The following is a 144,179-nucleotide window of genomic DNA, read 5'->3' on the forward strand; positions in this document are numbered from 1 at the left end:
ATAAAAATTAATATACTTTCATTAAAAGGCACGGTGACACAGAGAGACAAGAGAGAGAGATCTTCTATCTGCTGATTCAATCTCTAAATGCTCACAATAGCCAGGGTACACAAGGCCAAAGCCAGGAGCTATGAACTCAATCTGGGTCTCCCACACAGGTGGGCAGAACCCTGGTACTCAATCCATCAACTGCTGCCTCCTGGGTGCCCATAACCAGGAAGCTTAATTGGAAGCAAAGTAGCTGGGACTCCAACCAAGTTTTCAGATATGGGATACAAGTGCTGACTTAACCACTGAACTGCACACATACCTTCCAAAATGCCTCTTGGAAACATTTAAGAAACTAATTCTGGTATTCAGCAAAAATCTCCATCTTTCACAGTGCGTGTTTTATGACATTCACACAATGCCTTGGGAAAAGGCCTTGTACTAGTTTTAGACAGGTTAGACTCTCAATGCAGTTCTTCCTGGAGCCACCATGTGGTATTGTTGTGCAATTAAAATAACCGCCTCTAAGCAATCTGGCCTTCTCCTGGACTAGTTCTCATCTAAGTATCTTCCTGAAATCTTACTCTGTCAATTCCATAATAGGTGGTCATATTGTCCCCTCAAAGAGAGCCTTTTTATTTGTTTAGGTTGTAAATTTCTCCAGAACCTGAGGGAAATGCTTGGCCAAAGATGTTTTGTTAAAAAATAAAATAAAATAAAATAAAATATAATAAAATAAAATAAAAAAGTCCATGGGAGCACATTTGCTCATGCCATTGCTTCAGGCAATAGGAACAATTCTATAATCGTTGGCCACTCATCTTTTACCAAAGCACTGCAGGGGACAGCAGGGATTGGCCCAGAGGCCTCTGTCCAGAGAGATTCTTTGGCCTGAGCTCAGGGAGGCGCCACTTGGACCCACCAGCCTGAGCCAATTCTTTGATGCTTTTCAGCCCTTCCATCATGAGAGCCACATAAAAGCACACAAAAAGCTGGGTCTCACTTTATAACCCCCAGAGAGAGCTTTAATTGGGGAGGACAGGGCAGTCCATGGTGGCCTGCAGAGCTTTGGAATTCGCATCTGATGTCTTGGAATCTCCTTGGACACTGCTAGAAACTTTCAAGCTCTGAATTTGCCTTCTGGGCTTAAAAGATTATAATTCCCCCATCAAAATCATCATCCTTGATGTTTATTAAGCTTGTATTGATTTTTCACTGTTTTGCTATTATATCTGGATACCATAAAGGATGATTCCTAAGACATCACCTAAGACTGGTAGAAGAAGGGCCAGTGCTGTGGCATAGTGGTAAAACTGCCACCTGCAATCCCGGCATCCCATATGGGCGCTTGTTCAAGTCCCAGATGCTCTGCTTTGGATCCAGCTCCCTGCTGATGGCACTGGGAAAGCAGCAGAAGATGGTCCAAATCCTTGGACCCATGTTGGAAACCCATGTTGGAGACCTGGAAAAAGCCCTTGGCTCCCGGCTTCAGACCAACCCAGCTCCTGCTATTGTGGCCTTTTTGGGAGTGAACCAGCAAATGAAGATTCTCTCTCCCTCAATCTCTCTCTCTCTCTCTCTCTCTCTCTCTCTCTCTCTCTCCCCAACCCCGCTCTCTCTCTCTCACACACACACACACCACACTCACTCATTCACTGTATCTCCTTTCTCTCTGTAACTCTTTCAAACAAATAAACAAATCCTTAAAAAAAGGGAATCTTCCACACCAAATGTAAGTAAACACTTAAAGCAAACAGTAATAATCCCTAGCATGTTTGTTTTATTTAGGAGTTTCTCATATGTTACTTCATTAATCCTTAAAACAACTCTGTAGGGCAGATATCACTAATTAAAAATCAAGAAACCTCTGAGCTGTTAAATGATTTTCCTTAAATCACCAAGTGTTAGAGGCAAGGAGGAGCATGGAATTTGGATTCTCAGAAAATGGTTTTGACTGTAACTCAGCTACCCAAGTCAAGCGGCAGAATATTATAACCCAATAAGTGGAATCCTGAAAGACAGGGCAAAACAAGGGCTGGGAAATTGGGAAAACAGAAGACTTCCATGAAGTGCATGAGATTATAATTATCGAGACATAGTATATACTTTGAACTCTCTGTAGGCAGAATTCTTATAAAAGAGATTGGTAGGGGGTGGAAAAGTCGATTGCATAACTTAAAAACAAAAACTCATCAGCTAATTTTTGTTATGATGTCTGTCATTTGAAAATGTGCTTTGCACATGTGAATGCCTAATAAATACTAGTTGATAATGACAATGAGGACTGATGAATTGAAGTCACCTTTGGCATTGAATTTGTCAGCTTTCACATTTGTAGCGTATGATGAAGAATCCTGCATCCCATTAACAACTTGCTAAGCAGTCTGGCCTGTAATAGTAACATTTTGAATCCACTGTGGTAAGGGTACAAGGGATGACAGCACAAGGCCATATACACTCGATGCCAATCATTCCGATGAAAACTGAAAAATTCAGTCAATCATCTGGAGGCTTATCCACATGACACCAAGCATCTGGATGACTGAGTGTTCCCAGTTTTCACTAGATTGGTGCTTAGGTGCTCGCATTTTCTCTTTGCTAAAAGTAATACTCCAAGAGAAATAAACTTTTACATAGTGTGTCGCATTTGGGGACATGTTCATTCGTTCCCTCAGTAAATGTTTGTAAGACGGAATACCGTGTATCGTTAATCTCCCTTTTGGTACAAGAGACCAAAAATACATAAGGCACTCACAGCCTAGTGAGGAAGATAATAGTGATAACACTACAATGTAGTGAAGACATAAACAAAATGCCAACAGAATGAAAAGCAGAAATGAAGTGTCTCTACCTAAGAGAGTTCACAAATCTTCAAAGACAAGTAGGCTTTTGAACACGGTCTGCGACACTTGAATAGAATAAGTGTGGGTAATCTAAGCGAAAAAGAAATACAGAGGGAGTAACATGTAAAGACGAAGATATGTCCAAAATAAAACTTTTCAGGGACAAGGAGAAATTGCAAGAAGGAAAAACATAGGGTACACTGGGAATACCTGTCCTAGGTTCTGTGTGTCAGAAGGCCAAACTTCAGCCCTTCTCCACTGCACTCCTTCCAAGAAATAAGAAGTCTATGGACAGGGCTGGTGTTGTGGTGCACAGGTAAAGACGCTGCCTGTGACACTGCCATCTCATGTTGGCGCTGGTTCATGTCCCTGCTGCTCCACTTCTGATCCAGCTTCAAGCTAATGGTGTGGGAAAAGCTGCAGAAGATGGCCCAAGTGTTTGAGTCCCTGCCAGTCACATAGGAGACCTGGATGAAGCTCCTGGCTCCTGACTTAGGCCTATCCAGCCCTGGCCATTGCAGCCAGATGGGGAGTGAATCAGCGGAGGGAAGATCTGTCTCTCTCCAGATCTCCCTTTCTCTCTGTAACTCTGACTTGCAAAATAAATAAATACTAAACAAAAGAAGTCTGGGCAAGAGAAACCAGGTCATTAGAGCCAACCTCTGCCACCACCACCACTCTTTGCTGACTACATTTGAGGTTGTGGGATCCAGAGTTCCCTACCCACACAACCCTTACACCCACTTAAGCCCTGCTGTGAACTTTTCCCAAAATCTATGCCGCTAAAGGAGATGCTGCTGCTGAGGCAGACACTCGTTTACTGGGCTGGGCAGCAATCTGTGCAAGTGTGTACCAGCTTGGACGTGTGAGCTGGAGACTATGCAGCAGGCAGGAGCTCCCTTGCATGGCAGGCCAGAGCTGGCTGTAGGAAGAGAAGGAGAGCAGCTGAAAGGCTGGCAGATGAGGAACCAGCTATCCTCACCCTAACACACACACGTACACACACTGCCAACAGTCAAAACAATTGTAAATTGGATCCTAACCTTCCAGATGGTTATAAAGATAGGATCGATCCACATAGGACACACTGGGGTTTTGGTGGTATTTTTTTCGCACTTTGTTACATTTCTTCCTAACTTTTTTTAAAAGATTAATTTATTGATTTGAAAGGCAGAGTTACAGAGAGGCAGAGAGAGAGAGAGAGAGCGAGCGAGCTTCCACCCTTTGGTTCATTCCCCAAATGGCCACAACGGCCAGAGCTGGGCCGATCTGAAGCCAGGAGCCAGGAGCCAGGAGCTTCTTCCTGGTCTCCCATACAGATGCAGGGGCCCAAGCACTAGGGTCATAATTGACTGCTTTCCCAGGCCATAGCAGAGAGCTTGATCGGAAGTGAAGCAGCCAGGTCTTGAACTGGTGTCTTTATGAGATGCCAGCACTGCAGACGGCGGCTTCACCCATCATGCCATAGCGCCAGCCCCTTCCTAACTTTTAAATACCTAAAAATCTAGTCTTTAAGCTTCCATTGTGCATTTCGTTAATGTTAGGCACAGTTCTGTGTTTGGGGAGATGGGGCTGAAAGAAAGCTGGAAAGCGAGGTTGGGACTAGACACTGAAAGGTTTTACAAGACAGGTTTCAGGGAGACATTAGTAAAAATACATGTGTGCACTGTTGAGCATCTCAAATCTCTCCATCTTACCTACACTGCAATTGTTTCTGCCCTCAGTGATGTCTTTCTCTTCTAAACTGACGATATACAACTTTGCTCTCAACTCTAAAATATTTAATTGTTCAATGAATATTAGTCATATCCCCTCCCTAACGACTACAAGGTCTTGCATCAGATAACAAATATCTAATTTTTTTTTAGCTTCATGGATGTCCTGCACAGTTTGAAAGTGATGGTTTCTGAGGGGCTGGTGTTATAACACAGTGGGTAAAGCCGTGGCCTGCAATGCCAGCATCCCATACGGGCACCAGTTCAGGTCCTGGCTGCTCCATTTCCCATCTAGCTCCCTGCTAATGGACTGGGAATAGCAGAGAAAGATGGCACAAGTGCCTGGGCCCTTGCCACCAATGTGGGAGACCTGCATGAAGCTCCTGGGTCATGGCTTTGGCCTAGCCCTGCCCTGGCTGGTGTGGCCATGTGGAAAGTGAACCAGCGGATGGAAGATTCTCTCTCTCTCTCTGTCTCCCTGTCTCTCTGTAACTCTGACTCTCAAAACAAATAACCTTTTTAAAAATAAAATTATACTGATAATTTCTTAATATTTATTTAGTGATTCATTGGAAAGGAATTGTTAATGAAAAACAAATTTTAGCATCACAACTGAGCCATGTTCTGATGCCAACACTTTTATTCCTTTGTTCCTTCAGGATTGCCTATATAGTTTTCAAGATCTGGTAAAAAATAGAAACAGGGCCTCGTGTTCAAAAACTGCTTGGAAGTTCAACAAGGTGACAGCACAGCCTTAAACCAGGTGCAAGACCTTTCTGAGTGCAAGGTCCCATTATCTTCCCTTTAAGACAAGAGATTTTCTTCAGGCTGTATTGGTAAGGTCAGTGAAAATGGCCCAAGTCTTCCCAAAGTGTGGACCAGTGATGCTGAGATGATTTTAGATGGCACACAGATGGACATTTGTTTAGTGTTATGGTTATATACCAATGTGTTATGATATATGTAATTGCTATGTAAATGTGGTTTAGGGAAATATAATTTGCACATCAATCAATAATTTCATGTTTATTATTGTTTGGGACAAAGCTCAGTTTAAAAATGGGCCAAATTAAAGAAAAATATTAAGTAAATAAGAGTACAAGTGGTAAGCAGATGTTACTATAAAATGGTGCTTACACGACTGAAGTTTGAAAATAGTGGAAAAATTGTATGGCTAGGGTGTCCTAGTGACCTTAACTATTTGGTAGAATTCTTAGGCTACATTTGACATTGATTTTCTGTTCTGGTTGATATTCCTTTTTTGTGTTTTTCCATTTTGTTGTTGAGCAAAGAAAGCTCATTGAACACAGAATCTAGCTGGAGATAATCATTAATACCTATGGGAATTCGAACTCCATCAAGTATTCACTACATCATTTCTTGATTCTATTTTGTACACAGGAAGAGTGTTGGAACTGGAATGCCATTTCTACCAATCTACCAGATTTTATCCTTAAAGTCTTCCAACATGCTTTATAGTCTTTATTAATTATTGCATATGATTAAAATTTTAGTAAGTAATATCATTAACTCCAGTAATTGTTTTTCCAAAATTTAAACATAGGCATACAAAATTTAACAATGATTACTTGAGAAAATTAGCCTGAAATTATGCCCATTATTTAGCTAGAGTGCCTAAAAGGGCACAAAGTGGAATTTCTAACCAGTTTGACCTTATCCTATCAATCATCCAATAGGTATTAGTATTTGCATATTGTAATTTAGTCCAAGGAGGCAAACTGGCTGGCCCAAGGCCACCCCAAAGTCAAATATATGAAGGAGGGCTTATTTCTAGTTCTTCAGATTTCCAAGTTCAAAGTATTTTCACCATTCTTTCCTTGATCAATTAATATAAGGACCTAGTGTTCCATTCTAGCAAGACATTGCTTCCTAAATTCACCTAAAACCAGTCCTTCAAAATCTGAAATGTGTTAATCTTAGAGATTTAGGAAGCAAGAAATCAAGATTTCTCAGAATTCTTAGGAATTCCAAATTACTTTTGGAATTTGTTATTCATAAAGTACTTTCAATAATCTTCATGTGGCCTTTATTAATTACTATATATATTAAAATATTTATTTAATGAGTTATAATTATGATCAATATTTACTACCAATAAATAATATGTACCGTTTGGTTATACTACAAAGAACTATAATAGTTCTATTAGTTCTAACTATAACTAGTATTCAAGCACTACAAAACATCTTTGGGTAGTATGTAAATAATGTGACATTCATATTATTTAACAAGCCATCACCTGCAACATTGGCATCCCACTGAGTGCTTTTAATCCAGCTTCCTGCTAATGTGCCTGGAAAATCAATGGAAGATGACCCAAGTGCTTGGGCCCCTGCCACTCAAACTGGGTGACTCAGACCAAGTTCCAGGCTCCTGGCTTCAGCCTGGCCCATTCCTGGCCACTGTAGCCACTTAAGGAGTGAACCTATCCCCAGTAACTCTGCCTTTCAAATATTAATTAAATTTAAAAAAAAAAAAAAAGCCTATATGCAGCCAGCGCCACAGCTCACTAGGCTAATCCTCCACCTGCGGCGCAGCACACCGGGTTCTAGACCCAGTCAGGGCACTGGATTCTGTCCCGGCTGCTCCTCTTCCAGTCCAGCTCTCTGCGGTGGCCTGGGAAGGCAGCAGAGGATGGCCCGTTCTTGGGCCCTGCACACGCCTGGGAGACCAGGAGGAAGCACCTGGCTCCTGCCTTCAGAACGGCATGGCATGCCAGCCCTAGCAGCCATTTAGGGGGTGAACCAACTGAAGGAAGACCTTTCTCTCTGTCTCTCTCTCACTATCTAACTCTGCCTGTCAAAAAAAAAAAAAAAGGCTACATGGCCACAGTACCTAAGACATGGAACAGCAGTGGGGAATGAGCATTTGAACAGCGCAGTTAGATCAAATGGTTTGTGTTCCAAATAAAGAGAAGGGCAATAACTATATAAGGTTTTTAACAGCACTTCCTCCTTTTTAAAATAAAGAGTGTTTTCAAGTCGTATTAGGTAATGAGTGTCTACATGGAAATTAAACGCACTATCTTCCTGGGAAGGATTCTTCTTTAGGAGTTAATTGCTACTTGCTTGTTTAGTCTTTCTGTGGCTGTCAGATTATTGCTGAGTGGGGGCCTCATAAACAAGCAGCTTCCTAGCATGTCCTTGCCAGACCAAGTGGACATGTGTTTCCCATTTAAACAGTTCATTGCCCCAACTGAAAACAAATCAGCTGTGTCTTTGGGATCTTCAGGGGTGAGGGTTGGGATTTATTCCTGGACAAGCCTGAGGAAAACATTACCCTAATGGATGAAATATGTTTGGTCCAAAGACTTCCTTAAAGTGTTGAATTGGTCTTTCCCAAGTTGATCCTCCTCTTCCTTGAAAAGAGAGAAAATGCAGAAAAACCCATCAGCATGAGCCTAGATTTGTCCCCAAATGAGGAGTAATGGAGAAACCTTGCTTTGGTTTACACAAGCACCAAAAAGGAACAGTTAGTGTCTCCAGAGATTATGCATACACCTTTCACAATGTGGTCTAGAAGTCCCATTCTCGCTTGGCCTTATACAGCAAATAGAAACCCACTTCCTGTTTTCTCATGCCAAATTCCTCCATCAATTCAATCTTTTCCAAAAAGACTCCCACTGATTTCTCAATGCTCAATGTGGTCAGCAAGAAAATTGGTTCTGGAAAAAACATTTAACTTTCTGCATAGAAAATAATGGTCTCCCTAAGATTGCAAGCCCACTGTGGAGGAATTTTGGCTTATTTTATGTTTTGTACCCTGATGGAGCAGAGGAAGTAGGAAAATAGATTATTTTCCTTGGCAAACCTGGGTTATGTTTGGTTTAGCAATTGGACAATTTTTAGAATTCAAGCTAGGCAGCATAACCTGAGGCCGTTCTTGAAACTGTACATCAGGTTCTCAAGCATAATTAGGAAACATCAACATCACTAATGGCTTTATTCTAAAATCCATATGAACTGCCCAACAAGCAGAGGATGTTGGGTTTTTTTTCTTTTTTTCCATTTTCGATTTTTACTTTGCCATAAGATTTAGAAACTCACAGAAAACCTAGAGTCGGCAATGTCCATAGCATACCAGAGCTGGCTTCTGTTTCATGTTGGTGCTATCCCACAAAGACATTGAAAATTTATAAATGCAGTATAAAATGAATACTTAAAATTATCCCCATACAGGTGTGCATTTCAAAGTTAGAGTAAAACGTAGAAGTCACTTTTGATTGTTCAAATTGAGGAGAACAAATATATAATTCTTATTTGGAGCTTAGGAGAGAAAAGTTTAACATAGTCAATAGAGATCAGTCTGTGATTTTATCTAAATTATCTCCTGAATTTCATATTCCACGACATGATGTCTTTTAAAAAATTTTTAAATTCTTGTGATAAAGAGTAAGACCTTACTTGACAGAATAATTCACAGGCATGTGAAATGTAAGCATATTATCTCACATGAGAAAAACATATTCAGTTGTTATGTTGTGCCAGCATTGTTATCTTCTAATAAGAAACCATGCATACATTTCAGGAAATCTTAATGTGGACATATAAGTATATTATTTACCAAAACATACAAGTATTATCATGTGATAATTATCAAATATGATAATTAACTCCATAATTATTAGTATTGTTATTTTAGACCCTAATCAATATCCTTTAGGCCTCATGGGCAATATGAATATCTGACATTCTCTGAATTTATGGTAGGAATGTGGTTTTGGTATTAATGTCCACTTAATTACATTCATTGACATATATCAAGAGTTTGTTCATTACTTCTCATCTCAAGTCATTTTGCTTTTTTTTTAAGATTTATTTATTTGAAAGGTAGAGTTACAGAGAGGCAGAGGCAGAGGCAGAGAAAGAGAGGGGGTCTTCCATCTTCACTCCCCAGATGGCCACAATGGCCAGAGCTGCGCTGATCCAAAACCCGGAGCCAGGAGCTTCTTCTATGTCTTCCACATGAGTACAGGGGCCCAAGGACTTGGGCCATCTTCTACTCAGAAGTGCAGCAGCCAGGACTCAAATTGGTGCCCATATGGGATACCGGCACTGCAGGTGGCGGCTTTGCCCGCTATGCCACAGTGGCAACCCTTCCAGTCATTTTTCAACTTCTGTTTCTTGATCCCACTTCTAACAACTAAAAGCCTTTATCACAAGAACATTAATACAGCTTCTGTTTTTACTACTACATGTTTTATTGGTTTGTTTCCTATTTTTCTTAGAGTTCTACAATAATACAATTTTAAAGCTATATTAAGGCATAATTTACACACAAAAAAATACATATTTTACAATCACAGATTGACGAGGTTTAACAAAAGTATCTGGTCATGTAATCAGTGTCCTAGTCAAAACAGAGAAAAATGTTAGCACCTCACAAACATCTCTATGACTTTAACAGTCAGTCTTGCCACCCCAGCCTCAGGCAAATCTCTGAACTTCTCTGTGTCCTTACCAGATTATATTTATCTTGTCTAGAGTCTGATATAATGGAATCAAACATATGAACTCTTTCTGTTTCCTTGTACTTGACATGCTTTTGAGACTTATTCATATAGCTGCATAAATCAGTAAATTTTTCCTTCTCATTGTCAACCACTATGTCTTTTTATGCACAGAACACAAGTAGGTTTACTCATCAACATGTTTTGGCAATTAAGCATTTGGGGCTATGATGAATAAAATTACTATAAATATTTTTGTAAAAGTCTTTATATGAACAAATGTTCACATTTCTCTTGTATAAATAGTTTGGAGTAGAATTCTTTGTCCAATGCTAGCTGTGTTTTCAGGTAGGTAAGAAAATAAAAAGCTGCTCTCTAAGTGACAGTATAATTTTTCATTCCTGTTAGCAATGTATAAGATTTCTAATTACTTCATACCCTTACCAAGAGCTGGTATTGTATATATATTTCATTTTAGCCATGGTAGTGGATGTGTACTAGATATCTGACTAGTAAAGTAAGTTGTTTCAGATAAGTTTTGTTTATTCTGGGATTAGCAGTTTGCTAACTCATTATCTAATGTGTATTTGAAATGAGGATCACCTTGGAATAAATCCTATGATTCAACTATATTAGCTATTCTTTCAAGGCTTAGGCTACCTGAAATTTTGATAAGTATAAGAATATTTTACCTTTATACAAGTAATAGAAAATAGATTAAAATATTGAGCAAATGTGGACCTACAAAAAGCCCTGCTTACCCAGTTAATTGAAATACCTACCCAATTGTACTGTACTATCAACTACTACACATTTCTCTATGTTTTTCAGTTGAGAAATGGGAAAATTACCCAAAATTTCTATTGAAAAATTTCAACTTTCCAACTACCAACCTGAGACTAAAGCTACCAGGAAGAAGAGAAAATTTCCTCATTTTTTAAGAGCTTCCAAAAATTAAGATGAATAATTTCTTTAGAACCTTTAAATATATCAGTTTAGTAATTCTATTGATTTAAAGCTTAATAAGCACATCCTATCCTTTGTCCTCATATAATCCATTTTTTTTCCTCTCAAAAAGCATCCCCTCAATGGTTTTCTGGGAAGGAAAAGTCCAACATGACAACAAATTTTAGTAGGGCACTTGGACTGAACAAAAGACCAAACACAAACATTGTTCAGTAAATTGAACTAGATTCCTTTTTCTAAAGGATCCTTCAATGTGTGAGTTCTTTCAGGATGCATAGTACATTTTCCAGAGCCAATGGGAGGGCCAGTTTCCACACCCTAGGACCCAGCACAGTTGTAAATGAGAACGTCTAAGAGAGCAATGGTTACGTCAACCTTCAGGGAACCCAGCGGCTGTACCCTTAGTTAGTCCCATGCAGGCCTGAGCGTAGGCTGCTGTGAGTATCGTCTTGAGGTCATGTGACCTACTGCAAAAGGGATTTCAAAATATTAATGTGAAAGGGAATTACAAGATAAAAGTAAAAGCATAAACCTAGCATCTCAACAAAAGCTCCAACAAATTCAAGACATTTTCTAAATATTTGTACTTGTCATTTAGTCTGTCCGTAAAGAACTAAGGCTTCTGAGAATGTAACCATGTCAATGCAGTCTGCTTTTACCTGAAATTGTTTGATCACTGACATGATGCCACAAGTGGGAAATTCCACACTCGACCTCCAGTGACAGGTCACAGTCAAATCACAGGTGTCAGGAGTCGTTTTGGCACATCAGGTTAAGCTACCACCTGCCACGCCGGCCTCCCCTATCAGAGCTCCATGTTAGCTCCCTGCCAATGCACCTGGGGAAGCAGAGAAAGATGGCCCAAGTGCTTTGACCTGTGCTACCCATGTGGGAAATCCAGATGGAATTCTAGCCTCCTGGCTTTGGCCTGGCTCAGCCCTGGCTGTTGTGGCCATTTGGGGAATGACCCAGTGGATGGAAGTTCTCTCTCTATCACCCCGCATTCTCCCCATCACTCAACCTCTCAAATAAATAAAAATAAATCTCTTTTTTAAAAATCAAAAAAAAAGAAGAAAAATGTGTTTCATTTAAAGTTTTATTAAGATTAGAAAACAATGGCCTGTGCTGCAGCTCACTAGGCTAATCCTCTGCCTGCGGTGCCGGCACACCAGGTTCTAGTCCTGGTCGGGGAGCCGGATTCTGTCCTGGTTGCTCCTCTTCCAGTCTAGCTCTCTGCTGTGGCCCGGGAGTGCAGAGGAGGATGGCCCAAGTGCTTGGGCCCTGCACATGCATGGGAGACCAGGAGGAAGCACCTGGCTCCTGGCTTCGGATCGGCACAATATGCCGGCCGTAGCAGCCACTTGGAGGGGTGAACCAACAGAAAAAGGAGGAACTTTTTCTCTGTCTCTCTCTCTCTCTCATTGTCTAACTCTGCCTGTAAAAAAAAAAAAAATAGAAAACAAAATAGAAGTCAGAAGGAGCCAAATCAACACTGTAAAGTGTATGCCTAATGATTTTCCATTGAAATTCTTTTTTTTTTTAACTTTTATTTAATGCATATAAATTTCCAAAGTACAGCTTATGGATTATAATGGCTTCCCCCCAATAACTTCCCTCCCACTCCTGCCCCTCCCATCGCCTGCTCCCTCTCCCATTCCATTCACATCAAGATTCATTTTCAATTCTCTTTATATACAGAAGATCAATTTAGTATATATTAAGTAAAGATTTCAACAGTTTGCACCCACATAGCAGCACAAAGTGAAAAATACTGTTGGAGTACTAGTTATAGCATTAAATCACAATGTACAGCACATTAAGGACAGAGATCCTACATGAGGAGTAAGTGCACAGTGACTCCTGTTGTTGACTTAACATAATTGACACTCTTGTTTATGGCGTCAGTAATCACCCTAGGCTCTTGTCATGAGTTGTCAAAGCTATGGAAGCCTTTTGAGTTCACTGACTCTTATCATATTTAGACAAGGTCATAGTCAAAGTGGAAGTTCTCTCCTCCCTTCAGAGAAAGGTACCTCCTTCTTCGATGACCTGTTCTTTCCAGTGGGATCTCACTCACAGAGATCTTTCATTTAGGTCATTTTTTTTTTTATAAAATTGCCCTTATGGATGTGAAGAATGAGCAGGAACGTTGGCATATGGAAAAGAACTCTGGCGAAAGCTTCCCAGGAATTTCTCTGCTAAAGCCTTGGCTCAGTTTCTCAAAACACTTTCCTAATAAGTAGATGTTATCATTGTTTGGCCCTCCAGAAAGTCAACAAGAAAATTACCTTGAGATTCCCAAATATTGTTGCCCTGACGTCTGCTCTGGATGGGTCTGCCTTTGCTTTGACTTGACCACTTCCACCTCTTGATAGCCATTGCTTTGATTGTTTTGTCTTCAGGATTGTATTGGTAAAGCCATGTTTCAATTTCTGCTTCAATTCTTTAAAGAAATGTTTCAGGATCTTGATCATACTTGCTTAATACTTCCATTGAAAGCTCTGCTCTTGTCTGTAGTGTTCTGGTTGCAACAGTTTTGGCATCCGTCAACCAAAAAGAAAGTTCCACTCTCATTTCTCTGTGGGAATTATGGAACCTGACTTAGTTGAGGTGTCTGTGGCGTTGGCTGTTGTGAGCCTCTTCAATTAGGACATAAACAAGAACTCTTTCTTCATAATTAACACGAATGATCTGGCACTGCTGGCTCCATTTTCAACATTACCTCACTATTTCTTAGAATGAGTTATTCATTTGTAAACTTCTGATTTCTTTAGGGCGTTGCCTACATACACTTTTTCATAAAGTAACAGTGATTTCACAGTTCTTTCACCCCAGCTTCATCACAAATTTGATGTTCGTTCTTGAGTCAATTTTTAGAACAATTTGTGTTGCTTTGATAGTGGCTTTTTTCAAACTAATGTCTTACCTTCCATAGTGACTGAAAGTATGTTCTGACATGTAACAATGAGTTTATTTTGGTGTGAACATTTAACTTCATACATAATTTTTTCATAATATACACTTTACATCATGTTTTTGAAAACCCTCCCAAAACGCTATATGATGACTGAGTTCAGTTAGTTCACTACATGTAGGCAACTTCTTCAGATGCTGTAGCCAGCATGAGCCCAGTCCAATTTCATGCATGACTCAATAGAATGGGATTGGATAAGGATCAGTTGCTCTAAAATCTCGGGAAGCCAGGCCACCAAGGCCTTAGACAGACTACAGGGCCTGTTCTCTACACATGTGCTTATAATGCCTCTTATATCACTTCTTGCTTCTCAGCTCCCCTCTGCTGTAAACCCCTTCTGCTGCCTGTAACTTTTCAATCATGGCCCATGATGTTTTCTCCATTACGTTTCTTTTGTTAATGTTAATGATATTATTATGAATTGATTTGCAATTAAACAGGGCTCTAATATAAGAATCGACTGCAAATTTTCTCCCGAAACTGTACTCTATATGTTCTGTGTGGGCGTGGGGGCAAATTGTTGAAATCTATGATTAGCATAGAGTTGATCCTCTATATATAAAGTCATACTAAAAATGATCATAATGAAGAAGGAGATGGGAGAGGGAATGGGAGGTGGGATGGGAGTGGGGTGGGGGACACGGGGGAAAGAACCACTATATTCCTAAAGTTGTATATTTGTAAAAATGCATTCATTAAATAAAAAAAATAAAACAGTGCTCTGTATGAATTCTAAAAGTTTTTAAAATATATCATCACCAGCACAGCTGCTCACTAGGCTAATCCTCCTCCTGCGGCGCCAGCACTCCTGGTTCTAGTCCCAGTTGGGGCGCCGGTCCCGTCCCTGTTGATCCTCTTCCAGTCCAGCTCTCTGCTGTGGCCCAGGAAGGCAGTGGAGGATGGCCCAAGTGCTTAGGCCCTGCACCCACATGGGAGACCAGGAGGAAGCACCTGGCTCCTGGCTTCAGATCAGCGCAGCACGCTGGCCAGGGAGACCATTTAGGGGATGATCTTTCTCTCTCTCTCTCTCTCTCTCTCTCTCTCTTTCACTGTCTAACTCTGCCTGTCAAATATATATATATATATATATATATATATATATAATCAACATCTATAAAGTTTAAGCCTGTTGATTATCTTGTTAAAGTCCTACAAGCTTTCTAATTTTTAATCCTCGTCATCATTTACTGATAGAGGTATGTGAAAATTTCCCACCATGATTATAGATCTATAAATTTACTTTTGCAATCTTGCCTATTTGAAGGCTACTTTACAAAGAGTTTTCAGTTGTCATTTAAGATTGCCATAGAGACAAGTGTTTGCTGTAGCGGTTAAGACACTCACACCCCATAGCAGACTATCTGAGTTCAAGCTCCAGTTCTGCTTCCAGTTCTAGCGTCCTGCTTGTGTCCTGGGAAGCAGCAGGTGATGGCTGAAGTAGTTGGGGCCCTGCCGTCCACATGGAGACCTGGATTGAGTTCCCACCTCCTGACTTTGACCTGGCCTAACTCCAGTCTTTGAAAGCATTTGGCATATGAAGCAACAAAGGGAGATAGGAGATTCTCTCCTTCTCCCTCTCTCTCTTTCAAATAAATAAACAAAAAAAAATTAATATAAAGTTAAATGCTGAATTCTTTTTTTTTTTACTTTACACAGTGATCTTCCTAATATTTGGTAGAGATCTTTGCCTTAAAATCTATATTATCAGTCATTAATATAAATAGCCAGATTCCTTTCACCTAGTATTCACATGATGTTTCTTTTCTCATGCTTTTATATTCAAAGTTCTGTCCTAGTATTCAATGCATCTTCTGTCTACAGCTTATTTTGCAGAAATTTTTAATGCCATCTGACCATTAGCAATTTACTTGGAGTTGGACTGAGTTTTGGGAGACAATGCGTTTTTTTCCTGAGTACACAGGGGCTGAGCTAGGTACCCCATGGTACAGACTGCAGGGCCTGAGCTAGGTACCCCATGGTCAGACTGCAGGGCCTGAGCTAGGTACCTCATGGTACAGACTGCAGGGCCTGAGCTAGGTACCCCATGGTACAGACTGCAGGGGCTGAGCTAGATACCCCATGGTACAGACTGCAGGGGCTGAGCTAGGTACCCCATGGTACAGACTGCAGGGGCTGAGCTAGATACCCCATGGTACAGACTGCAGGGCTGAGCTAGGTACCCCATGGTACAGATTGCAGGGCTGAGCTAGGTACCTCATGGTACAGACTGCAGGGCTGAGCTAGGTACCTCATGGTACAGACTGCAGGGCCTGAGCTAGGTACCCCATGGTACAGACTGCAGGGCCTGAGCTAGGTACCCCATGGTACAGACTGCAGGGCTGAGCTAGGTACCTCATGGTACAGACTGCAGGGCCTGAGCTAGGTACCCCATGGTACAGACTGCAGGGCCTGAGCTAGGTACCCCATGGTCAGACTACAGGGGCTGAGTTAGGTACCTCATGGTACAGACTGCAGGGCTGAGCTAGGTAACCTCATGGTACAGACTGCAGGGCCTGAGCTAGGTACCCCATGGTACAGACTGCAGGGGCTGAGCTAGGTACCCCATGGTACAGACTGCAGGGCTGAGCTAGGTACCTCATGGTACAGACTGCAGGGCCTGAGCTAGGTACCCCATGGTACAGATTGCAGGGGCTGAGTTAGGTACCTCATGGTACAGACTGCAGGGGCTGAGCTAGGTACCCCATGGTACAGACTGCAGGGCCTGAGCTAGGTACCTCATGGTACAGACTACAGGGCCTGAGCTAGGTACCCCATGGTCAGACTACAGGGCCTGAGCTAGGTACCTCATGGTACAGACTGCAGGGCCTGAGCTAGGTACCCCATGGTCAGACTGCAGGGGCTGAGCTAGGTACCCCATGGTACAGACTGCAGGGCCTGAGCTAGGTACCCCATGGTACAGACTGTAGGGCTGAGCTAGGTACCTCATGGTACAGACTGCAGGGCTGAGCTAGGTACCCCATGGTACAGACTGCAGGGCCTGAGCTAGGTACCCCATGGTCAGACTACAGGGGCTGAGTTAGGTACCTCATGGTACAGACTGCAGGGGCTGAGCTAGGTAACCTCTTGGTACAGACTGCAGGGCCTGAGCTAGGTACCCCATGGTACAGACTGCAGGGCTGAGCTAGGTACCCCATGGTACAGACTGCAGGGCTGAGCTAGGTACCCCATGGTACAGACTGCAGGGCCTGAGCTAGGTACCCCATGGTACAGACTGCAGGGCCTGGGCTAGGTACCCCATGGTACAGACTGCAGGGCTGAGCTAGGTACCTCATGGTACAGACTACAGGGCCTGAGCTAGGTACCCCATGGTACAGACTGCAGGGCCTGAGCTAGGTACCTCATGGTACAGACTGCAGGGCCTGAGCTAGGTACCTCATGGTACAGACTGCAGGGGCTGAGTTAGGTACCCCATGGTACAGACTGCAGGGCCTGAGCTAGGTACCCCATGGTACAGACTGCAGGGGCTGAGCTAGGTACCCCATGGTACAGACTGCAGGGCCTGAGCTAGGTACCCCATGGTACAGACTGCAGGGCCTGAGCTAGGTACCCCATGGTACAGACTGCAGGGCCTGAGCTAGGTACCCCATGGTACAGACTGCAGGGCCTGAGCTAGGTACCCCATGGTACAGACTGCAGGGCCTGAGCTAGGTACCCCATGGTACAGACTGCAGGGCCTGAGCTAGGTACCCTATGGTACAGACTGCAGGGGCTAAGGAGCCAACCCAGATATTGAAGTTTGATTTTCTGAGACTCAACGGAGGCCAGTTCCACTCACTCCATATGCCTCTGTAAGTGACTGCTTTTTTTCCTCATTGCCAGGAAAATCTTTATCTACAAGGAGACCCTTGGCAACTCACCTGGAGTCAGGAAGGGAAGGGTTAAATATGTAAGCAGTAAGGACTGCTCTCCACTAACTAGTTCTAACATTCCATCCCTGAATACAAGGGGCACTGCACAGACAAGGAACAGCAAGGAGAGGGAATTGGAACAGGAAAACTTCCAATGATTTGCCTTCAAATGACCTCTCTATTCTATTGCCTTGGGGACAGACTATGTTGTTGCTAAAGAGGAAAAATAAATTGTTTAGAAGTCTCTTGTGTTACTGTTCTGTAGAATTCCCATTAGGTTGGGAAAAGAGGCTTCTAAACTTCTGAGTGCCAGCTTTGGTCTGAAGGCCAAGAGAGACAGAGAGAGAGAGAGAGAGAGAGAGAGAGAGAGAGAGACAGAGAGAGAGACAGAGAGAATCAAATCCTCAAAGTTAAGAGTAGCTAAGCAACCAGGAAAACACCCTGTACATACTTCTGGGAAGACTATGGCCATTCCACACATTCCACACACTCTCTCTTTCCCTCTCTGCAGTTTTCTTCCTCTGCTTGCTGCCATAGCTCCCTTGTCTTTATTTCCTCTGCTGTGAAGCCAGACAAACAGCCTGGACTTCTGATCAATAGCTCAGGACACTTGCTGCTGTACCTGAGCCATCCCTTGGTGCTACAGAAGAAAAGGGGAACCTAGCATGTGATAGAGGCAGAGTGTGAATTACGCATGTATGCTGTATCATTTAATCCCCTACCAATGTATACTGTAGCTATCATCTTACAAAAGAAGGACTCAGGGGTAAGCAGCTTGCCTGAGATGACATGAAAATTAGGAACTAAGCAGGGACTGGAACCAAGGTCCACATTTTTTCCCATTACATCACGTTATCCACTGAAATTCCCCCTTGGTAGTTCCCATTCTTGTTTGCTACTCTGCACCAGGACTTCCACACCCTACACAATTACTTCTCATCTGCCTCCATTCCTGCATCAGGCTAGGCCTATTCCTTTAACAACTTCCAACTGGGAAAATAGCTAATAATTTTCAAGGCATTGGTTCAGTCCCTGCCTCTCTAGAAGCAGAGATAATTGGAAACTCCTGAAAACTGTGCAGTGGAGGCCAGATCAAATCTCTACTGAAGGAGATAGTTTTGTTCAAAAAAAAAAATTTCAGAAACACTAAATCTTCTATGCCTAAAAGCTTGGCAGGGTTAACTGAGTGGCAAGCAGGATTTCTTTTTGTCTTCTTAATAGTGTATAGTATCCCTGGGGTGGACACTGTGGTGTAGCAGGTAAAGCTGCTGCCTACAGTGCCAGCATCACCTATGGGCGCTGGTTCGAGTTCCAGCTGCCCCACTCCTGATCCAGCTCTCTGCTATGGCCTGGGAAACCAGTAGAAGATGGCCTAAGTCTTTGGGCCTCTGCATCCCCGTTGGGAGACCCAGAAGAAGCTCCTGTCTCCTGGCTTTGGATTGGCTCTGCTCCAGCCATTGCAGCCATCTGGGGAGTGACCCAGCAGATGGAAGGCCTCCGTCTCTCTCTGCCTCTGCCTCTCTGTAATTCTGCCTTTCAAATGAATAAATAGATCTTTAAAAAAATAAATCAAATGGAAAAAGAATTAAAATTAAGAATAAGAGCTAAAAGAAAAAGTGTATAATATCCCTGCTTCCCACTTCGTTAGAGCTTTGCACAAATATATCCATCCCATTTTGCATCTCTCCATATGGATGTAAAGTATACATGTGCATCCTTTTTCCTATACTTCACAAATTTTGAACTTAAAAAGCATAGAAAAGTATAAAGATTAGTATCATGAGTATGCTGTACTTACCACCCAACTTTCGTCAAATTTTTATATTTTATCATATTTGTTTTTCATTTTCTTTTCCCTTACCTCCTTACTTAAAAGTTGCTTTTCCGAACAGGGCCATCGAAGAAGGAGGTACCTTTCTCTGAAGGGAGGAGAGAACTTCCACTTTGACTATGACCCTGTTGGAATAAGATCAAAGTCGGCAAACCCTAAAGGGTTCCATAGCCTTGGCAACTCATGACTAGAGCCTAGGGAGATTACTGACCCCATAAATGAGAGTGTCAAATTGTTAAGTCAGCAACAGGAATCACTGTGTACTTACTTGTCATGTGGGATCTGTGCTTAATGTGTTGTCCAATGTGAAGTAATGCTATAACTAGAACTGCAACAGTATTTTTACACTTTGTGTTTTGGTGTGGGTGCAAACTGATGAAATCTTTACTTAGTATATACTGAATTGATCTTCTGTATATAAAGATAATTGAAAATGAAAAAAAAACTTGGTTTTAAATTTGAAATTGCATAGAAAATTAATCAATTTTTTAAAAATATGTAGGATCTCTGTCCTTAATGTGCTGTACATTGTGATTTAATGCTATAACTAGTACTCCAACATTATTTTTCACTTTGTGTTGCTATGTGGGTGCAAACTGTTGAAATCTTTACTTAATATATACTAAACTGATCTGTATATAAAGAGAATTGAAAATGAATCTTGATGTGAATGGAAGGGCAGAGGGAGCGGGAAAGGGGGGGGGGGTTGTGGGTGGGAGGGAAGTTATGGGGGGGGAAGCCATTGTAATCCATAAGCTGTACTTTGGAAATTTATATTCATTAAATAAAAGTTTAAAATATAGATAGATAGATAGATAGATATACACTAAACTGATCTTCTGTATATAAAGAGAATTGAAAATGAATCTTGATGTGAATGGAAGGGGAGAGGGAGTGGGAAAGGGGAGGGTTGCAGGTGGGAGGGAAGTTATGGGGGGGGGAAGCCATTGTAATCCATAAGCTGTACTTTGGAAATTTATATGCATTAAATAAAAGTTTTTTTAAAAAAAGTTGCTTTTCCTGAAATTGTTTCTGAAAAAATTTAGAATTTTTCTGAAATTATTTCTCATTCTTATTCATCTTTTGTATTTTTATTATATACATCCATGTGTAATAATAGGGTGCATTGGTTCACTTTCTGTGATACATCGTGCATCTTTCTACAACATGTCCTTTCCTACAAAGTTCTGTTTATGAGAAGTGTCCAAGAGGATATATGTAGCTGTAGCTCATTCATTTCCTATTCTGAATAGTATTCCTTTGTACAAACATACCACAGCTTGCTTATTTTCCCATTGATGGACATTCCATTTGTTTGCAATATTTTATTACTGCAAACCATTTGCAATGAACACTTCCATCTGTGTCTTCCTGTGCACATTTTGCATTTCTCTAGCATCACAGGATCACCAGCCTGTTGAATAGGATGACACTAAATAAATAAATATTTGACTTTAATTTTCAGAACCTTTAAAATGCAAATGACCTGGCTGCTTCCTCTTAGGAATGCTGCCTTTTTAATAACTAGAATAACATTAAGAGGTATTTCCAGGAACTCCATAGTGTCAAGTATTAATTTCTTGAAAGTGTAATTGAGGGTATTTATTTACTACATATTTAGCTTGTTCATTTACTATTATTTAATATAACATTCAATTACTTTATTAAATTACAACCCAAAGGAAATGTACAACAACAATATAATCATATTTAAATTTCAAACGTGAGAGAATAATTTCTCATGGTCCTTCAAAGTTGGAAATCTATGAGTTACAGTGGGAATTTTGAAATGCTGGTAGTACTGAAGGAAAAAAGGAAAGAAGGAGGGAAGGAAAGAAGGAAGGAAGGAAAGAAAAGAGGAAGGAAGAAAGGAGGGAAAGAAAGGAGAAAGGAAGAGAAGGAGAAAGGAAAGAATGGAGGGAGAGAAGGAAGGAAGGAAGGAAGAGAGTAAGGGAGGGAGGAAGAGAGGGAGGGAGGGAGGGAGAGAGGGAGGGAGGAGAAGGGTGTGTCAGGTTGGGTTGAGCTCCAGTAACAAATAGATTTTGACATGCAATGGTTCAGTAGAGTAGAACTTCATGCTTCTGTTGTATGCCACTCCAGCATGGTCTCTGGTCAGTGAGAGTTGCAGCTCGTTTTCATGTTGTCACTCTTCCGGGTCCCAAGTCAACTGCTGCTTTATCACATGCCAAATATGGCCCTCTTGTTGGTCAGAGACTGGCATCCCAGTCGTCCAGATGGAAAAAAACACCAAGGAGGAGTGTAAATAAGAGGTCTGAGTCAGGATATAGGTTTCAAAGACTACTTCTGCTCATTCCATTGGCTAGAAATTAATCACAAGACCACACAAGAGATGCTAACAAATCTACCTGTGCGCCAGAAAGACTAAATGGAATTTGCTGAAATGCTCGTTCTGTCTTCCACAAGAAAAAGAGAAAAAGTTCGCATGATTTTGATGGAAGTATTTGCAGTAAACATTTGCCAATATTAGTAAGAAGAAAGAGTTAACACAAATTGAGCTGAGAAGAAATCTACAGTCAAAGTGCACTCTCTCTTCTTCTTTTCCCTGGTGGATCTGTGCTGTTTATGTCTGCCTGCATTTTATTCCCTCCAATGGATCCCCACTTCTCTATCCAAAATGTTTTTGTGGGAATGCCCCTGGCAAAAGAGAACAGGGTCTTTATCTTAGCCTGGGCCCCCAAAAAAAGCAAAGTTGGATCTAATGGCTGACATGCAGGAATTTTATTTGGAAAATAATTCCCTATAGCAGAAACAAGGGGGCTGAAGTATATATAGGAAAACATTCTGATTCTCAAGGAACTACCACTGCTACAAGTACTGATGCACAATGATTCTATGCCCATAGATGAAAGTGGGGAGCATTTATCTCTGGGTTCAGTCGGGATTATATTTTCAAGGTTGGTAGAAATATCCTGAGAACCAGGTGCTGTGCTAGTGACTGGGCTGCAGGTGAAGGCAAGAGGACTTACACTGGTACTCAAGTATCTGATAGAGGCAGACAGCCCTGGTCTAGCTACTCAGAACTCCTCTACCCCCAGTGTATAATGATTGAGTTGTGGGTATTCACAAACACAGCCATGGCAATATAATCTTTTAGGATTTTATTGTTTATTTTATTGTTTGTTTCTAAGATCCATCTTCTAAAGCTGAATTAATGTAAGTCTGCATGTTCCAGCAGCCACTTTCCCTACAACATGTAGAAAACTTGCCTATAGAAGTGGGAGACAGAGTCCAAGTGACCTCAAGTCTCAGTTCTAGAACTAAAGCTCTTAGAGCTGCCCTGGTTCCTGTAGTCCTTCCTTTCATTCTCTGACTACCACCCCATTCATCTAACAAATTCTTTTTACTAAACAATCTAAACTTAATTTGAGTTGCAACTGAAAAGTACTTGAACTGAAATTTAGAAATTGATAGGTCAAAATGGAATGTTACTAAATATACACCTTCAAATCTAGAACCAGGTGATTTGTGGTAGTTTGGAGAGCCCAGAGGATTACAACCTAACACTGCGTCTCTCAGTTTCTGAGGGCCACATCATGGATTAGAATGTGCCAAGTTGAAAAAGTATTTTCTTCTTTTCAAGTAAAAGCAGGAAGTATGAAACAGAGTGGAAAGTACTGAGGCTTAAGATAGACCAGAGAAACGTCTGGAAGCCTTCTTTCTTGGCCTCTTCCCCAACTTCTCCTACCATTCCCATTGCCCACAGGTGTGTCTAACACAGCAACCCCTACTCCCATCCCATCCATTGAAAATCACAACCTGCTGGGATAGGATACTCTCTGAGGACCGTGACATGTTAGCTCTACCCAAAACTCTTGAGTCATTCTGTCCAAAGGCAGAATATTAGAATGAAGGATTTAAACAGGTCCTAGAGGCAAGCACATCAAGAAAAAAAAAGTGGTGCTGGGATAGATTCAGATTCAGGAGTTGTGACTCAGCCAGATTTCTGGCATAAGTTCCTTGTCCTGGAGTCTCTGGTAATTGAATCAAAGGCATTCAAGCCAGGTCTTAAAAGATGTGTATGTCACTCATCCACTGGGATGCTAGAGCAGGGCAGTTCTCTGGGGAGCCCTCCTCCAGGCCTGACTATGGAGAGCAATGGTTGACGTACGCATAGCAGGGGGCAGTCAGTTCAACTGGCCAAAGAACTCACAGTATGTTCAAGGAAGTGAGTCCTCAACATGCCTGGTGTCATATGCCTCAGATGAATGAACACTATATGTAATTTCCCCTTTGCTTTTCCATACATAGGGATGTTATTGTTATTAGTCTCTCTTCACAGCCATAAGGGATGGCTAACATAATAATAATTTAGTTACACATTACAGGATATTTAGAAACCATCTACAGATGTGATTGGAAAATATACTTGTCTCAAAATAGTCTTGTCTTGTGCTTTAGGGAGTTTTTGGCACCATATTAGGCAATGGCATTATGAATGAGAAGAAAGTAGTGTGTGTGTTGGATCCATGTTGTGTTTTTCAGTCTATTATTCCTTCCCTTCTGGAAATGGGAATTTTCCCTTCTAATGGGAGGCTGCTCCTATTCCAAAGCCATTTCCATGTAGTGCTGGTATATTTGTCACTGAAGGCATCCCACATAATGTAGTCTGGCCAAATCACAGGACTTCACCTCCCTGTCCTCAGTGCCATTACAGAAAAAACAAGGCAGGTGAATCAGAATCTTTCTCCTGGACTATTCTGTGTAGGATGAGCATGAATGATCCATTGATCCTTGCAAGAATATGAATCTAAATATGAGTCTAAAATGTGTCACTAAACACATTTCTACCTGCTCAAAAACTGACATATTGGAAAGAATGAACATAAGAGATTTTTTTTTAAAGTGGCAAAAGACACATAGAAAAAGAATCCTTTAGTGTTGAGGTCTTGTCAAGCCTGGAAAAAAGTGAAAATTGAAGTCTTCATATTTATGCCTAAATATCTGTGTTACAAATCAAGATAACAACTGCTAAACAAATTATGGTTCTACTCTCCTACTTTAACAAATAGTCTTTATACTGACCTGGAAAGCCAGTTTTGCTGTTAGAATTTCCAGACCACTTGGAGTTCCTTTCCAGAACAGGGTAATGTGAGGAAGATTGACCCCAGCTTCCTGCCTGTGGTGTGCCCATTTCTCTTCTCACCCAGACCCACCCTGCACCAAAAACAAGCATGCATATACATGTGCAGCAACTGTGGCATGCTTGTCCGAAATCCATCTGCACACCCCACCCCCATAAGCATTGCCCACCTTGGCCACCACTCAATATTTTTTTAAACTTTTATTTAATAAATATAAATTTCCGAAGTACAACGTTTGGATTATCGCAGCTCTTCCCACCATAACCTCCCTCCCTCCCGCAACCATCCCATCTCCCACTCCCTCTCCCATCCCATTCTTCATCAAGATTCATTTTCAATTATCTTTATATACAGAAGATAAACTTAGTGTTTACTAAGTAAAGATTTCAACAGATTGCACCCACACAGACACACAAAGTATAGAGTACTGTTTAAGCAGTAGTTTTACCGTTAATTCACATAGTACAACACATTAAGGACAGAGATCCTACATGGGGAGTAGGTGCACAGTGACTCCCGTTGTTGATTTAACAATTGGCACTCTTATTTATGACATCAGTAATCATCCGAGGCTCTTGCCATGAGTTGCCAAGGCTATGGAAGCCTCTTGAGTTCACAAACTCCGATCTTATTTAGACAAGGCCATAGTCAAACTGGAAGTTCTTTCCTCCCTTAAGAGAAAGTTACCTCCTTCCTCGATGACCCGTTCTTTCCACTGGGATCTCACTCGCAGAGATCTTTCATTTATGTCATTTTTTTTTTTTTGCCACAGTGTCTTGGCTTCCCATGCCTGAGAAACTCTCATGGGCTTTTTAGGCAGATCCAAATGCCTTAAGGGCTGATTCTGAGGCCAGAATGCTATTTAGGACATCTGACATTCTATGAGTCTGCTGTGTATCCCACTTCCCATGTTGGATTGTTCTCTCATTTTAATTCTATCAGTTATTATTAGTAGACACTAGTCTTGTTTATGTGATCCCTTTGACACTTAATCCTATCCTTATGATCAATTATGAACTTAAACTGATCACTTTGACTAGTAAGATGGTGTTGGTACATGCCACTTTGTTGGGATTGAATTGGAATCCCCTGGCATGTTTCTAGCTCTACCATTAAGGGTAAGTCCGAGTGGCCACCACTCAATATTAAGAAGACTATGCAGTCCTAAAAAATGGACTTGGGTTTATTTGGTCAGGGAATTCCGAATTTCATATCCCTAGAATGTGATCTTGAATTAAGGGTGCAGGCTCCATGATGGCACCTTCAGGGGCCCTGCATACCCTGCCTAGGGCAGGGGCATAGTCAGAAGACCATCAATGTGGCTCAAGAAAGGGTATACAGGTTTTACCCAGTGTTAGGGTGTGACGTCTTGTTTGTGTCCCCCCAAAATTCATATGTTGAAACAGATCCCCCAAGACATGGTACTGCGAAGGGTTAATGGACATAAGAGGTTTACTCCTTTGTGGTGTCACAGAATAATCAGCCTCAGTGACAGTTGCTCAGAGAAAAGCTTTATTTACTTGTGACAAGTAAAGGAGATAGTAAGAAGGCATGTTTCCCCAATGAACTTGACTACCTGAGAAGCAGTTTGCCAGGTTTTCACAGCTAGGGTTAGGAGACTGTGCAGGATGTAGAAAAGGGGAAATAGCAGGATCTTTCTTGCTCAAACAACCTGCATCCTCATATATTGCATGTTTAATCTCCGTCTCAGACTAGTTTCCTGCTTCTATCCTGGTTTGTGGTAGCCTGGACCCTCTGAGAACCGTGTTGGGAAATAAGCTTGGCTGGAACATCCTCCGAAACACAAGCTCAAACGAGCAAACTTTCAGATTCTCTGCCCCTGTTCCCATTCCCCCTCTTGCCTAAACCTACACTCTTGGTTTTGGGGAGGTAAGCTGAGATGATGTCATGGGAGTGGAGCCTCCATGATGACATTAGGTCCTTATAGGAATGTAAAGAGACTAAAGTGTACTCTCTGCTGAGTGAGGCTACACCTAGTAGATGGCAGCCCCTGGGACAAATCCCTCCGCAGACACTCTGGCCCCCCTGATCTGGGGCTTCCCAGGCTCCAGAACTGTGAGAAATAAATGTCTGTTGTTTAACCACCCGGCCTATAGTCAGTCCCTTGCTATAGCCCAAACTGATTAGGCCAAGGTATGGGCTTCATCGCAGGGTCTAGGATCCCTGGTACTGCTCTGAATGGAGCAGAACTTCTCTAGACTGGGTGGGATATTCTCCATACAGGCCTCTCTGCAGTTTTAACTAGTTTGGTTAAGTTTCTGCTACCTGTAAAAGGAAGAATCCTTATTAACAAACTTGTAATGTGAAGAAAATAGTCTATGAGCATTACTTCCATTTTTAAAAAGCACTATTCTTACTTCAACTTGCTAAATCAACCTACTTTCTCCAGCACTCTGGTAAACTACATTCTTGGAAGTCATTAATCCAATGAACTTTCTTCTATGCCCAAGTACCTGGTCTACACTAGCATTTGAGTCTCAAGCTTTCCCTTCTCTCTTCAACATCTTTTCTTAACTCCAGGATAATGAACAAATCTGATTCTTTTTCTATTTCTCAAATAGCTTCTTTTTAAATAAAAATCATTTACTATTTATTTACTTATGAGGGTGGGAGAGAGAGAGGGAGAGAGGGAACTCTCATCTATGGGTTCACTCTACAAATCCCCCAAGATAGCTAGGGCTGGGCTAAGGCTGAAGCTGGAAGCTCGGAAGTCAATCCAGGTATCCTGCATATGTGGCAGAAATAAAATTACTTAAGCCATCACTGCTACCTCCCAGGGTCTGCACCAGTGGGAAGATTGAGCCAGAAGCTGAAAGCTGCTATTAAGCCCTGGCTGTCTGATATCGGACATGAGTTCTAATCGCTAGTCTACATACCTGTCCCTACTGCCTCATCTTTTTATTTCTTTCATCTGCCTGTATGAGAAAGAGAGAGAGAGAGAGAGAGAGAGAGAGAGAGGAAGAAAGAGAGAGAGGGGTCACCCATCTATTGTTTCACTCTCCAGTGCCAGGGCTGGATCAGGCTGAAGCCTGGAGACCAGAACTCCATCCAGTTTTCCCACACAGGTGGCAAGAGCTCAAGCACTCAAGCCATCATCTGCTGCCTTCCAGAGTGTAACAGCAGGAAGCTAGATTGAAAGCCGCAAACTTCAACTGTAACTGGCATGCTGATATGGGATGTGGTGTATCAGGCAACAGCTTAATGTGTTGTACCTCAACACTCACACCTTACATCCTTTGAAAGTGACTTATGTAGCTATCTACTTAACTGTAGATGCTCTTTAGAGTCCAATCTTCCTCCCTAGACTGGAGCTACTTCTCAAACCATTTATCAGAAATATTTGAGTTACAATGAACAGTCTCTCACCTGCAAGAACTTGCTCATTCTCTTCAAAGTGCCATCTTCTTAAAAGGTTAATCTTGGGCAGCCATTGCTGTGTAACAGGTTGGGCCACTGCCTGTGGTACCAGCAAAGAATATGGGTGGCAATTTGAGTCCTGGCTGCTTCACTTCTGATTCAATTCCCTGCTAATGTGTCTAGGAAACCAGTGGAAGATGGCCCAACTTAGGTTCCTGCACCCATGTGGGATACTCAGATGAAGCTTCTCTGTCCTGGCTTCTGCTTGGCCCAGCCCTGGCCATTGCAGCCATTTGGGGAGTGAACCGGTGAATGGAAGATCTCTTTCTTACCCTCCCTCCCTCTCTCTCTCTCTCTCTCTCTAACTCTGCCTTTCAAATAAATAAAAATAAATCTTTATTTTTTTAAAAGAGTAATCTTAAGCTTTATCTCCATCCTTAACCCTTGTACCAAGTCTTACTTTCATGTCTTGACTTACAAGATGCTGATATTTGGGTTTTCAGTTCAATAATACATCTAAAACTACCATTATCTTCTGTACCTGGGTCTCTACTGTTTCTGTCTTTGTCATTTTTTTTCAGTGTTTCATTCTCCTAGTCACCAGGTTTCAAACCAGTATTATCTTGGACTCCATTCTCTTTTTCTTGTTATAAAGTCCTATTGATTCTTCTCTTGCAAGACATTTTCTATTCATCATTTGGTTTTCTGTTTCCTCCTGCAGCAAAATCTATCTTATCTGCTTCTAGTTCCTCTTCTTCACTAGTTTACCTTTCTTCTTACCAGAACAATCCTACCAAAACACCATTTTGATTATCTTTTTCCATGGATATCCATGGTCTGAGAAAAGTCCAAACTTCTTTGACATGAAATACTCTGTAGGGTTGAGGCTTAACTGCAGTCTCCAGTATTTTCTTCCACTCTGCTGAAAAATAGACTTCTAGACAGGCATTTGCTGCAGTGCTTAATGAAGTAGGCATGAAGCAGGCAGGCATATAGGCTGAAATTGGTTAGATTTGTGAGCTGGAAGACCATGCCTTCACCACGCCCCTGTGTGACTTCATGCCCTACCTGATACCTTCGCCATGCCTCTGTGTGACCTTACACCCTACCTGATACCCCACCATGCCCCCATGTGACATCAGGCTCTACCTGACCATACCTGAGCGCCCACCTGGCCACAAGCCACTCCCCTGTGGAAAATATATAAAAAGGCAGGGAGTGTCGCAAAAGGCTCTCTGCCTCTGCGGTGCTGCCGGTGACAAGCGGTGGACAGCAGCTCAAGGTGCTTGCTGCACGTGGCTCTGGCCTGCTCTCTGAGTGGTATGGACGCTACTCCAGTTTCCAGACTTTCCCCTCTCTCCTACCTGAACTAAAGCCTTCACTTTCCTAGATACCTCTCGCACTAAATAAAAGCTTAAAACGTACCATGCTGCCTCGTTTATCTGTGCCGGTATTTAGAATTCTTGTCTAAATATTAGGCAAGAACCCTCTCGGGCTTATTAATATTGGGGATTTAGTAATAAGCCCGTGGTGAAATCGTAAGGCACCCCAAATTCCGGTAGCACATGTGGCACCCGGGATAGCATTTCTAGGGAACTTCAAGGGGCCACATTTCAGTGTAAAATTTTAGGGGGTCTTTTCCGATTTCAGGCAGGTGTACAGGTTAAAATTGATTAGGTTTGTGAGCTGGAAGACCACGCCTTCGCCACACTGCTGTGTGACCTTATCCCCCTATCTGGTCACACCTGGGTGCCCACCAGCCAATCAGGTTTATTAACCACTCCCCTCTGGAAGTGGGTTAAAAGCCTGGGACACGGTGTGTCGGGGCTTCTCTTTTCCCTGGCCTCTTGCCAGGAGGGGGCTTGCTGTAGCCCTGAGCCTCCAGGGTGTGTGGCCTTCGGGCCACGTGCCCTAGGCTTCCTGGCCTAGGTGCTCCTCCACGTGGCTGATTCCTGGTGCTCAATATGAACCCCTATTCACCTCTTTCTCTTAAATAAAGCTCTCACTCTTTTATGCATCTTTCTCACTAAATAAAAGCCTAAAACGTACCATGCTGCTGGTATTTAGAATTCTTCTCTAAATATTAGGCAAGAATGCTCTCGGGCTTATTAATATTGGGGATTTAGTAATAAGCACAGGTGAAATCGTATGGCACCCCAAATCCCGGTAGCACATGTGGCATCCCAGATGGTGCTTCTGGGGAACTTTAAAGGGCCACATTTTTATATAAATTTTAGGGGGACATGTCCAATTTCAGTTAAGATTCCATTTAGAATGCCTATGAGCATCCCATATTGGAGAATCTTTTAGAGTTCAACTCTACTTCTGAATCCGGCTTCCTGCTAATTTGCACAATGGGAGACAGCAGGTGATGGCTCAAGTACTTGGGTTCCTGTCACTCTCATGGGAAACACTACCTGATTTCCAAAGACCTGGTTACAGCCTGGCAAAGACTTAATTCTTGCAGGCATTTGACGAATGAACCAACAAGTAGATGAAGAAAGATACCTCTCTTTCTCTCTCTCTCTTTCTCTCTCTCTCTCTCTCTTTTTCTGTCTCTGAAACATGAAAACTAAATAATTTTCTAAAAAAAGATAAGAAATTTTCCATTCCCCCAGGCCCACCTTGCCATTGTTCCCTGAATACAAATTCCTCCTTCCTGCATTGCTATCATTATCCCTTCTTCTCTCCTCTTGTGTTTCAATGGTCATTCCTCCTCTTCACCTGGCCAAATCCTTGCTAATGATACTCAAATCTCAGCCCTCTGTAAAACCTTCCTCCCATTCTAACTCATGGTGGGTTTTTTTTTCTTTCTCTTCTGGACTCTGATGGTCTTCAACTGTTGTATACATTTGCTCATGTTAGACTTAGCTTTCAAACAGAATTTTAGTTGGTGTGAAAATGGAATCTGTCTCACAATTTGTTTTCCTCTACTCTCATCATTACTACACATACTATGCATAAGAAATTTTATTTTGTTACTTCTTTATTTCAAAATAAAAGCCTGTGTTTCACAGGTAATCTTTTTTTCATATGTTATCTGATATTAATGATGCTAAAGATGAGGGAGAAAATGAGCTAAACTATAAAAGCTCCGCTGTAGATTTACCCACTTTACCAATACATGTCCCCTGTTTATTTCTGACAATTGTCTTTACTTGTAAGGAACAATAAACTGTCTTTTTTTAAAATAGAAATTAGGATCACTGTCAGATAAAAAGCAATTCTCTTGTTTAAGAACCCTTCTTACCTTCATTCTTCTGAATGCAACCTCAGATAATAGCAGATATTTCTGAAGTTCAAAGGCCAAAGAAACAGCAGATCCAAATGTATCCTTCTTTCATTTTATTGAAAAGAAATTATTTCTATTCTAGCGCAAACAATGTATATTTTACATCATAAAGCAAGATATAATTTACATATTACATTTCTTATGAGATCTTTAAACCCTAAATGCCATTCCCTTTTTTTGTTAGGTCACTTCTTCTGGTTTAATTTAACCTGCCAAGTACACTACAAATCAGCATCATGTTTGAGGAGGGACTGGGGACAGAGACACAGCTCAGATGTACTCATCTGTATCTAGATGTGATGTTCAGGAACCAAGGATATGCCTTGAAGTTTGTGGCCCTGAGGCCCTCTCTGACAACAGGCTTGAGAGCCAGAGGTTACTCCTCCATATCAAATATCAAACTCACACTTTAAAAAAAATTGACAATAAGTGAATAAAACTGAAGAGTGCATTTACTACATATATATTTCTTGATCAAGTGCTTAGTTAATTGATGCTTGTGGTACTGGTTCACCAGTAAGGAGCATCCTTATGGATGATCAGCCCTAGTTAGTGGATGAGATTCTCAGATGTCTCTTGCCCAAGGCATTGGATGAACCTATCCAGTTTACCTACCATTTGGGTGTATGAATTCAGGCTTTTCTGTATGCCATGGTAAATGGATACCCAGATGAAGACCCTACTTCTCACTACCCGCCTTGTAAGAGTGCCCCCTTCTTAGCCAAATCTTTTCATGTGTAATTTCTGTTTTCTGAAAATAACCCAAAGCTTTCAGCTGTTTATCCCAAACTCCAAACGCCCAAAGTTTACCCATTGCTTGGATTGCACTCCTTCAGAATCAAAGAAAGTTTCCTTCTGTTAGGATATGCTGTTCTTTTGAAACTTGATGATCCACAGCAACTTATGGGATAAAAGAATGAGTCAAGGAACTCTTATAGTGAAGCAAGTAATGTGAGTTGTTCAGCCAGACTCCATGAACAATTCAGTAAGAAATGTTTTAATAGTGGACCAAAAGAAGAGGAAATCAGTTGGTGAAAGCAAAATGCCTATTATGGTTTTCCTTCTTATTAAAGAAGCAACAAGTCAATACTTGATATACATTTTCAGATTGGTGGTTATTAGACTTAAGAATGCATCACCTTAGCTCAATCAGATATGCCAAGGGAAATACAAATGTGTGCTGAAAGTGCATCTTAAACACAACTTTTCTTGCCTGTCACTCATAGTACAAAAGTGGGCATAACTGACCAAAATCAATCTAAAGGTTTTTCATCAGTGATGACTAAAATTATTACAACCAAGCTGGCCAAGATGAGAAGAGAAGTTAAAAATACATGTATTCTGTGTGTTTTAAATTATTCTTTGGTCTAATGATGTGATTTTGAGAGATGTGAAAATATAAAATCATTTCTCATTTCCAAATACAAGGTATGTGCAGCAAGGTAGCGTTTCCTTGCTAGAAGACAAGGCTTCCAGGAATCATATAATTCCATTAACATGATACAGTTTTATCATTCCTTTCCTCCCACGGCTGCAAAGTGCTGGACATACAGAGAATACAGGAAAGAATGAAGGAACAAGTGAGCAGAGCCTCACAACACCCCTGTGAGGTAGGTAAGTACTGTTTAAAAACCCATTTTACAAACAGGCAAACTGAGGCACAGCATGGTAATGTGGTTTGGTCAAATCCACCTGGCAAGTTGCAAAAGCATGGCTGGGAACCAACAGAAAGAGATAAAGGAAGATCAGTCCTGGTTCCCAGCCCTAGAGGCTAAACTTTATTTCAAAATATTCAAAGGTAAAAATAACCCATGATCTCTTTTGAAATTTTTGGAATCTCGACAATTCTTTAAGTATTGTACTTAAATATGTCTCTTTCATATTACTGCTGAATGGAGGAAGGACAGGTGACTACATGGCTTTCCCTCCAAGTGTAATTCCCACGGTAGATCAGAATATGTCAGCATTCCACCAGAGCGCAGTCTCTAAATTTAAGGATACTTTCAGAGCCTCACATAAGTTCTAATTCATTTAAAGCCCTAATATGAAAATGAGATACTGTCAAAGAACTGTCCTATCAGTTGCTCGGTGGTCTTAAGGAGAATTTTGTGTAGAAAAAGAAAAGAAGAAAAATCCCTAAACAATGTCTCACCAATGCAGAGATAAGGACAGTAGTGATGGTGTGAACTTTGCTCTTTGTAGTGTTTGAGAAACTGCAAACTCATGCTTGCAATATTTTATATATATATAAAATATATAAATATATACAGTATATATATAAGTGTGCATCTGACTATCCTTAAGGCACTGAAGATATGTAGGCCATGCCTTTCTCAAATCAGTTTTTGTTTTCCTAGAGAAATTTCTCTTCCTCTGTCAAGTGAAAAATATTTCTTCTCTCAGATAGCCAGTGACAGCAAGTTATTCAAACACTGGAATTATCTTTAACTTAAGATGGCTGTTCGAATAAGGGTGAGGAGTGGTGTTGATGGTGACAATTAGAATCTATAGCTTAGAGCTTAAATCTAGAGCTTAGATCTATAGCTAATCAGACACAGCCAATCACATTGGATCAGACAGGCCTATGACCAGATGTTATACACAATTTCCTTTTCCCCAGTAACTGATGGAAAAACCTTCCCATGACCAACAGATATGGAGACAGTGAGAAAGGGAATCATGTCTGGCAAAGATATTTCAGAAAAACTTAGGCTTTGCAAAAGCTCTTAGAGCTTCCAAAGAACTGGGAAGAAGACAGAATAAGGCACTGAGGTTCAAACAGGTGAAGAAGACTGCAGGCAATAATTCTGCAGTCAGATACATATGGTTTCTTTGGCTGCTGTAGACTTTGTTTTTAAACTTCATACAATCATGGGAGTGGGTGGGCTGAATCTAACTGAAGAAGCTCAGAATATATTAAGCAAAGCATGAATAGAAGGAAAAACAAAATAAACACACACAGAAACAAGTGGTGGTGGTATCCCAGAGGGAGGAGGAACATTTGTTAACTAATTTTCATTTTGCTCCTCTCCTGCTTTTCTCTGCCATGGTCCCAATATTTAGTTCTGTTTTTTATTTGTTTTTACTTTTTTTTTTCCAGCAGATGAAGAAATGACAGAGCAGGATAGGTGTCTTATGGTTTTTGATTTCTTCTTAGGCCTGCTTAATTAATTTTTATTCCTCAGTTGACTGTTGGCACCTGGTTCCTCTGTAAACTATATTCCTTGGCCTTCAGTCTCAGGTTGGCAATGCTGTTGGCCATGTTGATGCCCTGTGCAGGGCTATTGTTGGCACATGTGGCAGAATAAGTAGCCATGGCGCTGTAGGGACAAAGGAGAGAGCAGGGAGAACAACAGGCATTAGTTTCACGAAGCTGCATGTCCATGCCCCAGATGGATATACTCTCACGATGGGGGCAGGCAAGGGAGGGTGGGTTGAACTAGATGACCTCTGTGGTCCCTTACAGCCCCAGCTTTCCATTAATCTAAGGCATTTGGAGAAGGGTGGCCATGTTTTGAAGGGCAGGGTAAAGCAGAGGAGACTGAGACAAGGGGAGAGAGAAAGAGAGATTTGCTGTGTTGGATACGGTGAGTAATGATTTATTTCTGGGGTGAGAGGAGAAAGTTGCTCAAGTTGAATGGCAGGTGTTTAATCAGCTGACTAATTAAAACATTACTTAATCTTTCTTCCTGCACATGGCCAGCCTGTGGGGGCAGTGAGAAGAGAAGCAGGCATTTAAAAACAAACTAAAGAGAATTTTGTTCTTCATTCTAGGCAGCTGATCTTCTCATAGATTTTAACCAACCAATACCATAAAGAACAGTGTGCTTGGAGAATAGGTTAAGCAACCCAAGATAGCTTCTCTGCCATTCTTGCTTCACTGGTTGCTAGTACCAAGCACTGCCGAGTCAAAAGGTTTCTATCCCAATTGTCTTGATTTTGTACCCTCTCCTCAAAAGTACTTGAGTAACATATACTACCCTTGGGTTGGTTATTTTGGAAATAGTTCAGTCTCATAGATAAATTTTCAATGGCTCCAGTTTCAGCATTTCTGACCTAAGTAACTGTTTTCACTGTCCTTAATGGCTAAGAAATACCTGAAGTTGTTTTTCATTATCAGAGATTATAATTAAGACCTAGGAACACCAGAAAATTGGGCAGAAATTTGTCATTGGTGGGTTTCTGTTTATTGCATCCATGTATCTCTTTTAAAGAAATGGTTTTGTAGACTTAGATGCAAATTATCTTTTATACTAAACAGTTAAAAAGGCATTCAATTTAAATGAAATATTTCTAGCTGTTTCTAAGATTAGCAAATTCCCTTCCAATTGAGGGCTGGACCAAGATAGAATTATAAATGGAATGACATGTGCTCTTCTGTTGTCTGCATTCCAGTGGAATTTTGTCAGCCACACAGGAGTTTGTGTTTCTGGGGATCAAGTGACAAGATCAGAAAGAGAAAACTAAAGCTACTCTACAAATAGAGAGAATGTATCACTGGTGCTTATTTGGGACACCATATAGTCAAGGCTCATAAAACCTATTTTAACTCAATTACTAGCAATTGACCCAGGAACATTAACTTAGAGAAATGTGATCACTACCAGATCACTCAGTCCTTCCAGAAATATGTATCTTCAGTTTCAAATCTTTATAGCAGTGATATACATGTGTGGGTGAGTTATGTGTGCATGTGTGTGTGTGTTGTCATAGAAGGAGAAAGAAGAGTTAAAAATAAGAGGATCATGCTTTCCTCTATTTCATTTTTTCCCAATTCACTCTTATCCATCATTTCTGAGTAAACAATCATCATCCAGACAAGGTTAAGTTTTTTTTAGTACCATGTATATTTGATTTTAGCACCTAATTCAATTTTACTTAATAATCTGTTTAGTATATCTCAGTGTGCTCAACTATCAGTTCCACATCTGCCTTGTTCACAACTGTATCAGCAAGAAGAGCTGCCACAATACCCAGCACAAACCTGTATTCATAAAGTATTAAACAAACAGACAAGTAACAGAACTAACTATATATAGTGTGCTTAAATTGATTCCAGCTCAATGGTACCGATCTCTATCACCTTGTTTGAGTAATAACTTCTTTAAAACTCTGATGAATATGCTTTGATTTTTAAAAAATTAATCCTTCCACTAATTATGATATCTTAATAGAAAGGACAAAGTCAAGAGAACATGACAAAAGAGGGGTGGATGATTTCATATTCTTGGATCCATCAAAAATATTTATTCATAGGGCTGGCATTGTGGCACAGCAGATTAAGCTGCTGCCTGCTCTGCCAGCACCCCCCTCTGATTCAAGCCTGGCTGCTCCATTTAAGACCCAGCTCCCAGCTAATGTGCCTGGGAAAGCAGCAGCAGATGGCCGAAGTCCTTGGGTCCCTGCCACCATCATAGGAGATCCAGCTGGAGTTGCAGGCTCCTAGTCAGCCTGGACCAAAATTGACCATCTGGGGAGCGCACTAGTGGATAGAAGATTTCTCTGACTCTGAGTCTCTCCCTCTCACTCAGTAACTCTGTCTTTCAAATAAATAAAAATATATCTTTTTAAAAATACCTCTTCATAGTAGAAAGTGAACAAATGTTAGCACAGTTTATACAACAGACTATAACTTCAGCCTTTGTCCACAGTTAGGGTATATTTAACTTAGGATATATCACCAGAACAACCCACTACAAGGGAACAAATTCTTTTATGTGTACAAAGAAATGTCCTTTGTTTTCAAAGCCCAAATGCTTATCATCATTTAGTTCCTAAGTAAAACACATACTTCCATTCAATATCCTACCAGAGCACAAACCTGTAAAAATCTATGCTTAGGAAATTTCTATGATAAACCCAATATCTATCATTTTAAAAGACAGCTGAGGCCAGCGCCGCAGCTCACTAGGCTAATCCTCCGCCTGCGGCGCCGGCACCCCGGGTTCTAGTCCTGGTTGGCGCGCCAGATTCTGTCCCGGTTGCTCCTCTTCCAGTCCAGCTCTCTGCTTGTGGCCTGGGAAGGCAGTGAAGGATGGCCCAAGTGCTTGGGAGACCAGGAGGAAGCACCTGGTTCCTGGCTCCGGATTGGCATGGCAGCGCGCCAGCCGAAGCGGCCATTTGGGGGATGAACCAACGGAAGCAAGACCTTTCTCTCTGTCTCTCTCTTCACTGTCTAACTCTGCCTGTCAAAAAAAAAGACAGCTGAATTGGGATAGGTACCTAAGTTATATACTAACATATTAACCAAATCATCCTCTCTCGAACAGGTTTGTGTGAAACAAGTCCTAAAAATGCTACATGTAAGTGTCAACTTAAAGACATAGGAAAGAAGCTGAAATTCTAAGTTATCTGTATTATGTGTTAAAGACTTAGAATAAAATGAATGACTTCTGAGGCCGGCGCCATGGCGCAGTAGGTTAATCCTTCACCTGCAGTGCTGGTATCCCATATGAGTGCCAGTTCGAGGCCCGGCTGCTCCACTTCCAATCCAGCTCTCTGCTGTGGCCTGGGAAAGCACTGGAAGATGGCCCAAGTCCTTGGGCCCCTGCACCCACGTGAGAGACCCGGAAGAAGCTCCTGGCTCCTGGCTTCGGATCGGCCCAGCTCCGGCTGTTGCAGCCATTTGGGAAGTGAACCAGCAGATGGAAGACCTTTCTCTCTCTCTCTCTCCCTCTCACTACCTGTAGCTCTACCTCTCAAATAAGCAAATAAAATCTTTTGAAAAAATGAATGACTTCTGAAAACAGAAGTCTAAAAGTTCATAAACAGAACACAAAGAAACAAATTACCTGATGGTATATCGTAGGTTACCAAGGAGCACAGCACTTAAGTACTTGGCCTAATTTTCCGAGGAATGTGTTTTCTGTCTTTCAAGATGCTGGACAGGGAGAGTCCTATTTAATAGAAATTAACCATTTTTCCCACTAAATAAAATGTGTCCGATTTCTTTAGCAGACAAAGAGAATTGAGATCTTGGAGGATTGTTTTAGTGTATTGAAGATGCTGGTGTTGTTTTCCACAAATGTCTACTAGAGTAGTGATTTGTTCATTTCTGCCATAATTACATCATAAGTTTCTGACTTTATCATCTGCTAGTCTAACCTGAGGACTTATAATGGTAACACATTCTTTGAAAATGTTGTTTGTCTCTCTAATACACTCCAGACAATAACATCCCAAATGAGATAAATATTAATCACTTTTCTGACTCAAAAACAAATCACTGGAATTAGAATCCTACATTGCTCCGGAGTTTGGATATTCTGCAGAACATTTTTCACTTATATGGCTGCCTGTGTTTCTGTGGTAGAGAACAGTTCTTTTGTCCAATTATAAGGTGGGTGCTGTTGTAGGAACACCATTGTATTAGTGAGTCTGTGACAAAGCCCTAATGAAGTGGAATGTGAGAATAATCAAGGCAGTTTATCTTAATGAATGAATCTTCAATTCCCTAGGAGCACAGTAAGTGATAATATGTTTACTTTACAAATATTTACAATAGTTATAAACTTTCCAAAATTGAACTTATTCCAGAATTTCCAGTCACAAGATATAGGATAGAAGAATAGAGATCATCTTAATCCACTGCCTCCTAAGAAACATTTAGAATATGTAATCCTACAAATAAGGATTCCAGGGACAGTTGTACATAAACTAAGAATTGCAAGTCTTTTTTCTTTCAGCAGTTTGACACGGTGTAGTTTTTCAACTTAGCTGAATGTGCCACACAGGCAAGCACTGAACAATCTTCCGACATACCAGTGACAAGCAAGACTTGCTACAGGTCAAAAAAGGCAGAATTAATGAGTGAGTACTCCAAGAGTAGCTTAGTCATGCTTTAAAAATGGCATTAGCAATAAGATGCAGAGGACTTTCTTACTAAAGTGACAACAGATGCAAGAGAGCCTTGAACGGCTGCCAATCTGAAAGACTGTTCATGACCACCTGTTTTCCATGTCATGGAAACTTCTACAGCTCTGTGTCAGGAAAAGGAGAAACTTGAAATGTTTTCTCACAAGGCAAAAACCAATGAGAGTAATTAGGTATTTTCAATCAAATTACAAGGCTGTTCAGATCCTGTAAAATGACCACTTCTTCTTATATAGTGCTAAGATTCTCGGGTTAAAAAGGCATGATTGAAACAAAGTGATCCATAAAGATTAAACACATGATAGCAACCAAGACTCTGCTTATCAACAACCAGAGATTCTGCCTTCTGAATAAGCACCATTTATTCCTGTAAGCAGGGTGCTGCCATGAGCTGAGTCCTAGGATTGGGTTCATAGGAGTTGATTAAAGGACCATTTGTATCTAGTTCTTCAATAAAGTGGTTTTGTATCCATGACCAAGAAACTACATTGCCAAACAAAATGCATTGAGGAAATTAGAGATGAAAATGAAATGTTTATATCCCATTGATTGACTCAGCAAAGTCTGCTCTGGGACTTCCACAGAGCTTGGAATTAAGCAAGTTTGAAATTTTTCCATATCCTTATTTGGAGATTCCTAGCAAATGTCGCCTAACCACAGACAGCACAATGCTAATCACCAGCAGAATTAGAGTAGTTTTCAGGGCAGATAAATCATTTTTTGATCATCTCAACCTATCCTGAAAGGTTTTCATGAGGAAAAATGACTGCCAAACACCATAGTGTAGAAAATACTATTCATAGTATAAGAAGCTTACAGACATCTGTCCTCTGCTCTCTACTCACCCACAGTGCAAGTCCTGTGGATCACAAAACAATGGGGGATGGCTTGGGGGGAAAATGCCACTTGACTTAATTTTTAGTCCTAACTTTGATTTCTAGTTGGCCTTTTGAACAAATGATGAAAGCTCTTTAACATTTCACCCCAAAGGCAAATCTGTCAGCCCAAGAAGTCTGTGAGATTTCCTGAAATCCTGGGGTTTCACCAGCTCAGGAGACTGTCAGAGCTTGAGGTTTTGGAGAGTCTGTGATGCATGGATCTTGGAAACCATCTCTTTGGTTTGTTTGTCAGTGCAAGAACATAGAGGTATGCTTGATTCATCTAAGGGAATTCAAAAACATTTTTTTCTAGAAGAATTTGCTTTTAAAGTGGGGTTCCATAAGTTCTTTGGAAGTCATCTTGTGTGATTTAAATAATCATAAATAACTTCTGTTTTTGAAATTCAGATGATGGCTTTTAAAGTATATCGAGTTCTTACTGTGGACACACCTGGACCACAGACTACCAGTAAACCTTCAGTTTGCATTACATGTTCAGTGATTCTCTGCAATGTTTAGCTTTTCTCTCTAGAAATATTCTTAAATATAAAACCTCTTGCATCCTTCCCGTTGCTGAAAGAATTTTTTAAATACATACTGCTTTCCTTCCGAAGATCCCTGTGACGCATCTGCTAGCTACGCTAGCTCAATGAGCCCACTGGTCTGAAGACCATCAGGACACAGGACAAGAACAGAGTTTCCTCTGACCTATCCCATAACCTACAGTCACCTAAAACCTCACTACTCAAAGTGTACACTGCTGCCGAACATCGACAGCATCAGTATTATCGGGGAGCAAGGTAGAGATGCAGAATCCCAGCCCACCCTAGGCCTAGTGAATCGGAATCTGCTGGGTGACAACGACTGCAAGCGACTCCCATATGCAACAATCTTGGATGAGTCCTACTCCAGCGTAACACACTGCCCCTAATTTTATGGACACACTTTCTTGCAGCTCTGGTTTCCAGTAGGATTCCCCACTCAAGGACCTCACTGCTTACATTTCTGGAACTGCAACCCCCACTTTCTTAAACACACTTAATTCCCACTTAAACCCTACCCCCAGCAGCCACCCTTTTCCCTCTGACAAGTTTACCTTTTCAGTGTCTTCCGTTAGAATCCGTTATGAAGCCCCTCGTGTAAACAACATCTTGGGAGGGACGAGGATCTATTTTTGAAAGTGTGAAAGGGAGAAATGAGCCAAATGCGTTCAGCAGAAGTCAGGCAGCACCATGACCGCGATCAAATGAGGTGGGGGAGCAGGAGGTTGGGGGAGGGGCAATGCAGACAAGGATGGTGGTCTCTCTCTTGTCACTAGTTTTCTTTGAAGTCCAGCCCTCCCTCTGAAAGTGGCACTCCAGAGCAATTCTGCAGAGCCAGGCCATTTGCTATCTGCCTCTCATAGGAAAGGGGGATTCTGAGAAAGATTTCTTGGCTACTTCATGTCCAAAAACAATCAATAGTGCAGCACTTGATAAGTGCTACCCAAGAGGCAGAACATTACAAGATTAGTGATTCACAGTTTGCCCCAGGAAAATAGTTCTGTGCTAACCTGTGGGTTTGTGTCCAAAACAAGCTTCCTTCAACAGGACAAAGGAAAATAAAAAGGACACCTGTAGAGGTGGGCATTGTGGCACAGTGAGTTCAGATGCTGCTTAGGGAGCTGGCATCCCATATTGCGATGCCTGGGTCAAGTCCTGCCTCTGCTTCTGATTCAGCTTCCTGTTGATGTTCCTGGGAGGCAGCAAATGATGGCCAATATACTTGGGTTCCTGCCACTTATGTGGGAGACCCAGTGGAGTTCCTGACTCCTGACTTTGATCTGGTCCAGACTCAGCTGTTGCAGGCATTTGGGGAGTGCACCACCAAATGGAAGACCTCTTTCTTTATCTCTCTCTCTCTCTCTCTCTCTCTCTCTCTCTGTTTCTTCCTTTTTGTCATTCTGCCTTTCAAATAAATACAAATCTTTTTTAAAAGATGGAAGTAATGTCCATGTGAGAGAACCATTTGGTCCCTCTGGTGAGTCAGTTGCCTACCTAACATCATCATCTCTGACATGTTCAAGGAGGGAATGAAGGAGGCCACAACTATAATTACAGTGAACCACATGACCCAGTTTGCTAGGAACAATCTTGGTTTATACCTGTTGTACTAGCATAATTATTAATATCACTTCCCTTTCACTTTCAAAAATGTCCCAATATAGATATAAATAGTACAGTCACAACTCTATATAAAGATATCCAGTAAAAATGTATGGGCTCTGTCCCACCCATAATTCTAACCATATGCAAATAACTGCTTTTGAGCCGAAGCTTCCCCCTTTCTCCTTTCAAGAGAGAGCTGTGAAGTCAGCAGACTGCCCTCTGCTCACTGTCCTTCAACTACCCAAGATGGGTCACCTGAATGGGATGCCCAGACACTCTAAATGTTGGACCTCAGCTGAGGCACACACCACTGATCGGAGACAGACCTTCAGTCACAAAGAGAGCCTCAGATCCTTTTCAAGTCTTATACTTTTTTCTACTTCCATTACAATGCAATGTTTGCTTTTAATAAAAATATACAATCATGTGTCCTAACACGTTGGAGAGAAGCAAGGATCACAAACACAAGGTCTAACTCTGCCTCCTGAAGCCTTAAACTTGGGCAAGTGATCAGTGTCCTCTTCTTTGGAACTGGAACAGGGACAGAGCTATCACACAGGAGTGATCCGAGGATTAACCAAGACAAATGCCTTTTAATGAATGTCACATGTGAAATAACTAACTTCACACAATAGTACAACAGGAATAGTGAGTGGGTTTCCATAGTACAAAGGTCTATTGTCTCCTTACTTTTCATGATTTGTTTTCTTTTACATTTCCTTAACAATATTTATATTTCCTACCAAAAATCATGATGTATTTTGATCCTAAACATAGCAGAAAAGTCTCCAAGTAACAGTATCACTTTTCATCACTTTTAGAAATTAACCAAAATATAAACACTTCAGTCAACACTAAGTCCAAAAATACTATCATTGATTAAATTATTGCTTTAGACCATCATATTTCTGCTTATATTTGGAGATTAATTTATTCTTCATACAGAATATGAACAATCAGAGTCTAAGATAGTGTTTTAATTAGTTTTTACAAACTCTGTATCTAAGAGAGCAATGATATAAAAAGCATACCATGAAATGAGTCAAAGGTACTAGGTTATATGATTTTAAGTGAAAAGAGCAGAATACAAAACAATATGTACACTAAAACTACACCTATGTAAAATATTGAACTCTAACCACAAAAGTAAACAAACTAGTTATAACAAGATGATAGAATTATGGGTGTTTTTGAAAATGTATCTAGTATTCCTATATATTCTTTTTCCATTAAAATAGAGTACTTCCCAAAAAAGGCACACTTAAATTGCTAACTTCAGTTAGATGTCCATATACAAAATACACGATGTAGACACTGAGGCTTAAGCTGAGGTTCAGGTAATCTAACCTGATAACCTGATTAACTTGGGAAGAATTTCATTTCCATTCATGCAGTGTGCTCTGCTCAGTCTCTCACTGGTAAAGACCACATGGCAGCCATCTGGATTCTTTATAGCTAGTGTGAAAATTTCCTAACAAGGACCCATGTAGAAAAAGGAGCACTATTTCCTGGTCATGATAAAACTCCAACCAGAGATCTTAAAACATGAGGCTTTGAGCTACTCATCTATTTCGCAAGCCCTTTGCTGACTGTATGGACAACCAAAATTTATAAAAGAAACAAAGCAACCTCCTAGTTATTTAAATTATTAAAGAATGTGTGACTTAACAATGCTCTTCAAAATATGGCTTTAGTAAGACTTAAGTAAGTCTTTAGGAGTTTAAATTTTAAATAGAATGCACAGATCTATCCAATCTTTCAAAATCAGTAAGATACCATGTCTAAGATGAATGGAAGCCCAGAATAGGATTTTCCTGTACATGGGGTCTCTGTGTACTAAGACCAAAGAAATTCAAGTTAATTCCACCCGAGGGAATAAAATGAAATCCCCAAAGGCATTTTTAGAGTTTGTCTCAAAAAAATGATTTGGAACAGAAAAAACATTAGATATATTAGCAACCTTTGAGAAGTATCTGCATTTCACAAATGTGCCATTTCACATCAGGAATTCAGCTTTGGTTGAGACACGGTCACCTATAACTAGTTACAAACCTCTCCTTAGTTAATCTAAACAGTGAAAAGGTCAACCAAAGCATAATAAATGCACTTGTGCATACAAAAATCAGCCAGAGAGAACATATAGCTTTGGCATGGTTTCTAAGAGTGCTCAGATTCAAGTTCAAAGAAAGGCACTCTAGACTGATCACAACATATCAGGCACTTGTTTCTCTGCTTCTTTTCTAATCTTAACCTATATTTTCTGGACAGCATAATAAATGGAGGTTAAAAAGCCTCTCTGTGAGATTGAAATAGTTCTCTGTTAACTTTGTTCCAACCTTTTCACCTTGTTAATATAAAAGTTTGATGTGTTTTATACATTCTGATTTTATTTAAAAGAAACACGCCCACAGACACATGCATACATGAGCACATGTGCATGCATGAGCGTGCACACACACACACACATACACAATGATCTCCAAAGAAAACTTTAGTCAAGAAGAAAAGAATTCACAATAGAAAAAGAAGACGTTTGGAATCAAGAAATCCCAAGCTACGGGCAAAGAGCTATGGCCATGAAAGGAGCCAGAATGAACTTGCAAATTACTTTTTTTTTCTCTCTGTCTCTCTCCCTCCTTTCCTTCCTCCTTTCCATGTTTCCATCCTTCTTTTCTTTTCACCTGAAGTCATTTTTACTGTGAACTGCCTTCGGCTCTATACTTGGAGCCTTACAAGTATCCCTACATGAACATAATAAAACAAATCTATCTTAAATTTGGAAGTAGAATAAAGTTTTGTTCCAGAAAGGTTGCAAGAGGGACACTGGGTATAGCTTAATCATCTTTTCTTTTAGATTCTTCCCCATCTTTGAAACCTTTGCAAGAGTTCCTGAGTCCGAGAGGAGATTGCTGATGGCCTGCCCCTCTCTCTTCTGCCCCAAACCCTGCTCCTGGGGCAACTAGTAATCTGCTGTGAAAAACTGGGGATGTCAGCAAGTTGAATGTCTCTGAAGAGGTCAACCCAGTAAGAAATGTCAGCCAGCTGCACAAACAGCTTTGAACAAGACTGACCGCTGAGAAACGTGTGGAAGTGGAGCAAGGGAGAGTGGGCCAGTCATTCACCTGTACGGAGAAGCTGTCCCCCAGGAGAGATAGTCGGTGGGCCTTGGAGCAGGACGAGGTACGATGGGCTGCTCCACAGCAGTCACGTCTCCTGAGTAGGATTTGAGGAGGGAAGCATTTTTATTGGCCAGCATGGCTCTCTCATTCCTGCGGAACTTGGCTCTTCGGTTCTGAAACCACACCTGGAAGATCGTTGGGAGGAGATAAGGGCACGAGGAAGGAGAGGAAAAAAAGAAATGGTTACATAAATGCAATTCTGGTTGTTTTTACTATTTAATACCTTCCCATGGAAGATATAAAATGGTATGGAATTCTTCCTAGAAAGTAGAAACACCATACTGCTTCCTCCGTGGATCATGCTCTAGAGCTTGAAGAGTTAAACTATTATAATTGCACCATGAAATACTTCAAGCAATCAAGACCTTGAGATGGCATCTGTGAGTAAACCATGGGACAGCAAAATATAGATTATAAGCCCTGTTGTAATTGTAATCAAGAAAAAAGAAATCTCATCAGACTTCCACCACAGATACAATGATTTCTAAAAGCTCTTTCAAAATTCTTCAAAACATGAACACTTCACGTGCTTATATAATGCCGAGTAGATATCTAAATAAAATTCTGCATTTCCCCAAAAATAGACTATCCAATATAGATTTAAAAAGAAACTGTTTTATTTGGGAAATGCAAGAAACAGCAGTAAGGGTTAAGGAAATAATTTAGAAGAAAATGCAACTGCTAAAGTGTATGCTATGAAGCCAGTTGCCTGTTGGCTCAATCCTGCAGGAACTCCAAACACTAAGACTGATGCAGTATATGTAATTCTGAGTCTTCTCTCCTCAGGGGTGAGAGCGCTGGGTAGTTGTACCCTGGCCTCTCCCAATCATGGATATTAACACTCCAACACTTCTGGAAATGCTGAACACAAGCAGGGCCATCTCTTGGAGTTGTAGAAAGAAACTTCTAGCAGAGCAATCAGATCCTAAAGGCTGGACGCTGACTGAGCTGCATGCTGTATGTACTAGGGATAGGGACAGCACTGCCAGTATCTACTACTGCCAGTATTACTACATCTGTCATTATTAAATGCTACAAGGGACATAAACTGACACAGGAACATCACATAGACAACTTCTAGTTATCACAACAATGCCACATAAAGGTTTTATTTCTTCTATTTCAGAGTTGAGGGGACAATTTCAATGAGATTGGTTAATCTGCTGATGTGCACACAAATAAAGCTGAGGTTTTGAACTCAAGGACACCAACTCATGATCAACTCTTCCAGTCTCTGGAAGAATTGTATCCATTTATTTACTCATTCAAAAAAGCTTTACAAAGTGCCTGCTGCAGTCCAGGCCCAAAACTAAAAGCTGGCAAGAGAGAGGTCAGAAAGATTGAATCTCTGCTTTTAAGCAGCACACGATCTACTAAAGGAAGACACACACATTTGAAAAAATGCAAAACAAGTATTTTAGCAGCAACTAGGAAAATGTATGACAAAGTGTGGGAGAATTCTATGGTGTAGAGTGAGATGTTTGCAGGGCCTTAGGGAGCAGCATTCACATAAAGCAGCACATGATGGGTGCCCTGTGGGGTGGTGCAGCACGAAGGGCCTGGTGGAAATTGACAGAGGTGGAACTTGGACAGTTCTTCCCTGGTCTCTTATACACCCAGCTCTTCAGTTTCCAAATGTGCCCTCCACATTGCTGTTGGAGTCATCATTTTAAATGTGGATATAGTTGGAGCTGGTGTTGTGGTGGAGCTGGTATCGCTGCCGCCTGCAATGCTGGCATCCCATATGGGCACCAGTTCAATTCCCTGCTGCTCTACTTCCCATCCAGCTCTCTGCTATGGACCGGGAAAGCAGTAGAAGATGGCCCAAGTCCTTGGGCCCCTGCACGCATGTGGGAGACCCAGCAGACGCTCCTGGCTCCAGACTTCAGATGGGCTCACTCTGGCCATTGCAGTCAACTGGGGAGTGAACCAGCAGATGGAAGACCTCTCTCTCACTCTCTCTCTCTCTCTCTCTCTGCCTCTCCTTCTCTCTGTTTGTAACTCTGACTTCCAAATAAATAAATCTTTAAATGTGGATATAGTCACATCAGTGCCCTGACTTACCTTCTAAGGTTTCCTCATTCCTCAGAGAATAAAACCAACATTTCTTACCACAGAGCAAACACTGTTCAGGAATTAGCTCCAACCCCGTGCACTGGACCTGTATCATTCCATCTCCTAACCTAGGCTCAAGACTACCTGAAGACTCCCAAATGTGTCAAGCTATTTCCTGTGTATATTCACACCAGGAGCTCCCTTTGCCCGTGACACTCTCCCCGTCTCTCTCCAAGTGTCAAAGACCATATACGCTTTAAGATTCAACTCTAACATCACCTCTATGAAGAACATGACTTAAAGGTGTAACAGAGTTGGATAAAAATACTGGCTACTTCACTTATTGATCTGTTCCTTCGTCCCCCAGTCAATTAGAGATAATAATACCCATCTCCCAAATAGTTAAAAGGTTTGGTCCACGGTGGGTGCTTAATAAAGGTGTATCCTCCCTTGCTTCTTACACTCTGTCACAAATTCTCATACATTCTTCCAATGTACAAATCACCTTCCAATATTATAACAGTATGGCTTGTACAACTGTTTTCTCTACCCAAGTCCATAACATCCTCAGGGAGATGGCAAGCATCCTTTTTATCCTCCACAAACCAAACACATGCCCAGGAGTACAAAGGGTGCTTGATAAATGTTGGAGGAGGAAAAATTAATTTTGAAGAGGTTAATAAAACATAGCCTCCATCCAGCGGGGGGAGTTGGTTCATCTGCAACTCAATATATTACATGGCATGCTACAACAAAAGCCATAAGTATGAAAAAGCCCAGAAGGGGATCTGTTCTTGGGGAAGAATAAGGCTTTGTGAAGAAAGAACAAAGTCATGGAGGGAGAATTCTCACCTGCTTGCTGGTGAAATGCTCACTTTTCTGAAAGTTGCTAGACCATGATAGCATGGGAAAGGTGGAAGAAGGCATATGCCGGTTGTGATAGTCTCCCAACCGATAAGTGGCCTTTTGGCATTTAACTTTCAATTCTCACCATTGCCCTATTCAATTTTCCTTATTTAAAATTTATACAACCACAGCAAATGTGGTTCCTTAAAGGGCTGTAGCTTACTGGGTTGAAATCATGCATTACGCCACTGCAAGTTGAAATCAGGTCATAAGAGCCATGGGGCGTTTAAAAGGGATGGCAGAATGTGGCTAGAGAGCTGTGAAGAGCAGCACCCGGGAGGAGGGTGTGGGAAGGCAGACTTCCCAGTTCTGCATTCAGTGCAGGGTGGAGAAACCGGAACTGAGTTTTTCCCCGTGGATCACTCTCCACGGAGCCCTGAGGAACTGCCCTTGCTCGTAGACTCAGCGGTCCCACAAGGCCCAGACGACGTCGTGCTTTTGTCATTGAGGGTTTTATTTTTGTCTCTTGGAGAACACTTTTGGGGGAGGTCTCTGTTCCTCCCACAGGGAAAACTCTTTCCCACCTTCTCTTGAGGCTGAAGAGAACTTCAGGACCTCTGCTTCAACTCCCAACATCAGTAAACTGTGTTTCAGGGCACAGATAGGGTCCCTACCCTAGTCAAGACCCTTGGGGTCTAGCTCCAGTTTCTATCAGGTAGAGGGTTATCATTTGCAGAAGGAAACCCTGCCAACTCAGACTGAGCATGGGTATATAAATAATAATTTCTTCAGGAAGACAAAATAGATTTGACTCAACCTCCTTATCAGAACAGCAGCTTGTTAGCAGGCAATATGGAAAACAATAAAATCTTTCAACAGAGATAGCAAAGCACTGTTTAAAGAAGAATTTAGTTATGAGACTCTTGTTTTTTCAAAGACTACTGTAGAGATTAAAAGCATGAACTCTAGATCTGTGTATTTTTGTTCAAATACTCTTTCAGTACTTCCTGTTTGTGTGACATTGCACAAAACACTAACTTCTCTGTGCCTCAGTTTCCTCATTTGCAAGATGAAGAACACAATTCATATCATTGGACTGATGTGAGAATTAAATGGATTGGTTATCTAAATAACATTACTTGGCACATAGGGTTCAAGTAGCATTAGTGATTTATATTATTATTACTACTACTAATCAAGGTTTGTATTATTTTCCAGAAATCTGGTGTTTAGTTGACATGTCATGGCATTAATATTAGCAAAGATCATTATTCTCTTTGTCCTATTCTAACGTGCCCTCACCCTTGTTCACCAACATTGTAAGGACAAATAAAATCATCTACTATTTAAATGTATTCAGTTCCTATGTATCCATTTCCTACTCCCACAAGTGTTCGTGATAATGTGTACTTACAACAAGTTTCTCAAAGGTTTATACACTTCCAAATGCTAGAAAGGAAATCCAAGGTGAGAAAAAAGGAGTTAATCTGCTTGGCCACCCCAGAGTTCAAGTTGAAGGTGGCAGTGCAGATGCAAATGCTCAGATGGACAATGCTTATATTATGAATCTGGAAGAGTCAGAAATAACGTGAATGAGATGAACTGTAGTCAGGAATATTTTGTCCTGTGCAACACAAGGAAACACTGCTAGAAAGTGGATTCTGTCCTTGGGCTGCCTCTTTGTAACCCTTACTAGTACCAGATGTAGTCTAAAACCTAAACTGGTGTTTTTTAAAATAGCCTTATGAGACATTCCTCTAAGGAGGGGAACACTTGATGCCAACCTCCCACAACCTGAGTTACCTGCACTCTGGCCTCGGTGAGGTTCACCCGGCGGGCAAGATCCTCTCGCACAAAAGCATCAGGGTAGTGTGTCCGCTCAAAGACACGCTCCAAAGCCTGCAGCTGGCTGCTGTTGAAAGTTGTCCTGTTCCTCCGCTGCTTTCTCTTCTTCTTTTCCTCTGAGTTCAGCTGATCATCTGGAATAGAAGAAATTGATAAGGTCCAACCTCACTTTAGAGGTTCCAGTTAACACAGTTTATGGTATATCTACAGTGAGATATCGCTTCACTTACTCACATCCTTATTAAACTATTGTAGACAAATGCAACTTTGCCACTTTCCATTTGCAAACAAGGGCATTGGTGCTTATGAGTCCATATGCCAAAAACTCCATGTGTTGTCCCCCCGGCATTTCTTGTGCTTGGTTATTGCTTCTGCATCTGGGGTCAGATCTGAACTGTGAGATAAACATTATTTGCATGTCCCTTGAAGTCTATTTTGTCAAAGAGGGCCAAAGGAAAATTTCGCTCCTGCTCATGGCCCCTCTTCTCTAAAGATGGAGGAAGAGTAGATTGTTTCATAACTTATTTGTCACAGTAATGTTCATTCATGTATTTTCATAATCAAGCAGACCAGAAACCTCCTTGTTCCGTCTTCCCAACATAGACACATAAAAATGAATGTAAAGTAATAAAGGAGCAAATATATTCAAAGCAAATTAGAGGGGATTTTGGTTTTACCATGCATTCACTTGCTTTTTTTTAAGATTTATTTATTTATTCGAAAGTCAGAGTTACACAGAGAGAGGAGAGGCAGAGAGAGAGAGAGAGAGAGGTCTTCCATCTGCTGGTTCACTCCCCAATTAGCTGCAACAGCCGGAGCTGTGCCAATCCAAAGCTAGAAGCCAGGAGCTTCTTTCAGGTCTCCCACCCAGGTACAGGGGCCCAAGGACTTGGGCCATCTTCTACTGCTTTCCCAGGCTATAGCAAAGAGCCAGATGGGAAGCGGAGTAGCTGGATCTTGAACCAGCACCTATATGGGATGCCTGTGCTTCAGGCCAGGGCATTAAGCCACTGCGCCACAGTGCCAGCCCCACCATGCATTCACCTTCTTACAGCATTCACCCAAGGCTATGTGCCATTGCTAGGGCAAGCTGCATGGGTCTCAGGCTAGACTACAGCTTGTGTTGTACCACCATCAACCCAAACTCACATTAGCTTAGAGGTCAACCTATGAGGACTGAAGAAAGGGCAACAGCACCAAATGAACCTTCAAATAGTGTCACCCACAGTTGCGTCTAGGGCCCTGAGGTCTTAGGAACTGTCAAAGAATCACAGCACCAAGGTTTCATCTGTCAAAAATCCTCCTTGATTTTCTCTAAGTTACCCCCAAAATGTCCTAACAACTTAATCATCCAGCTTGCCAAAGCTGTCAGAGTTGTATGCTCCTGTCCTACCACCTTCCCCCAGCCCCAGGCAACAGTGATGGACATGTGAAACACAGCAGAATATCAATTATGCTAACATCACCATCAAACCATCACCCTGAGTCTAAAGCAAACTCAGAGTCTGTGTAGCTCTCAGAAATTTACAACACCAACTTGCCAAGTCTCATACTAGGATAAAGAACTGGACTTCTACTTCCAATAGTTTCTCCCCAAAGAGAATCAACCCAAAGAAAATTATGAGGAGTTGGAGTGAGGGTAGGGAAGATGACTGTATGGTCCACATTCAACAGAAAGTAGCTCTCAGCCTTCTTCCTAACATGTGAGTCTCTTGATCATCTCTGTTTATAAACACACAGCACACTCAACAAAACTACTAGCGCAAATTATTATATCCTGAGAATAATGACACCCACCTTTCCTACAATATTATTCCCATAATAAATTGAGGGTGTTTGTGTGAGGATAGAAAGTATAGTTCAAATCTAGGAGCTCCTAACCCAGATATCCCTATGATAATCAAAAACTCTAAGTATTTTAGCCCAGAGACCCTTTCTTTGTTGTCAATGTGACCTTACCAGGAATGTCCTTGGAGCTTAGAATGGAGACTGTGCGTTTCCTCTTGATAATTAAAACACCTAGATATAGTAAGGGTTTGTTGAGTTTGTTTTCAGAGGAAACGTGAAACTTCTCTTGTCGTTAGAAAATTTTCTGTGGAAAAAAAATTAGCTGATCTCAACCACATTCCTCCAGCCAAGAAACTGCTCACACCCATCCTCTCTGCTCATGGTGGCTCAGTCAATCACATCTTTGGTTTATCACATTTGCAGTGCATCAGTGAGGAGCTCTGCTTTGATGGCATTTTTGTGACATGCTCAGTAAGAATGCTAGATCAGTTGCTTGTTGAGAATGGGACCAATTCAGTCATAATTTCTGAGATCTATCAAGGCCTTGAATACTTCACCCGACATCACTGATTGCACCACTATTCAGCTATTTCAAAAAAGTAGTTTACAATAATATCAACACTAGATCTTAAACACCTAGGACCAATAGCAACCATCTTGCATCTGCATCCTCCCTCCATTTAAATGTTTAGAAGTCTTCCTCTTATTCCTCCTAGGACTTCTGTCTACAGTTCTACAAAAGAGCTTCAAAAATTCATGGAAAATGATCTCTTTTCATTCCATTTTCCTACAAACTTTTGGAAGACCTCTGCATGTGTTTGGCCTTTCAGGTCTCTCTGGGTCATGCAGACCTGTGTGACAGCACCAGAACCTGAATTTCATGCCCCTGCTAAACCAAAATCCGCAAAAGAAAAATCCAAACTTTGCCAAACTGAAACCAACTGGACATACTCTAGGCTATTACCTTTAACCATATAAGGAATTTCCTTACTAAGCCAATCCCATGATTTGTTATCTTCCCTCAAAACACTTTCTCAGGTACAGCCACAAATTCTAAATCCCTTATACTATTTTACAAGCCTAGTTCTTCTTGTACTGCCAAAGTCTGATCCAGACCAAGAGTATTTTATGTTTTGTTCTTAGTACTACAACCTGCTACATAATCTCTCAGTAGTTCTTTGAAATCTTCCACTGTTCACTCAAATTCCACTGCCTGTCCACCGTAAACCACTAACTCCCCTGACGTGGGAGTAGGGGAAATGGAGAATTATACTTTATGACAGGGAATAAATAGCTATGATGACCTGAAAAGATTCCAGCAAAAGTTTCCCAGTGAAGTTCTTGTTGTTTTTAACAAATGAAAACATCAGCTCAGATCATGCTGAAGGTGAGAAAAGACACACAAATACAGGGGGTACGGAGAGCCTGTGTCTGGCAAATGTCCTTCAAAGTGCAAGTCTAATAGACAGAGACAATGGGTGGGCAACAGAGACAGCTCGAGCGGCAGCCGTGTGCTTCGTCTGTCTTTACTCACTAATCACAAACTGTGAGCTCCCTGTGTTTCCCCAAGAATACAGAAGAACAGAGTCCAGCATTATCTTCAGCAGCATGAGAAATATAAACACGGGAGAGGCTTACAAATGCAGGGCATCTGAAGGACCTGTGATAAACACATCGATCAGATTCTGCACTCTGGGTGAATACAGCCCACAGAAAGCAGTGTGCTTTTATCATTCTGGAAGGATCAACTTTCTTGTCAAAAGTAATACACAATGAAAGCTAATTTTGAAACACATGCTGTCCAAAGTTTTATGGATGTCCAAAGATACTGATGTCCAATTGCAAATTACAGTGCGTCTTATTCCTTGGCATTCTGAAGTGGTTAAGATTCACCACGCTGCAGAGTAGCCATAGTAAACATAACTGTGTTTGTGGCAAAATTGTGTTTCAAATCCAAGGTGCTCCTGGGTTTCATAATTGTATTGGAGTTTGGGTAAATTCCAAATATGTAGTTATTTCCATTCTTCTAATAAAATGGGCCAAATGACCTGAAGGACAACGTGTGGTCTCGACTGGAATCATGAATCATAAAATATTGACAGAAATCAAAGCCGAGAAATTATGTGATCCAACCATCTTATTTTACGGATGAAGTAAATGAGACATCAAAGAATAACGTGACTTGTCCAAAATCACAATGTAAGTCTGAGACTCCCAACCAGAGCTAGAAACCAGGACCCCTCACTCCATTCCACTCGTAGGTTCACATGACACTATTTACGCTGTGCAGGAGAGAAACAACAGGAAATCAGAAATGAAAGTAGAAACCACTACCCAGAGAAAGCATTCATGGGAAAGACAGATTTTTCCATATTACCTTTAAGAAATAAAGTCTAAGCAAAAAGAGTGGCAATGTGTATCACATGCTATATTTCCTACCAAACAAACCATTAAAAAATTCAAATTTTCTCATACTGAATAACTGTTTTGAACCAGAGATTCTTGCATTTTCTTTTTCAATGACCTCCATAGTCCTTGTTTCATCAATTAAACAGACACAGGGTTACTTTAGCACAGTAGCATACCTCCTCACCTTGCATCTTCTCTCCCTGACACATTTTATTTTATTTTCTAAAAGATTTACTTATATACTTATTTATTTGAAATTCAGAGTCACAGAAAGAGAGGGAGAGACAGAGATCTTCCATCTGCTGGTGTACTCCACAGATGCCTGCCATGGCCGGGACTGAGCCAGGCTGAAGCCAGGAGCCAGGAGCTTCTTCCAGGTCTCCCATGTGGTTGCTGGTGCCCAACCAATTGGGCCATCTTCTGCTGCTTTTCACAGGCCATTAGCAGGAGGGGCTGGATCAGAAGTGGAGCAGCTGGGCTACAAACTGGTGCCAATATGGGATTCCAGTATTACACGCAGAGGCTTTGCCCACTACACCAGAACACTGGCCCCAACACTTCATTTCAATACAGACTAAGAACTCTGATTCCTAAAAAATTTCACATCTCACATCCTCTATAAAACAGGACTGATAGCTCCAATCCATGTTGATTTCTCCATTTGCTAAATTCCTAGATAGATCTTGTGTATTAGTATGTACTTTTTTTTCAAAATGATGATCCAATTCTATGTATGCCCATATTTTGTCACCTTAATACATTCAGCTATTCCTAAAGAAAAGAGATAGAGTACCTTAATAAATTAAATGACATGAAAGGTTGAAAGAGTTGGTGCTGTCACATAATATTAGAATTTAGCAATTAATCCAAAGTTTTAAAGTGATGAGTGATTTCTGAATTCCAATAATTCTTTCTTGCAGCACATAGCAAATACTTAGATTCACATTATCTTTGGATAATTCTACCTGCAGAGTATAAAAAATATTTTATTTTGCAGTGTTTCTTTTTCAGCTACAGTAGTCATTTAGAGATGGGAAAAACTTCTTCCCATGGATTCTTTTGTAAAGGCAATAATAGTTCTTCAATTTTATCATTTATTAGAAAAGCAGCTCAAGAATAAGTGAAAAATTCAAATAAACAGGAACACATACAAGAAAGAGATGCTAAAAGAAGTTTCCAATGGATCGAAATTCAAACACTAGGAATCATGTCTCAAAGAGTGTGAAGCTTTGTGTGCACTCAAAGACAAGTTAGGCAGAGCAAATACCCTGCCTCTGGCTCCAGCATAAAATGCACTTGGGCTTCCTCACGTGACTGTCGAAGGTGCACAGGAGGGAGGGCAGAGCAGAAGGCATGAAGTGCCATCCACGAGTGTGAGGACCAGACAAGTATGTGCGACCCCCCACTCACAAAAGCCTTGCACTTTCCATGTAGTTTCCATTAATTCCAAGGTTTCCTGACTCTCTTTGGTTCTACATCCTGTGGGAGGAACCTCCAAGATTCCAAATCAATGGTCAGCCAGATGTAATTTAAAGGCACAGTAAAAACATATTTTAGGAATAAAATCTGAATAAAAATGTGTTTCCTAGGCCTGAGTCACATCAATTTGGGAGAAATCTGATGCAAGAAGATAAAACGCCAGCTTCAGTAGCAGAAACCAACCACCACATCAAAGCTTGTCATCTGCCTTCTGGTTGAAAACATGGCAGGCGAGCGGATCTAAAGTGCAGCCCGCTGATCATTTTATGGGCATTGAAGAATGTTTTCAAAGGAACTTATATTGCACAACAGCTACTTACTTTAATGGGATTTGTGTGGTTCAGGCCCTGTAACCTTTGGAAAATTGAAAGGAAGTATAATTGCAAAAGCCACTAAAAACTGTTTAGCTTTTATTGCAATGCCTATGAAAAGCAGTGAAAGACAACTGTGGCATTCATTTGCGTTTTGGTTACACTTAGCTTTAACTGAAATTAGGACACCATACTTTTAATAAGTGCCTTGATAAATGGCACATGGGTGACTTAACTGGGAAGACTGCTGCAATACACACCAGGCTTAGCACATCACGATAACCAAAACCACGTTTAGCAGCAGCACACCCACAACTTCATAGCAGTATAGGCCTTCAAAGGTCTCTCACCAGTGAATCCCAGCAACTGTCAAGAGTGACCAGGTCTCTGCCAATACAAACACTCACTGGTGCAGCTCTTGTTCACTTAGGGGGCATTATCACATGACAAACAAACCCTGAACTTCGTATGATGATGTTAGATGTATGTGCATTTGTGTGTTTGTGTGTATGCATACATTACTGTGAATTTGGCATAGACTGGGCTTATTATTAGTCACGTATGAGTCAAAGAGCATATGTTCTTTGGAGAATAAAATGCTCTCTTAAAAAAGTGTGGCCAAAAGATGAATCAATGGTTCTGTGTAAAGCTACAATAGTTCTAAACAGACACAGCTCCAAGTTCAGCTCTCTCAGTATAGTCAAACCTCCTTTGAAACAGAATATGAGATTCTGCAATGTATTTGTACTACTTCTGTCTTCTTTACCTCACATGTTTCCTTTTACCTGTCTAGGGTAAATACATTTCTACAGATCCAAACGTATTAACACGTATCACCTTATCTGCTTTAATTCTCTTAAGACATTCTTCTTAAAAGATTCCAGATCAGAATCTCTAAGGAAATCCAACACAAAGTAAGCTTTCCCATGCAGTCCCATATTGGAGCTCTGGCTTTCTTCTGGGCTATGTTCATAATTTCTCTCACACTGGCATTTTCTATGTGCCTATGAGTCTACTTCCAATTCAAACTCCAGAGTACAAGGGTTGTGTTTGTATTTAATTGAAGCTCTATCAATGCTCAGGGAATACAAACTAAGAGTCAGGTATGAAATAGTCACACATCAGAATCCCTATTTTTTTTTCTTTTTCTTTGACAGGCAGAGTTAGACAGTGAGAGAGAGACAGAGAGAAAGGTCTTCTTCCATTGGTTCATGCCCAAAATGGCCACCGCCACAGCTGGCGCTGCGCTGATCCGAAGCCAGGAGCCAGGTGCCCCTTCCTGGTCTCCCATGCAGGTGCAGGCACCCAAGCACTTGGGCCATCTTCCACTGCCTTCCCAGGCCACAGCAGAGAGCTGGACTGGAAGAGGAGCAACCGGGACTAGAACTCAGCGCCCATATGGGATGCCGGTGCTTCAGGTGGAGGATTAGCCTAGTGAGCCACGGTGCTGGCCCCAGAATCCCTATTTCAAGAGCTAAGATATTGAACAGAATATCTTCTTTTTGGTTAAAGACAAAAACTTCTAGCTTCAGGAATATTAACTACTGTCAGTTTCTCTGTGGATAAATCACTGATTTACTCTTGCTTCAATTCATTGCAGGATGCTAAAAAAAAATAAATAAATAAAGGCAAATAATCTCTTTATTAGACCCAGCTAACTGGAAATGGAAAAGTAGCAAATTGGAATAGTGTAGGAGATAAAGCAGTTTAGGAATCTGAATAATCTCTCACATAGCCCACTCCTTATTAGCTGAGCAGACTTAGGCAAGTGGTTTCACTTCCCTCAGTTTCTGCTTTCAAAACAATAGAGTAGGGGGCCAGTGCTGTGGCGTAGCAGGTAAAGCCACCACCGGCAGTGCCAGCATCCCATATGGGCTCCAGTTCGAGTCCCAGCTGCTCCACTTCTGATCCAGCTCTCTGCTATGGCCTGAGAAAGCAGTAGTAGATGGCCCGAGTCCTTGGGCCCCTGCATCCACGTGGGAGACCTGGAGGAAGCTCCTGGCTCCTGGCTTTGGCCTGACCCAGCCCTATCCATTGTGGGCATTTGGGGTGTGAACCAGTGGATGGAAAACCTCTCTCTCTCTCTCTCTCTCTCTCTCTCTCTCTCTCTCGTCTCTCAGTAACTCTGCCTTTCAAATAAATAAATAAATATTTAAAATAAAATAAGAGAATTGGAGTAAGACTACCTACTTCCAGGGTCACTCAAGAGTGTAGTGACACATAACATGCACACTGCCTGGCACGCAGCAGGGATCTGAGGAGTGGTGGACGACACTGCTGTCGCTGCTGTTGTCATCCTCCCTAGAAACAGAACTGTCACAACCATTGCTGCTTTTCCTTTTCCTTCTGCTCTCATAGGTTGGTATGAAGTAAGACTTCTCTCACAGAAAGATAGAGAAGGCAAAAAAGTCCTTCAAATATGTGGATATTGTTAGTCAGGAATGGAGAGCATAACCAAGAATGGGGAAGCTGTGAAAATGAACAAAACCTTTAAAAATTTCAATATTTCACGAAGAAATCATTTTCAGCTGTTTGTCTCTAAAGCTCCTTTTGGGACACTTTTCTCCCTACTGTCAATTTCTGGCTTTCTAATAAGCCTTTCTATATTCAAATTTTTTAAAAGAAACATTCAGAAAGTAAGCAAGTTTTATCACTCTGACAAGTAAGTCATTAGCACCTGCACCAAGTAGTCTTGCTAGTAATCTGTTTAAAAAAATAAAACATGGGAAAAAGGGTGAAGGCTAAGGGCTAAAGACAGGCTAGGAAAACTCAATTATTTCCCATTCCATTCAATTTGGGTTAACTAATTTTGTTGCCACATATCTAAAACTCACAAAAGTTTGGTGGCATTACTCAATATTTATTCAGTGACTTAAAAAAAAGTCTTAACACTTTGGGAGATTCCAAAACAAGCAAAAGAAGCCAAGGAAGGCGAAGTTCTGGGAAAGGAGAGCATTCCGACTGAGATTTCAAACCTTCCTAACCTTACAGTTCTCCGGGTGTGTGGTCCCTTTGAAAATGCTGGCTAGTTGACTGGGATTACCAGTGGAGCTCTGGACAAGGTAGATGCTCTTGCCTCTTCGAGAGGGATGTTTTCTCTCTGTAGTAAAACTGTTGTCACTTTGTACAAGGCACAGCATCAATCATGACAGTACAGTGGAAACTGGCATCTTCGTGTGAGGTAACAACCACATGTCATTTCTTCTAATTCCTTTTTGTTGTTGTTGTTGTTGTTACGACTGTGTTCTAAAGGGTTTTAAAAATCTGGTAAATGTAAGCTTTAAAGTCACTACTGGAAGCAAACAGTAGTGAAGGAGATGTATGTGATTAACCAGCAAGCCCAGTTCTTGGAAGGAGAGCAGTAATGGGACCGGGCTCCTCTGCTTGGATGAAAAGGCAACAATGAAGCTTTTGAACTCTTGAGAGCAGAAGCATAATTTACATTTGCTGATCATTTTTTAGAGTGAAAAATCAGGATGCCATGGGGCAGAGAAAGTCACAGGGAACAGAGAATAGTTTGCATCCTAGCATGAGGTGGAGCCAAGGGTGGTTCTGTAACATTGTGTACAGCAAATGAGAAGTCTGAAGAGGAAATGAAAGTCCCTCTCTGTTGTCCTTCTGGTCTTGGATACCAAACTAATCTCAAGACAGAAACAGGTTTTGCATGAGAAACTTGGATCTTGTAAATACTATCTAGCTGAATGACAATTAAATTAAAATTCCCTTTAAAGAGTAGAAAAACCAATGTGCAAATAGTGGCTTAAAGCTTGCAGGGAAAATACCACTCTGTAACACCTCTGGGTTTCAATTATCTTATCTGCAAAATGGGCTATTCTCTTAGTCAGCTCCAGGTTGTCATAAGATTGTCCACTCAGAGGCTAGGAAGCCTCCGGATCTGGGTTCTAGCCTATCTTGTGCCTTATGAGGTCTCCTGACTTAGACAGCTGCCTTCTTGCTATGCCACATGTGGCAGACAGAGGGCAAGCTCTCTAGTTTCTCCTTCTTTTTTAAATTAACTTATTTGAAAGACAGAATGACATATAGAGGGAGGGAGGGAAGGAGGGGAATAGAAAGGAGATTAATTTCCATCTACTGTAATATCCAACACACCACAGCAGTGACAGCTGGGCCAGGCTGAACCCAGGAGCCAAGAACACCATACTGGTATCCCACATGGATGATATGTCAATCACCTAAGGAGCCCAAAGACTTGGATCATCTTTTGCTGTCTTCCCAGGTGCATTGGTACAGAGCTGAATCAGTAGCTGGAACTTGAACAGACAATCCAATACAGTATGTTGGCAACCTAAGGGGGAACCTAACTACTGTACCACAATGCTGGTTCCCCGGTCTCTTCTTATAAAGTCACTAATTTCATCATGAGAACCTCACTCTGATGACCTCATCTAAACCTACTTACTTCCCAAAGACCTTGCCTTCCAACAGTACCTCATTGGATGTTACAGCTTATACATATGAATTTTAGGGTGATGCATTCAGTCCATGACAACAGCTTTAGGGTGCAAATGATACACATGGTTTTAAATGACACAAATTGTAAGAATTAGTCATATACATTTCCTTACATGTTGCTTTAAAGCTTATAATTAGGTTTTATGGAGCAATTGTAGAAATAGTTTTGGACTGGGAGTCAGGAGCTACAGATTCTAACTCAAGGAATTTTGACCAAGTCTGTGATGTTGGCTCTCAGTGTCCTAACCAGCATAATTATAGGTTCAACAGCTCTCAGAAATCCAGCACAGCAGAGTTATAAGGATTGTTTTTACATTTCTAGCACCCAGTCCAACAGAGGACTTTCAGTATTTGTTTGTTTAAGTTGGTGACTGAATTAGTTTCTTTTGGTGGTAGTAGAGGAAGTGTTTTTTGTTTTTTGTTTTCAGCAACGCTTTGGCTGTATTATATATTGGATGAGGACTTTACTGTAATTACCATGCCCAAGGAAAGCTTAGGTGATTGACATATTCCTCCATGCCCAAAACACTCTGTAAAGAAAACTACAGATTGAAATCCAAGTGAATCTGCTTTTTAATTGAAACTTTTTAGCTATAACTACAATCCAGAGAAATAACTTTAAAAATTTATAAGAGATGGGTACTCTATGGGGCCATTGCCATGGCATAGTGGGTAAAGCTGCTGCCTGCAGTGCCGACATCCCATATGGGCGCCGGTTCGAGTCACAACTGCTCCTCTTCTGATCCAGCTCTCTGCTATGGCCTGGGAAACCAGTAGAAGATAGCCCAAGTACTTGGGCCCTTGCATCCGTGAGGGAGACCCAGAAGAAGCTCCTGGCTCCTGGCTTTGGATTGGTGCAGCTCCAGCCATTGTGGCCATCTGGGGAGTGAACCAGCACATGGAAGACCCTCTCTCTCTCTCTCTCTCTCTCTCTCTCTCTCTCTCTGCCTCTCCTCCCTCTATGTAACTCTGACTTTCAAATAAATAAATAAATCTTAAAATAAAGATGGTTATTCTAGCCTCTAATTTTGTTAAAGAGAAATAAAAAAGCTATCACAATTCTTTTCTTTTTCACTACCACCCTTGACCTCCTAACCAGGCATTCAGTGCCTGTATCAAACACTTTAGGCTAATCCTTAATTGGGTGCCCATAAAAATGACCATTTTAGTCTTCACCCTACATACCCTGTCGCTATCACCTTATTCATTTATTTGGACACACATCTATTGAGCATTACAACATGCAAGACCAAGAAGGACACTGAATACAGGGAAATATTACATGTAGTGGTTCTCAAGTGATTTTTTAATTGATTTGGACAAGGATGTCAAAGTGCTTGGAAAGAAAAGTAACAATGGAGGAAAGCTATCAAGCTATCAAGCCAGCAATGGAATGAGGACGAGGACAAAAATACCAAAGCGGGTGTCAGGTCAGAAAACAGCATGTGTCTCTTGCTGTCTTATTCAGCATCCCCTTCACAGCTGCACTATTACTCGTTGCTCCATTCACTCCACTCTACGTGTATTGTTGATTCTGACAAAACCAGTCTCCTTGTCTTTCACTTGTACCCTTTATATACCTTGTCACAGAAGGTCTTTGCAAAGATCTGCCCTGATCAACAACCAGATGAGTCTTTTCCTCATTACTCTACATCCAGCATCTTAGCCATCTCTTTATAACACTTGTGACAAACTAGTTATTTATATTAACAGTCACAGCCTCAAATGTAGCTTCATGAAGGCAGTACCTTGTCTGATTTGTTAATTGTGATCCTCCAGCAAACTAATCTGATATTAGTTTCTGGCATATTTTTTTTCTTTTTATTTATTTGACAGGCAGAGTTATAGACAGTGAGAGAGAGAGACAGAGAGAAAGGTCTTCCCTCCATTGGTTCACTCCCCAAATGGCCGCCATGGCAGGCGCTGCGCCGATCCGAAGCCAGGAGCCAGGTGCTTCCTCCTGGTCTCCCATGCGGGTGCAGGGGCTCAAGCATTTGGACCATCCTCCATTGCCTTCCTGGGCCACAGCAGAGAGCTGGACTGGAAGAGGAGCAACCGGGACTAGAACCTGACGCCCATATGGGATGCCAGCGCTGCAGGCAGAGGATTAACCAAGTAAGCCACAGCACTGGCCCAAGCACTTTTCAAGAATAAATAAATGAATATGTTAACCTGTGCTTGGTGAAAATGTCTTTTCTGCATATACTAGTCAACTTATACTCATCCATTGAATGGAGAGCTCTTTCAAAAATCAGTTTCTAGATGATGTCTTGGTACACAAACTTTTCTGTGATGCACTTTTACTGCATTCTGTACGGCATGTAAATTCCCAGATCAGGTGTATCCAGGTCTTTTGTGGGCTTTCCTCTATATGGGTTTTCAACAGCAATTATCCAACTGTATCAGTTATTATCCGCAGGTAGGATGTAAGCCTTGAAGGCAAGTGAACAAAGTTTGTAGAACAGAGACCCATAACTGTTAGTAGCCACGAACAAATGTTTAACTTTGATAATGATGACTCAAATGGAATTACTGACCACCTTTCTCCCAACAAAGACAAAGGAGGTCTCAGAAGACACAGCTTGGTACTGGGTTGTCTCTATGTTCCAAAAAATTGTATGTTTGATTTTAGGTGGCATTTCCTTCCAGTCAGTCATTTCCAGCACTGCATCATTCCCTTTCACCGGCAAAGGAGCTGAGGCAAACCTGGAGGATGCATTCCCCAACATACAGAAACATTCCTGCCTGTCAGTCACACCTAAACCTTAATTCTACGGTGCTTTAACCAACAAGGAAGCTGATGCACTAAGGTCATATGAGAAAAAAAAAGTTAAATTTGAGCAAAATACCTAAAATCCATGTGGAATAATCTTATTCCAATGAATCATGTCCCCTGTTGTTGAACAGCCCTAAAGAAGTCCTTGTTAATGGATGATTCCGTCTGCCTGGATTGGAAACCTGTGAGTAATTTATGTGTCACTGTGACTCATGACATGGCTGCCACTTCTAAATCTCCATCATCTGAAAGTTGGCAGGCATTCCTAGTGCACAACTCATAATTAGAGGAAGCCAGGATGTTATAAAGACCTAATGAAGATTTTATTGATTAAGAGGGAAACAATAACAAGAAAAGGAAGATAGTTGAGGACAAGAACAGTGACATTTTAGTTACCACCTGAATTATTCTCTTCCTTGCTCTCTACTTCTAATGTGCTTTCATTGCCAAGTAAACTCATTCTTCCTTCCATGTATTCTTAGGTCTTCTTAAGGTTTCTCCTGTTTTAAGATGTTTCTAACTTTTAGATGCACATTGAAGAAAGGACTTTGATATTAATATGTTGAGCCAGGAACAAGGACAAATTGGGGGAGGTTCATGTTTAATTCTTCTCCATAACCACTCCCCAGCCATTGACAGAAATTTCATTTTCTGGCTTTCTCATTTATTCTTTACCCCTCGGCAATTCCTATAAAAATTGCATGTTTTTTTTTTATTTTGTTTTGCTATTTGTTTTTCAGTGAGCAACGTCAGTTAGAAACCTCCTCCTGCAGCAGCCAGGAGAGGGGCTCCGAGAGGCAGACCCGAGAAACTGTGCCGGTCGAGTCTCTTAAGCACAATTTTGGGGAGAAAAAAACAGAACAGCAGCAAATTTAGAGAGTGGGGACAAAAACCATCAAAAGACCAGATTTGTCATCCTGTCTGTCCTGTCTAGCTTGCTCGTAGTAAAATAAAAAGTCATCAGAAAGGTGTGCATGGTAACTTCTCCCTATTCTCATGATAACCCAAAACTCAGAAGGGTAGCATCACTACTTCCTTGCTATTCTTGTGCTAAAACTGGAAACTCAGGAGTGGGAGTCAGCACTTTTGTCACACTCAAAGTAGCTTTTGGGGAGAAGCAAATGTTTCGCACCCTCTTAAAGAGATTTCCCCTTATCCCCATTCCACCAGGGACTCACCTAACTGCCTATTAGCCCAAGGGCATGCCCATATTCCCTCCCTAGAACAATGGACCCTAACTGTGCTATGGATATGGGGGTGATAGCCACCCAGGCTGCTTCATGATGAAAAGGGCCATCATTGAGGGACAGCAGCAGGGCAACCTTCTGAGGGTTGATCCAAGCGTCCTCAGTAGAACCTGGATTTCCTCAGGGCGTTGTCTGGAGTGTTGCCTGGAGTTTGGTGGCTTCTAGTTGTTTAGTCCCATCCATCTGGTGAGGTTTTACTGATGAGGTTAACTTACTCGGAAGTCAGCAACCTTTGCAATAACTATCTTATGAATAAACCTCAACATTTTATGGGCTCTGGAGACTTTTACGGAAAACATACTAAGCAAGTGAGTAAACTGGAGAGGAATTTTGGAAAATCAGATATTACAAACCCGGTGCTTACCATAAATTGAAGAACTGTGTGTGTGCGTGTGTGTGTGTAGCGACTAATTAGGACAAAACTAGAGTATTAGAAGGTGCATTTTTTAATCTAGCCAAAGAAAGAGCTGTCTAAATGGAAATCTGTAGCAGGTGCTTATCCTATCAGGATGCCTGCATCCCATATTGGAATACCTGAGTTTGGTTCTAGGCTCTGGCTCCAGACTCCAGCTTCCTGCCAATGCAAACTGTTGAAGGCAATGATGACGGTTCAAGTATTTGGATTCATGTCTCTCACATGGGAGATCTGGATTGTGTTCCCATCTCTTGGCTTTGGCTGCAGCCCAGTTCTGGCTGTTGCAGCACTGTGAGAGTGAAGCTGGGATGGAAGTTCTTTCTACCTCTCAATTAGTAAAATAAATAGATGGGATTCTTTCCGTTCTTACCATTCTCCAATGTCCTGAAGATTGCTGCTGGGCTCCTTCACTGTGTTCTCTTTGGTTATGTTCTAGCAGTACAGCTTGTAACATTGATAACATCATTAAATTCTTCCTTTACTACAAACTTGTTAGTTTAAGGGGAAATCTCTTTGTCTCAGAGGTTTATTTGATTTTCTTTCCTGGATACATCTAATTTTAGCAACAGTCCAGGTCTTCTTAATATTGAGTGCCACTGAGCTTTTTTGGTCACAAAGCCTTGGTTGTCATAAATGATATCAGTATCGTTAGCTTCATGATGTGTGAGAGTCCATTTTCTTAAATAGCAAGGCTTATCTCTAGTTAGTCATAGCACCAGACAAGATTTACACCATAGTGATTTATACCCTTTCCCACATTTTCAGCCATCCAATAGTGGCAAAAAATTTCTCACAGGAATTTACGAGAAAGACAATTTTATATAACAGGGCTGGGTGAATAAACTCCAGTAGATCACAAATCAGACAACCTGAGTTCTCACTCTGCCCCAAGCCCTAAAATGTCATGCGATCTTAAGTATGTAGCTCTGTCAATCTGGACTTCTTTTTCTATTGTTGTATAAACATGGCATGACATTAGGTAGCATTTAGTGACACCTTCTGCTCTTAAAACACAAATTCCACATTGGTGGGAGAGGGAGGTTGTGGTCGTGCAGTTAGGCTGCACTTGGGATATCCACATTCCATATCAAATCGCCAGATTGAGTCCAGGTTATTTGACTTTTTATCCAGCTTTCTGCTAATGTATCCTGGGAGGTAGCAGATGACGGTTCAGGTACTTGGGTCCCTGTCATCCTACTGAGAGACTGCCTGAAGTTCCTGGCTTCTAGCATCAGCCTGGCCCAGTCCTAGATGTTGTGGGCATTTGGGGAATGAATCAGTGGCTGAAAGATCTGTGTGAGTGTATCTCTCTCGCTCTTTGGTCTTTCAGATAAATAAAAATAAATATCTTTTTAAAAATAAAATAAAAGTACAAATTTCTCTTCAGGCAATTGAACAATAGATAAATCTGTGCCCTCCCTCAAGATGGTATATGGGAAAGAATAGCATATTTATTTACTAATAATTTTCAGGTTTAGAAACCAGATATTGTGTTATTCCAGGGATACACACACACACACACACATATACAGTCAAATATGCAATGTCTTTGATGGTTTAAAGAATACCAGCAATGATCATCATGGACATCAGGGTTATTTCAATGTGACATGGATGGTTATTTTCTTTTACATAACTTTTAAAAAAATATTTACCTTTAGCAGGCATTCAAACATTTGAGTGAAGAGCAAAGATAAAAACTATTTTATAAAGTTCTAGAATTTTCAAATCTAATATTGAAAAGTGTAGGAGATAATTTCTTATAAGATGTCTATAGTGAAAAAGAAAAAGAGAGGACAGGGAGAGAGGGGAAGGAAGGAAGGAAGGAAGGAAGGAAGGAAGGAAGGAAGGAAGGAAGGAAGGGAGGGAGGGAGGGAGGGAGGGAGGGAGGGAGGGAGGGAGGGAGAGAAAGAAAGAAAGAAAGAGAGAGAGAGAGAGAGAGGGAGGGAGGGAGGAAGGGAGGGAGGGAGGAAGGAAGGAAAGAAAGAAGAAAAGAAAGAAAGAGAGAACTCAGAGAATCTCAGCTGAACAGGGAACAACAGCACTACAAATATGAGAAGTGGAAGCAGATCCACTTACTCACAGGGGAAAGGTATACTTGGTTGGGTTCTCTGCATAGCCCACTAACCCTGCTGAGAGCTATCATCATTACCTAGCCCAGTATTAACTATATCTGGTAACTCACTTTGACATATTGGTTTCTGTTAGGAGCTCCCAGACAATGGCTCATATGATATCACTGCCAACTGGACTTAGCTGTAAACAAAAAGAGTGCATTTTAAATAGATATTTCAGATGTTTGAAATTTAAATAAACCGGGGCAGAGCATGTAACGTGCCAAGTGAAGTCAATTGCCAAGTTGTTCTGGTTGGCGCAAGTGAGTACAATATCAATGGTCTCTTAAATTGCTGCATAATGCAAACATGGAGAAGGAGAGGAAGTGGCAAAATAAGAAAAAAAAAGGAGTGGGGCACAATAACGGTAAATCACTAAGGATACTTTTCCTTTAAACTCTGAGAGTTGATACACTGAGACCATCCCATTAGAACTCAAGCATCATGTACTCCATTGGAGCCATTTGCAGTGTATGTTTCAAAATCAGGACTAAAATCACTAGGTAAATTTTATGGGTCCCTACAGAAAAGCAGTTTCTTGACATGGCTGGAAAAATAATGGCACAAAGCATCCAGTAACAACAGAATCAAGGCCTGTTACTTAGATTCCAAGCTGATGTTTCTTCCAAAAGAAGAGGATCCAGAAAAACAAGCTATTCCCCAGATTTAGTTTGGAGGGCTAGTATGGAAGAGGAGGAAAAGCTTGGTATATAGTGTATTACACACTGTGTACATCTCTATCAGGGAAAATCTGCTCACCGCTTTATTTATTTCAACAAAGACGATCATGAAGGCAAGTTGCTCCAAGATCATCGTTTGTGAGGGCTAAGAACAGGAAACAGGAAGATGTGTGTCACTGGCTTTCTAAAGTATACCTTTCTTCTCAAGGTTCCTTTCAGAACACAGTACCGCTGAGAAAGCAAGTTTGCACACAGCCCTACAAAATGACTGTAGTGACCAATGGCTTATAAATCAATTACATTGTGTGCACTCCACTTCACCTATGAATATGATGAATATTCAGAGTGTGTTTTTTGTGGTCTCAAGCCAAAAGTTAACCACAAGCTACAGATTTTTGAACCTCAGAAAAAGAACTAGATATCTATGCTTCCCACTTTAAAAGAACAAAATTTCATGAGAGACAATGTAATTGTGCCCATAATTTCTGAGTTGAGAGCTTGCATTTATATGGAACCTTTCTTCCAGGAACCATAAATCACATATTATCATTCATTTATATGCCTAATATCTTTATGACATAATAAGAGGGTACTTTAGATAATTTTTTACCAAAATGTATTAATAATTTTAACAAAATATGTATTAATAATTTAAATATATTTTAGCAAAACTAGGCAAATACACATTTATCTAAATTAATAAACAGGACAAACCAATTTTTAGTAGTATTTCAGAATACAAAGTGGGAACTGGCATTGTGGTACAATGGGTTAAGCCACCATCTGGGGAACCAGCATCTTTGCTAATGCACCTGGGAAAGCAGTGGAAGACGGCCCAAGTGCTTGGACTGCTCTCACCCATGTGGGAGGCTTGAGTGGAGTTTCAGGCTCCTGGCTTTGCCCTGCCTCACCTGGCCATTGCAGCCATTTTTAGAGTAAATAACAAACTGCATCTCCTTCTCTCTCTTCTTCTCTCTCTGTCTCCCCATCTCCTTTTGTAACTCTTTCAAGTAAATGAATAAATAAATCTTTTAAAAAAAAATGGTTGGGGTAAGTTCATTTTTTTTTGACAGGCAGGAGAGAGAGACAGAGAAAGGTCTTCCTTCCGTTGTAACCAACGGCTGGTGCGCTGCACCGATCCGAAGCCAGGAGCCAGATGCTTCCTCCTGGTCTCCCATGTGGGTGCAGGGCCCAAGCACTTAGGCCATCCTCCACTGCCCTCCCGGGCCACAGCAGAGGGCTGGACTGGAAGAGGAGCAACCGGGACTAGAACCCGGTGCCCATATGGGATGCTGCCGCTGCAGGTGGAGGATTAGCCTAGTGAGCCACAGCATTATTTTTACCTTCCAATAAATTTTAATTTGCTTTTCTCAGCTGCTCTAAGCCACATTACCGGCTTTTGTTAACTCTGAGTTAGCAAATGATTCACACCATTTTGCACATCTTCATATATATTCATATGATTTTCTATGTACGATAGTCTCAAGCAGGTACTCAGAGGTAAGCAATGGTATGGACTGGAAATTACATCAGCTAGAACACAGGACCCTGAAAGCCAGACCTATCAATCAGCTCCTTTAAGAAAATACTCATTCTACCTGAACTCCAGTTCCTTAACTAACAGATGAGGAAAAAAATTTTAAATATCTCCATCGGTTGCCATGAGGTCCAAATAAGATGATTTTTCTAAAAACAACATGCATATTATAACTCTGTGAAGGCAATGATAATATGTCATATTTTTCTGACATACTATCAGAATCTAACATGATATTGGATCAATATAATTTCCCAAGGAAGTTTTCTGTAAATATTTCTTAGCAACAAACAAGTAGTAAGCACTTATTTGCTAAGGATTACTGTTAAGTTCTTTACATGGATTATTTAGTATTTCATTACCATAACAGATCATATTCTTATTTCTACATTGCAAATGAATAAATCAAGGCTTATAAAGTTGAACAGCCTGGCCAAGGGCACAAAACTGATGCCCAGTGGTTTGGCTACAGAGCCCAAGTTCTGAAATGCTTAATTTGACATTCATAGAATCAATGATCCTGAAAGAATTTAGAGGTTATAAAATTGTCTTCCTAAAAACTATTAAGAAGTTAAAAAGTGAATATGAATTTCATAGATTATATTGGAAATAATTTTAACCCAAAGATTGAAGTAGATAAATAGACCAACTTTTTGAAGTGATGGTGAAGTGATAAATTTTTCATAAGAGGTGTTTTCTTCATGGAGATGATTCTGAGTGTCTGATTTGGTTTTGAGAATTGAAGTTCCAGCCTGCAAGATGTTTCTATGCTTCTCCTGATAAACTAGTTAAAAATCCTCAAAATCATGGGAGCATAAATCTGATTCTGCACAAGGCCAGTGGGAACAAGATAATTGCATAGATCTAGTACCCATCCATTACACGCAACATCATAAATCATTGAACTGCCACAACCTCAGCTTTCTGGAATCCCCAGTTGTTTGAAATAGTCTAGTATTTCCATTTATGGGAGAGACATATTATACTGTCTCTTCCCTAAGGACAATAAAAATAAAATTGTAAATTTGAGTGTTTATTCTTCAGAGGACGTTCTTATGATACAGCAAAGGAAAACACAAGGAAACAAATCAAAGCTTGATCTCTTCTTACCTGAACATGAGCAAAAGCCTCAATCTAAGGAACTGGTTAAGTGCTCTCAAGAAACTACGCTAGTGTTTTCTTTTTAGTCATTTTCTGATGGAAATTATATTTGGTAGCAAATGTAAGGATCTGCTTTTCCCTCACACATACACCTATCCAATTGTACTGCCAACTCCACGTGGAGGACTCTGACAAACTCACTTCTTAATATAGTTCTTAAAAGTTCTTCCATGGGGCCAGCATTGTGGTTTAGCCGGTAAAGTTGCCACCTGAGACATGGGTGCCAGATTGTGTTCTAGCTGTTCCACTTTCAATCCAGTTCCCTTCTAATGGCCTGGGAAAAGCCAGGCCATTAGAAGATTGCCCAAGAGCTTGGGCTCCTACTACCTATGTGGGAGACCCAGAGAAAGCTCTTGGCTTTGGCCTGGCCCTGCCCTGGCTGTTGCAACCATCTATGGAGTGAACCAATGAATGGAAGATCTGTCTGTCTCTCCTCCCTCTCTCTGAAACTTTGTTTTTCAAATAAACAAATAAATGTTCCACTTCTTAGTAGTTTTTAGGAAGGAAATTTTATAACTTCTGAGTTTATAATTCTTGAGCAAAAAAAGAAAAGCATTTGGCCTGAGTAGAGATGGAATGATCAGATACCCACAAATCAGTCTAAGTTTCTGCCCAAGGCTTATATGAGCCTTTAAACCATGGAATTTAAATTAAGTTGCAATGATTAAGCACAATCCAGATTTCCTATCTTAATTATTTTCTATTATATGTAACATATATTTATTGAGTAATGACCGGCTGGTGAGTATGAAAAGTCCCTACCCTCCACACGGAGCTCACAGATTAGTGAAAAAACAGATTTGTAAGCAAGTAACCTCAAAAAGTGAGCTCATTTAAATAATGGGGTGTATATACTGTAAAGCTCTGGCACAATGGAGGGATCAACTATACCTTGACAGATGAGACAGCAGAAAAGAATGAAAGAAAATGAAGAATTGGTTGCATCACATTTTGCAGGAAAAGTGTACATTTTGATCAGTGGAAAATGAATATGTGCAATGGACAGAACAAGGTGAGAAAAGAGAGTATAACACATTCTCAGTGGTGGATTTTTAATTCATTTGTTCCTCACAGCAGCCTTAGAAGGAGAAGTGTCATTGTCCTAAGTTCAGGGAGTAGACTTCTCAAGAATGCAGTGCTGCTAAGTGCCGTGGTCACGATTCTCTTGTGTTATTTTATTCAAGTATTTGGGAGCTTTGAAAAGACCAGAAGGATGAAGTGCTGTAGGCAAAGCATGACCAGAAGGAGTGCCTTCAACATGTGCAAGGCCTTGAGATCTCACCCTTTAGTGCAAAGAGGGCAGTAATGGATTTTCAGCAGGGAACCAGGTGACAGACGCAGTTTTGCCTTTCAGATAGCATCCTGGTAATTGCACGGAGCTTAGTTTTGGCTGAACATTAAACATAGATGCTTTACATGTTCACTCTCCTTCGTTCAATGGTCAAGGTTTTCAAGGCCTCACTGATTCCTGAATCTCCACCATCTCTCTGCCATTTTTCTACCGTTTCCTGTTTCTTACTCTCTCGGTCATATTTCTCTGTCTATGAAACATACTAAGTCACTAAGGAAGCAAAGAATTCAAGACATAAGGGGGTGTTTTCTTTTTAAAGCATCAGGGGGCTCTGAAGGACTTACCAAAGGGTCTGAACATACAACCTAAAGATTCAGGCAGCCCTCAATTAGCAGCCTGCAGCAACCCGATTCATCAAAGGCTCTATCCCCAGCACTGCAGCTGAGACCTACTGAACCTCCTGGGCTCTAAGCAAACCGATCCATTTCTAAAAATCACTTCCAAAATCATAAAATCAGATATGGATTTCATTTAGTTTACAAAGTTGACCAGAGGTATTTTTGAGTTGCTAACTCCACTTGTACTTCAACATATGATTATACGCATATGTATAGAAACCCTAAAAACCCACCCATTTGTACTTTGAGGCATACTGGTATTTGTCAACATTATTTTGGTGTTGCTTTGCTGTATTTTTAAAGGCAGTAATCTCCACTTAGGCCTAAGCAAGCCTGTGTCCTCTTGAGCCAATGGGAGCCTTTTTCTCTCTTCTTTGCCATTCTCCAGCCCCTTATGCTATGGCTTCCCTCCAGTCTCAAGGCGGGCAGACTCCTAGGGAACCTCTTCTCTCTGATACAGTTTCCTGGGATTGACTGGAGTGTTACCTTCTTGCCATTTATCTGAGGGAGCCATGTGCAAACCAGGGCTCCAGAATGGAACAGAGAAAGAAGGCAGACATGTTTAAAAACCCAAAGAATCTTCATTTCAAGGAACCAAACCTTGTAAAAGAATGAAAATAAAAAATAAAAACCTTAATGTTTGCTGGAGAAACAGAAATGCCTTTTCCACAAGAAAAGTCCTTTCTGTACTGAAATTGGCAGTCGGGAGGCCTGAGCATTTATCTCCGGCATAGAAAGTGCTCTGTCAGGCAAGCTGTGACTAACAATAAGCTGAAAAACACACCACAGACGTCCACTGTATTTTATTTGGCAGAGAGGAATTATTCCTCAGCACAAAGTATTTGCAACTGGCATTGGTTAAGCAAGAAATTACAACCTTTAAAAGCCCTATTTATCATTAGCTGCAAAAGTGCAGACTTCACCGTCAATTACTCTGACAAAGGATTACAGACCATGAACGCCGCACACAGGATAACAACGGCCTTGGCAGTCAATGGGCCTTGCTGATGGAGGACTGGAAAGGCCGTAGCCAGGGCCCCCTTCTCCAGAAACCCCCTCACCCACGCCTCCCCCTGCACAAGCTGATTCTTCCCTCTCTAGAACTCTGTCTCCCTTCACCTCCTCCAGTGGAGGCTGGTGGACCGGCAAGCTCTCAGTCGGAGGATGTGATGGTTGTGCAACAGTCTGAAGACTCCTGGGCCAAACCAAGTTAGCAGCGGTTTTACTGCAATTCTGCTCTGAATGTGTTCTGTTGATGAAAATGGAAATTACAAGTTTGATTTCTGAAGGCTAGAGAAATAATATGGTGTTATTCTCCTCAGCTGCCTCAAGAGGCCAAATGGTCAGAAAGAAAAAATACTGGATTTTAATAAGCAGAAGGCCTCTACTGTGATTCTAAAACAACTTCCCTCACCCTGAATGGTGCCTATGTATTCTTGGAAGAAGCTTTGTACCTTGCACTGAAGCACTAACCCACCTTTAAATGATTTCATTCCATAGGAACAGGAAAACAAAGAAATGCTTTGTTCTCCGGTCTTTAAATTTAAAAAAAAAAAAAAAAATGTTTCTTTTTCATGTGGCTGTATAGTTACACAATGGTTTCTCGGGAAATGTATGTATGTATGTATGCATCCTTATTTAGCTTTAACTAAAAGAAGTGTGAAGTTATTATCTGTGTTAATGTCACGTGATGCCAGTTAACATTCCTTAAGTTGCTCTCAGAGGCACAAGACTTACAGATTAAGATGCCTGTCAATATTTTGCTTTTATTGGCTATATCTGTCTCACTATGTAAAAATTAATAATGCATGAGAATGAAGTAAAATAATATATGTAAACCCATTACACATAGTTTGACACACAGTATTCAGCAAATGATGACGCTGACCTTGGCGATGATGTCAATAAAGGTAAAGATGATGATGGGAAGGGGGCATGAGTGATATTTAAAAGTCACATCTATAGAGGCTTTTAATTATATGAAAGAATACTGTGGCAGGCATTTGCCTAGCAGTTAAGATGCCCAGGAACCACACTGGAGTCATGCATGAGCTGAGTTCCCAACTCCAGCTCCGGACTCGAGCTTCCTGCATGTGTGGGCCTGGGAGGCAACAGTGGTGATTCAAGTATCTGGATGCCCGCATTCATGTGGGCCTGGCCCAGTTCAGGCTTTTGTGGGGTATCTGAGAAGTGAACAAGTGGGTGGGAAGCTCCTCGCTCTTTCCCTCCTTTTCTCCCTCTCTCTCTCTCTCCTCCCCTCTTTGTGTGTGTGAATGTGTGTCTGCCTCTCAAATAGATTTAAAGACATTTTTAAATAGTTAAAAAAGGAAGAATACTAAAGTAATAAGGCTTACAGATTAATATTCTCCTCAATATTTTTATTTGTATTGGTTATATTTCTCTTAGTATACAAACATTAATAACTCATAAGTGAAGTAAAATAATGTAGTAGATGTAAACCCTTTCCATATGATTTGGCATAGAGTCTTCTGTAAATGACCTGAGAGATGATGTTAATAAAGATGAAGATGATGATGGGGAAGGGGGATGAGTGTCACAGATGTATAATAATCCCAGTTTTACTGAAATATTTAATAATCCCAGTTACAGGAATGCTGCATTCTTAACTACATAAAAAATTTGGAAGGAAATTAATCAAAATGTTAAGTGTTCACCTCTGAGTGAAGCAACGATGCCTATTTCCCCCTTATCTTCCTTTCTACACTCTCCTCTGGTTTCCTGTGATGAGGTTTTCTTACAATTGCGATGAGGAAAAAAATAGGAAAGGTCAATACAAGGAAAACTACCAAAACTAAAACATGCACTTCTAAGATAATCAGAAATGTGTAAACTTTTACACACATAATTGTAAAACCTTTCAGTGGAGACCATGGTTCCCACTTTCAGAGTAAAATAACAGGTTCAGAGAGACTAAGTGGTTCATCCAACAGCAATGAGTGGAGCCCCACAGCCAACACCAAGACAGCTGACTAGGCGCCATCTCCCGTCCGAGTTGTCCTTTGCGCAGGGCTGCGAGCCAGGCCGATGCGCAGGCGCACACGCACGCACGGGCGCCCTCACACGCAGGCTCACTTACGTTCCTAGTGAACGTGTGTGTCAGAAGTGGTTCCGTTCATGTCTGAGGCCCTAATCTCTCCAGATTAGAGAATGTTCCTTCACATTTGTTCTGCTTAGGTTCATAAAAGCTGTCACTGGGCATCGCGTGTGGATGACCTCCTCCCCCCAAATCACAAGAGTTTGGATAGCTTTACTTAGCTCTATTAAGTTCAAAGAACGTGCCAGGCAGATTCGCAGTCCAAAAATAATCTCCTTTTATTGGCGCTCTAAATTAACTCACGGAGGAGTGAGCCGGGCTAAATTAAAGCTTTCATACAGAGAGGCCCAAGGCTTTTTACTGAGTGGTAAACGTTCTCTCTCTGTGAGAACTTTACTGTTTCCTTCCTCTAAGAGAGGCTGTGCTTAGAGGCAAAGAAGGTAGCTCAACGCAGATCTGAGAGAATTCGTTTTATTTGACAAAGACTCTTAGTGTAAGCCCCTGGTGTGGAACACTTAAACTTTTATAGGTTTTCCTAGCTTTAAAAGTAATTTGCATGTAAATAAAGGGATACTAATCTCCAGCACAAATGGCAAAATGTGTTCTTTGCCCCTTTTTAACTGGAAAATTGAATTCGTGAGAGACATTGGGTGAGGTATTTTTGCTTATAAAGCACTTCAAATGGCCTGACAAATCTTAACCACATCCTTTCTGGACCACCAGCTGCACCTAATGTTATCTTTTCATAACTGTTGGAACATGTGGCACATTCCTCTCTGAGAACGTCTCACAGGGAATAGGCAGTGTAAGACACAAAACAGGATATTTGGATTCAGGGTTACCTCTGTTGTGTAATGCAGACATGGCCCTGCTGATCATCGCCAATGATCCATGTACTGCAGCTCCTGCAGTGTGGGGACAACACCCACTTTCTGTGTCACAGACAAGCATGTCTTACTGCCGCACGTGTATATATATATATATATATAGCCCTGGGACTTTCCACGCATCACTCTCTCTTCTGCCCCAGCCTACCTTGAATGTTGAATGAGTGACTTGGGCAGGCGTGGATCTCTGTCTCTTCCTGTGCTGGTGTTGGGACATGCCCACGACTACAGACAGAGGAAACTGAAGTGCCGAAGTCCGGAGACAAGCAAGCTCACGCTGCATTTCTCCACACTGGACACCTAGATGATCCCAGAAGAATCATGCTAAGGAGCTCTACGCATGCGCTGTGACTTCCAGCAAAGACTCCAAGAACAGAGGGAAAAACAGTATACTCACACAAGAAGTAAAAAGAAAAGGGGGAAAGGGTGGCTGGCGCTATGGCGTTGTAGACTAAGCATCTGCCTGCAGTGCCAGCATCCCATATGGGCGCCAGTTTAAATCCTAGCTGCTCCACTTCCAATCCAGCTCTCTGCTAATGGCTTGGGAAAGCAGTGGAAGATGGCCCCTGCACCCACATGGGAGACCCAGAAGAAACTCCAGCCATTGCTGCCATTTGGGGAGTGAACTAGCAGATGGAAGACCTCTCTCTCTCTCTCTCTGTCTCTCCCTCTCTCTGACTCTTAAATGAATAAATCTTAAAAAAAAAAAAAGCAAAAGAAAAGAGAGGGGTGAGGACAGTAGAAGGAAAAGAGGCAAGTTCATAGTTATCACACAAAGAAATGTGTGAGACAAAACACACTTACACTGAGACTTCCTATAGATTTTATGCTGACTGGAGGAGTTTGAATCAATAGGAAATATAATTGACTGGGAGTTTATACAGTCACATGAAAAGAAACTCGAGAAGCAGTGCCATTACCAATTAATTCTTGCCAGGATTAAGATGGAGCTGCACCTTTAATTAAAATCTACTATAACTGGGTGTATGGAGTTCATCCCTTTTGTACTGGAAGATACACTCTGGTGACTACTCTGGTACACCTTGGTGTCCTCTAACCTTGTCTGTTGTAAGGTTACTTTCCCATGTTGATTCCATGCGTTTATGAGAAGACACTATCTCCCATTTTTATTACCCATTTTAAAGCCAACTAATGAAGGCAGCTGAGTCCCTCAGAAATTTTTCTTTTTCAATTTCTAATAAATCTGACACACACTTCTGAAATAGAACAGCCTGTCCTTGGTGGTCTGGTCAATTAACATTAAGTATATTTACAGAATATGCAGTTACATTTATTTATATGTTTTTGTAAGAAATCTTTTCCAAATGATCAATGCTTTTCAAATTACGAATACTAATGGCTACTGGGGAACTGTTTACTACAGATAATTTTAAGGCGTATTGCTATTTTAAGGGAGAGTCATCCTCATCAGCCAACCAGAGAAGACCGACTGTGAGCTGGGATCACGGCAGGTGGTGGTGGAATCTGTCTGGGCTGTCATGCAGATTTTGCCAGACACGGTTCTGAACTGCTCACCAGGCATTTCCAATCAGGAATGGCATTCAGTAGGCTCTTCTCGGGCAGCAGGTTTTAATGTCATTTTGATGTCATTTTAAGACTTTTAGCAAACATGCATTTCTTTATATGATATATTCCCTTCACGAAGCTATTTTAAAAGTAAGCCAAGTGCTGTCTGGTCTGCTTATGGAGTGGGAACTGCATCAGAGCATGTCTTCTTGCTGTATAATGCCTGGCAGGTGGAGGAGGGTTTTCTTGTTAAGTGTGTGCTTGAGTATCTGACTCCATGGAGCCTGTAAATGCACTTTCTGTTTGTATCCCAAAATGATTGAATGTCAAGTACAAATTTAAGCTAATTAATCAGTTTGTAACCATTTTCTCACTCATAAATAGCTAGTCAACACTAGACAATTTTGTTTTATATGTATGTGTATGTACATAAAAACATACATATTAATTTATATTAGAGTGACAAATAAATGGTTTGTTTATGAACAAACCATTTTCAGGTGTCTCTGAAATGTTTATATCAGACACTTAATCATCATGTATTATATGTGCCATAGCGTACTATTACCCCTGTCTATTTTAGGATATTTTCCTCACCTACTTATTATAGTGAGAATAATTTAGGTGCACACACTCAGATAAGTCACAAAATAAAGTTTATCCAATTGGTAGAATTTTGAAGTAAATGTGATTTTATCTATGAGTTTCTGAGTAATAAGGAACATTAGGTTTTCATTTATATAGGGATCAGGGAATTTAGTAATGAAGAGTTAAAAATTTTAAAAACCAGCCAGCACCATGGCTCAATAGGCTAATCCTCTGCCTGTGGCACCAGCACCCCAGGTTCTAGTCCCGGTCGGGGCGCCAGATTCTGTCCTGGTTGCCCCTCTTCCAGTCCAGCTCTCTGCTGTGGCCCGGGAGTGCAGTGGAGGATGGCCCAAGTGCTTGGGCCCTGCACCCACATGGGAGACCAGGAGAAGGAGAAGCACCTGGCTCCTGGCTTCGGATTAGCGCAGTGCACCAGCCACAGCGCACCGGCTGCAGCGGCCATTTTGGGGGTGAACCAATGGAAAAGGAAGACCTTTCTCTCTGTCTCTCTCTCTCACTGTCCACTCTGCCTGTCAAAAAAAAAAAAAAATTAAAAACCAGTATAAGCTGTTGAAATGATAAGTGAATTACTGTAATGATTTAAGAAAATATTTTTAAATTTTGACATAATATTTGTTTAATGGGAAAAGTAACTTACCAAAATGTCTCCACTTGCCTTATATTGATGATGTGAGACATATGAGTAATTCAACATATACATATACCCATATGTATATACAGAAAATTATTTTAATATTTTCCTACTGATATGAAATTTGAAATTGAACCTTTGTGAGTGTTTTCCTTGTACAGTAGAGCCCAATTTTATTTTTGCTTTGCTTTGTTTTCTAGTGATTTAACAATTTCTTGAGGGCTGCACCTTTCAATTCCCAGAATGTCAGTAGCCACAGTCAGTGTATGGGATGAGGAGGACACAAGTGTACAGATAGATAAAACCTTCTTGTAAGGACTCTTTCACACAGCCAGTCATTGCATAGGGCTATTTAGAGACCATCACCTGCCAGTCATCATTAGCATCTGTGCCTATTGCAGTTTTTCCACTTCTATATTATATAAATAAACATTTGCATATTAAAATTTGACTTTTCCCTGAGATGGGTATTATATGATGTATCTATATTTAGATCAAAATGTGGTAATGTATTTATCAGAAAATGATATAGCCTGAACCTGTGGACTTGCAGAGCTGTGGAGGAAGACAGCCAACATTGATCCCATTGTTTATGAGTTATAAGAACAATGGATTATTGTACAAAAGCAAAAAATGGAAAAAGAAAAAAAGTACAGCTTTTTATTTTGAAATGAAAAAAAGAAAGAAACTCAAGGCTTTGGATCCTGATTCTGGAGAGGGAAATTTTTCTAATCTAAATGTGCCTGAGGATCTTGTATAATCTCCCACACACACAAAATAAAATGACCTTTCAAAAAAGATAGAAAAAGAAAAAGCTAGAAAAAAGGATTTGGAATGTTTTCACCATAAATAAATGATAAATTTTGAAGAGATACATATGTTCACCCTGACTGAGTATTATACAATGTACACCCATATCAAAACAAACGTGGTACTCAATATGTACAATTTTTATGTGTCAGTTAAAAACTTTGTTTAATTTAAATTAAAATAAAAGTGTGACTTTTTTTCTTTTTTAAAAATTTTATTTAAGGTATACGAATTTCATGTATTTCATATATGCAGATTTAGGAACACAGTGATTCTTTCCACTCTACCTGCCTTCCCACCCATGCTCCCACCCTTCCTCCTCCCCCTCCTATTCCCATTTTTATTTTTTACAAAGATCTATTTTTCAGTTAACTTTATACTCATAAGATTATCCCTACACTAAGAAAAGAGTTCAACAAATAGAATGAAGAAAGAAAAAAAAATAAAAAGCACTGATCCAGAACAGTGGAAACAAGGGCTGTTAAAAATCATCAGACCTCAAAGTGTTAACAAATAGTGACCTTTCTACCCAAAGATACCTACTCCTTCCATTAGGTGAATGTGAACAGATTATACTAGCATCAAATATGGACCTTAACGCTGTTGCTAAAAGAATAAACAAAACCCATGACTGATCAAATATGTAGGCATGTAGTATTTATACTTGCATAGCATCTTAATTTGAGCGGCCACAACTACAATGCAGCTATGGAAAAGCCACTGGAGGAAAGAAAGGTTCAGGTTTCAGTCCCAGGCCTGCAGCTAGGTGGCCTATCTTCTGCAAATCACTTCTGTTTCCTCATTTTGTAAATAAGAACTTTGCCTTCTAGTTCTAACAGTCAACAGAGCACGGCGATTACATTTAGTCCTAGTAATATCAGACGTTTCGCAAATCAGGCCTCCAAAGACCGGCCCTTCCCACCACCACCTGGGAAACTGGTTCTGCCATCACAAGTTCTTGGAACTGCAAGGTTAGATCACTGCGGCCATCTATCCCAATGCACTGTCAGACTCTGCCACTCTCCTAACCCACTACATCAAGAGGCTGAAAAACAAACTGGAAGAATCAATGCCTTTAACCTCCTCTTAATTCCTAAGTTGACTGTTATTCTAAGGACAAAAAAAAAATCCTTAGATGTTATCGTACTTTTGATTTTTATCTGTAGAAACACTTCAAGCACAGCTGTTACTCATTAGACTCCAGTGGCTGAAAGCCTTTTGGTTTCTACAGGAAAAGGAAAAAAGAAAGTCAGTGCAGTTTTATTTACAATTGGCTTTCATTGTAAAATAGTAGAATCAATAAAAAGATGTGCTTGGCACTAAAGCATAAATATGCTTTCTTAAAACAGTGGTAAATAGTGTGGGCACATTTCCCAGATTTTAAGACTATCTCGATTCATCTTACTCTCCCTATAATAAGCTCATACTTCTCTAGCTTTTGAATTTTAAAAAATGCATTTATATGGGGACTCTACCTTTCCTAAGCAAAGCACACAGCTTATGCATGCACACACACAAACACAGACTCATACATACTTTTTAACAATAATTTCTACCCTACAGAGCAAACAGCAGCTCTGGGAGGCAACATACTCCTTATCTGTGAAAATCTTTAAGCAAGGGTAGATTCTGTCTGCTGGGAATACCAGAGAAGGAATTTGAGCTCCCAGAATAGGTTTGGTTTGATCACTTATAAGCTTTCTTTCAACTCTGAATTCAAAGTTCCTGTTTTTTCCTAAATTCATTTTGAAAATTAATCCAACCTTTCTGCTGTGTTTCCTGTGTTGGCAGGTCCTATAACAAGCACAGGTGAGAAACTGAAACCTTATGGTGCTGAAATTTGGATATATTTGCACCTGGGGTTTGGACACACTTGCACCTGGAAACTGAAGTATTTGGTGATAAAGTCCTTCAAGGCAGCCACTTTTCTCCAAGAAAACTGCCAAGTACTGTAGAATATTCAGACTCGGGACCGGCGCTGTGGCACAACAGGTTAACGTCCTGGCCTGAAGTGCCGGCATCCCATATGGGCGCCGGTTTGAGACCCAGCTGCTCCACTTCCAATCCAGCTCTCTGCTGTGGCCTGGAAAAGCAGTGGAAGATGACCCAAGTCCTTGGGCCCCTGCACCCACGTGGGAGACCCGGAAGAAGCTCCTGGCTTCAGATTGGCACAGTTCCAGCCGTTGTGGCCAACTGGGGAGTGAATCAGCGGATGGAGGACCTCTCTCTCTCTCTCTCGCTCTCTCTGCTTCTCCTCTCTCTGTGCAACTCTGACTTTCAAATAAATAAATAAATCTTAAAAAAAAAAAAAGAAAAAGAATACTCAGACTCTGCTTCAAAGAATCTCTACATGGTAAAAAATAGTATGCCTGCTTCTTACAGGTAAATAATATGGAAATTAAGGATCAATTAGTGTAAATAAAGTAGAATTATTGCACCCAGCCAGTTTACTTCGTAGGCACAGGCACACCTGAGTTATAGGCTCTGTAGACTGATCACCTGCCACCATCTCTCACCTTCCCCCTGATCAGATTAGATTTCCCAGAGAATTTCCCTTGATCCTCTGTCTCACTTTGTAAATTCAATTCCATCCAAATCTGAGTTTCTTATCCTTCTGATTCAATTTCCAGACACTGCAGGTAACAAATTGCCACATCCACCCCAGTATCCATCCACCTTACATCATACTATTCACACTATCAAAATTCTCATTTCTAAGACTTTTCATTTTAAGAGCCTGGCTGAGCAAACCTTACCTAACAACACATACCTTCAAATTATTTACGAGGGCGATGGTTGAGCTTAGAGAGGGGTCAAGGATATGGAAAGAGGGCAACCCCAGCCCAACTGGAAAGTGAGCAGCGATTGTTTCCTGGCTCCCTTCGTAAGTGAGGCAGGACTGCCACATCAAATATCCTGTTTCCTGCCAGCCTGCTTCTGAGACTGGTATGTGCAGGAAATTACATCACAACAGAATGCGTCAGACTGACCCTAAGTGCACCCCTATTACAGCATTTGCCCTCTAACCCCACCTCCCTAATCACATTTGCATGCTGTCTCCACTCTTTATGGCATACTTAGAACCTTTCTGCTGCATGTTCTATTTTGCAAGTCATTTATCAATGCTAATTCATCTCTTCTCGCCCTCATTCCTCTAAGGCAAAGCCCTGTGATTAGAAATAATAACCAAACCATGGTATTTGCCTTTTCTAAAGCTTCTGTCTCCTGAGAACGCTGCAAATATTCACAACACACACAGCGGTCTCCCAAACAGCATAGGTCACAGAAAGAGGGGCAAGAATGCTAGGACAAGCCTAAGTGGAATAAATTGAAAGTTGCATTGGAACTGAGTCTCGATGCTGGTGTTAACAGGCTGGGCTATTTAGAAAAAACTCCAGGATCACTTAATGGTGAAAAGCAATAAGACTGTCAAAATTGCCTGGAATATATGTAGGATTAGGCCAGCTACAAATGTTTCCCTAGGTAGCTTTGGGTCATAGGCTTTCTGCACAAGGAATGCTTTTTGATGATATAAATACTCCAAAAATCTCAGTTGAAGAGAAAGTTAAGAGGAGTGTGTATGTGTGTGTGTGTGTGTAGAGAATTAATTGATTAATTAGTTTAGGATTTCTTTCACATATTTCCATGATGGTTCTCTATTGGATCCATTTCAATTGTTAATTACCACCTCTTATCTTAAAAAGAAAAGCTCATCTTGAACCTTCAAGTTAAGAATTTAATCAAAAATGTTGAAATTATAGAAAAATAAGAAATTGAATTCTTATCCCGTAAGTATTTTTATCAGTCACTGGGAAAGATTTTCTGATCTTGGATAATTGTTAATATAAATGCACATTCTTTCTTGGAACTATAAACCTCTATGGACCATTGATATAAGATTTATTTCTGGGTCTGGCACTGTGGTGGGGCAGGTAAAGCTGCTGCCTGCAGAGCTGGCATCCTATATAGGCAATAGTTCAAGTCCTGGCTGCTTCAATTCCGAACCAGCTCTCTGCTATGGCCTGGGAAAGCAGTAGAAGATGGCCCAAGTGCTTGGGTCCCTGCTTCTGCGTGGGAGACCTGGAAGAAGCTCCTGGCTCCTGGCCCCAGATCAGCACAGCTCGGGCCATTGAGGCCAACTGGGGAGTGAACCAGCGGATGGAAGACCTCTCTCCCTTCCTCTCTCTCTCTCTCCCTGTCTCTCTCTCTCTGCCTCTCCTTCTCTTTCTGTGTAACTCTGATTTTCAAATAAATAAATAAATCTTTTAAAAAGGTTTATTTCTGTGTATATCAGATTCCAGATACTAGACCAATTCATAAACTCTTGGGTTTTGTAAAGTACTCCCTCAGAGTACTTAGCACAGTACCAAGTGCACAATAATTGTGCATTATATTAAATATTTATTGAATAAGTATTATATGTATTATAATAAAGCAGACATAGTGAACACTGCTTCTCCCCATTCCAACAGAAGGTGCCACAGTTCCCTAAATCCTGCCACCTAGGGTACAGGGTTAACATTTTAATACTGTACATCAAATCCTTGGAACCATGCTCCTATTTTACCTGTTTTCATTGCTATCTTTGTCACAACAACACAAGACTAAGAAAAAGTGCTGGCCAGCGCCTCGGCTCAATAGGCTAATCCTCCGCCTTGCGGCACCGGTACACCAGGTTCTAGCCCTGGTCGGGGCACCAGATTCTGTTCCGGTTGCCCCTCTTCCAGTCCAGCTCTCTGCTATGGCCCGGGAAGGCAGTGGAGGATGGCCCAAGTGCTTGGGCCCTGCACCCCATGGGAGACCAGGAGAAGCACCTGGCTCCTGGCTTCGGATCAGCGCGATGCGCCGGCCACAGCACCCCAGCCGTGGCAGCCATTGGAGGGTGAACCAACGGCAAAGGAAGACCTTTCTCTCTGTCTCTCTCTCTCTCACTGTCCACTCTGCCTGTAAAATAAATAAATAAATAAATAATAAAAGAAAAAAAAGAAAAAGTGCAAGAAGGCAGGGAAGAAGGATAGCAACTGAGGGAAACATAAAAATAGACCTTAAAGAAAAACAAAAAAGGGGCCGGCGCCGTGGCTCACTTGGTTAATCCTCCACCTGCGGCACCAGCACCCCATATGGGTGCCAGGTTCTAGTCCTGGTTACTCCTCTTCCAGTCCAGCTCTCTGCTGTGGCCCGGGAGGGCAGTGGAGGATGGCCCAAGTGCTTGGGCGCCTGCACCCACGTGGGAGACCAGGAGGAGGCACCTGGCTCCTGGCTCCTGGCTCCTGGCTTCGGATCGGTGCAGTGCCGGCTGTAGCGGCCGTTTGGGGGGGTGAACCAACGGAAATAAGACCTCTCTCTCTCTCTGTCTCTCACTGCCTAACTCTATCTGTCAAATAAATTAAATTTAAAAAAAAAAGAAAAACAAAAACATATAAAAAAGAAGAAGAAGGAGTGGAAGGAGAGAGGGAGGCAGGGAAGGAAGGAGGAAGAGAAGCAGGAAAGGAAGGAGGGATGGAGGGAGGAGAGAGGGAGGGAGAGAAGGAAGAAAAGAAGGGAGGAAGGGAGTGAGGGAGGGAGGAAGGAAGGAAGGGGTGGGGGAAACAAAAGGAAAAGGAAAGAGGGAGAGGAACAAAAGGAGAGGGGGGAAGAGAGAGGAACGAAATTTGTTAAGTCAGAATTTTGAGTGGCAAGTCTTTAAAAGTATGGTTATTCTTATTGATTTTAATGTGGTTGTTTTTAACTATTTATATTATTTAAAAGGCAAAATGGTGGGGGAGGGGGAACAGACACAGAAATCTTCCATCCCATAGTTCATTCCCCAGATGGCCACAAAGGTTGACTGGGGTTGAGCCGGGCAAAAGCCAGGAATTCCATCCAGTTCTCCCACATGTGTGTCAGGCCCAAGCACTTGGGCCATCATCTGCTGCCTTGCCAGGCACATTAGCAGGGAACTGGGTGGAAAGCTGAGCAGCTGGGAATTGAACCAGAAGTCTGATATGGGATGCCAGCATCACAAATGGTGGCTTAAAACACCAGTCACTGGTTCTTATTATCTATATAACTTTGGTTGATTAAATCCATCAAAAGTCTCAAAAATTAGCGCTTTATATTTCATCCCTAAGTTGACCAATAAACATTGTATTCCAAATTTTGTTGACTTGCCATGTCCCAATCCATAGGTTTTTACTTCATTTATTCATTCAACAAATACTTTTTGAGCAACAATTTTCCAGGTCTGTGATTTGCACTGGATAAGCAGTAGTGAATTTAACGCAGTCCTCATTTGAAAGGCTCACCCTGCTGTCTCCAGAGCCAGCTAAAACCCAAATCAGTGCTATCATCCATGCCCCAGTTGTCAAGCACCTTTTTGTCACTTTATTCTCTCTAGCCCCTTTGTGTGTTTGTGGAGAAAACCACCAGAAACTTCTGCCTGCATTGAGCCTCTCCTGACGCGCTCTATCTGACCATTTCACACCCTCATTCTCTTGGTCTCTTACTTTCCGAAATTTGCGTCTCTCTGAATAGCGTCTAAACTGTGTTCTATCCATACTGCTCCCAGAGTCACACTTCCAGGACCTCTCTGTACGTACTCCAAGCCGCTCACTTTCAATCTATCCAGACCCAATAAACATATTTGCGTGTGTAACACCCAGTTTATATTGCAGTTACTCTTTTCACAGAAACTCTCCTATACGCAGAGGGATGAGGAAGATGAGCCCTAACAAACACGTATTTTCTTACATTTTCAAATCTGAACACTAACCAATGAGAGCTACTGACTGAGCTTACGACTACAGATAAATACTAAGAGCCTGACTTTTCTCATGTACTCTACATACACTTGAACTCTTCATGGTAGCAACGTGGATGGTCATAGCGATTTCCCTCTCCCAATCTATTCTGCGTGAAGCACACAGGCTCATCTTCCACTATGCATATCCCCTGTCAAGGTTTTCTTTACTCACCGACAGCTTCAACATTGGTGACCCTTCTACACCCGGCCTTCATACTATGTTGACTCCATCCTAGAACCCCTTACATGTGGCTGATTCACCAGCATTCACAGATCTGTCTCTGCCAAACTAGGAACTCTGGGCGCAGGAACAGACCTTACCTGAGGCAGTATTTCTAGTACTTACTATAGAGGATGAGCCATTGCAAGTACACAGTAAATTTTGAACGCATGGGGAGGAGGTGACGAGTAAGGGCCTTATATACAATGAAATGTTAATCCGTGGGGCTAACAGGAGCTAGATGACCAATTGTTCCTGAATTTTCCAAGTGATATATTGTATGGGATTTGTGAGAGAAGTGTTTCATCCAGATGAGAAATGCCAACCTAGTCCTTCTTAGAAAAATGTAACTAAATCTTCAGTTTCCTTTATTTTTCTATCAAACACACACACACACACACAATTTAATCTGACTAGTGTGCTCTTCAGATCTCCACACATTTTCCCTTTATCACATAATCCAAGCCCTGTGCCCTGTGCACCCCGCAACTCACCCCATACCGCCACCTGGTGCCCAAAAGCTAGAGAATTACCCAAGACAGGATTTTTTTTTTTTTTTTTTTAATGAGAACTGTCAGGACCATATACAAAGTTTAAAGAAAAAAACTCACGCTCTCCTTGGCATAGACATCTGGTCACTAACAGAAAGATCATACAAATCTGTCTCAAAGCACAGCCTTGTTTCTAATAACTTCTTTACAAAATAACGTGATTTGTGTCAATCATTTCAGCTCCATGGATTGCTTACCCCCATATTCAGTTTTAAAACCTTTCCTACTAAATGAACAATACCCTATCGTTTGCACGAAGTAAACTCAAGGTCGTCATCATAGATACCATTATCATAGATACCATTTGACCTGTGACGGCCAGGAATCTAGTTCATTCATTGAGTCACCCAGTTCTTTAATGAGTCCCTGTGTTCCAAGAACTATACAAGGCTGAACAGAGTCAAGCTGAGTTAACATCAATCCAATCAGAAAATGTTGAAGTTTTATTGAGGGGTGTCTACAGAGACATAGACATGTAAATGCCTGTAAATACACATTTTAATTAGACCTCTCAAAATTATGGTCAAAAAAGTCCCCATTAGCATTCCCAAGAATTTGGGGAATCTGAGATGACTGTATTGGGAAAAGAGACATGCTGATGGACTAAGTACAACTTCACATTAATAATTCCTGAATAAAAATTCCCAAATATCTAACTTCCGCTTAGATTGGCTTTCATCTGGATATAAATGCCTACAGCCGCTCATGTACATTGATGGCGATTCTACTGTCACAGAACTGCAAGCCAAAAGATACACAGACACAGAATAACAGGGATCTTACTTGAATTAGAACCACTACAAAAATCATATAATGAGTTTCAATAATGAAATTAGTAGGTATATAGCCAAGGTATAGAAAGCAAAAACTAACATACCAATCAGAGATTCCCAGTAAACAGCTCTCTGAACAGATAAAATCTTCAAATTCTCCAGCAAAAATGGAGAAAAATAGTATAGCATAGTAGATATTTCATATTAAAAGTACTCACTTACTTTGAAAATAGTGGATTCTTTTTCTGCTAAAATGTCCTTTCTTTTATGAAATGATGTAGTCAGCAGATGGTAGGAAGTTTATTTAAATTGCTTACTTAGTTAAATAAATAACAGTTACCACTTTTTAAATAAAATTTTACTGGTAAATAAATTTCTAAAGTCTAGTTAATCCTGAGTATGAATCTGAAATTGAATTCAAGGGAAACTAAAAGTTTGGAAGCTGTTGAAACATACCTAAGTTTTAAAAAGCAAATATAAAGTATCCAATGACTTTTTTTAATTGGATCTATTAAATAAAAGTAATGTTTAGGAAATAGAGAAAAAAATCAAATAACTTAATATTCTGCCCCCAGAAAATTCCAGATGTATATTAATTCTACATAAAATTACATTTTCCTGACTCACATTGCATTTGAGTGTTAGTGCTTCCTTAAGTTTATTTTACATTGCTTTCTGAATTCAAAGTCAATAGGAATTTCAGGACTTATTTTATCTAGGATCTTTCAAGTATGAAAAAAAACCAACTTTTCAAGAAATAAGACAATGAATTTAGAAGTAAAAAACAGAGATAGATGATGAGCCTAGATGCTTTGACTCCTAAACTACAGAGTAAGCAACACATTGCTTCTCAGTCAAAATATCTTCGGTGCTCAGCTTTAAACAGAATCTATTTCTCTCTCCTTTCTTTCCCCTCTTTCTCTCACCACAAAGCTTTCTGGACTGAGAAGAGGTATTTGGTCACTTGCTCTCTGACCTTAGAGTCTTCAGAGACTATATATTCATTTTAAGAATGAGTCCCTTTAGTTACCTAAAGTGTCCTCAGACTAAATTGTTTCCAGATGTTGACAAATATTTCAAGGAAATATTCACACAGCTTTTATGGCTGAGTGATAAAGGACTCCACAATGTCTGTCCAATTGTGAAATAATGACCAAGCACTTATAAGGTAACTTCCATTTGTCAAAGAGCTGCTCCACGCCAAGCCCAGTGCTCACCACCCTGACGCACTGACTCATTCAATACTCACAAAACACCATAAAAATGTGTTATAATCCTCATCTTAAGAGCAAAGGAAAGCCAGGCTCAGAGGGTAACTTCACAGAATAAGTAAGTGACTGGAAAAGGATGCCATGCCACGTCCATGTTCACTCTGCATCCAAGTCCTGTGCCCCTCACAGCAAAGCTCTTCCACTATTGAGCTAATCCAGGAATGAGTGAACAAAATTCGCAGAAGTCGTGGGGCATCCTGGAAAATCCAGGTTACTGACTTGAAAAGGCTACAGAAGGAGGCTTGCCCACTAAGAGTCTTTGTCAGTTTCAACAAGGACCTCCAACAGACTTGTTTCCTAAATATATTTACAACAGGCTGTAAATGTGTGACGCCAACTTTTTCTGGCTGCTTAAAATGCAGCTTTCACATATGGAATTTTTCTTTTTATGAGAGTTATTTATTTATGTATTTATTTGAAATGCACAGCGAAGGGAGAGAAGGAAAGACAGAGAAAGAAAGAAAGAAAGAGAAACTTCCATCTTCTGACCTACTCCCTAGTTGGCCATAAATGCCCAGGGCTAGGCCAAGAACTCTATCCAGGTCTCCCACGTGGTTGGCCTGGGCCCAGGTACGTGGGCCATCATCCACTGCCTTCCCAGGCATATTAGCAAGGAGCTGGATTGGAAGCAGAGTAGCAGAGACTTGACAGGCCTTTCCCTATGGGGTGCCAGCATCACAGGCCAAGTCAACCTACTGCATCACAACAGGGCCCCCACATATGGAACTTTGAGATGTGCCTGTTTAGTGTTTAAATGGCTCTTTACTTACAATATTCTGACTTGTTAAAAAACAAAAACAAATCCTAAATGGTCAAGGTGACCTTTTTTAAAAGAATAACTAAGGATGGTTTTGTTTAACCTCATAGTAGTCTGAAAACAAAGGCGACTATTAGTAAGAATGTTTAAATGACTTGGGGGAGGAGAGAGAAGTGTCTGGTCAATTCTTGTTATTCTAACAGAGAGAAGCAAGGCATAGCCATTTACAGAGCACTCAACAAATGTTAGTTCCAGTGCCCAGAACAAAAGATTGCCAAGAAGCCTTTCAGTGTTTGTGCTTGGAAAATATAATTTCATTTAACAAAGGAGGTTACGTTTCTAACCAATGTTGCCTAGGCTTGGTTTCCAAATGATAGAGGACTCTCAAAATATAGACTGAAAATGAAATGAAGAAAGTCTAAAGTGTGCAAGTCAGAAGGAGGTGTCAACTGCAGATTATAAAGGAATCCATGAAGTGGGAAATGCATGTGCAGGCAATTAAGAGGCGGCTGCAAATGTCTCCCATGGAACTGCCTGCACCGCTGCTGCAGCTGCCTGTCTCCTGCCAGTGTGACCTGTCATCCACTCCTGCCATCTCCTCCTCTGTTCTCATCAAACAGCTGCCCCCTAGGGCTGGAACTGGACTCAGGGTCACAAGTTGCTGACCTTGGCTAGTCACATTTAACTTGTCCCACTCCCCAAGGCGCTACAGACCCCTCAGACTTTTGACCTTGCTGAAAACCAAGAGATTATTTGAACGAGAAATTCTCTTTCCCATTTCTCTTCCTCCCCTTCTGCTTTGCCCACTCTCCTGGGCCACCATTGCTCCTTTCAAAGAAAAGTTGGATTACAAAACACAGAACTGCCCACTTTTGTTCTCTTAGCCAGCATTTTTCCAACCTGTCATTCTCCACTCATCCACTCACCAGACTTTGCATTAAAAAAAAAAAAAAAACCTGAAACAGAAACTTCTTTCTTTGTATCCTTAATTAAAAATCTACCCCTCTTTTTTTGTTTGTTTGTTTTAGAAAGCAATGTTGTTTCAAATCATTTTAAGTGAGTTTCACGCTTGTGAAAGGTGCTTAGACTGACAGTCCCAGAGGCAGAGGGTCTATATTTGTAACTCCAGCAATGTCAACTACTGCCAAGGAACTCCACAGGCCTCACCCTTCAGCCTTGGAAGGGTTCATGTAGGATTGAACAGGCACATGCCCAATTGAATTTACTTGCTTGCTGTTTATATTCTTCTTAAATCACAATAATCTGACTTATTTAAAAAAAGTTTTATTATACTTAAGTCCCATTCAAATACTCCCTCCTCCCAAAGCATTTCTTGGCACATCTCTGCTACATAATGAAAAATCCACCCTCTGAATCTCTACAGTTTGCTATTCCCTCATTACATGGAACTTAATAGTGGTGCTTATCAGACCTCAAGCCACATACACTGTGCCCTTTCAGCACCCCATTAGAAAAGATCAAGCAGGCATTCTCATTTCCATGTAGCAGACGGGTATAGAGGCTGAGAGAAGCACAGGCTGCAACAGAGGCAGGGTGCAGAGCTAGATTTTCTAACTCCAGATTACAAATTCTTCGAGACTCAAGCTTTCAAAACAAATACTTGTTAAAATCTCAAGCTTGGATGAAAGCACTTTTATTTCCAAACCATCTTCCCTCTAAGTGCATCTTGCAGATTGGCGGACAAATCCCCTGGCTCTGGGTCAGCCTTCTGAGGCCTGTGGAGTTGTTCCCTAGTCAGTGGGAATCCAGACTTAAACCACCCTGTGACAGGACTTCCCAAGCCTTAGTTGACTCTGACTCTGACCAGCTTCCCATGTGTGGGCCTGACCCCCCGACACATACACACACACACACTGTCCTTGGTGTCCCCCTGAATCAGGAGATGCCTGAGAATGGTGGCTCCTGCCACCACTGGTGTAAACTGGCTTATTCTCACCCATTTCCTCTGCTTCCTTTCTCAGATCATTCATGAAGAGATCAGTGGAAAACTCCAAAGAAGAGATAAACTTCAAATAACTTGAAGTAAGCCCGGCTGAAGTCAATATTTTAGCCTGGGGAAAAATACTGGTTGAACTTCCTATGCTAAGAAACTAATAAACCAAGAGGTTCTTAATGATAACTTGGAAGTCCGATGACTGTCATCTTGCTCCAGGGTTCCGTTTACAGGAAGTTCAGCTATTCTTTTCAAATAATGACTTCACTGCATGGACTGCTTAATCAATTGCACAATGATAGGTGTACAGTAACTATAACTCATCATTTGCCAGATTATTTTAAATAGCCAGGAGATGTGTTGGAAGCTCAGAATGCCGAGGTCTAAGATGATGACACACTGCATCATCTCTTAACTCTCCTTCCTGGTGCCACCAGCCACTGAATGCTTAAATATCCGGGGTTCAAAATCCCCTTTCAAACTGAGATCTGCCTGTATCAACAGTCCCTTCTGATAGCTTTCCAACTAGTGGTTTCTTACAGGCCTGAAGTTCCCCGTCTGGGATCACTACATGGTCACAGAAATGTCCACCTGTGAGGACCTACAAGGGAAGGTGCCCCTGTGAGAAAAAAAATGTCTTCCCTGGCAAAAGAGCTGAGAAACACAACCATGGAATGAGAGTGGGCAAGGGAACTAGGTCTGCTGCTGAGACTTTGAGCTGCAGCCATCTAGGAGCCCGGGATACCCCTGAGTGAAGGAGACGGGAGGAGGAGCAGGTGTGGAGGAGCAGTGATCCCGGGACTGGGCTTGGTAAATTACACTGAACGTGAGCTATGTGAGGCACACGATCAGCTCCGGTCACCAACTGGATGATCAGCTCTTTTGGGAACAGGTCATGTCATAGGGGTCTTCCAAGTCCTCCCAAGTGCTTGGCATGGAAACGAGCACGAGAAATGTTTATTTACCAAATAACTGGGATGTAAAAATGTCCTGATTTCAGCTCATCTGAATAATCATTGCTCTTTCATTGTTTGGAGAAAAGGAGCACCCGATTTCCGACCTTCGGCTCCATTCATAAACAGAACATTAAAGAGGAGGGACTCTGACCTAGGAAATTGAAATAACTCCTGATTTCAGCTACACAAATCTTCACAGATCTGAATTGTAGTCTTTAGCAATGCTACCTTCTGATGTTTTGCTAAATTACAAAGAGGCTGCCTTGGGAAGCATTTAAAACAGAACCCTTCCTTTCTGGGAAAATTACAGGCAGTACCTGAATTATAGGCCCTAACTTTTCAAACAGCGCACTCAAGAAAAAATTGCTCCGATTTCACACCCCGCTGCACGTGACCACTCCCTCTCCTCTGTCAGCTGCTTCAAGGGAGCCCCCCATGAAAAGGCTCAAAGTTTGAGGAAAAAAAAAAAAAAAAAAACCTGGGTACAGATAGAGAGAAAAGAAGAGGCCAAGTAAAACAAGGACCTGGGGTCAGTCCTGCACGCCAGGCTGCACAGACTCATTGGCAACGTCACTCTTTTCCTTTTTCATCCAGTAAACTCACTGGCTCCCCACAGCTGCCTGCGCTCCTGAGTGAGCACAGGAGGAGCTCACCCCTACCACTCCACTGCACCCCACATCCTGTGGCCATTTTAACATCCCCCCTCACCTGGCCTGCAGCAATGACCTCCTAACTGCCCCTCGTTCCAGCTTCCCCCTACAGCAGGCAAGCTGTTCTTTTAAAGACATAAATTCCATCACGGAACCCCTCAGTTTAAATCTCTCAAATGGTTTTCCACTGCCACCACACCTAGAATATAAGCCTGTGACCGATGAGTCCCTGTCATCTGGTCCCCATCTCCCTCTCAAACTTCCTCTTCTCTCCGTCTGCCACGGTCACATCCAGTTACATTGACCCTTCTGGTCACACTAAGCTTGTTCCTGCCTTTGCACTTGCTAATCATTCCTCTGCCCGGAACATTCTTCACTTTGCTCTCTAAGTGGAAACGCCTTTTCAATCACCCCCTGCTCACATAAGCCTGCTGCATTCTCTTTATATAATATGTTATTAATAATAAGTAGAATTATTTGGCTAGGTGTTTGTTCATTCACTTGTTTATTGCTTGTTTCCAATGAGTATGTAAAATTTATGTGAAAAAGCAATTGATCTGTTTTGTTCACTGCTATATACCCAGCACCTACTGTAGTGTCTGGCACACACTAGGTACTCAAGACATTTGCCGATCATATGAAGAAGTAAGTGAGAGAAAGAAGGGGATAAAAGTGGAATGGGCTTTTCTGTCCTACAAACAGACTGGAATCTAGGCCTCCAGCTTTGTTGTATCAGCAAATCAGAAAACGAGGACATAAGGTAGCCAGGGTTTATTGATTATTTGCCCAGATGATAATCTGCTGTTTCCCATTCAGCTACTGTTACAGGTGATTTTTTTTCCTCACAGGGATTTCTAGACTACAGGAAGGAGCAGAACGATCAATGCACCAAAACCCCACTGGCACTCTTAAGAAAACCATGCAATGTGACCACATACTAAAGGGTGAGGCGAGAGCGCACACAAGTGCCTCATTCACAAAATGGAGCTGGAGGGCGACAGAGCGTTGGAGAAGGCTGCCCAGAGACTGATGCATCCAGTTCTAAATTTCCCCCAAGCATTGGTCCTATACCAGTAGGAAAGGAAGGGCTATCCTTTCTTTCTCACCATTGAGCCACAGAGCCACTTCCCTCCAGGAGGCAACCTTCTGGCTGTTCCCATGGAAACCACGGTTTTGCTATATCACACACTTAGGAATCTTTAGTGGCTGCCTTGGAATTTAATAGACTATTGCATTATGCAAATGAATTTCTAGTTTCAAACAGCAAAATTAGAAATGAATGCCTCACTCTTTCAAATGAAATCATAGACTTGACTTGAAAAAAATAAATTTATATTCATAATAAGAAAATCACCAGGTATTTTTCGCCTGCCCCTGCCTTTTTTTCCCAATGTTTTATAGTCTGGTATTAGACCTGGTGCAAATTGGGAGTTTGGTCCTATCTGTGAGGTAAGGTAGATCTCTACATGCCTGGTTCAATTGTTATTAGACTTTCAAGAGGTATTTCTAGGATTCTCATTTGGTAAGATTAGAACTCACAGGGGCTGGGTGGCCTGGTGAAGACCAAATTGCTGAGGAGAGCCATAGTCAAAATCAACTCCTCTCCCGCAGTAAATCTCTGTGGCTCACCCCAGTTTCTCCTCTAGGACTGTCTGCCCCCCCTTGTTGAAGGCTACTGAGCCCTGTAATTAACCTCAATTTGTCTGCTGAACTGACATCAAAGTCTCCAGTGCTATCAGGGGGTTTTCTTTGCAAATGAATCATCTTCTGAAGGGTTATTTCCATTCTGAAACTGGTAACCCCAATACACCGTCTGATACTGCAGTTTCAGTAGCTCTGTATTCCACTGAATTAATGCCACCAAAAAGTCATTCAACTCAACCACCTCCCTCCAGCTCGCTAGGATTGAAGGCTGAGAGGATAAAGAATTACAGTGTGCCAGAAGGTTGTAGCTTTATTGGTAACTGACTTCGAGGCTTAGCACAAGTTGCTAAGCTAGTTCTGAGTCTCAAAGCCCTATTTCTAAATTGGAGTGACAACACCTTCCACTCATCATGACTGAAAACATTAAGCAATGTAACTAGTAAAAAACACCCAGAAATGTGCTTGGGTCCAGGTTGGGTGTTCAGTACATCTTGATTTCTTTAACTCCTTTCTACCACTGAGAGACCAAAAGGCACTAGTTCAATGCAATCATTCCTGAGCTTTAGGGCCAAACACAAAATACGGAGACAAATGCAAAGTTCTCTTGCTTACATTTTACATAACCATGTGTTAATACGAATAGAACCATGTTTTACAGTTTCACTGTAGAAGTCAATCTCACATGGGAAATTATCTTTCCATGAAAGCATTATGCTTGCCACTCAGAAAACTGTATTTAAACCAGGAAGTCCAACTGTCTTTGGTAACTGTTTCCCCCAGGGGGAAACTCGTTGAGAAGGTGAGCCAGCCAGGATAGCTTTCAGGACAGGCACAACCAAGACCAGCATCTGCAAGGCCTGAAATATGGGATGTTATGACACTTCGTGAATTACTTCTGACGTACTTAATTATGCAACAACAAGATTTGCAGGAGCATAACCACATGGTTCCCCTGGGTAGGCTGCCAGTGTGTTCCACAAATGATTGAATATAAAACAAACAAGAGCTAACTGTGAATTATGAAGTTGTAATTCCACCAAGGGGGTTCCAGTGATGTCATAAACCACCAGAGCAAAGTTCATGTCACCAAAGGATCCCAGATGGGCTTAGCCGCCTGGAACTCAGTAGTGGTCTCTGCTACAGATGTGCCTTCAGAAAGACCCTCACCTTCGATTTTTACCCCTTCTCATCTCTGCAAGGGCCCTGCTTTCTTGTTCTCTTCCTCTGAGCTTTCTAGAATCACACTCATGCTGCTTTTCTAACTGTAGTCCTTTTTAATTAGTTCAATGGTCTGTCACTTAAGACAGACCAACAAGAACGGCTTTTGGATGGCAATCTATGACTACGTGTACTTCATTAGGAAAGAAAAAACCCTGATATTTCATAGAAAATTCATGTAGGACAAGAGTCCTGGGACATACCTGAAAAGAGGATTTTTAAAATATAACTTTAGTATTGCCAAGCCTGGGACCCCATTAATAGAATAAATTTAATTATCTTTAAGCAGGGTATACTTGGGGGCCGGTGCTGTGGTACTGTGGGTTAAAGCCACAGCCTGTAGTACCGGCTTCCCAAATGGGCACAGGTTCAAGACCTGGCTGCTCCACTTCCCATCTAGCTCTCTGCTATGGCCTGGGAAAGCAGTAGAAAATGGCCTAGGTCTTTGGGTCCCTGAACCTGCATGGGAGACCCAGAGGAAGCTCCTGGCTCCAAGATTTGGATCAGCTCAGCCCAGGCCATTGCGTTCATTTGGAGAGTGAACCAGCAGATGGAAGACCTCTCTCCCTCTCTCTCTGGCTCTACCTCTCTCTGTAACTCTGATTTTCAAATAAATAAAATAAATCTTTAAAAATTTAAAAAAAAATAAACAGGGTATATTTGGAAAAGTTATATTTGAATTCCAAATATAGCCTTCTTAAAAGTCAGTTTCTGAGAAAAATGATATATTAAAACTTAGCTTTATCATAACCCTAGCTACAGAATAAAAATTAACACACTCGCAAAATATTGGGAAAAATGAGTTTTATCAGCCTTCTGAAGGTAAGGAACTGCTTTGTAAGAAAAGCAGACGAGAAATCATGTAGCTTAACTTCCTAAATGTGCATACTATCAACAGAAAATTTACTTATTCTTAAACCTAAATTGCAAATACTTTTACCGTATGATTGATCACCACTTCTTTGATAGATAATTTATTTCTAGAATAAGTGCTGAGATAAGGATTATCTAAAATTAATCTTAGAATCTTTACACATAGCACCCAAAAGCTGCATCCTATTGTTTTTCTTGATTTTATGCAAAGAGTTCAGCATAGAGCCTAGTGAGTGCTGTATGTATTCCTATTTCTTTCTTGTTTGCTCAAAAATTCATTTATTCAGTAACTGGTTATTAAGCTGCCTATGATATGAAAAGTACCCTGATAAGTGCTCTAAAATGTAAAACATCCACATCTGTGCCTTTGTTTTCAAAGCTGTCTGTATCTGATGGAGGAGATAAGACTGACACTTAGGAAGAGTTAAAAAACAATGGAACACACAAGAGCCACTGGATATCACAAGGAAATACAGGACCTATATTCCATATCAGTTACTATCAAGCTGTACAGTGCACAAAAATCACCTGGGATATTGAAGATATTGAAATGCAATGTTTTGCGGATTCCAATTCACAAGGTGTGGGCGGAACCCTGGAATATATATATATATATATATTTTTTTTTTTTTTTGACAGGCAGAGTAGACAGTGAGAGAGAGAGAGACAGAGAGAAAGGTCTTCCTTTTCCATTGCTTCACCCTCCAATGGCCGCCGCGGCTGGCACACTGCAGCACACTGTGCTGATGCGAAGCCAGGAGCCAGGTGCTTCTCCTGGTCTCCCATGCAGGTGCAGGGCCCAAGCACTTGGGCCATCCTCCACTGCCCTCCAGGGCCATGGCAGAGAGCTGGCCTGGAAGAGGGGCAACCGGGACAGAATCCGGCACCCTGACAGGGACTAGAACCCGGTGTGCTGGTGCCGCAAGGCGGAGGATTAGCCTATTGAGCCGAGGTGCTGGCCAGCTAGAATCTAGCGCCGGCTAGAATCTATATTTTTAAGACATCTCAGTTTATTTTGATACAAAATAACCTGGCAACACAGTGAAGGCACAAAGGATTAGAGTGAAAGCACATTACAGAAAGAATCAGATGATCTTTTCTCTCTTCGTGAATTTTTCTTTAAATCATCATAAATGAACTGCATATGGGAGGGATATCAAAGAAAAAAAATGATGACGGGACTGGCACTGTGGCATAGCAGGTAAAGTCACCGCCTGCAGTGCCAGCATCCCATATGGGTGCTGATTCAAGACCTGGCTGCTGTACTTCCCATTCAGCTCTCTGCTATGGCCTGGGAAAGCTGTGGAAGATGGCCCAAGTGCTTGGGCCCCTGCACCCACGTGGGAGACCAGGAAGAAGTTCCTGGCCCCTGGCTTCAGATCAGCAAAGCTGGGGAGTGAACCAGCAGATGGAAGACCTCTCTCTCTCCCTCTCTGCCTCTCCTTCTCTGTGTGTGTGTAACTGTGACTTTCAAGTAAAATAAATAAATCTTTTTAAAAAAAATGATGACAACAAGGGCCAAAGGAAAAAGAAAGGCTCCATACTCTCTAAAGAACAATAACCCAGAGTTATCTAAATCCCCAACTAGAAACCCTACACCATAGGATAAAGCGTAGAAAGCATTTGTAGCAAACACGCACAAGCACTTCTTGTATCACAACTATTATTCCCAGCAAAGCTGTGCTCCTAATCTTCACCTAACATCCCTGAGCACCTTCAGGAGGTGAACCGCCTCCCTCTTAAGTAAGGCACATGGTGAACTGCTTCTTTCCCTAGACCACTAGCATAATAGCCTCACAATTAAATGTTGCCCAGATATACCCGTGGTAACTGGTTTTCTTCTCCTGTACCACAACTGTTAGTCATGCTAATCTATTAGCTAGGAGTGCCAGAGAGACTTAATTGTTTGATGGCTTGGCAAAATATAGAGTCCTGAATGCTTCATGATATAGAAATACAGTCTATATGTCTTCCAGGCTTTTCAAATTTCAAATGGATACATATTAAAACAAGTTACCCATCAAACTAATAACAAATGTTTATTTTACTCACCTGGTTAGGACATCTAAGTAGGAAAAGAGTGGTAATCTTATGTATGATTATAGTTAACATGGTGAATATTATTTAGGTACAAAATGTTAAACGAACCCCAGGGCAATTTCAGTGGAGTAATCAAAGTATTGTTATGTCAGAATTATTAATATTACAGAGAAACGAACATGGATGATCTCCTAGAAACTTACAATGTCAAGTCTGAGATACAGATACCTTGTGTTTTGACACCTTGTATCCTAAGTACATATCACATAATCGTCATAAAATTTAGAAGCTAAGTTGTCTTGTTCAGTTCCCATAAAGTCCACAAGTGGGAATGGTTGAAAGACCTACGCGACTGTTCTGTGCTGGACAGATGAAGGGGCTCTCCAAGGGGATGGTCTAGTCAGGAACTTCTGAGCCAGACTCCTGTCTGCCAGGTACTCAGGGTTGGGCCTCATGAGTGTCAATAAAAGTCCTGAGGCATCAGTTTCTAACTCCAATAAAAGATGAATACCTACTTGATCCCTCACTAAATAACATGCTGTAAGGATGTGACTTTCAGGCTGGCGCTGTGGCATAGTAAGTTAAGCATCCACCTGTGGTGCAGGCATCCCATATGGACAACAGTTCAAGTCCAGACTGCTCCTCTTCTGACCCAGCTTCCTGCTATGGCCTGGGAAAGCAGCAGAAGATGATCCAAGTGCTTGCAGCCCTGCACCCACACAGGAACCCTGGAGGAAGCTCCTGGCTGCTGGCTTAAGATTGGCCTGACTCCAGCTATTGTGGCCATCTGGGGAGTGAACCAGTGGATGGAAGACCTTTCTCTCTTTTTCTTCTCTCTGTCTATAACTATGCCTCTCAAATAAATAAATAAACAATATTAAAAAATAATAGTCAAAGAAAAAGTGTGACTTTTGGAGTATATTTCTAATTTCACGGACATTAAATGGACTAGGACATTGATTAACCAATCCTATGGAATACATATCCAACTCTGGAATAAATGATGCTTGTAGTGGAAGTGGATAATGGGAAGAGAGTAAGCATATATTTGAATGCCTTCAGTAGGAAGGGTAGTAGGTACCGGGCACTTCATTAACATTATCTCATTAAGCTATGATCCTATGTGATAGATATTAATATGTCAGGTCTACAGATGAGAAAATGGGATTCAGAAATTTGTCTAAATTCAATGAGCAAGTAAGTAGTGGGACTATAATTTAATATAGGATTCTCTGAATCCAAAGTAAAATACAAGGAAACTCCTAATGTCTCTAAATCTAAATTAAAGCTTCCTCATTTTTTGAAGGCTTGATATAAGCTTATTGAAGTACAGTCTTATTTTCTGATCTTTACCTGATAATTTAATTTAGAAACTTTTCCATTTGATCCCTTATAATAATGCCTGTTCTTGTAGCCCTGTATCTCCCAAATATTTTCAAATTTACAATCTCTGTTGGCCTACTACATTCCCATAAATAAATAGGTACAGAAGCCAATATCTACTTACAATGAAGAATATGGATCAGAGAAATTTTAAAAGATTGGTACAGTATAGCAATGTCTTATTAAGTAGCACACATATTCCTAGTATTGTTTCACCAGATAATAATGCATGTAAAAGAATGTGGCTGACAATAAAATAGAGGAATATGATCGAAAAAATTTAAAAAGCTTCAGAAGAGCAAGAGTCAATTCACTTCATAGTGGCCTGCTAAAATTCTCCAAGCCACAATTCTCTTAATGTGAAATGAAAACAATTATACCGGAGACACCTACTTAGAATTAGCTTTATAAAATAATGTGCATATGTTCTTAATGTTTGGGAAGTAGTTTCATAATTTATCTTTTGTATATTAATGAGTTTACCACTTATGACAAAATAAGTTATGAGTTTATGATTGGGGGAAATAATTAAATAAGCCAAAACTTTAATATATTAATTCAGTTAAAATGATGATACTTCAAAGCCTAACAGAATACAGGTTGAATTTCCTAGCTGCTCAAGAAGCCCTGAATAAAAGTAAATAAAAAATCCTAAACAGTCAGAAACCAGTTTTTCTCACTAAGACAAGTGAATGCTAAGATACAATTCAACTAGCCGTCCGTCTACTGAGTAAAAACAATCAGGCTGGGAAAAGTCCCCTTCCCCGAGGGAAGTTAAGAACAGATTGTACCAAACGTGCAGAGATAGGATTTTCTGTTTCTGTTGTCAGAAGGGAGTCAGTCTTTGAAATACGTCTAGCAAAACTGCAGATTTCAGTTCTATGATTAATGAACAAAATTATATTTTATTTCTTAAATGTGTTGAGGATTCATTCTGTGGTCTTCTCCCAATCTTGAGGATTAGAGCTGCCGAGCAGCACATCTGGTCTTAGGCAGGGAGCTCTCTGGGTGGTTCTCTTTCTCTACTCCCTGAGCAGCAGGCAACGTGGGGAACTGCAGAAACTTTTACTGAGCAAGCGTGCTTTTCAATACCCCAAAACAGCAGTTACGCTCTCTCGTCTCCCTTTCTGACAAGAAAGATTATGAAGATATCACTAATCCATCATTTAAAAAGTTTGTTTTATATGGTTTTATATCACCCATTAATACTTTCCTAAATAAAATATTTATATTCATTAGGCAAGTATTTTAATATCGGCTTGCCAGAGAATGACTGATTTTTAAATAAACATCATCATAATAATTTATATTTTTCCTGTAATTATCACTTTCAGTAAGAGCTCTGGGACTAGATTCCATGGATGGATAAATGCATTCTCTTCCCTGTTTTGTTTTGTTTTTTTTTTTTTTTTTTGATCAGTGCTTTTTCCTTTGACAAAACACACTGCCATATCTTGGAATATGTGACTATCCTACCTGCTCATCATTGTACAAGGTATAGAGAAATAAATGATGCTTTCCTCCTTTTTCTACATAAATATGTCTGAGACTTAAGGCATTTAATAAAGGAAAATTCAAGATCAAGGGATCAACAATAAGACAAAATGTCCAGTCTCCTTCAATATTTTCTCCCCCATTCATCCTGTGAGGTCTTCCTCACCAAACCAGGTAAAAACTGACTTTCAGAGCAGTAGTTCTCTAACTGTGGTCTAGGAAGACACATGCAGGCTTGTCCAATCTCAAAAGAGGACAAGTGCTCGTGCCTATGGAGGGTTCTCAGCTAGAGCAAGCAGAGAAGAAAAAGAAACTGCTCTGAAGGACTTGACTGCTAGAAATGGATCCACTGGAACTTGAGAAAGTTGAGAATTATCTGTAAGGCCATAGCTCTCGTACTCCTCTGGGAGCTTTTGTTGTTTGCATGTTTGTTTGTTTAATTTTTTTGATGAGAGCAAGTGGGTTAATGTTTATATAATTGCTTCACTGGGGGGAAACCCGATCTTTGAAAATGAAATGAAAAATTCCTCCCTTGATTAAAGAAAGTTCAGCAATCAAGAAGGTTAATAAAATGTAATCCAAAGTGGTGCAAAAATAAATAAAAAGAAATATTTTAACACCAAAATATTAACTGTATGTGTCCCATGGTGGTGAACCATAGGTGACTTTACTTTCTCATTTGAATTTTTAATGTAAAATAATGATTTTTTAAAATTACATATATATTACAAACTTAATGGAATTACTCTTATAATGTAAAAATTTACATGCAGCTAGAAATCACAAAATCAGTAGAGTCACACTGCACAAAAACAAATCAATCTATTTAATTAGTTCACCACAGCTATGCCACATGGTAGAATACACCCTCCCCACCAAAAGTTTCTTATCTTAAAAAAAAATCTCAACTTAATTTAGTGATCATAAAATATTTAGAAAGTAATCAGGATTAGGGAGGCACTGATTGCTTCTAGAGTAAGCAGGGAGGAAAGGGATTTTTGTGTTATGGAATTAAGTATCAGAGGTGTGATGGCATCAAAACCCTGGAAGTTAGCAAAGGTAGGCTTGCAAAAAGAGGCACAAAGCGAGGATATTTTAGCTAAGAAGTCAGAGAAACAGAAACAAGACCAGGGCATTTACAGAAATACACCAATCTAGCTAGCACAAGAGGGAATGGTAGGAAAACAGTTCCCACTTGAACTTGTATGTGTGCTCAGCCAAACTGCTGGAGCAGGGATAGAACTATAGACTATATAGTGTGATTAAAAAAAAAAAAGCAGGGTAAACAATTCCATCTTAATGGATAAATGAATGAAAAGTGATTTGCAGATCTAAGAAGAGGGAAGAGCTTTGATTCTTAAACAACATGTTTGTAGGAAGAATTAGCATTTTTATTCAGTCATTCAACAAATGCCAGACTTCTGAGGATCTATTACCCAAAGGCAGAGGAAGACAAACAGGGATTCATGGGTTAGAAGAGCAGCAGGGCATTTCAGGTGAGAACTGGCAGATTACAATACATTCAACTGGTTTTAGAAGATAACCTGCAGAGAAATGGAGATAGATTAGACAGAGTCACAAAGGAAAGAAAGTCAGACAAGTCTGAAATGTCTGAGCTCTGTACCTACATGTTGTCATATAGAAGAGCAAGGAAAACCCCAAGAGGATCATCTTGAAAGGAGCTCACTAGCTGCATCTTTTTATTATTGTTGACATTGAAGTACTTTTGTGGCATTCAAATGGAAATGCCAAAGAGGTGACTGCAAATATGGATCTGCAGTGTGGATAATGGAGAGTCTTGAAGCTATGAACTGGGAGTCACTGGTGTACAGAGGAGTACTGAAATGCTGGGCCTAACAGATGAGTCCTAGGCAAAGTATAAAGTGGGAAAGATATGGCCAAGTCTCTACTACTATGCTAGATAAGAAAGGCCTTCAGCTGAATACAGGGTGCTCATTCCATCCCTTAATACACATTAACCACACACAGGCAGCAGCTTGGCAGCCATCCTAGTAGTATATGACTGCTGTAATCCTGACCAGTATTTAGGGAAGTAAGTAACAATATTCACAATGATTTAATATTACTTCCCAATCTGAATTAATAGTGATATATGAAAATCTCCAGGTAAAAAGATTTGGATTCAACACATATTTCCACTGGAACTTTCAATGCCATATGTTTATGAGTTACTTGAAAAAGAAATAGAAAGATAACCACACTCCCTAAAAAGTCTCTAACCAGACTATTAAGAAATGAATTGGCGGAGAGGAAAAAGACATGTAGATACTAGTATTTTACAAATATTAAGCTTATCAGTCCTCTGTTTTACAGTGGATTCTAAAAACAGCATTTAGGGAGCCTGTGAGGCCTGCAGGTCCAAGTTTCCTCTGTACCACTCAGATCTTAGACAGACAGTGGGGGCCAAAGTGGTGCAAAGGAGAAACTGGACACAACACAAAGACTGGAGGCTGGGACACTGATCCCCTCCTCACCCACCAGGTCTAAGCTGATCATACCAAGCCCTTTGCACATTAGCACTGAATCTGTGTGGAAAATACATGGAAATGGGACCAGGCCAGCATTGTAGCATAGTGGGCAAAGCTGCAACCTGTGACGCTGGCATCCAAGATGGGCACCAGTAAGAACCCTGGCTGCTGCACGTCTGATCCAGCTCCCTGGCAATGTGTCTGGGAAAGCAGCAGAAGATGGCGCAGGTCCTTGGGCTGCAGCCACCCACATGGGAGACGCGAAAAAAGCTCCCAGCTTCAGATCAGCCCACATCTGGCCACCGGGGCCATTTAGGGAGTGAACCAGCAGATGGAAGATCAATATCTTTCTCTCTCTCTGTCTCTGTCTCTCTCTCTCCTATTTATACCTTTGCCTTTCAAATAAATAAATCTTTTAAGAAGGAAAGATGGAAGGAAGGAACCTGGAAACTAGAAAACACAGTTTTCTGCATTTACCTGAAGTGCTAGCTGGGTGTGACACTTTGCCCATAGTCAAACTGATTCAACGTAGCACACCCTGTCTCAAATTCTGATTGAGTTGAGCCCCTTGGCCTTCAAATTTTATATGTGAATGCTCTTTGAAGAGACTTGGACTCCTCAATCTATATTTGGAGCACTGAAGAGTACCATTTGTTTTGATACTTATTTATAACCACACCACCTTCCAGGACCATGAGGTTCTTTAAAATATCATGACATGACTGATGATGAAAAATTATGTGAAAGGGGTGAATGTTCTTATTCTCAAACACTTGTGGGAAAGCAATTTCCCCCACAGTTCTGGCTTCATGCTTCTGTTTCTAGTAAACACCCAGCTCAGGTTATCTTGGAAGCTGTACATTAACCACCACCTGTGCTAAGAGGGCCAATTATTCATTCAGCCAGTTTGTTGCTGCTAGTGTTGACTTGTCACGTTGGACCCCAGTGTCAGAGAGGAAGGGAAGCAGATAATCCGAAAACGCACACAGGAGGTTAAGAAGTTATCTTCCTGTGTCCTGTATGTCTCTTGAGACTCCTACCCTAAAGGGAGAATCTGTGAAGCCCAGGAGTCAGACCTGGGGATTGGATGTGATTTGGGGTTTCCACATTGCAGGCACACAAATCTTAGAGAGGTTACTGTTCTCCCTGTAGACAGAGGGTGACCCCAACCCCAGGGCCCAACTCCAGGGCCCCAGGTTCTCTGACCAGGTGCTATGGGCATTTCTGTGCCAATGTCACAGCATTTCACTAACACCAGCTAGATCTCCGTCTCTCAAATCTGTCCCTCTCTTTTCAAATCCTCCAGTTCCTTTGTAGAAAAAAATCATATGCACCTCTGCTGGGCAAACCTTCTCCTTCCCCTACAGAACCTAGGCATCAGTTCTAGCATCTCCAACCTCCACCTTAACCACTGACTTCAGGTCTCTGGTCCCACTCCCTCCCGCCCCTGGCTGCTCACCCTAGACTCCTAACCACCCTCATTTCAAAGGAGGAGAGGACCTTAGGGCCCACCAGATACCTCCACGTTTCTCTTAAAACACATATGTGCAGCCTATGTTCACATAGTTCCTGAAGTGTCTTCATGCTACTGATAGGCTCCGTGTTTTGCTACTTGTGTAAAGACATCTTTCGGCTCGACAGTCTCTCTCCTGCCCCAGTCTAAGAGTTTCTAAAGGCAGGGCAGGCCCCAACCCCAGACTGAAGGGCTGTTTTGTCCGGGGAGGGCACGGAAGAGCCCCTGTGGCTAACCTCGTTGGCGCATTCCACCCCACGGTAAACTGCGCCGATGCAGCGGCGTTCCGCCCAAAGGGTGGAGGTGGACTGGGGGTATTCGCGTCTTTATCCCGGCGAAACGGAACGTGCACGCCAAGGATACTGTGAACAGTATGTTGAAGGTTAAAATTGCTCAGTGAGTTAATTCTTCCACGACCTATCCCACCGCCACCCTGGCTCCTTCCAACGAAGGTGATATTTAAAACAAAACAAGACAAAACCCTGCCATTCGACCCCCATTGCGAGCTCCATTCCTGCATCACTCATTTGCAAATATTAGCACAAACACAAACAAAATAGGAGAAGGTGGACTCCTCCTTGTCCCATTTCATAATACGGATCCGGAGGATTCAAATATGCACATTTCAAATTCGTTTGGGCTGAAATCTGATGGAACCAACAGTGATCAAACAAGCTCCCAAATTCTTGGGAATTAGGGTTTCCTTACGACTTGATATTGCAGAAGGGCTAAGACACCGGTACTCAGAGAATGTAATCTGATCATAACTCAGATCTTACTCCTGTATTTGAGAACTCAGATGAGGGGCAGCAGAATTGTTTGTCCCTTGACTCTTCCGAGAAGTCACTCATGAATGTGATTAGTTTGCTCTGACATCCGTTCTTTACTTTCGTCCATACATTTCCTTAACCAACCATCACTTATATCTTTTGTCCCATCCCTACCCTAAAGAGGCTGTCACCGCTATAATCGAATTCTTAGATATTTTTTCATTAGGCAAAGTGGTTCCAGCGCAAGTGAAATACAGTATTTTGTTTTAACTCTTAAGCCTAATACCGATCACTCATAATTATCTTTGTGACTACTTTCTTAAGACTCTGCACTAAGCCAGCCAGATGAGGATGCCACAAGTCAGACTCTGATGGAGATGTCTTCCTCAAGAACTTCCACACCGAAAAACAAACTTGCAGACCTCAAACTCCGATGACCGATCCTCCTCCGCCTTCTCCACCGCGCATCTCCGCATTTACCGATTTAATAAGAAACGGTGCTTAGAGAGGAGGGGGTGGTGGCAGTTTGCTGATATTACTACAGTTTGCGATTGTCAGTCTTTAGTGAAGTGTTGGTTAGCTGGCGTGCACTGAGCTATTTGGTTTTTCAAGCATCCAAATTCTTGTAGATACATAACGATGCTGTTAACATATGCATTCTCTTTATCTTGTTGGGAAAAGAAGTTAAGGGACGCCAGAATGGGGGGGAGTAGCGATCCAGCCAGCACCAAAGTAAACCACAGAACCCACCAACAGAGCACCCAGTTGGGTCACTCTAGTATGCACACAGGTAGTTCTGTAAATGTTTGGAAGCCAAATGGCCCCTTATCCAAATATTTCTTGTAAATGTCTCTCTCTAGCTCCAAGGACGATTCCGAAGGTCCTGTCGATTAAACTTACTAGAATAGAGGATGCTGAGGCCCTGTGGCGTATTTCTTCTTGGGATGAGGGATACTCTTTACAAAAAAGAAAAAAAAAGAAAACTTTTCCATCACCTGCAAGAAAAGTAAGTACAAGGCAAGCCTTATCTCCTCTACAAACATACTCCTGATTTCAAAAAGTTCTTTCTCCATCATTTTTAAGTTTTTTTTTTAAATGCACGTTCCCGGAGCAGTTGAAAATGGGCACTTCTGGCACAAACTTTTGCAACAACCGGGTACCGGTGGCCCTAACGCCACTGCCATGGAGGAAGGTTCTCCAGGAGCTAGGGCTCTGCGTTGGTGGCCTGACCGGCAGATGCGGGGAGCAGGTAAACAGAGTATAGGAGAGGAATTGTAAAAGAAGCACGCCTTTTAAAATAAAAAATCAAGCTCAGCTACCCTCGTGGTTGAAAATATACTGCTGTCATTCGGCGGAAAAGGTCCTGGAGGTGGCTAAAAGCGGGGAGTGGCGTCCGAAGCTCGGATCCGCGCCGATCCTTGTCGGCGGTATGGGAAGGCATCGCTGCTTCTAAACGAGCTTTTTTCCGCAGGGAGCATAAGAGAGCTGACACCTTGTTGGAGATGGTATTTTCTCTCGTGTGGTGAAATATAAAATGACGAACTACAAGGAGCCGACGGCCGAGCGCTGTGACCTGAGCGCATCTGGGCAAGGTTGCGGATCCAAAACGCAGAGCTGCGCCGCGTCAACGGCGAGGGAGACGCCTGGGACACGCACGGTGGGGGCAGTGACCCACTATCTTCCAGAACTGGGGGGTCTGGAGCCCCAGGAAGTACTGGCACCCTGGAGCCTGGAAAGGTACATGTCTCCCTCCCTAACACTTCAAATTCTAAGTCGCCTTTCACCGCACAGCGGGCAAGTCGCTGGACTGTCTATGTCTCCAAATTTTTAAGAGAGGCCACCCAAACCCTCCGCTTGTAAAAGAAACAGGGATTCACCATTTCTTCTCTGGGAACTCACGGACCACTCTTGATGCTGGATTTCAACCTTCCGGCCTCCACAAAGAGACAAATCTCCAGGCTACCACCAAAACAATATATTATATTGGCTCCCCTCCTGAATCTAGATCATTGAGGCCCAAATTCGAGTTCTGACTGCCAGCACGGGCTTGAGTCCCAGGGTGGTGCCGCGTAAGAAAATGTCTGGCGCCTCCGCTTTTGCAAACGCTGAGACTCTAGGGGGATTGATATCACTCAGATGCGAATTCCAACGGGGGAGTGCTCTAGAAAAGGCGCTCTCCCCGGCGTTTCTCTGGCGAAGAGAAGTGGGCAGAGCTGCGCCCGCGAGAGTGCGGCTGGTGGAAAGGGCGGGCGAGTCCCTCGAAGCCGGCTTACACCTCTCGCTTTGTGACAAATCGATTTCCCGCGCCGCTGTTCTGCCTTCGCATCCCGCCGCGGCCCGGGGCCCAGCTGCGCCTGGTGCCCGCTTAGCACCGGCTTGTGAGGGTGTGCGTCCGCGCGCGCGTGTCTAATTGACTTTCCGTCTACCTTTTTATGACTACATGTGTTTCCAACAAAAGGTCTAATAAGGACAATCTGGTTTCACTAATTTAGAGGTTGGGAATGTGGAAGGCGGGCTTTTTTTTTTTTTTTTTAAGAGTTTGCAGAAGTTCAGATTAAGAAATGACAGAGGGATGCACTGTCCTCCTAGGAGCTGGTCTGCCTGTTTTTATGACTTACTCCCCTATCCCCGCCCAGACTCCCTCTATCCACCGCCAATACTGCTGGATCCTCACAGTGTTCAAGAACCATCTCCTTTAACTCCTAAGATAGTTGAAGCCAGCAGTTTGAGACATTCACTGGTGTGGGACAATTAGTAAAAGGAGAAAGAAGACAGACAAGAGAGAGAAAAGTGGCGGTGAATATCAACCAAGGAAGGGAAGCAGGATGGGAGAGTGAGGAGGATCAGCGGGATTCGCTCATCTGGGACAAGCTAGCTCCTCTCTGCTACACTCAGCCCCTCTCCCGCCCGCTGTAATCAAACATTTTGCAAAATTAAGAATTACACAAGGTGCACCTGGAGTCTGTTTTGCTACTTTCTACTAAAGCTGGAAAGGGCAAGGATACTGAGGTTCTATGTGGCTAGCAGAGTTAAAGGCATCTTTGCAATGTTCCCCATCTCTTGCAGATGTTATAGTTCCCAGATTTACAGAGAGCAGCAAGGAGCTGGGATTCCTGCTCCACCCGTCAATCTCTTGCAGCCAGGACCCCTGCTCTAGCCTTCCTCTGCCACAAGACTCCCCTCTTTCCTGATTCACTGCGTGCGAGCCTCGGTGCCCACGATGGGCTGGAGGCCTTACAGCCTCCAGGGATCTTGCCTGCCCAGTAGCACACAACACCGCACCTCAGTGAAAGCCCAAGTGTTAGGGAGGACGGTCCCCCTCGAACGAACGGCTGCTCTCACGGGGTTCTTCAGACCCAGGTTTCTCCTGCGGAAGGGTGGGAAGAGATGGAGAAAACGCTGCTTCTAAGAGCAGCAAACTACTTGTTAGACAAATGGGCCTCCTGGCCATCCCTGGGAAGCAAGGCCTAGCATGGGTGTGCATGCATGGTTGGGTGAGTGTGTGTGTTCGCAAGGATTTCCTGGACACTTTCCCCAGTCCCAGGAGCTGGTCGCTTCGTCCCCATTATTTCTCTCTGTCTTGGTGTCTCCTTCAGAAGCTGTCTAGTGACATCTTTCTGCAGGTCGTCTGCTCCCTGGTTGGCTTTTGAGGCTCAGTTTCTTATCGCGGCTCTCTCTATACAAAGCCTCTGCACTGACAATTCAGATGTGGTTTGGTGTATCCTCCGCTGGGTTCCCAGAGTCTTGGTCCCTTCTCCTGGGACACAGGGGTCCCCAGCTCATGGAGAGCATCCATGAGTGCCCCACTGGACGCCCGTGAGTGGCACAGCTTCAGAGCCAAGGCGGCGCCAGGCCTCAAGCCTCCAGGCGCGATTCACCAGCCACCCCCCTCCCCCATGGCCTCCAGGCCTCCCAAGCACTGTGCGCTTTCTCAAATCTGCTCAGAGGCACTGCCCAGCCGGCTTCCTGGGTCCTGCCTGCTCTGTACCCACTACAAGGCCGTGACAAACCACAAATCCTGAGCTCTCTATTTGTGGCGTTCACTTGATGCCAAACAACGGGCCCTGTCCGCATACCTCCAGTATCCGATGCCCACCGCGGCTGGCCTGGGCCGACCGCCTGGGGTTGCTGAGGCCCTGGGCCTTCACCCTGGTTTTTCTAGCCTCCTAGGAACAAAACAACACGATATCCGTTCTCCTGCCTAGTCTGGTCTTCCTCACAGTAATTTCTCCCGCGGTACTGTTCTCTGTTGTGGGCTGTGTCTCCAGTTCTCCGAAAAGTGATAAATATTGGGATTAATAATGAGTAAAGGATAACCAGGAATGGCAAAATGTGCAGACTTGGTGAAACTGAGGTTTGCAATACTAGACTCTGCACGTTTTGGATGTTTTGTGTTTTCCCCAGTAAAACGTTAAAAAAAAAAAAGAAAGAAAGAAAAGAAATGGCATTTCGCAATGCATTTTGTTCGACTTAAAATGCTTATCCAAACACTTAACTCATGCTGCTGGCGTGTGCGGCGGTAGCAGCTCAATGTCTGTGCCTGTGAGCCTTACCTAGGACCTGGGGTCACTGACTGGATTCCGCAGAGTTTGCACACAGACTCTAGGGAAAGGTCAAGGCCAGATCTCCTTGGACAGCCTGTTTCGCCCTCTGTATAAGTGCACGGAACACCAAAGGGGACATAGGCCTCGATCTAAGGAAGCAGGGCAAGGGGCTTGTGCCCTGCATGCCAGGGGCTCTCCGTCCAGCTTTAGCTGGCCCGCCGGGCTCCCCACACTGTGCCCAGGCCCAGTCTTCCAGCTGTTTCTGAGTCCCTTCGCGTTCCCGTGTTTGTTTTCTGAGAGTCTGAGGTGGGTATTGTCTTGTGAGAATCTGAATAGTGTTGAGTCCCCTGGGTCCACGGGTTCCAAATTAGAAGACAACACAGCGACGGGTAAATAAGGACATGGAAAGCATTTGCCCTCGTTTTAGAACTTCTGGAGGTTCGGCCTCCTGCAACGTCGAGGAGAGGAGGGAGTATCTACGTGCGTCTGGCCCCTGTCATCTGCGATAAGGAAGGTGGCAGATCTACTACACACACCTGCAGTCGCGTTTTCAAGGCCCGAGGCGAGACTTTCATGGGGTAGATGAACTACCCCATGTAGAGTGTACTTTTCTGGAGATTAGCAACCAACAGGAAAAACTCTTCCAATGTGAAACTCCACCGCCTTGAAGCCAGTGCTCCCCCGATACTTCTCTCCTGCACGGGATGGTGCGCGATAGGATCTCGCGTTTGAACACGCCAGTCCCCTTGCGTCTGCGGAATTTGTCCCCAGTCAATAGAGCTTTTGAATCTGCCTCCAACCCTTTTGCAGGTGGAGGCGACAGCAGGGGGCAGAGAGCAGCTCCCGCGGCTGGGGCTGGGCGTTGCGCGCGGCCTCCCCAGCGAGCCCGGCCTCCCTCGAGTGCCTGGGCGCGCAGCCGGAGCAGCGCGGGTCCCGCTCCCCTTGCGCGGTGCCCTCCCCGCGAGCCCGCTTTGGACAACCAGGGACAGGGAAGCCCTTCCCCGCCGACTGAGCATCTGTAACCCGCTGGCTTTCGAGTTGGCGTCGCAGCAGAACCCTTTCCCCAGCCCCGCCTGCGGGACAAGCCGTCAGCCGCACTCGCCTGAGACCCAGGCACAGCCGGGTCCGTTAAGGCAGGAGACGGCGGAGCGCAGCGTCTGTGCCACGCACTGCTGGGCTTCGGAGCGCCCCCCGGCCTGTGAGCCTCTCCCCGACCTCCACCTCCGCCGAGCCCTTTTTTTCTCATCTCTTTTCCCCTGACGTGCAACAGGCACTTCCTCCGGAGACTGCCAGCCCCTCTCCCGGTTCGCCCCCCGCCGCCCAGTTTCTCCTCGGGGTCCTGAGGGCTCCCGCAGCCCCTACCCGGGCCCCCGCCCTCTGTTCCGGGCACACACCCCGCGGGCATGCGCCCCTCACTCACTGTCCTGCTGCGGGGTGTCGCTGCCGCTGGTGAGTCCCGGCGATTCCAGCAGGCTCCGGCCCGCCTCGCCCACGCTCTCGTCCGCCTGTGCCGCCACCATGTCCCCGGCTTCCTCCAGGTCTAGCAGGTGACTGACGGAGAAGTTCTTTTTCGCCTGCAGGGTGTCGAGGTTGCCGGGGCTGTCCAAGCGGCCGCCCAGCGCCGGCTGCCGCTCCAGAACGTGCCCGTAGCTGGAGGTCATGGTCTCCCCCTCCAATCCCACCCACCCCCCTCTTCCCGCTCGAATCAACACCAAACGCTGTGGGCGCGAGGGGGGAGAGGAGCCGAGTGGGGATAGAAGAGGGGGGAGTGGAGAGAGAGACAGAGAGAGAGGAGAGAGAGAGGAAGAGGGAGGGAAGGAGAGGAAGGCCAAAAAAAAAAAAAAAAAGTGGAAAAGAGGGCGGGGGACCCCCTTCTGCAGAGCAGAGCAGCCTTGGGCAGCCTCGGTTGGCTTCCCGAGGCCAAGTCCGGCGCGGTCCAAAGAGATAATCCACACCAAAAAATAAAAGTAAAAAGCCACCCTATGTTCAAGTCAGTGAGAGGGAAAAAAAATCCCTTCCAACTCTCCAAAAGCGTCCACACGCACGCACTAAAAATAATAATGAGAGCGAGAGAAGAAAGGGGAGGCCAGCCGGTGGGGGGAGTCAGGCAAACAGAAGAAGAGAGAGAAGGGGTGGGAGAGAAGAATCAAAGTGGGGTTGTTTCTTTTCTTTTTTTTTTTTTTAAGAAAAAAAAAAAAAGAGGTTAAAGAAGTTATTCCCAGGCAAGAGTTCAAGCACCAACAGAAGGCTTGTTCCAGCTTTAAAACATCTTCAAGAAAACGTGTTCCCCTCTCTGCACTCCTGTGGATTCTCAGGAGTGACTAAAGTTTCAGGAGGAGAGGGTGATGTCTTGCAGATGTATTAGAGAGCAGGATTCTCACTTTACTTTTCGTAAGGAGCAAAAAAAAAAAAAAATTAAAAATAAAAAAACGAGGGCTTCAGGCGTCCGAGGGAGGGTGGCGGCGGCTCCCCCCTTTCCCTGCTCCGCGCCCCCTCTTCTAGCCGGGCTCCTTTTCCCTTCTCAGTTGGATCAAGAAGCTCTCTGGCACTTCAAAAGGCACAAACTGGCATGCAGAGGAGGCTTTGTAGGGAATACAAGAAAATTGGAGACCCCTGGGAGGGCAGATCTCGACTTAATAGGAGCCTGTAATTACGTGGCAAAGCCTTTGTGCCGAGCCTGACGTTTCACAGACCCCCTTTCTCCACCACAATCTCCTTCTTCCTCCTTTCCCTCCGACCAAAAAGCAGTCTGATTAAGAAAACCCCCTTTGCCAACATCAGAGCAGGAGAGAAAGGCAGAGGGAGGGAGAGAGGGAGGAGGGAAGGCAAAGGGAGGGAGGAGAGCGGAGAGCCCCTTCGGATTTTAAAGTCAAGGTCTAATTATCATTTCCCTGCAAGAGTATCGCCGGCAGAGAGGACTAACTGAAACCCACAGTCACTTCAAACGGGCTGATTATTTTGCTTCGCTTCGGCATTAACTCCTCCAGATTTGTTTAAGATCCTGTTGGAAAATCTTATTTGCATGTTTTGATAACAGCTGCGGGGAAACTTGTTGGAAAAAATCCACCACTATCACAATCAAATTTGCTTCTCCCTTTCCTCCCGCTTTCTCCTCCCCTTAAGGTCTCCTGCTGCTCTCACAGTTTTTGGAGGGGAGTGCAGCGGCGAGAGTAGGCGCACGAAGGCTACGTTGGGCTCCGGAGAGCCAGCCTATTAAATAATGCGATAAAATGGCCAGGGCGAGCCTCGCGGCAGCCTCCTCTCCCACGGTTCTGCCGCCTGGTAAAGGCGCGCTGGGGAGATCCAGAGCGCGCAGAATCGATCCAGGCTTCCCCTGACGCGAGGAATCCCGGGGCCGCCGCAGTAGGAAATTTACATATGATTAAGCGGGTGGAAAGGACACCAGGAGTGAATCCTAATCGTCCCCTTACCCCAGCCAATTTCGTAACCTCCTTGGTGTGACCAAGGTCACTCTCCCCGGCGACGACCCCGAGCCCGGGGGTCCGGCCGCCCAGGGGCAGCGGCGGGGATGGACTCGGCGCGTGTCTGGGTGCAGCCGGGGTGCGGGCGGCCGCGGGGAGACAGGCGGGGGCAGGGAGCCCCCACCCACCCATTTAAGGCTACGGATAGTGCCGTCGTCCATCTGCTGAGCACTAACTTGACAGAGGACAGAGAGGTGCTGAGCGGTTTTTTCATGACCTGTTGGAATTTGGTAACAGCTTTAATAGTCTCATTAGAAGTGAGTTACTATATGACAAGTAAAATATTAAGTGCTTATTTGTGGCGTTTTATGTTCTTCACACACACACACACACACACACACGCTCTCGCTCCCCTGATTGTTAGACTTTATTATTATTATTATTCCCTCCTACAGCCGAGAGGCTGCCCTGGAGAGAAAGAAGGGTCCGAGTGTGCGTTAATGCTTTCTGGGCTCCAAACGGCCACAGTTAGCCCAGAACTTCCAGCCCCGATCTGGGAAAAGAACATTTGATGCCATCAAAGGGCTGCAGATTGAAACCAGATGTGCTCGCCTCGGTTCTTTCCATGCATTTAATTAAGGAGCCGGGATGGAGGAGACTTTTTCATCATTAGTCCACCCACTCCCCCCTCCTCTCTCCACCCCCTCGCCCTCCCCACGGGCCGCTCGCACCCCTACCGGGAGCGCTAGAGCCCCGCCAGCACAGCGCCGCCGGCCGCGCGGGTTGCTCCGTCTCCCCAGCGGTCCCGGCTCTAAGCCGTAAACATCTGTCCGTGTCTGAGCCAGGGCGAGCGCGAGGCGCGTGGGGGCGGCGCGCGCGCGGGTGGGCCCGCGCGCACTGGGAGCGCGTGGCGTGGAGGGGCGCCTTCCGCCTGGGTTGCCATCGCCGCCGCCTCCGAAGGTCGGAGTGGAGCGCTGCCCGGCGCACGTGCCGGGGCCGCCGGACGGGACTGGACTTCAAGTCCTCTCCCCATCCCCCCTCTCCCGCGCCAGGCTCCCCGCGTGTTTGGTTGCAAAGGCCGGGGAGCCGCTTCTCCCTTCCCTTCCGCGCCGCCGCGGACCTGCTGCCCCGAAACTTCCCCCCCCTAAACCCGAGCAGCTGCTCGGCTCTCCCTCCGTGCCTCGCGCTCTCCACCCTCACAGACACAGCTGTGTCTTAGCGGCCCTAACCCCGGCCGGTGACTAAGGTGTGAGTAAGGCATCCGAGGCTGCTGGCCTGCTCCCGACAGGACGCGGAGACGTCGGTCACCTGGGGAGGGGGTGGAGGGGACACCGCCCTCGCCGGAAAGTTGCCTTGCCCCATGTGCTGTCGCCAGGCTTGGTGACCGAGGTTGAGTGACAGGGCAGAGAGGTCAGGAATGGCCCCTGAAAGAGCCCACGTCCCCCCGTGGTTTCGGTCCGCTCTGCTCCCAGTCGGGTCGGCCACTTCTTGGAAACCCCCGACTTGTCATTCGCGTTAACATCAACGAGCCGTCCGCGCACCCACTGGGGTGCTCATCGCTTCTACACGCAAACACCGGACACACTTGCTAAGCGTTTGCCGGCCCAATAGGTTTCTATGTAACACATACATTTCCACGTGCGCTATCTTCCCAGAACGTCTCTGGGACTGAGAGTTCACATCTGGGCCGACGGCCCCGGGCTGGTACAGCCAGGGCCGCCGTGGGAGCGCGCTGGGCTCTGAGGCCGCGGAGCTTCGCCCGAGCACAGGGGATGGCTTTGGAAGACCGTGGGGGGCGCACAGTGTCCTCGGACACTCGGAGTCTTCCGAGCTGAAACTCGGGGTGACCGCGTTGCAGCTCTCCGAGCAGAACAAGGCAGGCGGCAGGGTCCCCAGCAGTTTCCGAATCCGGCGGGGGCTCCTCGCTCCCCCGGAGAGGCTGCTGCTTCCCGGGCCATCCCGCAGGCCTCAGCTGCAGGGACCGCGGGCGTCTTCCCAGCCTGACATCACCGCAGGAAGCCGAGAGGCCGGGTGGGCCGCTGGCGTCCGGGTGGGCGGCAGGGACGTGGTGGGAAGTCCCCTGGGATGCAAATGTTGGAGACAAACACCCTGCGGCAAAATCCTGTCTTTCCTTTTCTTTTTTCTTTTCTTTTCTCTCCTTTTCTTTTCTCTTTTCGTTTCTTTTCTCTTCTCTTCTTTTCTTTTCTTTTCTGCCCTTTCTTTCAGTGGAAGATTTCGAGGGTTATGTTTAGGTTTCTGTACCTCGCCCTTTTTATCTATTAACACAAGTGGATTAGATCCACACTTGATTATGTTTATACACAGCATTTGTAATTTTTTGCCATCCCCGGATTGTAATGAAAACTTCAGGATAACCCTACAGGGAAATTCGAGACAGGGCAAAGAGCGCCTTTATGCCTTCAACGACAAAACGCCTGCCGGCCAAGCAGGCGCTGCGGCCACCCCACCCTCCCAGCCAGCGCTGATACTTTGCCCAAGGCGCCCCGTGGCTGGCCGGGCAACTCCTTCCCCTAGGGTCACAGGCCCGGCTTCAGGGGAGCACAAGGGGGAAGCCGGTGGGCCTGAGTTCTCTCCCTCAGGTTGGGGGAATCGGGATGGCCAAGCGCCCGCAGGATTTGAGACCGGCCATCTGGCCGAAAGATGTCTGGGAGGAGGCTAGGAGAAGCTGTGGCTGAGAGCGCAGGCTCACCTCCCAGGCAGGCGGCAGGCCTGGCCTGGGAACTCAGAAGGCCCCAGAGCGGAATGGCCTGATGCTGCCCCTGTAAGTTCCTTAATCTCTTATTTTGTTTTCTCCATGTGACTTCCTTTTGGGGAGCATTGGAAAGAGAGCATTTCAAACTCAAAATCTTCTGAACATGTGTAGGCCCTCTCTTGGCTGTGCTTGCCTTCCATCCATCAATCAATGTTTATTAAAGTCTGAAGCCCTGGATGATGTAGCTAACCAGAACTCTCTTTCCTCAGGACCTTTCCCTCATCTGAGAGTGGCTTTCCAATCATTCTTTCTGCCCCACCCCCTTTGGAATAACTCCTGTTTTTGGATTCCTCCCCAAGTAAGTGGGAGCAAAACTGGAACTAACAAGGAAAGTTGCCAAGAGATCAGACCAAGGTAAGAAGGGGGTTTGGTTCCCAGCCACGCGCCCTTGGGTGGTCCTATTCATAGTTAGCTTTGGTATTGATTACTATCCAGGATTTCCCTGGCACGGGAAGCTGGCAGAACTCTGCCTCATCTGGCTCGCAGAATGTCCCCCATCCTGAGCAGTTTCCCTTCTGAATTAGAAAGCCAGGAGCTGCACTCCCTGACATGCTAATAAGCAGACACGGTAATCGCACGTGACAGGTCACATGCTCCGTGACACATAAAGAAGACAATATCACCCCCGTGCAGACATCATGCTGTGGCAGTGGAATTGCTTTCCTGCTCATAGTTGACAAGCTAGTACATATTCATTAGCAATGAAATAGAGGAAAAGAGTGAAATGCAAGATGGGTTCTGCAGGGTTCTCCTTTTTTAATGTTTTTCAGAAGGAGACTTTGTGCCAGATCTGAAAGAAACTCTCCTTTGCCCTTCCAGCTCTGGTTCTTGTAATCCTAAGTGGCATTTTGGGTACATTCCTTCTGTGCATGGGTGAATGCTTTCCACCCACCCCTAACTCCATTTTGTTGCAATAATCAAATGAAGTAGGGCTAAAAACACATTTCCAAGTAGTGAGATGGTAAGGGGCCCACTCTGCTACAGACTGGGGGGCCCAACACATTCTGCTGGAACCTAGTGCAGGTGACTTGGAACTGCTCTGCACGTCTCTGGATGCTGACTTTGTCAACATCATACAGCCTTAGCTATATGCATCAGCAACCTGTGTGTGAGCAATGCAGTATATACTTCTAGGCCTTATTTTACTGTCTCTGCTATATTTGAAAATGTTGACCACTTTCCTTTTTTTTTTTTTTTAAGATTTATTTATTTGAAAGGCAGAGTTACAGAGTGGCAGAGGCAAAGAGAGAGAAAAAGAGGTCTTCCATCTGCTAGTTCACTCCCCCAGATGACTGCAACAGCTGGAGCTGCTCAGATCGGAAGCCAGGAGCCAGGAGCTTCCTTTGGGTCTCCCACACAGGTACTAAGGCCCAAGGACTTGGGCCATCTTCCACTGCTTTCCCAGGCCATAGCAGAGAGCTGGATTGGAAATAGAGCAGCCAGGACTCAACTGGCGCCCATATGGAATGCTGGCACTGCAGGCAGCGACTTACCCACTCCACCAGAGCGCCAGCCCCGACCACTTCCCTTTTGAAATACCTTCTGCTTCTCTATTTTGCTGACCACTTCTTTTTGTCTTTGTAGACTGTTCCCTTGCTCACTCCTTAAACACAGATGTTTGCAAGAGTTGTGCCCTTCATCCTCACTGTCCTTCATAATACATTGGTTGTTCTTAGCAGATCTCATACATATTTATGGGTTAACTACCATCTATGTGTCAATGAATCTAAAACCTCAATCTCAAGATTGGCCACCTCCTCACTGTTACCTAGGACTAATTGGGCCATTTCCCTCTCTAAGACTTGGTTTATTTATTCTTCAAGTAAGACTGATTATATCTACCACATATCAGTGAGATTTAAATGAGAATATATGCAATCTGCTTAGCATGGTGCTTACCATGTAGTAAATTCCAAGTAAAAAAAAATCTATCTCTTTATTGGACATGCATGATAGTTGAAGAAATTTAACATGTCTCAAACTGAACTCCACCTCTTCTCCCCTTGATTCTTTTCTTCCTCCGATGTCACCTGCGGCTTACACAGCTTATCACTCAGGTCCGCCTGTTTTAACCTAGCCAGCACTGATCCTTTCACAGCATCATCAGAAAGTGCTGGTAGGATCGGAACTGAAGATACAGTAATACAGAGGAGGTGAGCAGGCAATACTACGTGTGAGTGTGTGGGTGTGGTGTTATAGTGTCTTCATATTCTATAAACAGGGCAACAATTAGTAGTCATGGTGCCTGTCAGATGCCTTTAGGGGATATATGAGTATACAGGTGCCTCGCCCTCTCTGGCCTGAAGAACCCAGACCATATTCAGCGGGGTAGTTTCATGTGTACCATACACAGCTGTGGAAAGACCATGAATGAAAATAAAGGGAAAGTCCCTAATTATAGTCAATGTTCAGCAAATATTGCTTCCCTTCCTCTGGTCTTGCTCTTGTGCTCACTCTGCCCAGGTTACAGATTCTTTTGGGCTGAACAGACGAATGGGCAGCTCAATTCTTGCTATCCCTTGTGTTAGAAAAATCCTTTATAATGGACATATGCATGTGACTAATATGATTCAAAGAGCGAATGGCTCTAGGAAAGCAGCAGCACACATTGCACTCAAGGAAATCATTGCTGACTTCCCAACCTTTTGCAGGAGAAGCTCATGGCCAGTGGAATGTTTCTGTCTCACTGTGAGAATTTGAGAACCTGCATGCTCATTGGATTCTTGGCTTTTGCATAAGACTTCGTGAGTTGAGGTCCCAGGCTGGCTTGGTGCCTCTGCAGGCTTCTCAGCTTTTGGACCCTGGGGCTCTGTTTCTAGGCCAGGTAGAAGTGAGGTGGAATTGTACAAGATAGGTACAAAATGCTTTGGGCCTGGATAAGTCTGGTTGATTGGAAACCTGTAAGATCTGTCAGCTGACTTCAGTACTTATTTATAGCATACACTGTGGGTGTGCCACTTTGGATAACTCTCCTTGGCTTGCTGTGTCCATAAATCTGGAATGAAGCACAGCTCACTTCTCCACCTGCTTTCCTCCCTGAATCCTTCCATAAATCTCTAATTTTCTAAACAGGCATCTCTCCTCCCTTCTCCCAGTTCTCCACTCTTCTTACCAATGCTGGTTCATAAATATACAACCAAACTGGGTACAACTTTTATTGTCCAGTTACACTTCTTAGGTTAGATTTGTACTTTTGCCTTTCTTTCTTTTCTATTCTTGTAAAACATAACCAGATCTGCCTTATTTCAAGTTTTGCTCCACAGAAAATAGTGATTCTTGGTAACAAAATTTCAGAGGCATTTTTTCCTTGTCCGTCTCACAGGACTGCTCTGAAATAATGTGTAGGGAAACGACTCAGTGTCAAAGACATGGCTGTATGGAAGATCGGTTGTGGTTGTCACTACCTCCACTTGTCAACTGTTCCTGCCATTCTTGTCTAGCCTTTCAACACTACACATAAGAAAAAAAGGATTGACGCAGTAAAACTGGAAAACCTGACTTTTTAAAGTCTGAAGAAATGTATTATTTCAACACTTTTCAGACTACAAGCTGGATGCTTCTACAGTTGAAGTCAGAATTCACTTTTTTATGTAATACATAGCTTTGCCTTTAGTGAGCCTGGCATCCAGCTCCACATTTAAAGCACCAGAACCACCTCCCACATACACACACAGTGAAAAACAACAATAAAACAAAGCCTCCTTTTGCCACTCTCCCTTCAGTCTGTTCCTCTCTCCTGCCCTGTTCTGTTGAGCAGCTTCTACTCTTTGAGGTCAAAAGTCTGAATTATTTCCTTCAAACTTGGAAGGGCTTAGTGATCTAATATTCATTAATGTTTGATGTCTTGGTCTCCATTAAAAATTAATACACAAGATCTCAGATATAAAAATTTAAAAATGTATGCTCTATTTTGGGCCCAATGACATACAGTAGGAGTTCACCATTAATCTTTAACCATTGCCAGTTAGTGTCTCTGGTGTCTCTCCACGAGTGTAGTGTGACAGAAGGCGCAGCAGCTTTAGAGGCCTTGGAAGCTGATTGCTTGGCTCTGTCTTTGGGAACAGCTTTGAGCAGGAGCCTTAGTGCTTCTGAGCTTTAGGAGCACAAAGACTTCTGAAAAAAAATGCAAGATAACAGGTAGGGACCTACTACCTCAGTATCTAGCAAACAAATGACGTCTCCAAAAAGTTCACGAAAAATATGTATTATCAAAAAGCTACAGAGGGAGGGAGGGAGAAAGATCTCTCATCTGCTGTTTCATACCCTCGAAGGCCCACAGTAGCCAGAGCTGGGCCAAGTTTAAGTCAAGAACTGGATACTCAACCCACAGCTCCCACATGAGGAACATGGTACAGTTATTTGGGCTATCGCCACAGCCTCCCTGTGTCGGAATGGGCAAGAAGCTGCTACCGGGAGCAGAGTCTTGATTTGAACCCTGGCACTGTGAGGTGGTTTGTGAACATCCCAAGTAGTGGCTTAACCACTAGGACAAATACCTACTCGTAGTAACCAGGCTTTAGTGGTTGAAATCTGGTAAAATTGTAACTCACTCATTCATGTATCTAGGACATTCTCTGCAAAATTTGTTCTTGTAGTTCTATCCCTCTTCAAGCATTGTGAACAAAGCAAACTATCTCTTTTTCTGAGAATAAAACATGTGATTGCTGAAGTGAAAAAGAAGAAACTGCTCATGAATTTAAATGTTTTGACCAAAACAAACTTACTTTTTAAATTCCATTTTCCATGAATGTTTGAAGTAAGCCTTCATAGCAAATACTCAATGAGGGTTAATTTGGAGTTTTCACTTTGGGCTATGATATGGCTTGTAACAGAACAGCCATGCTCCCTCTAAGAGTAACTAGAAAACCTGGTGTATTTATATCCTCCTTGCTTCAAATGTCAGTGTGCTGCCAGTGCAGCCAGGAATTGAGCAATCAGATCCTACAGAAGGACACTCTGAAGTAAAACAGTCTCTTCATGTACCCCTTTATCTTTGGATTAGCAGCAGGACTTCGGTCTACAGTTAGAGACTGAGAAAGGAGAAAATAATTGTTGAGAAAAAAAAAAATCCTGCAGACATTCGTGCAATCACTTGGCATTAGAGGAAGAGAAATTGGTGTTTGGATTGCTGAAATTTTATAGAGAAGGGAAACTGAGACAAATGAAATCAACAGTCACACCAGTTTGCTTCTCTGGGTACTTGCAAATGAAGCTGCACAAGGCAGAAGGCTAAGACGCCTAGAAAGCAAATCAGAATATTTTGCGATTTTTGCCAGGGAGACTAAAATGGAAGTTTATGCCTTTCCAAGGAGGAGAATCCAACAGAAGCAGTCCAAGGTCTGGTAGGAGACCTAGAACACTGCGCTCTAACAACGTAAATGATACATGTGCTGAGCCTCACAGATGCTGTGTTCAGTCCCAGGGTGACTGGAGCTGATCTGCCTCTCTTGTTCTTCAAGTTAGGCTGAAACCTCTTTGGAGGAATGTGGCATCCAGAATCATTATAATTTTCTAAAAATGTCCAGCATTTGATAAAAAAAAAACATATTAAGAAACAAGACCAAGAGAAATGATAATCAACATAATAGATGGCTCAGATTTTGGAAATAAATGCATATCTAGTAATAATTATAATTAACATAAATAAAATAATAAATGGTAAGATGATAATTTCACCAGAAAACTAAACTATAAGAATCAAAAGGGGGCCTGTGCTATGGCATAGTAGGCTAAGCTCCTGCTGGCAGTATCGGCATCCCAATATAGGCACTGGTTCACGTCCTGGCTGCTCCTCTTCCAATCCAGCTCTCTACCTGGGAAAGCAGTAAAAGATAGCCCTCGTGCTTGGGCCCCTGCACCCATCTGGGAGACCTGGAAGAAGCTCCTGGCTCCTGGCTTCAGATAGACCCAGCTCTGGCCGTTGAGGCCATCTGGAGGATGAACCAGCAGATGAAAGATCTCTTTCTCTCTGACTATCCCTCTCTCTGTCTGTAACTGTCCCTCTCAAATAAATAAATAAATTTTTTTTAAAAAAAGAGTAAACGGAATTTCTAAAACTGAAAAACATAATAAATCGTAGTAACTGGATATTTGACATAACCTTTTTTTTAAAAAAAATTTTGTTTACTTATTTAAAAGAGTTACAGAGAGAAGGAGAGAGAGAGAGAGATCTTTTATCCACTGATTCTCTCCCCATATGGCTGCAATGGCCAGAGCCAGGAACCAGGAGCTTCATCCTGGTTCTTGTATATGAGCAGCAGGGATCCAGACCCTTGGGCTATCTTCTGCTGCTTTTCCCCAGGCCATTAGCAGGGAGCTGGACCAGACACGGGGAGCTGGGACACAAATCAGCACCTATACAGGATGCTGGTGTCACAGGCAGTGGCTTTTCCCATTGGACCACAATGCCAGCTCCTTGGCACAACTTAAAAGAGAATAAATTGGGGCTGGTGCCACGGCTCAATAGGTTAATCCTCTGCCTGCGGCGCAGGCACACCAGGTTCTAGTCCTGGTCGGGGTGCTGGATTCTGTCCCGGTTGCCCCTCTTCCAGGCCAGCTCTCTGCTGTGCCAGGGAGTGCAGTGGAGGATGGCCCAAGTGCTTGGGCCCTGCACCCCCATGGGAGACCAGGATAAGCACCTGGCTCCTGGCTTCGGATCAGCGCGATGCGCCGGCTGCGGCGGCCATTGGAGAGTGAACCAACGGCAAAAGGAAGACCTTTCTCTCTGTCTCTCTCTCTCTCTCACTGTCCACTCTGCCTGTCAAAAAAATTTTAAAAAAGAGAATAAATTGGAAAATAGGATAAAGAACACCCAGATTGAGAGCAAAAAGAAGAATGGAAAAGAGCAGTAGAAATCTGTAAGACAACACGTACACATGTAAGTAAGTCTGACACTCATGTAATTTGAATAGCAAAGAAGAAGAAAGGGGACATGGACAACTTTAAATAAAGTGGATTGGATTGAAATTTGTCCAAGAAAGAAAGGCACCAGTCATTGATTCCAGAAGCTCTATTAAAAAAAAAAAAAAACCCTCAATATACACAAAGAAAATGATACCTATACATATAATAGTAAGATTAGTGAGGAGAAAAATAAAACAGAAAGAACAAGGAACATACTAAAAATAGTTAGAGAAATATTGCCTTACATGCAGTAAAAAATAAGGCTATGGCCGATGGCTCTGCAGAAACAGTGAAGGCCAGACACAGGATATGTCTCAGATGCTGCAAGGAAGCAACTGCCCTCCTGAAGTTCTACATCCGGGGAAAAGACCTTTGTGAGAGAAAATCAAGATAGCTCCAGACAAAGACACACAGCCACAGCTAATTTGCCACCAGCAAAAACTTGCACTAAAGGCAGTTTCTAAATGCTCTTGCATGGAAACATTGAAATACAGTAAGGGATAAAGTATAAAATGAATAGAAATATGCTGGTCAATATGAATAAATATCGACTATCAGACAATCATAACATTTTCTTACGAGATAAAAACATAGATATAAGGAAAAGTGCAACTCAAAAAAGTGGCGAGTGAGAGGCAAATCAGAATGTTACAGGGTCCTTATGTCACTGAGTAATTTAAAGTACTAGTTTATGATGAATTCTGATCTGTGACAAATGCACATTGTAATAACTAGGATCTAGAGGAAAGTGAACATGTACATAATTAACTGTAGTAAAAGAAAAATGCAACACTTTTTGGTAAACTGCTTGCTGAAGAAAAAAAGGCAATATGGAAGACACAGGATTAATAGATGCAGTAAGAAGACAGACACATTCAAGTACACCACTAATTTTTTTTTTAAGATTTATTTGACAGAGAGAGGGAGAGACACAGAGAGAAAAAGAGAGAGAGCTCCTTCATCTGCTGGTTCACTCCTCAGACGGCCACACCAGCCAGGGCTGGGCCAGGCTGAATCCAGTAGCCAGAAACTTCTTATAGGCCTCCCATGTGGGTGGCAGGGGCCCATTTGGATTACCTTCTGCTGCTTAACCTGAGGCCGTTAGCAGGGATCTGGAACAGGAGCAGCAGAGATACAAACTGGCACTCATGTGGAATGATGGCATAGCAGACGGTTGCTTTACTTGCTGTGCCACAATTCCAGCCCCAAATTATTTGAAAATAAATTGTCTAAATACACTAATTAAAACACAAATATCATGCTCATATGGGATGCTGCAAGAGACACTCCTAAAAAAAAAAAAAAAAAAAAAGATAGCTGGCGCCGCGGCTCACTAGGCTAATCGTCCGACTTGCGGCGCTGGCGCCCTGGGTTCTAGTCCCGGTTGGGGTGCCGGATTCTGTGCCGGTTGCTCCTCTTCCAGTCCAGCTCTCTGCTGTGGCCTGGGAGTGCAGTGGAGGATGGCCCAAGTGCTTGAGCCCTGCACCCGCATGGGAGACCTAGAAGAAGCACCTGGCTCCTGGCTTTGGATCCGAGTAGCGCGCCAGCCGCAGCGGCCACTTGGGGGGTGAATCAACAGAAAAAGGAAAACTTTTCTCTCTGTCTCTCTCTCTCTCTCTCTCTCTCTCACTGTCTAACTCTGCCTGTCAAAAAAAAAAAAAAAAAAAGATACAGAGAAATTGAAAGCAAATAAGCAACAAAGTCATTTTATGCAAGTATTAGCAAAAAGGTTACTGGCATTGGTAGGTGTCAAAGCAAGAATTTTTAGAGATGAAGAAAAATATTTCGGGGCTGGCACTGTGGTATAATAGGCTAAGCCTCCATCTGTAGCACAGGCATCCCATATGGGTGCTGGTTCATGTCCTGGCTGCTCCAGTTCTGATCCCGTTCTCTGCTTCTGGCCTGGGAAGAAGATGGCCCAAGTGCTTAGGCCGCTGTACCCACATGAGAAACCTGGAAGAAGCTTCTGGCTCCTGGCTCCTGGCTCCTGGCATTGGCTGTTGCAGCCATTTGGGGAGTGATTTAATGGATTGAAGACCTTTCTGTCTCTCCTTCTCTGTCTGTAACTCTACCTCTCAAAGCAAAAAAAAAGACAAAGAAGAAGAATGTTTTATGACAACAAATAAAATCAACACTGGAGGAAGACACGACAATCTAGATGTGTTAAGGATCTATCAGTGTGCCTTCTAAAAATAAGTACCAGAAATTGAATGAATCAGGAGGAGAAATGCTTGAAACAATAGTCATAGAGGAGATTTAATATCTCTCTCTCCATAACAGAAAAAAAAAAACAAGCAAATTATTAAAAACAGAGGCTGTCTCAAATAACACTTCATGATTCATGGAGTCAATAATGACAGATAATATATTTTTCCCAGCACATATGTAACATTAAACAAAACGGCAATGTCTATGCACTGAGCCTTTAAACAAGTCTCAAAATTATTCAAAGCACTGAAACTAGTCAACTAAATGATCAAGCTAGAATTCAAGTGGAGCTAAGCTATAAATCAGTAAAGATACCACTAGAAGATTACTGAATGTTTGGAAAGTAGTTTTCAATTCAATAAAGCATTGGGCAAAAGGAAATTAAAATGGAAATTAGGAATGTTTTACACTTAACAGCAATGAAAAATTTTACAGTCAAGATTTTGTGGGAACAAAAGAAATAAAAATCTGTAATCCAAATATGTACCTCAAAAAAACTCATAAAAATTGCATATTAAATAATAAGAAATAGACAAAAGGAAATAATAAAGATGAGAGTTGAAATTAACAAAATAGAAAACAAACAGTATAATACAGAAAATCCACAAAGATAAAAATAATATTTTTAAAAAAGATTTACTTTGTTTTTTTGAAAGGCAGTTACAGAGATAACATTGATAGGAAAATGCCATACAGAAAGAGTGTGTATATATATATATATATATATATATATATGTATATATTATATACACACGCACACACACTCACACTCATACTTGCACTTCCCAAATGGCCACAATGGCCAGGACTGGGCCAGGGCAAACTTGGCAGCCTGGAGCTTCCTCGGGGTCTCCCACATGGGTACAGGGGTCCAGGCACTGGGGCCATCTTCTGCTACTTTCCCAGGCACATCAGCAGGAACTGGATCAGAAGTGGAGCAGCCAGGGGACTGGAACCAGTGCCGACATGGGATGCCTGCACCGTAGACAGCAGCTTTACCTTCTATGCCATAATGCCAACCCCCAAAATAATACTTTTGAAAGAGTGAATCAATAAATTCTTAGAAATTTTGAGAGAAATTAAAAACAAATCACCAATATCGAGGTAAAAAAGGATATCCGTATGACCTGCAGAGACTAAGTAAATCTTAAGAGTATTATGAACATATTTATGGCAATAATTTTGAATTCAAAAGAAAAAGATTTCGAGGACAACCACAACTTACCAAAATTAACAGAAGAATAACTATAAAATATGAATAATCTTACCTCTTTTATAGAAGTGGAATGGTAATCCTTCTCATAAAGAGATCTGCAGGCTCCGATGGCAGAAAGAGTAATTTTTCAAAATATTTAAAGAAGAAATTGCAGTAATGTTATAAAAACTGTTGTGAAGAATGAAGAAAGAGGTTGCATTTCTCAACCTGTTTCATGAGGCCAGCATAATCCTCACAACAAAGCCAACCTAGGACATTATAAGAAAAGGAAATCACAACAAAGGACAATTATAGGTAAATCTTAATAAGTGAACATATGAAATGTCTATACAAATACTGAATAAGTTCATTCAAGAGATACATAAAAAGCATACTATTCCACAACTGAATTGAGTTTATTCCAGGAATGAGAGGTTGGTTTAATATTAAAAGATCATTCTTTCTTTTTCTTTTTTGAAAATTTTCAAAATCACATATTTCTAATTTACATTATAGTGAAAGGCTTAATGCTCCACTAAATAAAGAATTCAACAAGGAAAAAGGAAAGAAAGAAAGACAGGGGAAGGATGGGAGATAGAAAAGAGAGGGAAGAAAGTATCATTATATTCTTAGAATTGTATCTATGGGCCGGCGCCGTGGCTTAACAGGCTAATCCTCTGCCTTGTGGCGCCGGCACACCGGGTTCTAGTCCCGGTCGGGGCGCCGGATTCTATCCCGGTTGCCCCTCTTCCAGGCCAGCTCTCTGCTATGGCCCGGGAAGGCAGTGGAGGATGGCCCAAGTGCTTGGGCCCTGCACCCCATGGGAGACCAGGAGAAGCACCTGGCTCCTGGCTTCGGATCAGTGCGATGCGCCGGCCGAAGCGGCCATTGGAGGGTGAACCAAGGGCAAAAAGGAAGACCTTTCTCTCTGTCTCTCTCTCACTATCCACTCTGCCTGTCAAAAAAAAAAAAAAAAAGAATTGTATCTATGAACTGCATTAAGTCTATTCTCTTTATATTAAAATCAGTTAAATATAAAAAAAATAAAGTCAATGTGATTCATCATTTAATAGAATACATTTATCTCAAAATTGTATTTCTATCTGAAATGATGAAGTAAACATATTTGATTAAGTTCCATATTTATAAAAAATCTACAACAAATGAGATAGCAAGCAGTTTTCTCAGTCTGATACATAGCATCTTTGGAAAACCCATCAAAAAGAAATAATACTTTTTTATAAAATACCCAGTTTTTCCCCTAATACAAGGATGCCCTCGAATACCTCTTGTAAACAACATTGTTTGAAGGCCCTAGGAAGAAATAAAAGCTCTTTTTAATATGATAATGACATAATAACCTAGGTAGTCCAAAGCCATACTAAAATAGCATCTTATGGGGCCAGCAAAGCTCCTGGCTCCTAACTGCAGCCACGGGAATGAACCAGTAGATAGATCTTCTCTCTCTGTAACTCTGACTTTCAAATAAATAAATAAATAATTTTTTAAAAGGCACCGTACAATCACCAAAATGATTAATGAAACAGAGAGTGTTGTCAGAGATTTAGAACAATGAGAACAATGTTCTCATACATAGGAACCTTCATACACTTCTGGTCAATTTGAAGTCTTGTATACTGTTGTGTGGAAAACAAGTTGATACAACTTTGGAAAACGGCAATCTACTACAATGAAATATATGCTAGGACCCACTCTTTCTATTCCTGCATTAATGTCAAACAGAAATGCATCTAAAGAAATGATACTAAATATATATCCTATTAGTATTATTTGTAACCAACCCAAGTTGCAAATAATTCAAATATTCAATGTCAGTACTAACGGATTTTTAAAACGCGGTATACTTATATAATTGAGTAGTATCTTCTATGTACAGCAGCATGGATTCACAAAGATAACATTGATGGGAAAATGCCATACAGAAAGAGTACAGTATATGTATATGCACAAACATACTTAATTTAAAAAAGAAAAAGTTGATTCCCCCCACATTCTTTTTCTCAAGCTGAAAACATCTCATATTACATTTCTCAAAGATATCATAGGTTCTGAAGGGCCCATTCTTGCCATTTCCCTACCACAGAGTACTTCTATAAGAGTAAGTAGAAGCAGGTGAATAAAATTCTTGAAACAGAATATTAATCATTCCAGCAAGCAACAAATATTCTCACAAATTGCTTTCTAGTACTTAGCAGGAATTTAATGATGCTTTTTTTTCTGTTCAATGAAATTATACTCTAGGTATATAGCTTTGCACATACACATGTGTGAAATACATAAGGCCATGAAAGTTTTCTACCAGATCTACAATTTGAATTATACTGACCTCAATTTCATTACCAAGGACCTATAATAATAGTAAGAGTTGCCATCATGTGATGGGTATTTACTGTCAGTGTGCTAAGTGTTTTATATCCATGACATCATTCAATCTTCACAATAATCCCATAAAGTAGGTTTTACTATTTCTTTTTATGGAGAAGGAAATCAAACTTAAGGAATTTTCTCAGGGGTGTGTGTGTTGTAAGGGGAGGCCTTGCCGTGATTAGAATCTTGTTCTCTCTGATGATCAGACATGGCTTCTCAGCCACCTTGCCATATATATGGTGTATCATGTTTATATTCATTATTGAAGTAAAGAAATGCCCATTTCATAGTTAGAAACCATAAATGTTATTTTATAATAAGTTTAGCCTTGTGAATCTGTTTCCTTTCCGTTAGCTTTTTCTTTACCCTCATTTGACCCTCTTAAGTCACTTTGTATTATGTTGGCAATTGTAACACTAGAGCTATCATTAGGAGGAAGAGACAGCTGATCTCAACAAAAGACCCATATCCCAAATAGGGGATTGAGTGTTTTAGAAATTTTTAATATCGGCCGGTGCCGTGGCTCAATAGGCTAATCCTCCGCCTTGCGGCGCCGGCACCCCAGGTTCTAGTCCTGGTCGGGGCACCGGATTCTGTCCTGGTTGCTCCTCTTCCAGGCCAGCTCTCTACTGTGGCCCGGGACAGCAGTGGAGGATGGCCCAGGTCCTTGGGCCCTGCACCCCATGGGAGACCAGGAGAAGCACCCGGCTCCTGCCTTCGGATCAGCGTGGTGCGCCGGCCACAGTGCGCCGGCCGAGGCGGCCATTGGAGGGTGAACCAACGGCAAAGGAAGACCTTTCTCTCTGCTCTCTCTCTCTTGCTGTCCACTCTGCCTGTCAAAAAAAAATTTTTTTTTAATGAGTCCTTATCCTGAGGATGGAGGAAAGAGGGAGGTTGTATAATCCTCACTCAGTCTTGCTATTTTTCTTGGTGGAACAATGAGGGAAAAATAATTACAAAATGTGCGCCTAGGTGTTCTCTAAGTCAGAGAAAGCATTCTGTTCTCCTTTTACCTTTGTGCCCACTCTCCTTTGTAGATGCTTGATCTTCTCCTGCCACTTTGGGGATTCATACTGTCACCAGCTGTCGGGAAGCAGCATTCTGTTGATTCTGTTCTTGGACAGAAAGGAAGACTTGTTAGCACACTGCCTTTGGGTTATGCTGGTACAATATGTTCTTTCTGGAGATAAGAGCTTCGACTGAAAAATAATCTGTACTTTACAAAAGTTGAAGAAGAATTTCGGCTACTGCACCCTGCTGCACCAGGAGGGCTCATGAAAACTTTAAACCTGTGTACTCATGTCCGGGAACAAAGGGAGCATTATTGAAGGTCAAATACAAAGTGTTAAGTACAGAGCCAGGCTACAATGAAACGAAGAGTCCAACCTTCTTTACTGACTATATTGTTCGTAATGGCACTGAGATTAGGGGTCAAATGGAATTCAACACCATAGCTCCTGGAAGGCTGGATTTTCTGTATTTGCAGTTTATCGATATTTACCTCTTTTTCCCAAAGTGTCACTTCTCAACAAGATTTCTGTCTTCATTGCACATTTCCTGTCTGTTTATTTCAAAGCTTAAGTAACAAAATACATAATTTTTAAAAAGATTTATTTATGTACTTGAAAGTAAGAGTTACACAGAGAGAGAGGGAGAGACAGAGATGGAGAGGGCTTCCATTCCCAGGTTCGCTCTCCAATTGGCCGCAAAGGCTGACGCTGCACCAATCCGAAGCCAGGAGCCAGGAGCTTCCTCTGGGTTTCCACACAAATGCAGGGGCCCAAGGAGTTGGGCCATCTTCCCTGCTTTCCCAGGCTACAGCAGAGTGCTGGATTGGAAGTGGAGCAGCCAGGACTCGAACCGGCACCCATATGGGATGCCAGCACTGCAGACGATGGCTTTACCCGCTACGCCATAGCACCAGCCCCAAAATATGCAATTTTAAAACAACTATGTAGGCATTTCTGTATTAGATACACATTCATTCACTTATTCAACATGTGCTGAGGGCCTAATGACCCTGAGAATTAACAAAATAGATTTACCTACAGTATAGTCTCTGACAAAGAGGGGAGAAAAGCAAATTGGTACTTGTAAAATTGTGTAAATACTCTCTATTTCTCAAATACATTTTTGAAAAAGATAATTTCTCTGTCAGTTTCTACAACTGATGTCTTCTCCTAGAGCTTTATCCAGCAGGGCCAAATTAAGAAAGCTTAATTTCAAAAATGAATGTCATTCTACAAATGCTGGCGAGGATGTGGGGAAAAAGGATGTGGGAATGTAGGCTGGTGCTGCCACTGTGGAAGACAGTATGGACATAGCTCAGAAATCTGAATGTAGACCTACCCAGCCATCCCAAACCTGGGAATGTACCCAAACCAAAAGAAATCAGCATATGAAAGTGTTAACTATACCTCTGTGTTTATTGCAGCTGAATTCACAGTAGCTAAGATATGGAATCAACCCAGATGTCCATCAACTGAAGACTGGATAAAGAAATTATGGTATAGATACACTATGGAATAACACTCGGTTGTAAAAAACAAAATGAAATCCTGTCTTTTGCAACAAAGATTAACTCAACTGGAAGCCATCATGCGTAGTGTAATAAGCCAGTCCTGAAAAGACAGATATCGTATGTTTTCCCTGATCTAAGGTAACTGATAGAGTACCTAAAATGTAATGCATTGGAGTGGAATGGACATTTTGAGATTCTATGATTGTTTATAGCCCTTGTTTCTTCCATTGAGGAACAGTGTTTTTTTTGTTTTTGTTTTTTTGTTTGTTTGTTTGTTTTTTCTCTTTGTGCCATTTGTTGAACTCTTTTACTTAGTGTAGGTTAACCATACGATTGTTAAGTAAACTGAAAATAGATCTTTGTAAAAATTAAGAATGGCTGGGGCCAGCACTGTGGTACAGTAGATTAAGCCTCTGCCTGCAGCACCGGCATCCCGTATGGGCGCCAGTTCAAGTCCCAGCTGCTCCACTTCCCATCCAGCTCTCTGCTAACAGCCAGGGAAAGCAGTAGAGGATGGTCCAAGGGCTTGCACCCCTTCACCCATGTGGGAGACCCAGAAGAAACTCCTGGCTCCTACCTTCGGATTGGCCCAGCTCTGGCTGTTGCAACCATTTGGGGAGTGTCTGTAACTCTGCCTCTCAAATAAAATAAATCTTGATTTCTTTTTTTTTTTTTTTTTTTTACGGGCAGAGTGGACAGTGAGAGAGAGAGACAGAGAGAAAGGTCTTCCTTTGCCGTTGGTTCACCCTCCAATGGCCGCCTCGGCTGGCGCACTGCGGCCAGCGCACCGCGCTGATCCGAAGGCAGGAGCCAGGTGCGTCTCCTGGTCTCCCATGTGGGTGCAGGGCCCAGGCACTTGGGCCATCCTCCATTGCACTCCCAGGCCATGGCAGAGAGCTGGCCTGGAAGAGGGGCAACCGGGACAGAATCCGGCGCCCCAACCGGGACTAGAACTTGGTGTGCTGGTGCCACTAGGCGGAGGAATAGCCTGTTGAGCCACGGCACCGGCCTCAAATAAAATAAATCTTAAAAAAAATTCTCACAAAAAGACTCCTTGTGAGAAGTGAGAGAAAATATTTGTAATACATATATTCAACAAAGGACTCATATCCAAACCACGCACACACACATACACACACGCACACAAATTAAGAGTGGGAATGTGAGAGGGAGGAGGAGGAAGTTTGGAGCGTGGGTGGGAGGGAGGGTGGGGGAGGAAAGTGTCACTATTTTCCTAAATCTGTAATTTTGAAATACATGAAACTCGTATAAAATAAAATTTTTAAAAAAGGATGATGTCTTTTTGGGGATGTTAATGCTAAGTCTTTCAACTTGCTTTCACTTCCCCTAGCTTTCCTCCAGAATGACATCTTAATATGTCTGGGAAGGGTCCAAGGTCCTATAGAGGCTGTGAGAGGAAGTCTGTGATCCATGCATCAAAGTGCCGTGCTGCATTGCCTGTCTTCTGAGACAAGGTATTTCTTTGGGACCAATTCCTGGACTCATTTTCATGAGCACGGATGGAGGTGTGTTTGTTTTGTTTTTTCACTTAGCTGAGTTAGGCCCTGTTGGTCTTCACTAGCTCCTTCAGCTCTATTTCTACTCCATCCAATACTGCACGTTTCTCTCAGTCTTAGTCACCCGAGTTCAGCTTCCCACCATTGTCTAAGTCTCTTTACCACTTGCCACAGCAATCTTCTATGGGTCTAATGGCTCAGCTCAATTACCTTGCTTAGCCCCGCTCACCCTGCACTACAGAGCATGCAAACTTCCAGATCCCTTCAATACAAAGGCAAGCAAGGGTGTTTTAATGAGTAGCACTGTGTTTACAGTTGACCACTATGTTTTTATTTTAAACATATATTGAAATTGGCTTCTGTGATTGTTGGACCGAAGAAAAAGTTAAACTAATTGTGAATATCACAATCAGATGCCCTTTATTACTATAGTTTCTGGCAAAAAGAAAGAGAAAATCCAAATAAAAAAGGCCCCACCTGACAATAAATTATTAAAGTTAGAAATTGCTTTTAAAAATAAAGTATGAACAATAAACTACAATTAGTGGGTAGCTAAAGGTGTTTTTTTTTTTAAGATTTATTTCTTTATTTTCAAAAGACAGAGTTACAGACAGAGAGGGAGAGACAGACAGAGAGAGAGAGAGAGAGATCTTTCATCCACTGGTTCATTCCTCAAATGGTTGCAATTGCTAGGGCTGGACCAGGCTGAAGCCAAGAGCCAAGAGCTTCATCTGGGTCTCTTATCTGAGTGGCAGGGGTCCAAGTACTTGGGTTTGCTCTCTGCTGCTTTCCCAGGCCATTAGCAGGGAGCTGGATTGGAAGAGGAGCAGCTAGGACTTGAACCAGTGTTCATATGGGATGCTGGTGTCACAGTTAGCAGTTTAATCCACTATACCACAATGCTGGCCCCAGCTAAAAGTTTCAACTTGTGAAAATATATGAGCCTGATCATAATCAAAACTAGAATTTAAAAATATTTGCAAAGTTATGATAGGCCTCTGGTAATTGGCAGGCTAATCTGACAAACCAAAAACCAAGGAAAAGGAATTTTTAGTCAGAAAGGAGTTCCCAAAGAAATTTCATGAAAATTAACTTTTTCTGAATTTTCTCTCTCTCTCTCTCTGGTTCGTTTTTCTATTTTTTTTTCTTTTTATTTTAAGTTTTCTTAATTTCCCTATTACTTGAATTAGTGTTGGCATGTTTTGTATGCTTATTCAAGATTTTATTCTTTCTCATGTCCCTTTCAATTCTTAGCTATTTTTCTAACATAATTATGCTTCCTGCATTCACTCTGTGCCCCATTTGCTGAAATTTCTTTTAAACATATATTGGAATTGGTGATTGCACCCATCATGTCTCGTGACTTCTCTGACATATATTCTATCTCTTTGTTTCTTTGTGTTGTATTTTGAATTACATTCTCAGAACTATTTTTCAATGTTTTTGTCTGTCTTCAGCAGCATCAGGTCTATTGTTACAACGATCCATTGAGTTATTTGACTTCAATTGCTCTATTGATTGATTTGTAATATTTTTAATCTTTTGTATAAACTTTTGTATTAATACTTTGAATATATTTATTTAATTCCTTTTTTTCTTTTTCTTCTATTTTTGTTATTTATCATTTACTGGTTGAAAATTTCCTATTTGTGTATTCAATAACACTCTTTCAAGACAGTTTGTCCATTTGTAATGCTTATAATTTTTATGAGCATATCTAAAAGTAATCAGAAACTAGAGTATTTAAAAATTAAACATGACATGGAAATAAAGCATGGCATTAAATCAGTCCAAGGCTTTTGTATTGTTTGGAAGGAAGATAGGAATAATGATTAAATTAGACTTTCTGAAATAAAGTGGAATCAAGTGTGTTTGCTACAAATTTGAAATAAATTTGTCAAAGAATATAAAGAGAGTAGATAATTTCAGAACCTCAAAATGCAAATAAAGAATTAAGAAAATTCAACAAAGTCAATGGAAAACAGAAAAAAAGAAAATATAGAGAAACATGACAAATACACAACACAAAACCAAATATATCAGCACTCACAATATTATCTACAGATTAAACTCATTTATTGAAAGTCAGAATTGGTCACACAAAATTTAAAGAAAAAATCCAGCAGTATGATACCAACAAAAGACACATGTTTGCAAAATAACACCTGAAGACTGAAACATCAGAAAGCAGAAGTGTTAATTAGGAAAGGAATTAAATAAATTCTGGTTTAGCCTTTTTTAAAAAACTTTTATTTAATAAATATAAATTTCAAAAGTACAATTTTGGGATTATAGCGGCTTTTCCCCCCATAACATCCCTCCCACCCACAACCACCCCATCTCGCACTCCCTCTCCCATCCCATTCTTCATCAAGATTCATTTTCAATTATCTTTATATACAGAAGATCGACTTAGTGTTTACTAAGTAAAGATTTCAACAGATTGCGTCCACACAGACACACAAAGTATAGAGCACTGTTTGAGTAGTAGTTTTACCGTTAATTCACATAGTACAACACATTAAGGACAGAGATCCTATATGGGGAGTAAGTGCACAGTGACTCCCATTGTTGATTTAACAATTGACACTCTTATTTATGATGTCAGTAACCACCTGAGGCTCTTGTCATGAGCTGCCAAGGCTATGGAAGCCTCTTGAGTTCATAAACTCTGACCTTATTTAGACAAAGCCATAGTCAAAGTGAAAGTTCTCTCCTTCCTTCAAAGAAAGGTACCTCCTTTTTTGGTGGCCCATTCTTTCCACTGGGATCTCACTCACAGAGATCTTTCATTTAGGTCATTTTTTTTGTCACAGTGTCTTGGCTTTCCATGCCTGAGAAACTCTCATGGGCTTTTTAGCCAGATCCGAATGCCTTAAAGGCTGATTCTGAGACCAGAGTGCTGTTTAGGGCATTTGCCATTCTATGAGTCTGCTGTGTATCCCACTTCCCATGATGGATCGTTCTCTCCCTTTTTAATTCTGTCAGTTATTATTAGTAGACACTAGTCTTGTTTATGTGATCCTTTTGACACTTAATCCTATTATTATCAATTATGAACTTAAACTGGTCTCTTTGACTAGTAAGATGGTGTTGGTACATGCCACTTTGTTGGGATTGATTTGGAATCCCCTGGCACATTTCTAGCTCTATCATTTGGGGCAAGTCTGATTGAGCAGGTCCCAAACTGTACATCTCCTCCCTCTCTTATTCCCACTCTTATATTTAACAGAGATCACTTTTCAGTTAAATTTAAACACCTAAGAATAATTGTGTGTTAATTTAAGAGTTCAACCAATGGTATTAAATACAGAATGCTACTCAGCAGCTCAGCTCAGATGATCTCTTCATATCAATATGTGTACATATCTACATTGACTGGTGTACATGTTTACTAGCATTAGATTTTATAATGTGCTTTTATAAAATAAATAAAATATATACACCAATATGGTAAATATTTATGTTCTTTAAAAACACATACAGTAATATGGTGTATTGCTTATGGGTTTGTAGACTTCTAAGGTTTTTAAATGGATAATTGAACTGGTTCATGCCAAATTTATGGTGGTGGTTGCCTCTAGGACAGTAAGGAGGAAAATGACCATGGAAGAGAAAACAAATATGACTTCATATTTATAGTATTTCTTTTTGCCAAAAAAGAGGGAAAACTGACGAATATCAGAATAAATACATGATTTAATATGGTAGAAATATTAATAGGTATATTTAAAGAACCCAGTACACACACATGCACAAATACAATCTGAAGATACAGCCAAATCTGTATTCAGAACAAATTTATATTCTTAACTGCTTCAATCATTAATCCAAGAAGAATGACAGACACTTGTGTACAAGTACATAGAGTCAAAGTCACCCAAAACTAAGAAGCACAAAAGGAAAAATCTACAAAAATAAAACTATAATTTAATAGATCAGAAGAGAGAACTAATAGACAAATCCAAGAGTTAGTTTCATTGAAGAATAAATTTTGAAAGAACGATTTTTACATTAGTTGCCTTTATTTAAGAAAAAAGAGAACAATAGAAAGAGGTTATAATTAGTATTTTTTCTTTTTTTCACAGTTTTATTGAACTGTAATTGAAAAATAAAAATGCATGGACTTATGGTAAGCTATAGTTTGATCATTTTTCTTTATATTTTTGCTTTTATTTATTTTAAATTTTCATTAAATTTTAACAAATTCAGTATAGTTTGTAGATACAATTTTAAAAATACACTGATAATCCCTTCTTCCCTCTCTCTCTTCCTCTGCCTTTCTTTCTTTCTTTTTAGTTTTTGAGATAAAGAGGTTATAATTGTTGACATAGATGAAATGGAAATAATTATGAGGGCAACATAATTCTAGATTAATAAAAAGAAAATATATAGTACTTTAGGAGACTAAAATATGCTAACTTTAGAAAATGTAGAAATACTTATCTAATCAAAATTGATAGAAAATATAAAGAAATTATTAAATAATTACCCTTTAAAAAGACACTGGAGCCAAGCAATTTTATGGTTGCATTTATTCGAGCATTCAGGAAATAGGTAGTTCTAGGCTATTTAAATTGTGCCAAAACATTGAGAAGGAGGGATGTTTCCAATGTTTTTCTATACCTAGCACAATTATGATACCAAAATCTTATAAAGCACAAAAAGAATAGCACTCACCTATCTCTACACAAAACATTACTCACCAACCGAAAGTACATGTTAAAAGTCCGAGCCAAATGACTGCATGGAATTTGTTCTTGGAAGAAATGGGCTACATGATATTCAGATATGTATTAGGATTATGCATCAAATGAAAAACATCAGAAGAGATAGTTAAGAGGGTTTAATAAAATTCAAGATCCATTCTCAATAAAACTTTTTAAACTAAGAATAGAAGGTAACTTTTTGAAAATTTCTTTTAAAAATAGTAAAATGCTTAGCTTAAAATGATTGAAAAATATCTACCAAGCTGTAACCCTATGGACATAGCCATTAAAGTTGGGAACAATATAGGAGTCTATCATTGCAAAGATTATATGACACTATCCAGGATATGCCAGCTAACACAATCAGATAAGGAAGATATGCAATACTTTAATTATTCTATGTGGGGAAGTACATTTATCAGCTATTATAAAATGATGAATATCCACCTGTCCATGAATGTAAGTCCAAGAAAATCAACCCCAAGAAATCCCTTAGAACTAATGAGTTTCAAAATGTAGCTGATTACAAGTTAAATATCAACATTTTCATAGTTTTCCTATATACCACATGCAGTCAGTTGTAATATATAATGTTAAACAAAATATCCCAATAGTAATAATAAGAAGAAAAGTCAAATACATAAGGACCTATTAGAGGAGAAATGGATAGGGCTTATAAAAAGAAAATTACAAAGCTTTACTAAAGGACATAGAAGTTTGCTTTGAAGTGGAGAGACTCGCATGTACCCAGATGAAAATAATCAATATACTAAAAATGTCAATAAACCTCAAGTTAATCAGTACATTTAATGCAGTCCCAACAAAAGTTACTTTTTTTTGCAATATGACAAAATTATTTCAGGGTTTGGTTATAAGAAAAGTGCCCAATTTTCTAAATGTTATTCTGACAAAGTGTATCTGAAGCACTAAGAAAAATTTATATGATTTGATGAAATAATTCAGCTCTTAGGAATAAATCCTAAAAGATAATCAAACAAGAAGACAATAATCTGGGTACAAAAATATTTACTACAACATTTTTTGTAATGCAAACATGTGGAAAGAACCAAGTAGTCCAATAATAGGATAGTGATTAGATAACTTGTAAATATAATTGAATGCTATGCAGCTCTTAGAACACTGATATGGAAATATGCTCAGAATATAAACATTATATGCAAAAGTTAGGTAAAATATTTGTAAATTTTGTATTCATTTGTGTAGAAATAAGATTGGAAGAATGCATGCGTGTAATTTTTCTATGATTTAGTTGTGTTATTTTTTGTTAGCTGGTTGTTCATTTCTTCCATATTAACATGCATGTCATATGTTCAAATAATAAGTAAAAGTCAAATAAACCTAATAAAAAAGAATCATGCTCCAGCGCCGCGGCTCACTAGGCTAATCCTCCGCCTTGCGGCGCTGGTACACCGGGTAGTCCCGGTAGGGGCGCCGGATTATGTCCCGGTTGCTCCTCTTCCAGGCCAGCTCTCTGCTGTGGCCCGGGAAGGCAGTGGAGGATGGCCCAAGTGCTTGCGCCCTGCACCTGCATGGGAGACCAGGAGAAGCATCTGGCTCCTGCCTTCAGATCAACGCTGTGCGCCGGCCACAGCGTACTGGCCGCAGTGGCCATTGGAGGGTGAACCAATGGCAAAAAGGAAGACCTTTCTCTCTGTCTCTCTCTCTCACTGTCTACTCTGCCTGTCAAAAAAAAAAAAAAAAATCATGAATCATGCTATATCAAATAAGAACTAAGAACTGATAATTCTCTTTCCTTTTTTTTTTTTTTTTTAAAGACTGGTTTATTTATTTGAAGGTCAGAGTCAGAGTTAAACAGAGAGAGGAGAGGTAGAGAGAGAGAGAGATGTTTTCCATTTGCTGGTTCACTCCCCAATTGACTACAATGGCTGGAGCTGCGCCAATCTGAAGCTAGGAGCTAGGAGCTTCTTCCAGGTCTCCCATGTAGGTGCAGGGACCTAAGGACTTGGGCCATCTTCTACTGCTTTCCCAGGCCACAGCAAAGCGATGGATCAGAAGTGGAGCAGCCAAGACTCAAACAGGTGCTCATATGGGATGCTGGCACTGCAGGTGGTGGCTTTGCCTCAACCCTCTCCCCACTGACTGAACCACTACAGCAATTTCCCAGCTGGTTTTGTTGTGGCTAATGTCTGTTCTACACTTTGACAGGGAGACAGACAGAGCTCCCATCTGTTAGTTCTCTCTCCAGATGCCCACAATGCTCAGGGCTGACCTGGGCCAGGCGAATCCAGGAGCCAGGCGTTCCATTCTGTTCTCTCAAGCATGTGGCTGAGGCACACTTACCTGAGCCATCATCTGCTGTCTCCCAGAATGTGTATCAGCAATCTGGAGCCGATCCAGCACTAGAAGTCGGGTACTCTGATATGGGATGTGGGCAACATAACTGCTATGCCAAACTGCCATGCCTATCTCACTGTTCCACAAAAGTAGATTTCCTAAAATGCAAATATGATGATGTTTATCTCTTTTTTTTCTCTCTCTCTTTTTTTTTTTTTTTTGACAGGCGGAGTGGACAGTGAGAGAGAGACAGAGAGAAAGGTCTTCCTTTTGCCGTTGGTTCACCCTCCAATGGCCGCCGTGGTAGGCGCGCTGCGGCCGGCGCACCGCGCTGTTCCGATGGCAGGAGCCAGGTGCTTCTCCTGGTCTCCCATGGGGTGCAGGGCCCAAGCACTTGGGCCATCCTCCACTGCACTCCCTGGCCAGAGCAGAGAGCTGGCCTGGAAGAGGGGCAACCTGGACAGAATCAGTGCCCCGACCGGGACTAGAACCCAGTGTGCTGGCGCCGCAAGGCGGAGGATTAGCCTAGTGAGCTGCGGCGCCGGCCATGATGTTTATCTCTTTTAACATTATCCTGTGGTTCTTCATTGTCAGTAAGAGAGAGTGTGAGGGCATTCCCTTCCTTGCATTAGTTGTATTAACCTTATCTTCTACTCTCCTCTTCACATATCAGGAACTGCCCCTGCTTTTTTCATGACTGTAACGGTCATCTTTTGCTGATTCTTCAGGTGTCGTTTTCAAAGTCATCTCTCATAAGAGCGTGTTCTGGACTTCAAAGAATGTTTCTGTCTTTGCTCATCTCCCTTTTGGATTGATCAGTTATCTCAGCCTCCACTTTTATTTTTCCTTCACAATATTTCATAATTGCATTACTTACCTAATACTTAAGAAAATCTGCTTACAGCACTATTAAAGTACTTTTTATATGGTAAGAACTGAACATATCTTGTTCACTAATTTTTTCCTTAATTTTATTTAAGGTATACAAGTTTCATGTATTTCATATATGCAGATTTAGGAACATAGTGATACTTCCCACCCTACATTCCCTCCCACCCATGCTCCAACTCTTCTTCCGTCTCCCTCTCCCATTCCCACTCTCAATTTTTAGAAAGATCTATTTTCAGTTTACTTAATAAATAAAAGAGTTCAATAAATAGTATGAATAAAAAACACTGTTCCTCAATGGACGAGACCCTATAAACCATGGAATCTCAAAATGTCCATTTCACTCCAAAACACTACATTTTAGGTACTCTATTAGTTACCTTGGATCAGGGAAAACATATGGTATCTGTCTTTTGGGGGCTGGCTTATTTCACTAAGTATAATGATTTCCAGTTGTATTCATCTTGTTGCAAAAGACAGGATTTCATTTTTTTTTTACAACTGAATAGTACTCCATAGTGTATATATAGCATAATTTCTTTATCCAGTTGATAGTTGATGGGCATCTAGGTTGATTCCATATCTTACCTATTGGTTCACTAATTTTCTAAGATTTTATTTTGTTTATTTGAAAGACAGACACAGAGAGAGGGAGAGATGGTGAGAAAGAGATTTATCAACTACTGGTTCACTCCCGAAATGGCCAAGACTTGGCAAGGCCTAAGCCAGGAGTCTGGAACTCCATCCATGTCTCCCACGTTAGTTGTAGAAGCCCAAGAACATGGGCCATCATCCGCTGCCTTCTCAGAAACAGGAGCAGGGAGCTGAATAGGAACCAGACACTCCACTGTAGGACAGTGGCACTGCAAGTGGCAGCTTATCTTTCTGCACCACGGCGTGCCTCTGGTTCACTGTTCTAAGAAACATGCTTAATCCATTAGTGTATGGATGCACCCTTATTCTTGTGTGCAGCAGGGCGTTTCAGCCTCTGCTTTCACTTTCCTCCCTCTGCAGCATTTGCTCTTTTCCTCGATGTGTGAAAAGGACATTTTTTAAAATTAATTAATTAAATTTTTTTTGCCAAGCAGAGTTAGACAGTGAGAGAGGGAGCCAGAGAGAGTTATAGACAGTGAGAGAGACAGAGAGAAAGGTCTTCCTTCCATTGGTTCACTCCCTTAATGGCCGCTACAGCCGGTGCTGCGCCGATCCGAAACCAGGAGCCAGGTGTTTCCTCCCGGTCTCCCATGCGGGTGCAGTGGCCCTAGCACTTGGGCCATTCTCCACTGCCTTCCCAGGCCACAGCAGAGAGCTGGACTGGAAGAGGAGCAACTGGGACTAGTACCCAGCGCCCCAACCGGGACTAGAACCCTGGGTGCTGGCGCTGCAGGCGGAAGATTAGCCAAGTGAGCCACGGCGCCGGCCACAAAAGGACATTTTAAACTTGACTCAACTATAGAGCTCTGTATTTTTAACATGACTCAAGTTTTTAACTTGACTCAGCTACTACTTCCTCTAGAAAGTTTGGCACACCTAACCACTTGAACTTTGCACCTTTCTGAATCATAGTTCTCCCTCCTATCATAGAATCTGTCACATTCTATTGCTTTTAG

The 144,179-nt window shown here is 42.0% G+C and overlaps 1 protein-coding gene across 6 annotated transcripts; it reads right to left on the reverse strand.

Annotated features, from left to right (window-relative positions):
• Positions 1 to 21,357: 21,357 nt before the first annotated feature.
• Positions 21,358 to 113,919, reverse strand: PRRX1 (paired related homeobox 1). Of its 6 annotated transcripts, none has more exons than XM_062192735.1 (5): positions 113,150 to 113,917; positions 50,209 to 50,384; positions 45,448 to 45,629; positions 41,275 to 41,346; positions 21,360 to 21,870 (listed from the first exon to the last, which is right to left on the reverse strand). In XM_062192735.1, the coding sequence occupies exons 1-4, from the start codon at positions 113,388 to 113,390 to the stop codon at positions 41,292 to 41,294; spliced, it is 654 nt and encodes a 217-aa protein (XP_062048719.1). In that variant the 5' UTR covers positions 113,391 to 113,917; the 3' UTR covers positions 21,360 to 21,870; positions 41,275 to 41,291. The 6 variants fall into 6 exon arrangements, with proteins under 6 accessions (XP_062048722.1, XP_062048719.1, XP_062048717.1 ...); XM_062192734.1 differs by lacking the exon at positions 21,360 to 21,870 and adding an exon at positions 34,661 to 34,748 and having other exon boundaries at positions 113,150 to 113,913; XM_062192737.1 differs by lacking the exon at positions 21,360 to 21,870 and adding an exon at positions 34,755 to 37,613.
• Positions 113,920 to 144,179: the final 30,260 nt, after the last annotated feature.

Source organism: Lepus europaeus, chromosome 5, assembly GCF_033115175.1.
Source record: "Lepus europaeus isolate LE1 chromosome 5, mLepTim1.pri, whole genome shotgun sequence".
In the NCBI taxonomy this organism is placed as follows: domain Eukaryota; kingdom Metazoa; phylum Chordata; class Mammalia; order Lagomorpha; family Leporidae; genus Lepus; species Lepus europaeus.

Bases quoted from the DNA above. Each gene is read 5' to 3' on its own strand.
- PRRX1 (XM_062192733.1), bottom strand. From the start codon at position 113,390: ATGACCTCCAGCTACGGGCACGTTCTGGAGCGGCAGCCGGCGCTGGGC. The intron at 50,385-113,149 runs GTGAGTGAGGGG...CTTCTATTCCAG, and splicing joins CGACACCCCGCAGCAGGACA to ATGATCAGCTGAACTCAGAG. The intron at 34,749-45,447 runs GTGAATGACTGG...TTGTCCCTACAG, and splicing joins GGGACAGCTTCTCCGTACAG to CGCCATGGCTACTTATTCTG.